Raw genomic sequence first — 144179 nt, forward strand, 5'->3', positions numbered from 1 at the left:
GTGGTGTATGTGTGTGGGTGTGTGGTGTGTAAAAGTCAGCAGTAATCTTAGAGTCTATTTCTAGCGTTTCCAATTGAAACCCAGAAAGTGTGAGCAGGCTCCCCAGGGTCACCCAGAGTTAGCCGCAGAGATGGCCCTGTGCGTGAAAGAGAAATCTGGATCATCAGGCTAAGAATGCTGGCAGCCTCTCAAAATCCAGACTATAGAATGAACTGCTTTTCACTCCTCTGTGCCCTTACCTGAGAGAAAAGCAGAGGCAGAGAAGTGCATATTGAACTCCTCTGGGGAAATGTAGGATGGACAACGTTGCTTTGGATTACCAAGTGCCAAGCCTGGGAAGAGGAGACAAAGCATTGATGGTTTCCCTCCAGTGGATCTGTTTCCTATCGATCCCTGCCCGTGAGCTCTCTAAATGTGGATTCATTTCTGTTAGAACTCAACACGGAGTATCTCTGAAGGACTCTTCTCACTCTGAGAAGAGACATTTCTTTCACTGGGGAAAGTGCTATAATGTAATATTTAAGTTTGATTTAAAAATTTAAAGAAAATTCTCAGTTCCATGTATATCTATGTTAGATATTTCACAGCCATTGAGGGGTTAGGGTGATAGTTTTTTTCTGACTTTAAATAAAGGAAAAACTACTAAGGGTGTGAGTAAAGAAAAGGGGCATGGTCATGCCTATTTAAAAAAATAACTGATTACATAATATTTAAACTTGTCAAAAGGGAGGACATTCAGGGCTATTTTCAAAGCAGTGTTGCTAATCCAATTCTACGCATTTATTCTCTTCTAAGTCACGGCGTTTCCGTGCCCTATTCACCACTAGGTGGTGGCAACATGCTGTACACAAAATCACTGTACACACTCAGCAAGGGCAGAAAGGAGCCAGAACAGGACTCCTGGAGGCAGGAACTGCTGTGGCCATGTCGTTCTCTAAACTAACCAACCCCTGAGAAGGCAAAAACAATAAAGGCTTACGTATTGCCTTTTCAATAAGATCAATAAGACACTCCAGGTAAATTGGAATGCTTAGCAATAGATGGTTTCCACTGGTGGAGTAGACACTGTACATCTTGGCCTGGCCCTTTACTAGCAATCTACCTCAGCCATTTTCAGTTTTTTCTTCATTAAAGTTGAATTATAAATCCTTATAATACCATGTCTCAGGGAAAGCAGAGTGAACAATTAATTCTACAAAAATGCCTTACACACCTCCAAAGTGCTAGAGAAATATGGGTTGCCATTGACTCTTAAGTCATTCTTCCTGGACGACAATATTTAGAAGAGTGATTCTCAATCCTGCATATACCAAGGGGTCACTTAGGGACTTTTTTTCTAGGAGACTCTCCAGATATTTGAATGGAATTCACCCTCTATGACAGCTCAATAAATATATACCGAATGAGTGAATGGATGAATGAATGAATGCACAAGTCAAGGGTGGAACTGGTGAGATGAAGGAAACTGTCTTAGAGAAAGACTCTAAGCTTTGATGAAGGGAAGACCAGAGAAGAGGCAAGCACAGGAAATTTTCAGGCAGTGCCAGGCACTGTGCTTCTAGATCAGTTGCAGTTGGGGCATTTGCAGTCACCCGGAAGGACTTAGACACTAACAGACCATGTGGAGAAGTCAGCAGTTTTTGTTTCCCCAAGAGTACCAAGTTTATTGATATCTGATGCCAGGCATTGAAGAGACCGCTCCTATTTCTAATGTATGGCTAGTTACCCTGCCTTGAGAAGCAAATGTTAGCCTCCTTATCCTAGAATTTTCTAGATATTCAGTTTCTTTATAGGCTGATATGATTGGTCCCTCTTTGACTATAGACAAGAGGAGAGTTGTAAGGCACAGCCAGGGCCACCTCTGTCCAGAATGGTACCAGTGCTTGGGCTAAAGAGCTATGTTTCCTAACTCAAGCTGAGAATCAAAGGTACCAGAGGTGCTTTAAAAAATTCTGTGGATTTTTGCATCTACAGTTTGCATCTTAAAATTCTTTCTGGTGGGTTGATGCCGATCAAAGTTGAGAAAAACCACCCACAAGCCTGATCCTTAGCAGAGACTTGTGCTGATTGCTTTTCCAGCAACCAACCTCCCTGTGCCCTCAGCAGGCTGGGTTCACATAATATCAGATTTTTCAGTTCCTCTGCCTTTCCTGAAATGTTACACTACCAAAGCAAGAACTGACAGCTCAGTTGTTCATTTGTGGTCAACTGGGTGGACATCCTTTTCATTCTCTTGGCATAATAATATTAAGTGCTAACATTATTATCTGAACAATTTCCATGTTCAAGACTGTGTTAAACAGTATACATGTATTTATTTCATTTAACTCCCACAACCATCCTAGGAGGTAGGAACTAATATTATCTATATTTATAGATAAGAAAACTGAGGCTTAAAGAAGTCATAGATGAATCATATAGCTTGGAAGTGACAGAGTCATGAGCAGAATCCAGTTCTGTTTGAAACCCAAATTTCTGTATAGCCAAACCTCCACCAGAACACATATTGCCTTTAGCTTTGATGGAAAGCCTCACGGAAGAATCAGATTGATAACAAAATATGTACTCTGCCACTGAAACAAAATTTAATGAAATTTTGAAGTGTAGTAGCAGAAAGCATAAAAATTTATTGTGTCATTCCTAGTTCAAGTAGGAAATAAATGATGTCTTTAGGCTGAGTTATTGGGAAAATTTAATAGATTATTAATAAAACTATGGACAATAGTTTTTTTTTTTTTTTTTTTTTTTTTTAAGCAACAAGAAATGATATAGTATCCTGGAGACAATAGGAGTGAAGAGGGGGACATTCATTGTGCTACATGGAGAAGTTCTCATGACAGACAGTGGCCTTTGCTAGAGTGTCTAAGCACAGAGGTTCCTGGGGAATAAACACCCAATCCTGACTCTTTACCTCATTCTTCTGCCCTCTGACCCACCGCATATTACTGACCCTCCCACAGTCAAAACCCAGCCAGAATGTAAGAGAAACCTTGACTCTTGGTTCCTTTGTCTACCCTGGGGTCAGAGAAGGGTGGAGAGCAAACAGATGAAATCCATAAGTCTTATATTAACTGAAAAGTTTATCGTAGGCATTTTGGTTGAAAAGTTAAAGGTATTACATTTCAAAATAATGATTAGCAATCATAAATGAATAAAACTATCCTAATACAAACCTATTACAACATGCATTTCAGTATAGTACATTAATTAGACCCCTTTCGTACTTGCCTTATTTGCTGAATCTCTAATATAGTACTGTTGGGCTACGAAGATGATACTCCAAAATTTGTGTTTTGACATGCTGAGCTGCAGAAATAGTCTCACAATCCAATCTTCCTTTGCTTCTTTCACAAGCATAGAAAACAAGAGTTCCTTTCTATCTACCTATCTATCTATCTTTCCATCTATGGCAAGTTCCGAAATCTGACTGACTATTTCGACCAGTGAGACCAAACTCTCAGGTCCTGCAAGGGGCAAAGGGGGATTGGAAAATGAAGACTCACTAACACAGATTTTGAAGATTAAGCTGGGATCAGGTGGAGCTCTGCTCTCTGATGTAGATGCAGATCTAAAGAGTTACACCAGCAATCTTTATTTATATATGTCTCATTATCAGGTTAAAGACTATGCAAGCATTATTCTTTGTATTCAGGAAAGTTACAGAAACTAGGACATCTATGTAGCTTTTCCACAGTTTCAATCCACAGTTGCAAAGTGCAATGTTAGGAGCTTCCAGTAGCTCTCAAGACAGTGCATTGTTTAAAGTTATTGTAAGGTGGGCAGAAACTACAGGAGCAGAGCTGGTGAAACGTTGTGGTTTTCTAGCATAAAAAGTTCCTTCCTTCCTGGGAACTGTGTGCCTGAGATCAAGGTCAGAGCTGATAGGACTCTTGCACAGAGCCTCCTCATGCAGGGCATTGCCACAGCAGCTAAGCATCCCGTGCCCTTGCACAGAAACATTCCCAGGCACCAGGCATGCCACAGCCATGAGGGCATCAGAGACCCCCAGTCTCAGTCACTGCTCTGCCATCCTCTGTCAGGACTCTTCACAACTGAGGAAATTTCTTCCAAAAGAAATGAAATTGTCTTGATCTCTCTCCTAGGAATTTCAACTAATAACCAGGAAAGATGATCACTGAAAAAGAGTAAGAAAGAGAGCCTCCATTTTTCATTTCATCCTCTGAGGGAGGCTCTGAGAGATCACCTGGGAGACTTTATCTGAATAAAAAGACACTTTTTGCTCACAGTGAAGTTCCACCCCTTATCTTCCCATAACTTATTGATACCTCCCTCCCCCATTTCCTACCTCCTTTATTTCCATGTTCCCTATGAAAAAAGTTATCTAAACATCTGTACCTCACTGGATTGTGGACTGATTCCTTTCCTGTGACCTCCCCTTTGCTTATGTACATTGATGAATCTGTACATCATCTTCTCCTGATAATCTGTTGTCAATTCACTCATAAAGGGGAAGTTTTCCCTTTGTCCCTATAGGATCATTTAATTCATAAACCAAAATCAGTTTGTCAAATGGATTGGTGAGATCTCTCCTCAAATGAAGCAAAGCAAGAGCAGAAACAAGGACACAAGTTGTAGAAGGAAATAAGAAAGATTTAGATTCCAGCACACGTCAAGGAGGGAACTCTACTTTTGGGACTTTGAGTTGTATGGAGGAATCTAGTGTGAGGTAAGCAAAGACATGAAACAGGAGACTGATGACTTAACATGCCTAATTATATCTGGGGTAAGGCTCAAGGTAAAAATCATTCTATAGGTTCACATTTCTCCAAGGACACCCCAAACTTCAGGGTCCTTTCTCTCTGAATTAATGCAACACCCCTGATTGATTAATTTAATCTTATCTGTTTATATTCTTTCTAAACTTTCCATGTAATTATCCTTGTGTTTTTTACCATATTGTAAATGCATCTTTTGTTTTGCATATAGTATAAAGTTGAGTCAGTATTGGGAGAAGGACCATCTAATGAATGGAAGGAATGAAGGAATGATGGGTAAGAGTCTTCTCTGGCAAAGGCAGATATGGGGAGGTGTGAGGGAGAGTCTGAGACATGTCAAATTTCACTTTGCAGCCTTCTTTCAAAATAGTAACTCACCAGACAACTCTAATTTCCTTGTTTTCTTCGTTTGATTAAATACACATGGGTCTCCTCTCAGAGCCAATTCACAGAATTGGCACCTCATCTTGCTCAGTTACGGGCCTTGACTCCACAGCTATCTTCTGCTGTACTCTTCTGCCACGCCCAGACTTTCCAGGGCTGGGTCTTAGCTCCTCTATCTAGCTGTGGGTGGTGGTGGTGGGGGTATTGTTCATGAGAAGTAATCAATAGAAGCAAATACGAACCAGGGAATACTGCCTAGGACAATTTTCAGTGTGTTTATTATTTTTCTTGAAGTCAGTTACTGGGTTGAAAAGAAGTAGTCTATACATCTTATTTCTGAGTGAAGGTTTTTGCACAAATCATAATTAGAGTTTGTGGGAGATTTGGAGTCTGTGTTTGTGTCTATTATAAAAAAGAAGATTAGATTCCTGGTTTTCAAAATTTCTTTAGTCATAAAAATCTCTCCAACTTCCTCTTCCTAAGAGAACTGAATAAAGAATACTTGAAATCTTTTTCTAGATAATTGGAAAAGATAAAACCGCAAATATAGTGTCAGTTAGTAGGATAGTTGGTAGCAAGAGAGAAATTCTGAGATATCCTATTTACAAAGGGTCAAAGGATAGAAGAGGAGAGATGGGAGAGGTTAATCAGCTAACAGGTTCAGAAAAGACTATTTTACATTCCTGAATGTACATTAAATCCTTAACTCACATCCCATCACAAACCTCTAGGTAATACCACATCCTACTTGTAATCCCAACCAATCAAGAAGCAAGTACTTCTTATAGACTGTCCTCCTATTGATCTTCTTATCTATGGCCAGTGTAAGCTCAATATAAACAGCTTATGCTTTTTAAGAAACGTATTTTAGCTATACATGACAATAGTTCTACATGACAGTAGAACGTATTTTGACATATTACACATACATGGAGTACAGCTTCCCATTCTTCTGATGTACATGATGTGGAAATACATTGGTCATGTATTCATATATGAACATAGGAAAGTAATATCTGATTCATTCTGCTATCTTTCCTATTCCCATTCCCACTTCCTTCCCTTCATTCCCCTTAGTCTAATCCAAAGTACTTCTATTCTTCCCTACCTGTCCGCCCACTCTTATTGTGAGTTAGCATCCTCATATCAGAGAGAACATTTGATCTTTTTTGGAGGGGAGATTGGCTTATTGCACTTAGCATGTTAGTCTCCAGTTCCATCCATTTACCATCAAATACCATAATTTCATTTCTCTTTATGACCAAGTAATATTCCATTGTGTATATGTACCACATTTTCTTTAACCATTCATTTGTTGAAGGGTATCTAGGTTGGTTCCATAGCTTGGCTATTGTAAATTGAGCTGCTATAAACATTGATATGACCACATCACTATAATATGCTAATTTTAAGTCCTTTGAGTATATGCTGAGGAGTGGGATAACTGGGTCAAATAGTGATTCCATGTCCAAGTGTCCACACTGCTTTCCATAATGATTGCACCAATTTTCAGTCCCACCAGCAATGTATGAGTGAACCTTTTTCCCCACATCCTCGACAATATTTATTGTTACTTGTATTCTTGATAATTGCTATTTTAACTGGAGTGAGATGAAATCTCAGTGTAGTTTTAATTTGCATTTCTCAAACTTCTAGAGATGTTGAACTCTTTTTTCATATATTTGTTGACCCATCCTGTTTCTTCTTTTGTGAAGTGCCTATTCAGTTCCTTTGCCCATTTATTGACTGGAATCTTAATTAGAATAAAATGTACTCCATGTTTATATAAGTAATTCAAATTATACTCTACAGTGATATGTAACTAAAAGGAACAAAAATGAAAAAATACATTTAAAAAAGAAACTAGAAAAAAATTAAAAGACAAACAAAAAGAAGACAAAAGGAATGAAGTGACAATGTGACAATGAATCCACAATAGTAAAGAAGCGGTAGTTACTCAATTTAAGAGTTTTAGTTATGTTTGCTGTGTAACAAACTAACCACAAACAGCAGCCTAAAACAACTATAATTTATCATCACCGGCAATTTATGACAGTCAGGAATCCAGGAAAGGCTTAGCTGGATAGTCCTCGCTAAAGTATCTCTTGAAATTTCATGAAAAAATTAATCTATCAACTGGTGCTTCAGTCCTTAAAGACCTAACTGGAGCCAAAAATCAGCTTCCAACCTCACTCATGGGACTGTTCACAGGATGCATCAATTCCTTTTCACAGGGCCACTCCCAACATGGCTTCTCCCAGAATGAGGGATTCAAAAGAGAAAGAGCATGGGAGGAACCAGTTACAATGAGTTCTTTCATGTAGTCTCAGAACTACACACTGCCACCTGCACCTTTTTCTGTTTATTAAAATTAAGTCACTAAGTCCAGCTCACTCAACAGTAGTGGAAGCTCCACTTTCTGAAGGGAGGCATATCTAAACACTTGTGGATATACCACCACATGAGGAAAATAGAACAGTTGTCTATTTTTGTGATTCGAGGGGTGTGTGTGTGTGTGTGTGTGTGTGTGTGTGTGTGTGTGCGTGCACGTGCATGATCAGACACAATTGCAAAATGGCCATGTTCTGCCTTATTAAATAGCAGTTTTGGGTAATGTTGGTATTCTGTGAAGTTATTTATGTTTTACAAAAGAACACCCCAAATCTGTGGGAGTGTCAGATAAACTCCTAGGTACTAGGGACTGATTTATTCCTTCCAACATTAAAGAATGTGGTCCTGGACACAGTGATATTACCCACCAACATGTCATTTCCCACCTACTCCTCTCCTGCCTAACTCGTATAACCTGGGCTTTGGGTACTGAGCAGTGGCATACATCCTCAGGTGAGCTTCCCACCTGCCCATGGTCTGGGGCTACATTAAGTGGGATCTGGTAAAGATTTGTAAAGAAACATCACTAGGATGCTTCTTGAGCAAGACTATTTTCCATGAAAAGAAAGAGGCAGATGGACAGAAATGCCCTACTCTGTGTTTTTCTGGGTTCACATGTTGGTGTGAGGGTGCAATGTCTGCAGCCCCAGCAGCCTTCTTGCTAATATGATAGGGAGGGTGAAGGTCAACCCAATTCTCCATCCTCATCCAGGCTCTAGGCCAAGGTGAGCAATCACCAACCTCTAAACTTCCTCTACATGAGGTTAAAAACAAACAACAAAAAAACACTTTTTATTTTAGGGTAGTCTGTTCCTTGAATGAAAACAATTTTGTCATACAGGATTTACTGAGGGTAAATTTGAGTTGCTTATCTTAGGAATTCTATAAAACAATAAAATAGAATAAAAACTGTTTCTATCATGCTGTCACTCTGTGACAGGCCCCTATGTACTTTACATAGTCTCATCTCATTCTTACTACATCTCTGTATGGTGGTCAAACATTCCATTTTTACAGAAGTATAAACTGAAATCTAGGAAGATTAATAAAATGCTATGGTCAGCTGCTAAGTCTCAGATCTGGAATTCCAACTTATATCTGTTAGACTTCTGACCCCAAACTTACTTGCTAGCACTAGTGTGATTTGAAGCATCACATGATTCAAATAATAATCTTCAGTACTCCACCCTTGCCCTTGGTTTTCCTTTCTGTAATTTCAGTTACGCATGAACAGCTGTGGTCTGAAAATATTAATGGACAATTCCAGACATAAACAATAATAGGTTTTAAATTGCCATCCTGAGTATTATGATAAAATCTCATTCTATCTCACTCAGTTCCACCCCTCACAGTGTGAATCAGCCATCTAACCACAGGATACCCTACCCACCCGAAGGCAGTTGAGAAAAAGAGCAGGGGAGGGAGAGAAACCAGACAGGCATCATGTTATGATCGTCCTATTTTATTAGCAGTTGTAAGCATTAATCTCTTACTGTACCTGATTTATAAATTTTAACATAGGTACACATATATGGGGAAAAACAGTTTATATAGGGTTTGGTATGACCTGTGGTTTCAGACATCCACTGGGACTCTTGGAACATCTCAACCATGGATTAGACAGGGCTACTGTAGCTGTCTTTCTGATAAATGACATTGCCTAGCATTCCTTCATTACTTCTTTCATCTCCAGGGTAAAAATTGATGATGAAATATGAGAAAATCAAAACTACAGGCACAGTTGAACTTACAGAAATGCCGAGGGAATTTAAAGGGATTTGGAAGCAGATGTGCTTTAAAATATGAAAGAGGCCACATTTTAAACAAAACTGGCATTACAATTTTAGAAACTCAAACATGAGTTTCAAGAAAATGACTTTGATGGAAAAATGTAGCTAGGAGATGCACAATTCTTCAAAGAATATGTTTTTGTTGAATACAAGTTAGTTCATATTTTATCTTCACACTTGTTTTATACAAGGAGCATTTTGGGGGACAGTTATATTCTAAGCCACTTGTAATTGAAATGACTTCACAATCTTTGTAGTCCCTGACTCTACCACCAATATCCCATTACCTTTGACCATAATAGAAAACTAATAAAACCTTGTTGAATGAATGAAAGATTCATTGGCTGATTGAATGAATGGTCACTTACACTTGTGACATTTGTGACTTTTAGGAGATCTGGTTAAACTGAGATTCCCAGTCTCTGATTTGATTCAGTTCTTTCCCCCTTTTTTCTTTTGTTTTGAAACTGGGGATTGAACTCAGAGGTGCTCAACTAAGCTACATCCCCAGCCCTATTTTGTATTTTATTTAGAGACAGGGTCTCACTGTGTTTCTTAGCACCTCGATTTTGCTGAGGCTGGCTTTGATCCTCCTGCCTCAGCCTTCTGAGCTGTTGGGATGATAGGCATGTGCCAACCCACCGAGTACAGTTCTTTCCTTTCTGTTTTCCCAGTTCAGACTTCTTGACACTACGGTGACCATCCACCCTGGAGGACTAGTCAAGCATATGGTCACATTCTTTCCAGCTGTTGCAGGGAATTTTCACTCTTACTGGGACTTAGGGACTTAGCTCTTCTCCACTGTTTGGTTGATTTGCCATTTGTTGAATATATCTGTTTGAGTTTGGCAGGAAAGCTTTCCCAAGAAAAAGTGCTAAAATGAGGTCTTTTAAAGCATCTGCTGGACATTTAAAGCAAAAACCCACCTCACAATTTTGGGGTGGGGTAACATGCTATCCTTTGATTAAAATTGTGGGCATTGGATTCAAAACTAACTGATACAACTTTCATTTAACTCAGGAATTTAAATTCAGGTATTGGTGTTGTCTTTGGAATAGAAGAAGATAGTCAGGTTTTGACTACATGCTTTAAAGGACTTTTGTGTTGATGTTGCCTGCAGTACCCAGGTCATGAATCTCTCTGGTGGGTCATTGATAAAACAGAACACACACCTGCCCCTGCAATGCCTCCTGGGACCCCATTTCTGAGGTTTGGTAAATGGGTACATTCAGGACTCACATGTGCACATCCTTCTTCCCCCATCCTTGCTGACCCTGCCTGGAGAAGAGATGCTGTCACACTTCATTTTAACTGGAGATCTCTCGTATATTACTTTTGAAGCTTCCATAATAAAGTATGCAAACTTGGTAGCTTAAAATGACAGAAATCTATTATAGTTTCTGGAGACTAAAAGCCCAATCTCAAAATGTCAGTAGTGTTGGCTCCTTTTGGCATCTCTGAGGCAGAATTGGTTTCATTTCCTCTCTCCTAGCTTTGAGTGGGTATTGACAATCCTTGGCATTCCTTGGTTTAGATACATATCACTCTAATCTCTGCCTCTGTAGCCACAGGTCACATGCTGCTCTCCTCTGTGTATCTCTGTATCTTTATATGACCTTCTTATAAGAACTCTAAATATTGAATTTAGTACCCACCATAAGCTGGTATGACCGCATGTTAACTTCCTACATCGTATCTTTGGAGAAACTGTTTTCAAGCAAAGTTCTGGTGGACATGAATTTTTGAGGGACACTGTTCAACCCAGTACACCTCCTTTCTTCCCAGCTTTAGGTCTTACAAGAGCATTAGTCACCACTCAGGTTTCTTTGAGATTTTATTCATACCCTAAGGCTCTGTTTCTGTATGTAAGCTCATCTAGACAGAAAAGAATTAGAAAGCTAGGCTTTCATAATTTGGACACATATTTCAGATTGACAGCTCAGAGAAAATACTGTACATATAAATTACTCAAAACTCAACAGATGGTATCTTAAAAAGTGTAGTTACTGTGCACTGGGAAAGCTAAGTTGTACCAGCCCCTTATCACTGATCTTCAGTAATAAAAAGCAAAGCTAACACTTGTTTATCATTTATAGTCTGTCAGGGAGTATTTCAAATAGTTCAACAATGGTATTTCATCCTCATAATGATTCTGTGAAATGAATGTAATTATAGTATTATCCTCATTTTAAGATGAAAAATTTAAGATTTGCAGAAAATAGATAATTTATCAAAGGTAACAGTATTTTAAAATAGATGCCAAAATCTAGAGAATGAACTTTTCTGCCCCAGTGCTGGTGATTGAACTCAGGGGTTCACACACACTGGGCAAGTGCTCTATTACTGAGCCACATCGGTGGAGAATGAACTTGTAAACACTGTTCCACATACACTCCCTAAAAGAAAAACATTATCTTTTCCATTTGAAATTAAGTCATTTGCCAGACTTTCATAGCCAATAAATCTGAAATACAAATCCTAGTCTATTCTTCTTTAAGTCTAAATTCTTTTTATACCACCTAGCAGTTTGGTTCTACCAGGGCCCTGGTGATGATGGAAATGTAGAAAAGAGGTGGTTGGCTTTTTGAGGATTCAGCAAATCATAAAACAGGAGCTTGAAAAGCTGGAAACAGAGATAAAGACATGGATGGTTTTTCCAAGAGTTTATTAAACCCATTCTAGACTAACTGTGCCTGCATTTATTCAGGACTTCTTTTCACTTTTAATGTAAGATTCTGTGCAGGGGTGAGCAAGATGATAAGTGCTTCCCTCTACTCTCTGCTCCCTGGATGTGGGATCACAAGAACACTGATATAGGGGGCTTCATGCAGTGGATGATGGCTCAACTTTGACATTTATGTTAGTGTTCAAACCACTTGTCTGTATTCAGCTCATTTTCTTTCCTTTTTCTCCCTTTCTTTTTTAAATTTTTTCCCTTATTCTTTCTCCTTTTTGTTCAACTATTTCACAAACACTTGGTCAACCCACTTATAGGCTTCATGTCACTCATGTAGCATATACATGACCCTTTTGAGATCACCTCTGGTGTGTACTTTAAAATTCATCCTAGTCCTTCATATCTAAGATGGGCAATAATATTACCTGATTTGTAGGAGTTTTATGATCAAATGAGATAATGATTTAATGAGCTGATTAACATTACCTATTAGTTGAAGGAATATTGAGTAAAAAATAGAAAGATACAGAGCACAATTTGATCAAGTTAATGAATAGTAAAGCACAGATCATTATTTCAGATGGAAGCAAGTCAGCTATTCTTCCTACATATTGGCAGAAATTGGGTCATATTGAAATTGGGTCAAGCATTTTCTGATATAAAATATCCATTCCACTTTTTCCATAAAATATTAAAACATTTCAGAAATTCCTACATTTTGAATGTGCAAATTACATTTTCAAACATGGAAGTGACACCAAAAATATCAAAATCAAAACCCTTGATCAGATTATGTATTGATTTTGTAATTAAGAAAACAGATTCATCATGTTTTAGACAGAAACTTTTTATTTTTAAATTTGAAGTTTGGGGTTTCAAAATAGTCCAGAGCAAATCACAGAATTTTTTTTAGCTTAGACCTCTCCTGTAGGATTAGAGCTCAGGCCTCAATTTAGCTACCAGGTTTCTCATGGTCATGTGATAACTGGTCTTTTTCTTAGTGATAACTGCCTATAAAATTCAATCTTGTCATATAACTTCATTCCTAGGACCAGAAAAGAAAAATTGAGGCCACAATTCTGCCTGACTACAGGTTTTCAACAACACTTGCGGCTGTCTCCTCCAGAGGTGTGTTTGGCTCATGGGCCTCATGTTTACCATCACACAGGGCCCTTCTCCTTCATCTCCAGTGCAACTGGGCTCATTTTGCTCTTATTGCTTAGAGGCAATGTGCATTTTACACTCATACATTTGCATTTTTTTAGACACATTACACAAGCGAGAGAGGACACCTACATCTTTTCTAAGAGAAAACTGGCAAGAATAAGCAACCCTTTGAAGATGGTATGCTTGACCTTCATGAAAGAAAGAAATGATAAAGGATCTAGGGCTAGCCTCAGAAGGACAGAAGGTCTAGAAGCATATCACTCAAAGTGTGGTCTTTGGAATGAACTAGGGAAATGATACAGTTGTGCTTCTTAAATCTCAAGGAAGACCCTTTCCTCCTCTCCCCCAACCCACATGTATTGATCCTTTTGTAAAAAATAATAAAACTTAATTACAAAAAATAGAACAAGGATATGCAAAACACAAGTGCATATTTTATCACTGGATTTGAATAATTATGAACTCAATTGGTTCAATTGCTCTAGAAGTTTCTAAACACTCTCAGTAATGATATAAATCTCATGGACCATTACACAGAAGGTGGAAAGCATGCTTGACTATGCTTCATTTGATGGCATTGCTAGACTGGTTCCCAAACCAGCTTCACATCAGAATCAATTGGGAAGACGTCCCAAACATTGTGTTTAAGTGAAGGGAGAAAGCATGTGGAATCATTCTAGTGCTTTTTAACAGTTTCCCAGGTCTTTCTATTGTGCAGCCAAAGTTAAGAAACATTGTTTTAGAATAAAATGCCTTACTCTTATTAAACATCAGTCTTGCCCAGTACTAATTAATAAACAACCAGATCTACTCTAAGAATAATAATCCCAAAGGTACAGAGAGCTTAGGCATTCTAGTCCGATCTAGCCAAAATAAAAGTTTAACTCTTTTTAAAAGATCATCTTGATAGTCACAAGGAAAACTCTTAGATAATTCCTTTAAAAAACAATTCTATTCTTTGCTCTTATATCAACATGAGCTAACCATCTGATCTAAATTTGTTTCCTATGTGAATTTTCCAGGAAGGAGTATATTTTACAGTATGATACACATGAAGCAATGTATAAAACCAGACTCAAGACTCTAGATATTACTACTTGTGTGACCAAGAGAAAGTGATTGTCTCAAAAAATTATTTTAAGATTTCAAGGAAATAACCAACAAAAATCAATTATATATTAGTGTCTGGTGGGCAGTAGTATTATTCAAAAAATAACTCTCAGTAATGATATAACTCTCACCTCTGTTTCCAAGGACATCTCAATATGTTCTTCAGTGGCAAAACAACTGTCATCTATTATAATAGGCTATGAATCCATTCAGATTTTTTTTTTCCATTCAGATTGATTGGTACCCATGTCTTCAAGTCAATAAATATTTTAAATATTATGGCTATCCATCATGTTACATAGAATCTGTTCAAAATTATAGTGCCAGGTTTTATGAACTAATAATTTTTAAATTATTAATGAGTTTATCAATGATTTTTAAATTATTGATCTAGTTTATCAATTTTTCATGAACATGATTGATGCAAATTACCCTTCAGAATCTAACCAAACTCACACTGATACAATCAGTTCTTGAACTTGCAAAGCAAGAAGTTTCTGAGCCCAAGATAACCTCAGTGAGGTTATAACAGGGAGAGATGAGATTCAACATGTCTGGATCTACTCTCTAACAATTTTGGAGATAATATAAACCACAAGAAATGCCCGGGTGGAGTAGCAAAAGCAGAAATAGCTGATTCACTATGATGGCAGTGTTTCCATTGTGCTTGGAAGGCCCAAACAACATTGAAGCTCTCATCAGCTCCATCAGCCAGAAGTAAACAGTTAGAGGTTGATGGGAGTTGTGTTTTTATCCCACTTATAAAATTATATCAAATTGTCGTTTGTGTCTGGTCTTCCTTCTTCCCTGCCCATACTTGCAAACACTCCTGAATTTCAAGGTTCATCTGATAGGATTATTTTTGAAGACTTGGACCCTCACCCCCTAAGGACTTTCCAGTTTAGCTGCTGGGAAATGTTGATGCAAGTGTGGCTTTTCTGGCAGCTCTAAGCAGCCAGAAATGGCAGTGCATGGAGGTGAATGAAGGAAGTCACAACGTGTGTAGGCTTGAGCCTAGATGTGAACATTTGACGCCTCCTGCATTTCCAAATATCAGTTCTTATGTTTCATGTCTAGATAATACTGACATTTGTCTAACCTCTCCAGTGGTGTAGGAATTTAGTTTGTATTGCAAGAGCCAACTTGCAGATGGTTCTGTCCTTTTAATGACAAGTACCTCAAAACTATTGTCAACCAGTATAAGTCAGCCAATTGAAGGTTGGAAATTACTTTTTCACACTTAAACCAAATTAGTTTTAATGGCTTCATGCATGTTTCTGTATCCATGCTTCAAGAAATATAGGTAATAATTTCCCTCTCGTATGGACTCACAGAAGAACCTCTTCTTAAAGAAAGACTTGTCAATATAAACCAGGTTAAAGCAAAACTGCTAGTGTCCTGGTGGTATAGGTTTGGGAGAGCTTATTCCTGCACCTGCCCCTGACCTATCACACTGCTACAGTCCAAGGTCCTTGGGAGAGTTTCCTCTGAATGTGGTGTGAACCTCCATGATAGAGAGGTGGTCTACAGCTACCTCTGGTAGCTAATATTCTGGAATTCTATTTCATGTTTTACTGAGATGAACCCAGAGTGGAACTCTGCAAATAGATGCAAAGGGAAAACATGTCATGAACTCAATGACATGAATGCCTCTCTGAGTCATGTCTGCCTTCTTCCAAGACCCTGCCTCATGTCTTCTAGTTCTAAGGGATGCTCTCTCCTATCTGTTGTGGTATTTTGATATCTGTCCTTCTCAGACTCTGTAAAGAACTAGGCCTTGTTGGTGCCCAGTCGTTTTCAACATGTCCTTAATCAGAAATATGGGGAAATTTTTTTCTGTGATTTTTCTTTTAAAAAAAAGAAGAAAGACACAGAGCAGGGCAGGGAATGAGAGTGGCATGGGGATGGAGATTTTTCCCCCACCCCTCACAATTCTTGACGCCTTGAATTGAAATTCTCATCAGTCAGCCAGCACACTCAGTTGCTAAGCTGATTGAAATGGAAAGTTTATTTGGAGCAGATGTAAAGTCCTCACCCTGTTATGAAAGATCTGCTTTGGATTCTTTTATTGAGCAGGGTGTGCGTGCAAACAAAAATTTTCTGAAACTGCCAAGCGCAAACAATCCCACATGGCAGACCTGCGAGCTGGCACAGAGAAGCTAGAAGAGGATTAGCACCAGCTTCACCTATCGGGGACGTGCTGCAGATGCCCCTTTCTGCCCTGCCCTAGGCATGCCCCATCTCTGCCTGGCTTGGCATAGCTGCAGGTATGAAAGGATGAGTTTCAGCTTGCACCTGGCTGCATGTGAGAGAGAAAATTTTAGGAACAAAGGCCAGAATAAAACCCACCCTCAAGGTTTGCTGTTTGCTAAAGCAAGAGAAAAAAACAGCTGTGTTTACTATGATCTGGGTGACTAACAGTTGTATACCATTCAGTAATTAGTATTACATAACTACATCTGCTGTGAAGAATCATTCAGCAATACATTGAGTTCTGTTTCCATGTGCATACAGGACCCTCTGGGGTATGATTTGTGAATTCAGAGGACTTAGTGTCTTTCCACAAGCACTTATGGCCACTACTGAACTGATAACGCGAGCCTCGCTCTCATAACTCCAAAGATGCTTCTCTCTTTCCCATTTTATGAATATGGGAGCTGAAGTCATATATATTCAAGCAAGAATCCAGGCTATGAACCAAATGTATTGATTTTAAATCTGAATTCTTAAAGTTCTTCCAAGTTTCCCCTTAAATCTGACCCCTGCAAATTGGGGTTGCATGGGTACTTTGAGATAAACCCTTTTCATTAGAGGCTCTTGTAAACTTTGGGAGTATAACCAGGCTCACGGTAATTAGGAGCTTGAGTAGCCTGTGAGTTTTGGCTCCAGGATTTCACAGAAATACTGAAATAGGGTTTACAAGGAAGATTCTCTGGTAAGTTCTCCAAACTTAAAATTAGGATGTACATGCTATGTTCTCAACATGGCCTCGACTTTTTTAGTCCAATTTTTTAAATTGGTTATCTTCCAAGTTTCATGTTTTGAAGTTTTATCATCCAACTAGTTTTCATTGAGATGGGTGAGAACGTATGAACTTGTTCAGAGATTATGCTTCACTTGATACGTTAATTTTGGAAAACTTTAATTTTTAGATTAACGTGCTATATAAAGTTTAGTCAAGCCTGGAAGAGGAATTTATTAATTGAGTAATTCTGTGTTTGTGCTGGCACCACTCATACTGGCTGGCACTCCTTTGCCTTTGTTCACAAGTAAACAGACTTTGTTGCTGAGATCAGGATTAGTTTGAAGGATGAGACTCACAATGCCCACCCTAGTCCATACCGGCTTCATTTTTCTGGCAATACCTATAAGACATGCTTGGTTTCTTCAGCATTTATGGTGAAAACAATGGTATTTACACAAAAGCCTGATCACCTTGTAGTGCTTCTACCTGCTGGACTGAAGTTAGCTAATGAGTTAGAATTACTAACTACGTATATTTTAAATCAGACCTATTACTTCCTACAATGCATTGAGAGATTTGTGGCAAAGTTTATACCCATTTTTCAAAAGGAAAGTTTTGTTCATTCATGCTATCAGAAAAAAAATCAACTCTTGCAAATTTCTTCTTCTGGGCTGGTCAGAGTCAGTGTTCTGAATAGGTCATAATCTGAATAGCTTTTTCTGAAGATTTAGAAAACCTGCTTTATTGACTCATTCTACAAGACTAAAATCTCCTTTGTGTAGAATGTTTGGTACTGGTGTGCCAATGTGACCAACAAACACTGAAAAATCACTAAGATCTATCTTAGGTACTCTCCTATGAAAACTGCTAGTAGATTCAGAAGATTCTGGTGTCATTGCATCTTATATTAGGAAATAGTAACCTGTCATAGTGAAACAACTACTTCAGGAGAGCTAAGCACTTACCCAAGTAAAAGAAAGCCCTTTGAAATCAAGGGCTTCATTTCTTTTCAACCCTTACACTGGTTAGCCGTATGCATGCACACACTACACAACCACTTGAGACAACCCTGTGAGTCATGTGATTTGGAGTCTGATGATAGTTTTTCTATTTGCAGGGACAACGAGTTTTCCTTAACTTTCTATTTCCAAGTTATCTAGAAATCCAGACCATTCATATCTGTATTCTATATACTCCTAACTCTCTTTCTCAACCTTGACCTTCTAGTCCAATCATTTTTTTATATTTCATTGTCCTATTTGTATTTCTACTCAATTTTACATTTACCATAAACAACATCAAGTCTTTGTAAAAATGAAGTAGAGTATAAATACAAATGTACACATGCCCCTAAATCAGCTGTGCCCCACAGAGCAGCTTACACTTAAAGGCACACATTTTTAAAATAAATTAGGTTGAATTGAACTAACCTGACTTGTTTCTTTTTTCTTTCCACATTTTTATTGGTGCATTTTAGTTGTACATAATGATGGGATTTGTTGTTACATATTTGTACATGCACATAATGTAACAATACAATTTGGTCCATATCATTCCCCAGCACTTCCCCCCCGCCCCCTCCTCTCACTACCTCTGTTTTGTTTTTATATCTTCCAAAATAAGAAGGATAAGATGCTTTCAGCCCTTTTCAGTCGGTTTGATGATCTTTCTTTGTTAGATTCCTGATTTGGGTTTGACCATAATAGTTAACTGTATTTCTTTTTACAACTCAATCTGCAAAAAGGGTGGGGCTCCTGGGACATTGGGATGTTTTGAAGACTGTGAATCATATTGCTGAAGGCAAAACTTTTGGGGCAGTCAATTTATTTACAGGCAGAAGACGCTGTTATTTACAGCAGAGTGAAGTGAGCATCAGTCAGAAAAAGTCCCTGTTTACAGAAACGGAGCCAAGAGAAAGACAGGATGGGCACTGCTGGAAAAGTAAGCAGAATGTTTCTGTACCTCATTATGGTGGTCTAATAATGTGGGGTTGGCTTTTAGAACTTTCAAATCCAGTAAAATAATTAAACATTTGGGGATATTTCTTGAGGAATGAAGTGCTTGTTGAATAGGCATGTACTAGGCGAAATTCTGAGTAAACTGTTACAGTATCAATAAAAGTAGGGTTAAATTAAAAACCACACATGGAAGGCTTTCCAGTAAAACACTGGAAGAAAATAGAGTGGTGGTTTATACTAACATTAATCATACTTTAATTCAGCATAACTGGACATGGTCTCTGTAAAGTGAAATGTTTCCGTGAGGAGATTTCAATAGACTCAGTAACACATACTGCATTCACCTCAGTAGTTCAGCAGTAGATGTGTATCTCTTTGTTGGGAACTGTTTGAAAAGTGTCCTACTGTTGACAATGATAAATGCCAAACCAATGGAATGCCAGGTGGACAAGAAAAGTATCATGCTTTTAAGGTTTCTTAAGAATGTATTTTCTATCAAAACATAAGTATAAAAATTCTTTGTTAATAAGACTACATTGTAGATTAAGTACTCTTATTCCTTTTTTAAAAATTAGAGTTGGTAGTAACTTTAGAAATAACTTTAGCATTTTTTTTTTCATTTGCAACTATATCAGTATAAGTTCCTTGCTTTAAATGGGTATTCGCTGCACAAAGTGTTAGGCACCCTTTGGATTGTGTAGAGGGAAATAGGGAGGGAGGGGGTGGGGGAAGGAAGGATAGTGAACTGAGACATCATTACCCTATGAACATGTATGATTACACGAATGGTATGAATCTACATTGTGTACAACCATAGAAACGAAAAGTTGTACTCCATTTGTGTACAATGAATCAAAATGCAGTCTGTAAAAATTTTTAAAAAGTGTTTGATGTCTTTAGATATTTTATTCTTATTTAAATAACTTTTCATTTAGCCAAACTTATGGTTTTGGAAAAATAAAGATGGCATTTGAAGTCTGGATAATGTGATAAGATAGGAGGCCCTATGATATTAGAATTTGAAATAATTTTTCCCAGAATTGAATAGAACTGGAATAAAAAACATTCTAGTTTGGGTCAGAAATCCAGCAAAACTAGTAACTTGAAGAATTAATTTTTCATTACAGAAGCTATTCACTTTACCCATAGAAATCAATGAATCTTAGGGTTGGAAGGAATCTTAAAAAAATTTGCAACTTCGTTCAACCAATAGCTCAAGAGCATCTCTATAAGGTGGGCATCTAGCCACTGTTAGAACATTTCCAATAAGAGAGAACTCAATGTCCTCCAAGTAGCACTTTCCAATTTTAGTTAATGATACAGTGTATACAGTGTATAATACATATGGCATAATAGCTATATAATTTTGATATGGAGATATTCATGCATGTTTCGTTTGCAGAGGGTTACATATTTTCCAAGTTGCTTTAGGGTTTCAGTGCTGATCATGAAAGAAGTTTCCTTCTACATCGAGGATTGCTTTCTTTCATCTTACATTAAATTATTTTTCTTTCTTAAAAAGTGATAGATAATTGTCTGAGTTTACTAAGACTGGTAAAACCAAGTACCACAGACTGGATGGCTTAAACAGCAGAAATTTGTTTTTTCATACATCTAGAAACTAACATTCTGAGCACTAGTGTCAATGGGCTTGGTTTCTTCTGAGGCCTTTCTCGGCTTGTAGATGGCTCTCTTCTTACTATCTTCACATGATTTTCCTTTCGTGTCATCTCTTCTTATAAAGTCACCATTCTATTGTATTGGGGCTAACATTAATGACCTCATTTTAACTTAATTACATCTTGAAAGACCCTATCTCCAAGTAGGGTAACCACCCAGTCTGTGGTACTTTATCATATTCCCAGGTACTAAGGATTAGGGGTTTGACATATGAATTATGAGGAAACACAATATAGCCTATACCAAGATCATTCTAGAACATTTGAATAAGGGTAAAAAATAAAGCATAATTTACATCCACAGACTACCATTTATTTTGCTTTTACTTTGATTCCCTTTATACATTTTTCTATCCATATTTTATGTGGCTGTACTCACACAGTATATAAATATTTTTATCCTATTTTCCAACTTAACATTAGTATTTGCTCAATTTATTAAAAGTAACATAAACATTTTGGAAACATGTAAGACTGATTTTCAGATTTAGCACAACTAATTTCATCATTCTATTTTTGTTTATAGACTTCTCTTTATAAATAGTGCTATGATGACCTCCAATATGTATTAAGATTTTGGGCCATTTAGCACATCCTTAAGGTAGATTTTTCTCTCTCTTTTTTTTTTTTTTTTTTTTTGCAGTGCTGGGAATCGAACCCAGGGCCTTGTGCTTGCAAGGCGGGCACTCTACCAATTGAGCTATCTCCCCAGCCCCTTAAGGTAGATTTTGAAAATGGAAATTATGTGGAAAAAGTGTCAAAACATTCTTCAGTATCTTGACACACACTGTAAATTACCTTCCAGAGGGGTTGGCATGAATGAGGTCCTCTTTGACCACCCTTGTGGCAAAGTTGTGTATTCTCATTAAGTAAAATGTTATTGATTTGGTGTGCAGAGAAATGTATCTCATTATTTTTATTTTTTAAAATACTTTTATAACTGAGGAAAACAAACATTTCACCATACATTAACTTCTCATATTTTCCTTTTAAAGTCCTTTACCTGCATTTCCTGGAGTGTGTGTATATCAGCAAGGGGAAGGAATGGGAAAACTGGCGGTCTTAATGCTTTCCTTAAAAATTTGATTAAGTATTGTAGACGTCAAGCAAGGTCACTTTTGTCATTTTGCTTTAAGTATTTTTCTGGGCTTACTTTCTTTCAATTTGGAAAGTTTACTTACTGTTTTTCAGCACACAAAATTTTCATTCTGAAGAGTTGCTGTTTCCTTTATGATTTTTCCCCATCATTCTTTTTTTTTTTCTTAACAAAGCTTTTTATTTTAAAATTTTTATTTGTTCTTTTTAGTTATACTTGCCAGTAGAATCTATTTTGATATATTTATATAGTCTTAGAATATATCTTATTCTAATTATGATCCCAGTCTTGTGAATATACATGATGTTGAGATTCACTGTGGTGTGTTCATACATGTGCAAAAGAAATTATGTTAGATTCATTCCACTCTCTTTCCAATTCCTATCCCCTCTCCTTTCTCTTCATTCCCCTTTGTCCACTGAACTCCATCCTGTCCTCCCTGTGTGTGGGTTAGCATCTACATATCAGAGAGAACATTTGACTTATGAGTTTTGGGGATTGGCTTATTTCACTTAGCATGACAGTCTCCAGTTCCATCCGTTTACCAGTGAATGGCATAAAGTCATTCTTTTTTATGGATGAATAATAATTGTGTATTTATACCACAATTTCTTTATCCATTCATCTGTTGATGGCCATCGAGTTTGGTTCCATAACTTAGCAATGATGAATTGTGCTACTATAAACATTGATGTGGCTGTGTCACTGTAGTAGGCTAATTTTAATTCCTCTGGATATGTTCTGAGGAGTGGGATAACTAGTTCAAATGGTGATTCTATTCCTGGTTTTTTGAGAAGTCTCCATACTCCTTTGCAGAGTGGTTTGCACTAATTTGTAGTTTCACAAACAATGTATGAGTGTATCCTTTTCCCCACATTCTTGCCAACATTTGTTACTTGTATTCTTGATAATTGCCATTCTGACTAGAGTGAGATGAAATCTCAGAGTAGTTTTAATGTGCATTTCTGCAATTGCTAGAGATGTTGAAGGTTTTTTTCATATATTTTGACCATTTATATTTCTTCTATGAAGTACCTGTTCAGTTCCTTTGCCCATTTATTGATTGGGTTATTATTATTATTATTATATTATTATTATTATTTTTGGTGTTAAGATTTAGGTCTTAAATATCCTGGAGTTTGCTGCTCTGAGGTACAGGTGGTAAAGATTTTCTCCCATTCTGTAGGCTCTTTATTCATGCTCTTGATTGTTTCCTTTGCCGCGAAGAAGCTTTTTAGTTTAATACCATCACATTTATTGATTCTTGATTTTATTTCTTGTGCTTTACGAGTCTTGATGAGGAACTCTGTTCCTAAGTTGACATGATGAAGAGTTGGGTGAACATTTTCTTCTAGTAGGCTCAGGGTCTCTGGTCTAATGCCTATGTTCTTGATCCACTTTGAGTTGATTTTTGTTCAGGTTGAGAGATAGGGGTTCCATTTCATTCTGGTACATATGGATTTCCAGTTTTCCCAGTACCATTTGTTGAAGAGGTTATCTTTTCTCCAATGTATGTTTATGGTGCCTTTGTCTAGTATGAGATAAATGTATTTGTGTGGATTTGTCTCTGTACCTTCTACTCTATTCCATCGGTCTTCATGCCTATTTTGGTACCAGTACCATGCTTTTTTTGTTGCTATAGCTCTGTAGTACAATTTGAGGTCTGGTATCGTAAGGTTTCCTGCTTCAGTTTTCTCACTAAAGATCCATTTGGCTATTCTGGGTCTCTTCTTTTTCCAAATAAATTTTATGTCTACTTTTTGTATTTCTATGTAGAATGTCACTGGAATTTTGATGGGAATTGAACTGAATCTGTATAGTACTTTTGGTAGCATATTTGACAATATTAATTCTGCCTATCCAAGGACATTAATATTGTTTCATTTTCTAAGGTCTTTCTTAGTATTCTACAGTTTTCATTGTAGAGGTCTTTCTTTCACCTCTTTTGTTAGATTGATTCCTAAGGGTTTTTTGTCATCGTTGTTGTTGTTTGTTTTGTTTTGTTTTGCTTTGTTTTTTGATGAGGCTATTTTGAATGGAATGGATTTCCTAATTTCTCTTTCAACTGATTCGTCATTGGTGTATAGGAATGCAATAGATTTATAGGTGTTAGTTTTGTGTCCTTCTACTGTCCTAAATTCATTTATGAGTTCTAGGAGTTTTGGGGGTAGATTTTTGGGGTCTTCTAAATGTAGGATCATTCCCCATCATTTTTAAACATAAAAATTCTCCATGCTCCTTATTATTAATATTTACTTCTTTACTGATTGATAAAATAGTTTGAGTTTTAAAATAAATCTTAACTAAGAATTCACCTGGAATCTGTTTGGGAATGTTGTGTGAGGCTTCTAAATTCAATGTTGGGCCAAACTATACTGTGACACGCTTAGCAAGGCAGAGGGTGAATATTAAATTGAACCATTGATGGCTTTACGTCACCCATTTGTTCTCAGCTCATAGTTTCTTACAATTACTCTCTTTTCAAAAGCACTTAACTACCTAAGGAACACTCTAGTAGGGGTGTATTATTTGACAAATAAAATGAGTGATAACTTATTTTGCACCAGAACATTAATTAAAATATTTTGTAGGAGTCCTAGACAGATTTGCAAGTGAGAAGATGGAGGTCTCTCTCTCTCTTTCACCCCCCTCATAAAAATCTGATAATCTTTGCAAAACCTTTAATTGGAAACTCTAGCAAAACTAGTTAAATAAGTGAAGGCCAGTCACTGAATGTTTCCCACTTCTCAAGATGAGAAGCTTTAACTTACTCAATGATCAAGACCTTCTAGTGAAAACTCAGCCTGGTGCAAAAAGGGTTACAGAGATGCAAAGACAGATTACATCACCCAGGAATGCAGTCACAGTGGATGTACTAGTGTTCACAGTTCCCTTTATCCCTTCCATGTTAGTTCTCTAACTTTTTCACCATTGCTACATGATTATATGCAGCAGTTAAACTCTGGCTTAAAAAATCATGGATAAATTTGCAGCATTTTGTTTTACTGATTTATTCCTTGTGAATCAGGACTACATTTACAACAGTTTTACTAATTTATTGCATCTAAAATTGTAATAAAAGAAATTAGTTTTTTGGAATATTATGTTAAAAAACAAAACAAAATACAACAGTGAGTGGGTTGGAAAAAGAGCTAGTCCAGCCCTGTACCTCTTGTGCTATGTAACAATGGATAAATAATCATTTTATCTTTATGGACTGCATTTCCCATCCCATAAATAAAGATATCCACAATAATCTATGAGGCTTAAAATTCTAGTGTTTGATGAAAAACATCTGAGAAAATTGGAATATTACATTCGATCTTCTGTTCACATATTTAGTATTCAGGGAGTCTGTGCTTATAACAACATAATTTGGAAACATTATGACATTTTCCAACTTTTTAGGTTATTAAGTGCAAAGCTGCTGTGCTATGGGAACTGAATCAACCTTTCTCCATTGAGGAAATAGAAGTTGCCCCACCAAAGACTAAAGAAGTTCGCATTAAGGTAAAAAGGGCCTCAGACTATATAAACCTGTAAAGTTATCACACATTGAGAAAATTATCATTAGGAGGTTATAGTATTAATAGGGAGTTGTTTGCCAAATTTGGGGTCTTAATTCTCCCACTGGTTCTTGTATGTTGTTAGAGAAATGGTTGCCCTACTGTGAAATTAAAAGTTTATTACCAATTAAAAAACAACTGTGCTAATCTGCTCTATTCAAGTTTTCATTTGTGTTGATATAACATTGATAAAAAATGATCAGTAGTCATGACTAATGATTTTTTAAAAAATCTTCAGGGAGTCAGATTGTATGGAGGTAAGATCTCAGATGAAATAAGGAACTCATTTGTGCCTGGGACATGACAGCTTCCAGGGGTGTTCCCCCATCCTTTTGGACAGAGCCTAACCTGTGGTTTGGACACTTATGCCTGAGAAGGCATTGTTGCCAATCTTTCTGAAGCGCTCCCATTATCTGAACACTGCAGTAACAGTAAGATTTTGTTCCTAGTTTGTCTGTTTATATACCATTCCCTGTACCCTTTATAAGAGTCCTAGAAGGACCTGCCAGTTACGTGGCAATAGCTACATTCTGATTCCCTCACAAGAGCACCAGTTTACTACAGAAAACTCACCAAGATTCAATGTAGGGCCAGAGTCAGTAATCTAAGTTTCTTAAAAGAGGAATTTGTCTGATGGTTGATTTTTGGCTTAGAATCTTCTAAGAGTCAACACTATTAAATTAGACAATGACCTGTAATAAACAATTACAATTTCTTCAAGAGCAAGTTTAATACTTTCCAACTGTAAAATGACCAGTTTCCAGTTTTCTAGTTGGTAATTTTTTTTTTTTTTTTAACACAGATTTTGGCCACAGGAATCTGTCGCACAGATGACCATGTGATAAAAGGAGCAATGGTGTCTAAATTTCCAGTAATTGTGGGACATGAAGCAACTGGGGTTGTGGAAAGCATTGGAGAAGGAGTCACTACAGTGAAACCAGGTATGCAGATGTCAATCCCAAGTTGCATTAAGTAGGCTTCTATTATCCTATCAAAGAAATAGCACACACTAGGAATTAGAGTCTTAAACCACTTTAGGGAGACAAAAGAACACAGGAGAATGGATAGGCTAAATATAATGCTCAAGTTGGCAAAATCTGAGCTTTTAACATGCAAATTTCATGGTGCTCATAATACTTTTAAGAAACTGTCATATGTAGTGTGGACTCAATTCACATTTTTTGTTTCACATTTTCATATTAGTGAACAACACCTTATGTTTTTCCTCTAGGTGACAAAGTCATCCCTCTCTTTCTGCCACAGTGTAGAGAATGCAATGCTTGTCGTAACCCAGAGGGCAATCTTTGCATCAGGAGCGAGTAGGTTTCAGTCATTCTTACTCTAATGTCCTTTAAGTTGTTCCTATGCTAATTTTTTAATTGATGAACTAATATATGTGTTTGATGTATCAAATAGTGTTACTGGTCGTGGAGTACTGGCCGATGGCACTACCAGATTTATGTGCAAGGGTAAACCAGTCTATCACTTCATGAACACCAGTACATTTACTGAGTACACAGTGGTGGATGAATCTTCCATTGCTAAGATTGATGCTGCAGCTCCTCCTGAGAAAGTCTGTCTAATTGGCTGTGGATTTTCCACTGGCTATGGGGCTGCTGTTAAAACTGGCAAGGTAAGAAACAGGGTAGACCGATTTCTTCTACATTTCTTTACTTACTTACCTCCTTTTTTCTGCCCTTGGGATCCTGAAGATATTTGAAAATACACAGACAAGCAAAATATTCTGAAAACATGTTACATCTTTTCAAGGGTATTTCTATACAATGCCCTGTCAGTTGGAAAAAACAGAAAGATTCAGACTGAAAATTTGATTTCCAAATAAATGGAATCAAAATTTCTAGATTTACTTTTTGTTTCCTTGATATCTTCTTTTGGTTCAATTTCTAAAATTTCGATTTGTATCTAAAATTAATATGTATTAGTTTGCTAGAGCTGCTATAACAAAGCACTACAGACTGGGTAGCTTGAACAACACAAATTTATTGTCTCATAGTTCTGGAACCAGGAGTCCTTAATCAGAATGTTGGTGGGGCGGGATCCTGCTGAAGGCTGCAAGGGAGGAATATAATACAGGACTTGCTTTTTGCCTTATGGACGTCTCCCTATGTCTGTTCACATCATCTTCCCTATATGTGTATCTTCATATCCAATTTTCCCTGTTTTATAAGGGTATCAGATATATTGGATTAGGGCTATATAAATCACTTTTATGTTGTTATTACAAAATATTCATAAAGAGTAAAATCCTGCTAACAAACCAAGAAATCCCCACACTGTGGTGGTCTCATTCAACTCCAAAGCCTTAAAATTTTATCAGTACATTAGTTAATTCCAAATTTATATTTCAAACCATTTCAGAGCCCCAGAATTTTTTTATCCAATTCCCTATTTGTTGTCTCCATGTAGAAATCTCATAGATATCTCAAATTAAGTATGTACAAAACTAAATCCTTTTTTTAATTTATTTTTATTATACACAAATGGGATACATACTATTTCTGTGTACATGAAGTAAAGGCATATCTTTGTGTAATCATACTTTTACATAGGATAATAGTGTTTGATTCATTCTGTTATTTTTTCCTCCCCCCACCCCTCCCACCCCTCTTTTCCCTCTACACAGTTCCTCTTTCCTCCGTTCTTACCCCCTTCTCACTCCCCACTGGGTGTCATCATCCACTGATCAGGGAGATCATTCGTCCTTTGAATTTTTGAGATTGGCTTATCTCACTTAGCATGATATCTCCAATTTCATCCATTTGTCTGCAAATGCCATAATTGTATTATTCTTTATGACTGAGTAACATTCCATTATATGTATACCACAGTTTCTTTGTCCATTCATCAATTGAAGGGCATCTAGGTTGGTTCTATAATCTGGCTATTGTGAATTGAGCAACTATGAACATTGATGTGGCTGTATCTCTGTAGTATGCTGATTTTAAGTCCTTTGGGTATAGGCCAAGGAGTGGGATAGCTGGTTCAAATGGTGGTTCCATTTCAAGTTTTCTAAGGAATCTCCACACTGCTTTCCAGAGTGGCTGCACTAATTTGCAGCCCCACCAGCAATGTATGAGTGTACCTTTTCCCCCACATCCTTACCAACACCTGTTGTTGCTTGTATTCTTGATAATTGCCATTCTAATTTGGGTGAGATGGAATCTTAGGGTGGTTTTGATTTGCATTTCTCTTATTACTAGAGATGTTGAACATTTTTTCATATATCTGTTGATTTTTTGTAGATCTTCTGTGAAGTGTCTGTTCATTTCCTTAGCCGATTTGTCGATTGGGTTATTTATATTCTTGGTGTAGAGTTTTTTCAGTTCTTTATAGATTCTGGAGATTAGTGCTCTATCTGAAGTATGAGAGGCAAAGATTTTTTCCCACTCTGTAGGCTCTCTCTTCACATTGCTGATAGTTTCCTTTGCTGAGAGAAAGCTTTTTAGTTTAAATCTATCCCAGTTATTGATTCTTGCTTTTATTTCTTGTGCTATGGGAGTCCTGTTGAGGAAGTCTGATCCTAAGCCAACATTTTAAAGATCTGGACCTACTTTTTCTTCTATAAACTGCAGGGTCTCTGGTCTGATTTCAAGGTCCTTAATCCATTTTGAGTTGAGTTTTGTGCACAGAGAGATATGGGTTTATTTTCATTCTGTTGCATATGGATTTCCAGTTTTCCCAGCACCATTTGTTGAAGAGGCTATCTTTTCTCCATTGCATATTTTTGGCTCCTTTGTCTAGTATGAGAAAATTGTATTTATTTGGGTTTGTGTCCATGTCCTCTATTCTGTTCCATTGATCTACCTGTCTATTTTGGTACCAATACCATGCCGTTTTTGTTACTATTGCTTTGTAGTATTGTTGAAGTTCTGGTATTGCGATACCCCCAGCTTCATTTTTCCTGCGAAGGATTGCTTTAGTTATTCTGGGTTTCTTATTCTTCCAGATGAATTTCATGATTCCTTGGTTTATTTCTGTAAGGTACGACATTGGGATTTTAATTGGAATTGCATTGAATCTGTATAGCACTTTTGGTAGTATGGCCATTTTGACAATATTAATTCTGCCTATCCAAGAACATGGGAGATCTTTCCATCTTCTAAGGTTTTCTTTAATTTCTCTCTTTAGTGTTCTGTAGTTCTCATTGTAGAGGTCTTTCACCTCTTTTGTGAGATTGATTCCCAAGTATTTTATTTTTTGTGAAGCTATTGTGAATGGGGTAGTTTTCCTAATTATTCTTTCCAAAGATTCATCACTTATGTATAAAAATGCATTAGATTTATCAGCATTGATCTTATATCCTGCTACTTTACTGAATTCACTTATGAGTTCTGAAAGTTTTCTGGTGGAATTTCCTGGTTCCTCTAAGTATATAATCATGTCATCAGCAAATAGGGATAGTTTGAGTTCTTTTTCTCCAATTCGTATCCCTTTAATTTCTTTGGTCTGTCTAATTGCTCTGGCTAGAGTTTCAAGGACAATGTTGAATAGAAGTGGTAAAAGGGGGCATCCCTGGCTTGTTCCAGTTTTTAGGGGGAATGCTTTCAGTTTTTCACCATTTAGAATGATATTAGCCATGGGCTTAGCGTAGACAGCCTTTACAATGTCAAGGAATGTTCCCACTATCCCTATTTTTTCTAGTGTTTTGAGCATGAAGGGGTGCTGTATTTTATCAAATGCTTTTTCTGCATCTATTGAAATAATCATGTGATTCTTGACTTTAAGTCTGTTGATATGGTGAATTACATTTATTGATTTCCTGATGTTGAACCAACCTTGCATCCCTGGGATGAAACCCACTTGATCATGGTGCACTATCTTTTTAATATGTTTTTGTATGCGATTTGCTAAGATTTTGTTGAGAATTTTTGCGTCGATGTTCATTAAGGATGTTGATCTGAAATTTTCTTTCCTTGATGTGTCTCTGTCCAGTTTAGGTATCAGGGTAATATTGGCTTCATAGAATGAGTTTGGGAGGGTTCCCTCCTCTTCTATTTCATGGAATACTTCGAGGAGTATTGGAATGAGCTCTTCTTTAAAGGTTTTGTAGAACTCGACTGAGAACCCATCTGGTCCTGGACTTTTCTTTGTTAGTAGGCTTTTGACGACTTCTTCTATTTCATTACTTGAAATTGGTCTATTTAAATTGTGTATGTCCTCCTGGTTCAGTTTAGGTAATTCATATGTCTCTAGAAACCTGTTGATGTCTTCGAAATTTTCTATTTTGTTGGAGTATAGATTTTCAAAATAGCTTCTAATTATGTTTTGTATTTCAATCATGTCTGTTGTGATATTTCCTTGTTCATTCTAAATTTTAGTAATTTGAGTTTTCTCTCTTCTCTTTGTCAGTGTGGCTAAGGGTTTACCGATTTTATTTATTTTTTCAAAGAACCAACTATTTATTTTGTCAATTTTTTCTAATGTTTCTTTTGTTTCAATTTCGTTGATTTCAGCTCTGATTTTAACTGTTTCCTGTCTTCTACTACTTTTGGTGTTGGTCTGTTCTTTTTCTAGGGCTTTGAGCGGCAGTGTTAGGTCATTTATTGATTGTTGATTTTTTCTTCTTTCATTGAATGCGCTCCATGAAATAAATTTTCCTCTAAGTACTGCTTTCATAGTGTCCCAGAGATTTTGATGTGATGTATCTTTGTTCTCATCTATCTCTAAGAATTTTTTAATTTCCTTCCCAAAACTAAATTCTTAATTTTGCTATCCTCTCCCCTCAAATATATTTACTTCCCCTCTAATTTCCTTCATTCTTGACTTTCCCTCTTCATTACCTGGCATCTAGTTCTACTACATGTCCTGTTGACTGTACTATGAGATATATTTTAAATCTGACCATTTTCTTCAGCTCAGTACCACCATTGCAACTTAACTGGATAGATATAACAGGTTCTATACTATTTTCTTCCTTGTTCTTTCTAACCTTCTCTGATAATCTCTCATTTATAAGCCAGAGTAATTGTTATTCAAGATTATTCTGACTGTCTGGAATACTTGATCACTCAGTCCTATGGTCGGCTCCTTAACATCACTCTCAGTTTGAAGATCACCTGCTTACTCAAAGAAATTATTTTGTTTTTCCTCAGTCTACTTCATCTAAGTAGCAACCCCTTCAAATTGTTCAAGAAAGAGTTATTCTTTCATTAATATTGTGTGTCCTGAATCTTAAGCTGTCATTGTATCTTCAATCTTCTCCAATAAACTCTAAGCCCTGGAAGGCATCCACCAAATCTCCTTTTTTTACTGGAAGGTTTAGCCAGGAACCTGGCCAAACTTAATAGCTTAATAAGTATTAGTTGAAGAAAAAGATGTTCAAATGAACAAAAGAAGGGGATATCCAAATTTGTGGAAGAACAGAAAGATGAGGGAGGGGGCTTGTGGCAAATAATATATATGGATGTAGAGGTAGAAAAATTTATTCCAGACATGGGTTCAAGACAGGTCTGAAGTCCAGAATGCATAGCTTTAGCATGAATATACATACCAGTAGCATATGCTTGTTATCATCTGCTTCTAGATTTCCTAGGCAAAATCTTGGAGATGGAACTTTCCTTTCTAAGATCCCCTTCAGATTTCCCACTAAGAATTTTCTGCCAATACAGAGGTAAAGGAAGGGACATTCAATATAGTTTTACATCATTCTTTCTAATTTTTCTTGTTGTACTTGATATATTGATACCATACTAACACTTGGGTGTTATGCTATTTACCAAGAAATCAGCTATTTTTAGATATTTTTTTCTGGTAATTGTATTTTAAGAAAAAACATACACAAACACACATTTTTTTGTTTGTCTATATGAAAATAGCCCAAACTCAATATAAGGGCATAATGGTGGACCCTTAAATCTCCCTTAGTTTCAATGATTCACTAGAAGGTTTCAGTAACTCAGAAAAGTTGTTATACTCTTAGCCATAGTTTACTACAATTAAAGAGTATAGATTAAAATCAGCAAAGGAAAAAGGGTGTGTTTCCAGTGAGACCACGCTTGAAAGTTGCACAGACAGTGCTTAATTCTCCCAGCCGTGGTGTGAAACAACTCTTGTGTTGTCAACAAGGGAAGCTCACCTGTGTGTGGGTCTTTACTGGGAGCCAGTCATATAGATATGTAGCACCCACATGACCAATCTCAACACTCAGATCCCAGCCCACCCCCAAAAGGTCAGTCTAATAGCCCAATGCTCCAGGTACACAAAAATAGGAATTGACTAAAAATCACACTGTTAGCATTAACTATCAGTCTTGGTCCAAGGTTTCAGTTATACACTCTTGTCAGGCAGGATATTTCCAAGACTCAAAATTTCTCTCCCAAAAGCTGGTCAAGGGCCAGTCCTAAAGATGTTTGACTTCAAAGTTTTTAGTTGGGGAACACTAAGAAATCCGACCCATGAAATAAAATGATAGTGAAAAATAGAGCCTATGTTTTAAAGTAATAAAATCATTTAAAATGACCTATAATTACTTCAGACTAAGGCCTTCTTTCACAGTATTGATAATGTAGTTAATTCATTATACATGTTACTATCTAGTTTCCTTTCCTTAGAAAAGAAAGGTTGGGAAAGGAGGAAGATCTGTTTGAGGGGTTATGTCAAGTTAGCAGAAATTGGGGCCATGATTCATTTTAAGACTCAGAGTCAGAGTGAAAAGTGGATCAAAAAACTAGCACTTTAAAAATAGGCAACTAAACACAGGGAGAAGTCTTCAGTAGTTCCATTCTTTAGTTGTTAGGAAGATCACCTGCCAGGCTTCCCATAGTCTAGGGCCTACTAGGGATTCAACATGGCAGGTGGAGAAGGTCCTAGTAAAAGAGCTAGAACATAAGATTCATACCTAATTCTAAAATCTGAAATTTGACCACCAACAAAAATTCCCTCTTAAAGCTAAATAATAGAATTAACTGATAAATTGGGAGAAAAAGCAAGGAGTGTCCAGGTGACTTTCTGGCATAAGATGCAGACCACTAGGAATTCCGCCATGACGCAAGCAGATGAATCAATGCCTGAATGATACTTGAGAGAATGACTATCTAGATTCCATATCTCCAACTCAAGAGCTTAGCCGAGGCATTAGGATGCCATTGCCAAAATTAAAACTCATGGAGAGTGAGCGCACAGACCTGTGCAGTTTTTGATGACTCTCTGATTATGGGTACAGACATTTCAAAGCACATTCTTAAATATACACACACAGACTGCATCTTTAGGTACTTCCTACAAGAGAGGACAGAGCCAGAAAACCTGGAGGTTTGAAAACAGATACAGCTCTCCCATACACTTTTGCATTTAAATAAGGAAAAAAACTATCCCAATAAAGGTCACACATACCCCTTCCTCATGCTCACCTTTTTTTTTTTGGGGGGGGGTAAGTATTAGGGATTTAACCTAGAGGTGCTCTAACTCTAAGCTAGATTGCTAGTCCCAGCCCTGTTTTCCTGTTTTATTTTGAGACAACTTTGATTCTCTGTCCCCAGTTTCCTAAATTGCTGCAATAACAGGATTACCGGTATGTCATACTGCACCAGGCTTTTATGTGCCGGGGTGGGTACTGGAGATTTTACCCAGGGGTGCTCTACTACGAGCTACACCCAGAGCCCTTTTTATTTATTTATTTTTTATTTTGAGGTAGGGTCTCACTAAGTTGCCCAGGCTGGCCTCCAAATGGAGATCTTTCTGCCTCAGCCTCCCAAGTCCCTGGGATTATAGGTAATATGCCACTGTACCCATCTTGAAACCTTCTTTAGTATAGTATAGAACTAGGTTAAAAATATCAAAGTTGATTTAATTACATTTCCTTCTTGGAGCTACATGTGGATCAGACCTAACTGCAACATGGAGGTCGAACTTTATTGAAAAAACAATTTATTCACAAATGGCTCAGAATCACGGTTATTCAGAAAATGTTAATCAGAATGAACTTAAAACAGATTTAGCGTGATTTGAGAAGAGATAATAGAGGGCTTGGTGTTTTTCAATCCTGCTGTGAGAGTGAGGAGGTGGAGGAGGCCGAGAGTGAGCCCAAGTAAGCCTGCCAAAGTTTCCACAGGGAAGGCTGCCTGAGGAAACCACTTAAGAAGGGTTTCCATTTATCTAAGAAGCACTGTTTTTGTTTTGGCAAATAATCCTTTCCTCAGACCTTCTACTGTTTCTAATCCTCTTTGTGGCTTTATCATCGTGATGATTCATCTAGTCCTAGAGAACATCATTACAATCCTCCGAATTTAATACTGGGGATACTTTGCGGCTCTCACATTAACATTTACAGGAGCTTTTCTCTCCACAGGTCACCCCTGGTTCCACTTGTGCTGTGTTTGGTCTGGGAGGAGTTGGTCTGTCGGTCATCATGGGCTGCAGGTCAGCTGGTGCTTCCAGGATCATTGGGATTGACCTTAACAAAGACAAATTTGAGAAGGCCTTGGCTGTAGGAGCCACTGAATGTATCAGCCCCCAGGACTTTACCAAGCCCATCAGTGAGGTGCTGTCAGAAATGACAGGCAACACTGTGGAGTACACTTTTGAAGTTATTGGGCGTCTTGAAACCATGGTAAGAGCCAAGATTTGGGAAGCTACAAAATACCAAGCCATTAGATTTGCACAAGTTAAAACCCATTTTCCATAGCTTTATTAACAACCAAATATAGAAATGTATGTTACTCAGGCAAAGATTGGTAACAACATAGCAGGTTTACCTAAAAAGTCAAAATCTCAAGAGCAGTTCTACCTGACCAGAGTTCAGTATCACAACATGCCAATCCATCCAAATACATTTTTCAAGTGTTATCTTCCTCATGTGTGTGGAGTTCTTGGCAAAGGTGATTCCATCTCTTGCATTTTATTTAGCAATCCAAATATCACAAGGTGACTTCCTGATGAGAGATACCAGAAGCTGCAGGGAAAACGGACTGTTCCAAATACTGCCATCTCTTCCCCCAAATCCCTGATCTGTCAACTTCTCATTCTTTTCACCTGAGCTTTGTTTCCTTTGTCTGAATTCCTTGAGAATACGAGCCTTCAGTATTCTAAAACACGCCTCCTCTGTGGCAGCCAGCAGGGCCAGACCTCATTTAGACCCGTGAAATCCAGAGCTTCTGAAATGAGAAAGCCCTGACCTGGGGTAGGGTAGGGAGACTTGGGAAATGAACAAAGCCACTTTTGACTGTACAGTATGTTTCCTTTAAGGTTTTTGGTGATTTAGGGATAAGTAGCCTTTAACTTATCATTATTGCCATTATCCCTTTCTTAATATCACTTAGGATATATTCCATAGCAACAAATAGTACTCTTGGTGTGGTGTGTTTACCAAGCAATATGCAATACTGGATATATTATTAGGGTCTACTGATTTTCAGATGGTGCTTCGAGAAACATTTGTCTCTGAAATATACCAATATCTGTTGTTACACTCAGCAGGAACTAAAAAATGGTATTAACAAATAATAGAATGGGTAAATGACCAGAAAATGTGGGACTAGACTCAGAGATATTGCCAGAGAGAGACACAGAGAGACAGAGTAAGATACTACTTTGTTCACATTTTAATATTCCCAGACTAAACATAAAAAAACTATACTAATTGACCAATTCAATTTCATTTAGTGCGAATGACTTCTTAAGTCTTATCTGAAGTGGTGATATTAGTATGAAAACATCACAAGGATTTCCCATGTTTTCAATTTATGGTACACTGAAAATGCCTTGTACATGACCACATTAATTACTGCCTTACACTTCAGAATGCAAACATGGGTAGGAGTTTAATTAAGGACTAAAGTTATATTGAGAATTTTAAAAGCATGTAGAAAATGAAAGGCCTGTGGGCCTAATTTAATTTCATGACTTGGAAACTGAGTTAATTACCAGAAATATGATAGTTCATAGGTCATTTCTGAGCCCATGAAATATTATAAGAGATCTAAGAAGCAGACTGTCTCCTTCATTCTCAATGCAGGTCGATGCCCTGGCATCCTGTCATGTGAACTATGGGACCAGTGTGGTGGTAGGTGCTCCTCCATCAGCCAAGATGCTCAGCTTTGATCCGATGCTGCTCTTCACTGGGCGCACGTGGAAGGGGTGTGTCTTTGGAGGTGAGGACAGTAGAGTCTCTGGACAGGGCATGGTGGCTTTCCCTCTGTTGGTTGTCAAGTGAGAGAAGCCTGCTGTGTCATCACATCTCCCTTACAAATCCTCCTTCCAAGGATGAGATAAAGTGATCTAAAATAAAACTGTGACCACAACACACTAAAGATAATCATCCAGTCTTCACCTTGACTTAGCGCTAATAATGGTGGGCACATTTTTAATATTAGCATGCCCAATTCAAGTTCCCCAAAGGCCTGAATAAAAGGCACCAGTAAAGGCTCTCTTGGAATGACTTATGCGATAGGTAGTTCTGTGGTAACTCATTATTCTCCAAAGACACAAAAATGTGCATGAAAACAGAATTTATTAAATTCACAATAATATCGGCAAAAATTCTGAACCCCAAACCAAATTAAACATACAAAAAGGAATTGTCAAATTACAGAGGAACAGTTCAGATTCATACCAGAATGAGAAAGCCGTGAAGAAAGGACCAGAGCTGCTCTCCCTCAGGGGGTAACACAGGGAATCCTGTTATTCCTCTCTTCTCTGGGATTTCATTTTCCAGTATCTTCATTTAGAATTTTATTAGGTGCTTTGGATGCACTTCCAATATTAGAGTCTGCCTTATATAACCTAAGAGAATAATAACTCTTCAAGTACTTGTTGAGAACATAAAAAGGTGGGGGCTGGGGAGATAGCTCAGTCGGTAGAGTGCTTGCCATGTAAGCACAAGGCCCTGGGTTCGATCCCCAGGACCCCCCCCCCAAAAAAAAAAAAAAAAAGTAAAAAGGAGAAAAACAATTATTCTTCAATTAGAAGTACTCAATTTGTTGGAAAATGCAAACAGAAATATTAAGGGAACAATATAGAAGTAAATGTATTGGAAGCCATGAGGCTGAAGTAGTTAGCAAGGAGAAAAGGTCTGAGAACCAAGCCCTGGGGCCCGTGAGAGCCAGAGGTCTATGATGTGGGGGATTCAGAAGAGGTCTCCTTGTTTCCTAGTGAAGTGGGTGAACTATGATGGCACAATGTGGCAACTAGAAACCAAGCAAACAGAGTTTGGAGTTGGAGCCTCCAACTCCACCAAATCCACCTCACAGTCCAACTAAGTCCAGGACTCACAGTTGACCACTGTGTCACAATGGAGGTCAAGTGTGACCTTGACAGAGCTGTTTCATCTGTGCTGGGGGGCAAGAGCCTGATCAAAGTGGGCTCGCAGGGAATGAAAGAACTGGAACCCGAAACAGTTATTACCCATAAACAACAGTGGTTTATAATGGGAGCAAGACAGGAGGCAGCTGGAATAGGCAGGGATTACAAAAGGTTTTGTAACCTTTGATTCTTAAGATGGGAGAAAAACAGCTTATTTGTATGTTGTTGGGAATGTTCCAATGTAGGGGGAAGGGAATGATGCAGGAGAGAGTAGGCATAAATATAAAATAATAAAAGATCATTTATTCAAATTTAAAGAGAAGATTATGTGCTTAATTACAGGTTGGAAAAGCAGAGACGATGTACCCAAACTAGTGAATGATTTCCTGGAGAAGAAATTTGACCTGGACCAGCTGATAAGCCATGTTTTGCCATTTAAAAAAATCAATGAAGGATTTGAACTGCTCTATTCAGGGCAAAGGTATCTATTTTTTATGGTAATCTAGGTTCCTCCCCACAGGCTACATTTAAAATTTAGTATTTATAAATATGTTGTTTCCTCACATTTTATTTTTTATAATTTGAACTAGTTAAATTCATATAGCTCCTTCTTTTTTTATCGTCTTAGTATGTCATTCCTATATTAATTTTTAAAAATTCTCTGGACGTTGTTTTTTTCTAACACCAGATTAATTTCACCATGATTATTAGATTTTATCATAAAGCTTTAGCTTGTTCAAATAATACTACACTATTCCCTTCCTTTTCAGTTTTCAAAGTGATTTTTCAAATGTGCTTTCTTCGGATCCTTGTAGATCAAGTATTATTCTTCCAGTTTTTAGCTGACAGAACTCAAGTCCTGAGAGGCAAACAAATAACTTATCCAGCCTAGGAGCAGTACCAGAATCAAACTCATTGCAAAGCCTGTGTTCTGTTCACCATGTGCCAAACTTCTCTAACAGGGCTTGGCAAGCTCCAGGTACACGTGGGTGTTCTCAAAGTCACTGCTCTTGAAGCTTCTGAGGGTTGGGAAAGAGTAAAGGTGGAATACAAAGAACCCACACAGATTTCAAGTGCGTCTGCCTTATGATTATTTGGATCAGTAACTAAAGAGCTTCTCTGTGAGATTTCATTCATTGTGTCCATAAATATTTATTGAGCATCTGTGATGTGCCATGGACTTGGATTTCATTAGAAAAAACAAATGTACATTAACCTGAGATCCAAATTTCCAACAATTTTTCCCATGTGCTTTTTCAGTGCTGTGTCTTGTGATATTATGAGCACACATTTAAATTATTTTTAAACAAGTAAACCATGGGCCTCTGTCAGAAAAACTGTCAGTACTACCCAATACAACTTATTCAGATAAGCTTAGAGTTTAATGTGGTAATTTTGAGAAATAATTACTAGGTGTTTTCCAAAGAAAGAAATTCTGATTTCAGAAATTTTGCTTCTAATGTCACCCTAATGCAGTGACTCCTAGAATAAGATATATTCTATACTTATATAATTAGATCAAAATGAATTCTGCTGTAATATATAACTAAAAAGAATGAATAAAAAGAACCAGTTACATTTGTAAACCTACACCCTTTTATTTCCATCTATGTCCTGCATACCTCCACTTGAATGTCCCACTTACCTCAACTTCACCCAAAGTAAGTCTTTCACAGCATATCTTATCTCAGCAAACATTATTTGCTTATTTGGCTTTCAGAGACTAAAAGCTATAGCATCATGTCTGATTTCCCTTTTACTTTTCCTACCATGAACAAACCAATGTTAAGTCCTGAGGATGCGGCCCCCTCATTTCTTCTCCAGCATCGCTCCCTCTTTATTGCCGGTGATCATAGCCTTAGCTCAATCTGATCATGGCTCATCTGAACATGTTAACACAGTGGTTTGATAACAGGTCAGTTCTTTTCTGTGTTTTCCTATATTCGTCAGTCCTTCACTGAAGGGCTAAGCTCAGGTTGCCCCCAAATGTCAATGTCTTATCACAGTTTTGAAAGCCTTCATTACTGAGTCCAAGCCTATTTTCATTTATTAATTCATCTAATCTTTTAATAACTAAGAATTTGGCACCCGCTGTATTGTAGTGTTTGCACTAAGTCCTAGAGATAAAGTAGGAAAGTAAGTTTTGCCTTCTTTTACAATCTCTCGAACATCAAGCAGTCTAAGCACCTGGGATTATCCTTCCTATTCTCCCTGCCTCAGCCCTATTTGTGCTCTCTCTTCAGCCTGAAAGGCCAATCTCTTGTCAACTTATTGCAGTGACACTGATACTTCCAGAATAAGCTCAGATACCTTTATCAGAGGTGCACAGAAAGAAAAATAATTGGTGAGGACCTCAGGCCCAATTGGTTTTCCAATAACAGGACTTACTTGAACTTCCTAAAACAGAAAGAATGATTGTGTAATATATTCTTGTTTAAAAAAAAAAAAAAAACACAGGTACAGTTCACTAAAAATTCTCATTCTACATTTCAGCATTCGGACTGTCCTGACATTTTGAGATCCTAAGTGAAAGTTGGTGTTGTAGGATGGTGACCTGGGACTCTTTTATTCCTACAGTTCTCTCCTCTGAGATCATGGATATGTCTCAAAAATACAAGCAGAAGATCTCATATAGAATTTTTATAAAGGTTAACAATCTTCATAAAAATTTAATTTATGAGCATGTGGGAATTAGCAGGGGATTTTCTAAAGCTGTAATTTTATATTTTAAAAAACACATTTGCTAAAATTAAGCTTATTTAAAGTTGTGTTCAAAGGATAGATTTTCGTTGTAAACATTACTGTGATCTTAAGTAAACAGGAGATATATTAGAAAACTTAAGTAAAGGTTTGGGTAAATTGGAAAAGGTATTTAAGTTTATAAAAGAGTTTTAAAAGAAAGTGAAACTTGTATTATTGACTTGCTATATATATGGTTTTTGTAGAGGTTAATTAGACATTAAAGATACATTACTGTTTGTTTTGTATTTTCCTTGTAAAACCTTATAACTATTGCCTGTTAGTGTTTTGCAGAAATACTACTTCTAAAGAACAACCTGAATTAATTTAAGACAGTAAGTCATCACCTACAGGACAGACAGGATATAATGCTGGCCTCCAGTACTAATTGACTCCAATTAAATGAAAATGATAACTGTAAAATTATAGATAGTGAAGTTATAATCTGTTACTTGCACTAGTGAAACTGGTCCAGTGGGTGTTTCATCCCAAAAACCTGGAGTCCAAAATCAAGGACACAAAAGGACCAAGGAAAAAGCAGTCAACAGTTTGGCTCTTGCCCTCTAAGATCAGCCAGGGTCCAGAGAACAATGGGACCTCTCTGAGTTCCCTGCAACTCCAGCGAGTCACCCCATCTGCCAATCAGGGAGATTGACAGGCCCCTAGAGATCAGGAAGCCAACCAGTGCATTCTGCAAAGAAAATGATCATTGGAGAGAGAAATGTCTCCAATACTTCTAGGATAAGCCACATATGGCCAGCAAGACCCTGACCCATCCTGGCAGATGGCACCACTGGTAGAGGAAAACTAAAGGAGTCAAGACACTTCACACACATCCCAAGCATGATCTCTGAGAAATCTCAGCTGACTCTTAAGAGTAAATAGGAACAAGGTCAGTTTTGACCAGCTTGGTCTTAAACACCTCGCAGGAGAGTATAGCCAAAACACAATCCTAGGAAAAATAAGGCTTTTTGTTTTTTTTTAAATATAACTTAAGATATACACTGTGTGACCATATCAAAAGTAGGTAAAGCTGGAGTCTGTAAAGGGAGCATTATTGTGTAGCAGTGCCTAATAATAATGATCACAAATGATTCTAGAGGCACAGGTTTGTCCTGAATCAATTTGAGCCTGATCTTAGACCTTCAAAATATTTCTAACCTCCTAACTAAATTAACTTGATCTGTTTTTCACTGATATGATTATGAGTTACTGTCTTCATAGTTTTCAGAGACTAACCAAAATAATAATTGTGTTAATTGTTTTTTTTTTTTTTTAAATTAATGCTTTTCTGTGTTGTTTATTGTTGTCTCAGCTTGATCCCTTGTCCTGTTACTCATCAACTGCCACTAGGAACCTCTGAACTGCCCTGATGCAGAATACCATTAACTGTCCATGCCCCACCTGACAGAGAGCAAGGACTTTGGGTCACTTCCCACAATATTGCCCTCTCTCAGCAGGAAGCAGCTTGGAGATGTAGTCACCCATTTTCCATAGAAATGGAATGTAGAAATTGACATTGGGGAAATCTAATAGTGGTCCTCTTTATGCTTTGAATATAGCCCTTGCTGCTCTGCCACAGTGTCTTATTTTTCAAAGGACTTGTTTCTTTCTCTTCCTCTATCCCTCCTCCTCCAATAAAACTTCTTTTTCCTTTTTCTCACTCTCGCACAAAAACATACATTCGAATTTGTATGATGAAATAAAGATGTTTTTCAAAGAGTTTTAATCAACTGCTATGACTTAAAGCAGATACAGCATACAATGATATGGTAAGTGTATTTCCTATAGTAATATTCATTGAATGCATTGTAATTGTTCTTCTTGGGATTTGAATATAAAATTTTTAAAAACACTTGTTATAAATTAACATGAATTGTGTTGTAAAATCAGTTCATTATATTGTACGCATTATTTTATTAGATTAAGAAATTGTGAAAATTTAGGGGAAGGTACATTTATTAATGCTTAACTTTTAGAATTATCAGTTTATAACTTGGTGAAACTGGAAAAGTACAACCTAAGGGTATATGAGGCTATCTGCCACATGTATTAATTTCTTATAAAGTATACCTTTTTGGAGTATCACTTAAACATAAAAGCACAGGCTGGAGTAACATTGCAATATTTATCATAGTATTCAATTTAATAAAGTGGAATTACAAGTCTTTAAGTCTCTATTTACTTAGTAATGACTTCATTTAACAAAAAGTGTTTTCTGTTTATTACAACTGCACTGACATCTATATCTTTACTGTGAATGAACAAGAATCTTACTTAAAATTTAAGTGAACATTTTAATTAAAAATATTTTAATTGAATTGTCAACTGCACATTTAAAAAATAGATATGGCATATTAACTTTACTAGTATTTTATGTTTCAATGCAAGTTTTGGCAAAGAACCATATAATCCCATAACCTCCTGGCATGGATCAAGTTCAGTACTATTCATCCAACAAGGCTGTTTATAAAATAAACTTTTCCATTAAAAAAAAAGTGCAAATACTGTAGGCAGTGGATTACAACTTCAGGTGAGAACATGAGGTGGTGGCTTGATTTAGGAAGCCTGGATCTGATCCCAGTTCCACCCCTATCTGAAATTCTTAGCACCTGTTTCCTGAGGTTCTTTATACCTCCAGTTCTCAAAAGCTCTAACTAGAAAGAGGGCTCTTGAAATAATCATAAACTTGGTTTCTTTTCATGTCAAAGACTGAGGAGTGTTGCCTTAGGAACAAAAGGTTTTAAAACACTTTCAATTCAGTGCTTCAAAATAAGGGATTTATTTAGTGCATTAGTCTGGCAAATGGGAATCAAAGAAATAACTTTCCCCAGGAAGCCACCAAAGGTTCTAGAAAGCACTTGGCTAAAATCAAAAGAAATGTTCAAGTGAGTCAGCCTGGTCAAGGACTAAATCCCTCCAAAAAATAAGAGTGGCCTTGTACCCAGGACCTCAGACTTAGTACTAAGCCTTACCTGCTTATAGGATGTGTGGTATGGCAGAATTCTAATCCTGATTTGACATCTTCTTCAGGTGGTTGAATCATAGGGACTATTTCATCTGACTCATTTGCTCTAATTTTAGTAAGTGTAAAATGAAGACACTGGGTTACTTCCTAAAGTAAGTCACTACATTGAAGCTCAATGAGACATGGTTGCTAGACCAAGGACTTTATTTAATAAAGGAGCACAGAAGGGTTCCTTTGGTGTCAGTATATTTCCTATGGTGTTTTGGGAATAGTTAGACACCCTAAAAATGAAAATACTTAATCATTTTCTGGAGTCTCCTCAACCCACTTAGGAGATCTCTAAAACAAGGTCTCTTCACCATTTTACCAAGATTATTTTTCTCCTTTTCAAAATTTGCAAAATGGAAATGTCACCAAATGGTCATCTCTGGCACTTTGCTCTAAGAATAGCTTGCCAGGTTGACCTCAACTATATGGGTAAACTCCCCAGTTACTGGGAACAGGTATGTAGATGCTCGTGGATAACTCAAATTGACATGACCAAAACTAAGCTCATCTTTCCCTCCAAGGTTGATCTGCTTCCTGGGTTCTCTAATTGTGGTCCCACCAAACACCTACTTACTAAACCTGAAAACTTCACCAGCATTCTGCAGGAGTTTCCACATTTAATGAATCATCAAGGCCTCTTGGTATTACTTCCTAATTAGAAAATATGAGGTTCTCTCTTCTTTTTCTTATAAGTATGACCTGGTTCATTCCTTCATCTTTTGTCCAAATTTCTGCAACAAATATCGAATACATTCTCCTGCCCATTGTGGAATGACTTTGAATTAGCTCATCAAAATTCTCTCTTTGTATTTAAAAATACAAAAAGCCATTCTGAGAGCAAAGGAGGAAGAAGCACCAACTTCTTTCCACCACATTCTCTCACCTCAAACCTTAGAATAGGTTCTGGCATGGATAGGATGTGTAGGGTGGAGGGTATCTGTCCATTGTGGATCAGCTCTGTGTGTGGCCTGATTGATTCTTGCTCATGTGAAAGAGAAACAGGCCACCAATTGAAAAGGGTAGCAGCAATTCCAAGCACAAGCATGCTCAATGGCCAGGCCATAGATACTATCTTGAGCTCTCCTCCTTTCTATTATAGCAGAAACCCTCTTTTTTTCCTCCCTTAGGAAGGAGACTTATTTTTCATTCATTTATTTTCCTCTTAAAATCAGGGCATAGAATTCAGGGTCTAATATCTTGGAATTAACTTCTTTAACCTTCATTAAAGACAAGTTTGGTACTTGGGAATCATGACATTCTTTGATTCACTGAGTTGTTAAAAATAAGTTTACTCAGTACTTAGCAAAAAAAACAGTCTATGCGACTTAATTTTCACTATTCTTAAAAAAATTGCCAATACTTAAACGTAAATTGTAACTATCCTCTTGTCCTCTTCCAAGGTAATTTCTAAGAGAACTTTAGGAAATTCCCTGTACATTGCTTCTTACTCCCTCAGGTAGAACTTCCTGACAGTCCCCATAGAGAAGCGTCCGAAGGGCAAATCTCACCATGCCTCTTCTTCACTTACCGATCACTCACTTTGCCCCCAGGATTATTAACAGCCATCAAAGTCCCCTGTGTTGAGCCGATGATCTCCTTTTGGTCCCTGCACTACATAGTCATCACACTTAGGCAACTCTTGCATTTACTGCACCAACCATGCTGGGATTTCTTTTTCTTTCTAGCATTCTCTTTCTATTCCTCTTCCTAGAATATAATCCCATCCTTCCCTTTATATCAGCAAATTTGCACTCATCTTTTAGGACACAGTTTAGTTCACTCTTCCATTTCCTCTGATCTCAATGACTCCCTGTCCTCTCTAACCTGGGTATACAATTCTGTCATGCTGTGTTCCCTGTCATGTTTTAATTTCCTATCTATGTGTTTGTTCCTTCATGGGTCTATTCATCTACCTCCAGATGCTGGCATAGAGACTAACAAGAATAGAAATCCATTAGTGTTTCTGAAATAAATGTATAAATGAAAGACTCTTGAGTTCATCAGGATTGGTTTCCTCAGCAGAACTTCTATAAGGCCTAAAGGTGGCAGTATCTAGCCAGGATAAAAAAAAAAAAAAAAAAAACAACAACAACAACAAAAAAAAAAACGAATGAGCAAGTTCAAAAGAATTAACTGCTCCTTTTTACATGTGCCTTTCACAGTTTTCTAGAATTCTGTTTCTCTTTTTCAGTAGATTTCAGGAAAATGAAGGCACAGTAGAAAATTCTGTGCTTGATGGAGACACCAAACAAACCCTGAAATGCTGGACCAGCTGAACATCTTGTATAACACCCATCGTTCATGAATTCTGTCATGTAGGACCTAGGAGCTACTTCAGAAAATGGGAAAATGTAAAGAAAGTGGTCTAATCATTACATGAACCATTTTACAGCTTTCAAATAACCTCAGAGTATGAGATAGTTATTGAGGAAATTGCTTAAACTTTCCCCACCCCATGAATCCAAGTCTTTCTTTGTATATATTAGTTAAATTTATTTATATTTAATCCTATGGGATGATTCCATTCCTTCTATTTAAGTGTTCTATGTCCTTCACACAATTCCTCAACTATAGGTTCTAAATAAATCTAGATTGAAAGAATGGTTTAGTTCAGTGTTCCCTAAGCATATCCTTTGGTGGTTGTGGTAGTCTTCATTTTATATTCTCTCTGGTCCTGTGTCAGTGAACTTGTAACTGGGTAGTCGAGACATTTGAATTTTTATCACAGCGGGTATCATGCTGAATAATCATTGTTCATTGAATTGTCTGGCAAAAAACTTGAGGGTGGGACCAGTCTTAGCTGGGGACAATCAGTATAATCAATTCAGACTTTAAGTGAAGATAGTTTAATAGATGTTCCCCACCCAGAAATATAAACAAGATCAATCACTCCGACAAGGGATGATGAAGTTTCCAGGGTCTTGCCCCTAGGTCTGAAGGTCAGGTCAGGAAAGAGAGTTACCAGAATCTGGCCAGCACTGTAGCCATTGAAGAGGGGTTGCCTGTCAGGAGTAGTGGCGAACAAGATAGAGAATTGCTGGTGATATGATTAACCAATCCAAAACAGAGGCAAATCCATGAAACCTTACTTTGGTGTCCTTTTGAGTACTAACAATTCATCACCAATTCCTTTATCATTATGATAGTTCCCTTGCAAAATTCAGGTTTTGATTTCATTTGTCTACCAAACAAAATTATAAAGCAATGGCTATTTTTCTCATTGTTATTAATGAAAAATAGCTTCTGATCAGCACAAAATAGCTAAGGTTACCAGCCAAAAGACAGGTAGCTGGACCTTTTTATTACCCTCTGCAGTCTTATCAAGAAAAAGGGAAAAAGGGAAAAAATTGCTTTCTTAATATCTAAGTTAGCTCCTTGCCCCAGATTCTCTCTCTCAGTCACAGGATCCTCTAAGATCATGAACCATTTCTAATATGTGTTAAGATTTGATAAACTGGTGTTCTGAAGGGAAATTAAAGTCAATTTAAAATTTGCAATTGACTTTTGTGTCCACCACCATCTCCTTTTACAACATAAATGCATTATATATGTAAATATGAAAGAGATTGGTTATTGTGAAGAGGAAAATTACTGGGACAAAAAAAAATTCATTTTTTCTACCATAGTAACCAATTACTTGAAAAAGGGAAAGAATGGCTTAGCTCAGTGTTTCCTACACATTTGCTTTGGTGGTTGTAGTAATCTTCATTTTCTATTCTCTCTGATCCTTAATGCTTGGAACCCTAAGTAGGATATTCAGCACTGTACTTCAAATCATATTCACTCTGCAGTGCAGCTGAATTCTGTCTTTTCATTTAACACATTTTCTTTCCCTGAAAAATGGAAGAGGATAATCTAGCTCTTTGAGAAGAAAGACTGCAAATTTGCATCTTTTTTATTGCACTCTTTTGAGCATTGGTTTTGAGATAACTATTTTGTAAACACTTCTCATATTCTGAGAACATACAAGGCTGCATTCAGGTGTAAGAGGTTCATAGATATTAGACGCCCAGTATTGGTAATAAATGTGCAGTTTGTTTCCCATCTAGTAGTAGCTGGTTTATCTCTGGAACTTTGTGTCCACAATCTGGTTTCAGGAAGAATCAAGAACATAAGTACTGTTTTGTCATCAACCATTAACTTTTTTAAACTGTAGTTAATCCTGTGTACGATTAACTCAGTTTTTAAGGACCCAACATTTGAAAATACGGTAGAAAAAACCAGGATAAACTTTGTTCTGTTTTAACAAGTATTCCCAAAGTGAGAGTCAAGTCTGTGGTCAGACATCCTTTGAAAGAAGGACAGAACATTCCCTGAGGGAGTGGGTGGATGTTGGATTTAGGAAACACTTGGTTTCCTTACAACTTTCATGGGGAAAAAAGCCATATTAAAATTGAAAAGTAGTGAAAAGAGTGTTTAAAGTGGCTACAATGTTCTCAATTCACTTGGCACTGGTCTCAACAGGGGCAAAGGGGCCCATCTGCCTTGGTCACAGTTGAAGAGAGAAATTATGCTGATTAGATATGGCAGTGGGTGCCTCAGTTCTCAGCTGCTTGGCTACAGAGTAGCTGTGGTGGACATCCAATCTGGACTTTATTTATTTATTTTGGTATGACCTTGTGTACAGCAAAAGAACTTACTTTCTTCTCCTAGCTGGGAACATGGATTTGGCTAAGAAAAGAGGAGTTTCTTGAGACTGTGGATGTTGGGAGCAGGGGAGGCAATGCTTTCTGAGAGGGGCAGGACATAGCCCACAACTCTACTGGGGTGAAGGACCTTTTTATTGACCTTTGAGATTTTGGATCACGATGACTTTGGTGCTGCTCTATAAATGAGGAGATAAAAGGAGATTACCTACTACATTCTCACTATTACTTCTGCATTCCATGAAGAGGGGTAAGGGCTTGTCAGTACAGTCTTTGGGGCAGTTCTATGAGAAAGTGGGAGAACATAGTCTCCAGTGAAGAAAAATGAGAGAGAGTTATTCAGTACCCAGGGCCTTGTGCTCCAACTTATTTCCCCAACCTCCATTCACTTGATGTTCGGTTGCTACACAGATAAGAATGGTGAGTCAAGTTCTAAGTGTCAGATGACTGTCTTGTTAATACATGTGTTTGAGTATAGTTCAAATATAGTATGGTTAATATGAATTGTCAACTTGTTGAATTAAGTGACTTTTGTGTGTGTTCATGAGGGTGTTTTCAGAGATTATTGACATGTGGAATAGCAAATTGAGGGCACAGTCCCACCCTGAATGTGGGGAGTACAGCCTAATAGGATGGGGCCTGAACAGAAGGACAGCAAAGGAAGAAAGAAGCCAAATGTGAATGTAGGAACCATTTTTTCTTTCTCTCTAATATGGGTGTTTGGACTGTTGTTGAAATCACCTGAGGACATCACACTCTAGCTCTTTCACTCTTCCAAAGGGGGCTCTGACCAGTGACTCTCCAGGGAGTTCCCAGGCCCCCTCCATCCCTGACTGGAATTACATCATCGGTGTCTCTTCCTCTGAGGCTCCAGCTTCCTGGACTGAGCAGCTCTGGGTGACTCCAGTTCTCCACTCTGATGACTGTCACTGTGGGACTATCCAGTGTCTGATTCTGTAAAACAATCTAACAAATCCTCTTTAATAAATAAAAGGGTTGCTGGTTCTGTTCCTCTAGAGAACCCTGATTAATACAGTAGCCTTGAAGGACTCAGGTCCTAATGTGAAACTTCAGGAATATGTTTCATCAAGTCTGTACTTTTGTTCAACCTGTGGAGTGTTTGCTGTGATACGAATGTTTGTGTACCCCCTAAATTTCATGTCTTGAAATCCTAACTGCCAAGGTGATGATGTTAGGAGATGAGGTCTTTAAGAGGTGACTAGGTCATAGGAGCAGACACCTCATGAATGAGATTGGCATCCTTATAAAAGAGGTCTGAAAAAAAAATCCCTTGCTCCTCCCACCATGTGAGGACCAAGCAAAAAAGTGATATCTGCAAACCAGGAAGAGGGCTTCCACCAGACACCCAATCTGTGGTGCTTGACTGTGAACTTCCCAATCTCTCAAGCTGTAAAAAATAAGTTTCTGTTGTTTATAAGCCATTTATTTATGGCATTTTGTTATAGCAGCTCATAAATCTTATATAATATTGCTAGTATCATCCCACACATCTTAGGCAAAGTGATCCTGAGAATATGTACTGAGAAGGAAACGCTTTCAGGTATTCCAGGACATCTCCCTTCACCCCCACACCTCTTCTCCCTGGGATCATGAAGGAGAGGGATTGAGAACCTCCTGAACCACAGAAATCTAGTAGGAGACCTCATATTATTCTTCCCTTGTATGACAGGCTGTAGAATAACTCAGTATCCCCTCACTTGAGATCATGAAGTTTCCTTGGCATTAGTCTAGGAAAGCTAGAGTTGGAGTCCGCCACTATAACTCAGTACAGTTCTCATTTCACCTACCAGAAAGCTCTTCAGGCCCTCCCTGTGGCCTCCTAGGGCCCTTTCATAGGTGATGATCCAGAGTGTAGTTACTCTGCCTGAAATCCCAACAACTCAGAGTTGAGTATTTTGATGCTTCTGCACACAAAATAAGAAGGAAAGGTAGAACAGGACAGTAGACATGCTTGGAAGGCCCAAGAACAAAAGAGGCAAGGCCAGTCATCATCTTCAGGACAATACTCAGTTTTCTGTCTGTAAAATGGGCACAACCCCATGCCCCATTTTCTTGTTGGAGTAATGGTGAGAAGCAGTAGTTAAGGATACCCAGACTCTCAGTGGTGTCTGTGGACTCTGACACTCTCCTATGTGCAGAGTCTGACAACAGTTCCCCTGAGAGGATACAGGAGAATTGCACAGAAGGCTGTGAGAGAGAGGAGCTCTAAGACCACGGGTGCTTCCTTCTTTAGCTTCAGAGTCTTCAGAGTCCTGCAGACTCCATAATCTGTCAAATAAAATGACCTTGGTTGTATCACAGTCTCAACTTCAGGTTGAGCCACCAAAGAGTGAAGTGATTTTTATACATATTCTGTGAGCACGATTAAAGCTTTCACAGGTACTATCATGAGGTGGGAACAAAAGGAAATCCATGATGGTGATGTGATGTGAAATCCATGATGGTTATTCATTATTATTTGTTATTTTAACTGTACATATTTATGTTATAGAAGGATACATGTACACATTGTGTAATGGTCAAGTCAGGGTGGGGCCATGTCCATCTATGAATGTCTGTTTTCATTGAGTCCATCCTCATATTTAGTTTAAACAAGACAACTCTGTGAACTCTATTTATGTTAAATCAGAGTCTCTCATCATTCTTATCCTCTTTTCTCTACATCACTAACACTGCAATTCATATCTCATATCCCTGAGCCTCCTTTGTGGCATCATTCATGTGCAGAATGATGAGATGCCCATCTTTTGCATGACAAGGCTAAAATATTGTTCAAAGTCCTCAATCTGAAAATAAACCAAATGGAGCAAGACTAAAATGCACAGATTTTTCTGTGAAGAAAAACTGAACTGATAATATACAGTGAGCAGAAGGCAAACAAGTGCTAAAAACAAAACAACAACAACAAAAAAAAACTGGAATTAAAAACTGTGAGAGCTGAACATGACCTAAAATTCAAACCTTTCTTTTATAGGGGAGGAGGGTGGGAGAATGAAGTCAAAAGTCTTGTTGGATCAAAGCAGAGATAGGAACCAATGATTTCTTCTTAGCATAGTTTCTTTAATTCCTTTGAGTGGGACGTACCTTCCAGCCTCAGGTGTGTCTTTTCATTTTTAAGCCTCAGAACAGATGGAACTGATTACTGTGAAAAGGTCAGGGAACTATGAGTATTCCCCCAACAATCCAGAAGATTCTAACCCCTGACTAGGAAGAGCTTTAGAATTCATCCTTTGGGGCTAGCCCTCCCATCTGGTGGTGGACTTCTTCCCACCGTGATCTGCCAAGGGATTGTGTAAGCTTTGCTAGAATGTCTCCAAGTCTGTAAACAATTAGCTCTGTCTACTGCTGGACAACTAGTGTGGGGAACTTGTTTATCACATCAGACTCAAGTGCCTCTTTCTATCTTCTAGTTTTGTCCTGGTCCTGCCTTGCAGACCCTTGGAAACAGGTCTGATCTTTTTTCCATGTCAGCCTTTTCTTAGATGGCTGAAGATGATGGTCAACTTTCTTTCTCCACACTTCATCCCCAGTTTCTTCAACAACTTCTGTCAACTATTATGTCTTCACATATGTTTTACACCCCTTCTTTTTTTTCTAGGACTATGGTTAAACATATTAGTTCTCTTTATGCTGTCCATCCTCTCAATAGTGCTCTCTTCCTTTTTTCCTATATTTAATTTTGGGAAGTTTCTATTTTTTCTTACAAACTCATTAATCTTTTCTTCTGTAGCATCTAACCTACTGTTATTTCTATCCCAACCCATCCAGTATATTGTTCATCCACATGTCTAAAAATCCAACTTGGATTTATTTTTTTCTTATTGTGGTAAGAAACACACATCATAACATGTGCCATCTTAACCATCTTTAAGAGTACTGTTCAGTAGTGGTATCTATACTGAAATTATTTAAACAGAGCTCCAGAAAATTTTCATATTGCAAAACCAAACTCCATACCCATTAAATAATAATTCCTTATTTTCCCTTCCTCTAATCCCCTGATAACCACCATTCTAATTTTCTGTTTGTATAAATTTGGCTATTTTAGATATCCCATATAAGTGAAATCATATAGTAGTTGTCTTTTTGGACTGGCTTATTTCACTTAGCATAGTGCCTTCAAGTTCATCCAGGTTGTATCATATGAAAAAATTTCTTTTTTATTTTAAGACTGCATATTATTCCATTCCTTCATATTTCTTTAACCATTTACCTGTCAATGAGCATTTGGGTTGCTTCCACCTTTTTGCTATTGTGAATTGTGTGACTATGAACATGAATATGCAAATTTCTCTTTGAGGCCTTGCTTTCAGATCTTTTGGATATACATTCAGCAATGGTATTGCTGGATTGTATGGCAATTCTATTTTTAAATCTTGGAGAAAAGGCCATGAAGTTTCCTAAAATGGTTATGCCATTTCATAATTCCATTAACAATACAAAGGAGTCCCAGTTTCTCCATATCCCCTCCAACACTTGTTAGTTTCTGTTGTGTTTTTTTCAGTTTTCTTCCTACTGGGTGTGAGATATCTCACTGTGGTTTTGCTTAGCAGTTCACTGATGATTAATGATTCTGAGCATCTTTTCACATACTTGTTGCCCATTTTGATATTTCCTTGGAATTAATATTCATTTGTATTCTTAGTTCACTTATTTGATTTTTTTGATGTTAATTATGGAAATGGCTTAATATTCTGGGTACTTAATTCTTTATCAGAATATGATTTGCAAATATTTTCTCCTATTTCATAGGTTACCTTTTTACTCTGTTGATTGTATACTTTCTTTTTTTTTTTTTATTTTATTGTAAACAAATGGGATACATGTTGCCTCTCTGTTTGTACATGGCGCAAAGGCATACCATTTGTGTAATCATAAATCCACATACAATAATGTTGTTTGATTCATTCTGTTATTTTTTCCCCTTCCCCCCACCCCTCCCACCCCTCTTTACCCTCTATACAGTGCTTTCTTCCTCCATACTTGCCCCCCTCCCTAACCCTAACTCTAACCCTAACACTAACCCTTCCCTCCCCCCCATTATGTGTCATCCTCCACTTATTAGCGATATCATTCGTCCCTTGTCTTTTTGAGATTGGCTTATATCTCACTTAGCATGATATTCTCCAATTTCATCCATTTGCCTGCAAATGCCATAATTTTGTCATTCTTTATGGCTGAGTAATATTCCATTGTGTATATATACCACAGTTTCTTTATCCACTCGTCAATTGAAGGGCATCTAGGTTGGTTCCATAGTCTGGCTATTGTGAATTGAGCAGCTATGAACATTGATGTGGCTGTATCTCTGTAGTATGCTGATTTTAGATCCTTTGGGTATAGGCCAAGGAGTGGGATAGCTGGGTCAAATGGAGGGTCCATTCCAAGTTTTCTAAGGAATCTCCACACTGCTTTCCAGAGTGGTTGCACTAATTTGCAGCCCCACCAGCAATGTATGAGTGTACCTTTCTCCCCACATCCTCGCCAACACCTGTTACTTGTATTTTTGATAATCGCCATTCTAATTGGGGTGAGATGGAATCTTAGGGTGGTTTTGATTTGCATTTCTCTTATTACTAGAGATGTTGAACATTTTTTCATATGTTTATTGATTGCTTGTACATCTTCTTCTGTGAAGTGTCTGTTCATTTCCTTAGCCCATTTGTCGATTGGATTATTTGTATTCTTGGTGTAGTTTTTTGAGTTCTTTATAGATTCTGGAGATTAGTGCTCTATCTGAAGTATGATTGGCAAAGATATTCTCCCACTCTGCAGGCTCTTTCTTCACATTACTGATAGTTTCCTTTGCTGAGAGAAAGCTTTTTAGTTTGAATCTATCCCAGTTATTGATTCTTGCTTTTATTTCTTGTGCTATGGGAGTCCTATTGAGGAAGTCTGGTCCTAGGCCGACATGTTGAAGATCGGGACCTACTTTTTCTTCTATAATCTGCAGAGTCTCTGGTCTGATTCCAAGGTCCTTAATCCATTTTGAGTTGAGTTTTGTGCAGGGTGAGAGATATGGGTTTAGTTTCATTCTGTTGCATATGGATTTCCAATTCTCCCAGCACCATTTGTTGAAGAGGCTATCTTTTCTCCATTGCATATTTTTGGCGCCTTTGTCTAGTATTAGAAAGTTGTATTTATTTGGGTTTGTGTCCGTGTCCTCTATTCTGTACCATTGATCTACCTGTCTATTTTGGTACCAGTACCATGCCGTCTTTGTTACTATTGCTTTGTAATAAAGTTGAAGTTCGGGTATTGCGATACCCCCTGCTTCATTTTTCCTGCGAAGGATTGCTTTAGCTATTCTGGGTTTCTTATTCTTCCAGATGAATTTCATGATTGCTTGCTCTATTTCTGTAAGGTACGTCATTGGGATTTTAATTGGGATTGCATTGAATCTGTATAGCACTTTTGGTAGTATGGCCATTTTGACAATATTAATTCTGCCTATCCAAGAACATGGGAGATCTTTCCATCTTCTAAGGTTTTCTTCGATTTCTTTCTTTAGTGTTCTGTAGTTCTCATTGTAGAGGTCTTTTACCTCTTTTGTGAGATTGATTCCCAAGTATTTTATTTTTTTCGATGCTATGGTGAATGGGGTCGTTTTCATAATTTCTCTTTCTGAATATTCATCACTTATGTATAAAAATGCATTGGATTTATGAGCATTGATCTTGTAACCTGCCACTTTACTGAATTCACTTATGAGTTCTAACAGTTTTCTGGTGGAATTTCCTGGTTCCTCTAAGTATATAATCATATCATCCGCAAATAGGGATAGTTTGAGTTCTTCTTTTCCTATTCGTATTCCTTTAATTTCCTTGGTCTGTCTAATTGCTCTGGCTAGAGTCTCAAGAACGATATTGAATAGGAGTGGTGAAAGAGGGCATCCCTGTCTTGTTCCAGTTTTTAGGGGGAATGCTTTCAGTTTTTTCACCGTTTAGAATGATATTAGCCATGGGCTTAGCATAGATGGCCTTTACAATGTTAAGGAATGTTCCCACTATCCCTATTTTTTCTAGTGTTTTGAGCATGAAGGGGTGTTGTATTTTATCAAATGCTTTTTCTGCATCTATTGAAATAATCATGTGGTTCTTGACTTTAAGTCTATTGATATGGTGAATGACATTTATTGATTTCCGGATGTTGAACCAACCTTGCATCCCTGGGATGAAACCCACTTGATCGTGGTGCACTATCTTTTTAATATATTTTTGTATGCGATTTGCTAAAATTTTATTGAGAATTTTTGCGTCAATGTTCATTAATGATATCGGTCTGAAATTTTCTTTCCTCAATTTATCTCTGTCTGGCTTGGGTATCAGGGTAATATTGGTTTCATAGAATGAGTTTGGGAGGGTACCCTCCTCTTCTATTTCATGGAATACTTTGAGAAGTATTGGAATGAGCTCTTCTTTAAAGATTTTGTAGAACTCAGCTGAGAACCCATCTGGTCCTGGACTTCTCTTTGTTGGTAGGCTTTTGATGACCTCTTCTACTTCATTACTTGAAATTGATCTATTTAAATTTTGTATGTCCTCCTCGTTCAATTTAGGCAATTCATATGTCTCTAGAAACCTGTTGATGTCTTCGAAATTTTCTATTTGGTTAGAATATAGATTTTCAAAATAGCTTCTAATTATGTTTTGTATTTCAATCGTGTCTGTTGTGATATTTCCTTGTTCATTCCGAATTTTGGTGATTTGGGTTTTCTCTCGTCTTCTCTTTGTTAGAGTGGCTAAGGGTTTATCAATTTTGTTTATTTTTTCAAAGAACCAACTATTTATTTTGTCAATTTTTTGTATAGTTTCTTTTGTTTCAATTTCGTTGATTTCAGCTCTGAGATTAACTATTTCCTGTCTTCTACTACTTTTGGTGTTGGTCTGTTCTTCTTTTTCTAGGGCTTTGAGCTGAAGTGTTAGGTTATTTATTTGTTGATTTTTACTTCTTTTATTGAATGCGCTCCATGAAATAAATTTTCCTCTAAGTACTGCCTTCATAGTATCCCAAAGATTTTGATATGATGTTTCTTTGTTCTCATTTACCTCTAGGAATTTTTTAATTTCCTTCCTAATATCTTCTGTTATCCATTCATCATGTAATAGCATATTGTTTAATCTCCAGGTGTTGGAGTAGCTTCTGTTTTTTACTCTTTCATTTATTTCTAACTTCAAACCATTATGATCTGATAGAATACAAGGTAGTGTCTCTATCTTCTTGTATTTGCTAACATTAGCTTTGTGGCATAATATATGGTCTATTTTAGAGAAGGATCCATGTGCTGCTGAGAAGAAAGTGTATTCGCTCTTGGTTGGATGGTATATTCTATAAATGTCCGTTAAGTCTAAATTATTGATTGTGTTATTGAGATCTATGGTTTCTTTGTTCAATTTTTGTTTGGAAGATCTGTCCAGTGGTGAGAGAGGCGTGTTAAAATCACCTAGTATTATTGTGTTATGGTCTATTTGGTTTCTGAAATTGAGAAGGATTTGTTTGACATACATGGATGAGCCACTGTTTGGGGCATAGATGTTTATGATTGTTATGTCTTGCTGATTTATGGTTCCCTTAAGCAGTATGTAATGTCCTTCTTTATCCCTTTTGACTAGTTTTGACTTGAAGTCCACCTTATCTGAAATGAGGATGGATACCCCAGCTTTTTTGCTGAGTCCATGTGCATGATATGTTTTCCCCCATCCTTTCACCTTTAGTCTATGTGTATCTCTTTCTACGAGGTGAGTCTCTTGCAGGCAACATATTGTTGGATCTTTCTTTTTGATCCAATCTGCCAGTCTATGTCTTTTGATTGATGAGTTCAGGCCATTAATATTCAGGGTTATTATTGAGATATGATTAGTATTCCTGGTCATTTGGTTCATTTTATTTATTTATTTATTTATTTATTTATTTATTTATTTATTTTGAGACGACTTGGTTCTTCCTTTATTTGACAATTCCTTTAGGATGGTTCCTCCCATTGCTGATTTGTTTCTTTGTTTTTCATCTCTTCCTCATGGAATATTTTGCTGAGAATGTTCTGTAATGCTGGCTTTCTTTTTGTAAATTCTTTTAGCTTTTGTTTATCATGGAAGGATTTTATTTCATCATCAAATTTGAAGGTAAGTTTTGCTGGGTATAAGATTCTTGGTTGGCATCCATTTTCTTTCAGGGCTTGAAAAATGTTGTTCCAGGCCCTTCTAGCTTTTAGGGTCTGGATTGAAAAATCTGCTGATATCCGTATTGGTTTCCCCCTGAATGTAATTTGATTCCTCTCTCTTGCGGCCTTTAAAATTCTGTCTTTATTTTGTATGTTGGGCATTTTCATTATAATGTGCCTTGGTGTGGGTCTGTTGTAATTTTGTATATTTGGAGTCCTATAAGCCTCTTGTACTTGATCTTCCATTTCATTCTTCAGATTTGGGATATTTTCTGATAGTATTTCATTGAATAGATTGTTCATTCCTTTGGTCTGTTTCTCTAAGCCTTCCTCAATTCCAATAATTCTCAAATTTGGCCTCTTCATGATATCCCATAGTTCTTGGAGATTCTGTTCATGATTTCTTACCATCTTCTCTGTTTGTTCAACTTTGTTTTCAAGGTTAAATATTTTATCTTCAATGTCTGATGTTCTGTCTTCCAGGTGTTCTATTCTATTGGTTATGCTTTCTATGGAGTTCTTAATTTGGTTTATAGTTTCCTTCATTTCAAGGATTTCTGTTTGGTTTTTTTTCAATATCTCTAACTCTTTATTGAAGTGATCTTTTGCTTCCTGTATTTGCTCTTTTAACTGTCGATTGGTGCGATCATTCAGTGCCTGCATTTGCTCTTGCATCTCGTCATTTGCTTCCCTGATCATTTTAATTATGTACATTCTGAACTCCCTTTCTGTCATTTCTTCTGCCATGCTGTCGTTGGGTTTCATTGATGTAACATCTAGATTTGTTTGCAGCATTTTCTTTCCTTGTTTTCTCATATTGTTCAGGTATCAGTGGACCGCTGTGATAGTGCAGATTTCCTCTATTGTCTTATCATATCCCTGAAGATTTCTATTATATCCCCTCTTAGTCTTCAGTAGCCTGAAATCTTGGAGGAAGTTGATAATGCAGTGCTCCACAAGGGAGCTGACTCCCTAGGGGTGATGGCCTTCTGGTGGGGTATATTCCCTGCTAGTGGGCAGAGGTACCTTCACTTGCTGATGAATGGTCATCCAGAAGGGAAGTAGGTTGTGGGCTGATGCAAGACCAGTTTGGGCCTGTGTCTCTGATTTTACGGTCCTTTTGGGAGAACCTCACCCAACAGGGAGGAGTCACCCGGTGGGGAGGTCTCGCTGGTCGGTTTTCCTCCCAGAGGTTCCGTTCAATTCACAACTACCGCCTGGGCTGGGCAGCCTTCTTCTGCAATGTTCCCAGGGACCCGGACCTACCTCCTGGGCCTGGAAGCCTCACCCTTCGCAAACGAATCTCCTTAGGCTGCCTCTCCTCAGAGAAGCTGCCTGCAGTCCTGGAGCCTTCGCTCCGCCCCTCAGTTTGTCTGTGGGGCCCTTCCACCAAGAAGCCGTCCAGGACCCTGCTCTGCAGTTTTCGCCTGGCTATGCGGCCCCTCCTCTGAGCAGCCACCTGGAGCCCCGAGTCCCAGTGACCCGCCACACGCCTTTTCCTCCGGCAGCCACCTGTTGTTCCGTGCGATCGCTCTAAGACCAAGTGACCCACCACGCACCACTTTCTCCACCAGGCAGTCACCCAGAGATCTGGTGCGTCACGAGTCCCAAGAACTCACTGTGCACCTTCTTGTCCCGACTGCCTCCCGTAGCCCTGGTGCAGTCACTTCGAGCCCAAGCACCCCGCCGCGCTCCTCCTCCTTCTCCAGACAACCCCCTATGTTCAGGAGCGGATGCTCTGGGACCAAACCACTCACCACGCTGTTCCACCAGATAGCCGCCCAGAGCCCTGGAGCAGCTGCTCCAATTCCAAGCGACGTGCCGAGCCCGTATTTCTCCTTCTCCTCTGGGCAGCCCCCTGTGTTCAGGGTGGTCACGTTCAGTCCAAACAGCTCACCAAGCACCTTCTCCTTTGGGCAGCCTCCCAGAGCGCGGGTGGGTTGTGCCGAGTCCAAGCGCTGTGGTGAACAGCCCCCTCTTCAATGCTCCCAGCTGTCTGCGATCACTGCTCCAGCGGGGGGAGGGGCGCCTCGCCAGCAGTTCTACTTTGCAAAGATCCCTGCTTTCGGGGCTACCGCCCCGTCCAGGACTCCTGCCCGGTCCGGGACGCCTGCCCAGTGGGAGACTCTCGCCCGGCTGCTTTGAGTTGGTCCCAAGGCTCTCTATATCTCCTCTTCTTGAGTCCTGAGTCCTGGAGCAACACGAAACGCAGCCACCCTCTAGTCCGCCATCTTGAATCAGCTCTGATTGTATACTTTGATGAGCAAAAGTTTTTTTGTTTTATATAGTCCTATTTGTCTATTGCTGCTTTTGTTTCCTGTGCTTTTGATGTCATACCCAAGAAGTAATCATCAAATCCAATTTTATGAAGATTTTCAAATATTTTCTTCTCAGAGTTTTATGGTTTCAAGTTTTACATTTAGGAAATTAGTCTATTTTGACTTCTCTTTTTTATATGCTACAGGGTAAGGTCCAACTTCACTCTTTTGCATGTAGCCATTCAGTATTCCCAACAGCATTTGCAGAGACTTTACCCATTGAATGGTCTTGCCAAATCTGATCCTAACCTTCCCCCCAGCTTGGAACCTCCTACAGAATGGCCATTCTCAAGAGACCTCATGGCCAAATCAGAAAGCAATTATAACAATAAATAACACACCCCCTCATGCTATAGATATTTAAAAAGTAAGATGAGAATATAACCAATAATACAATATCAAAAATACAATAAATTGGATGAAATGGACACTTTTTTCAAAACAGGCAGAAAGAAAAAAAAAAAAAAAAACTGAATGCGCTATATGTTCTGGAACAATCCAGTTCTATCATGTGAGGACTGGCCCCAAGATGCCATGACACCAAAGAAAGAGAGGTGAACAGGCAAATCCAGAATTTTTTTTTTACTTTTTTTTTTTATTGTAAACAAATGGGATACATGTTGTTTGTCTGTTTGTACATGGGTTAAAGGCATACCATTTGTATAGTCATAAATTTATATATGGTAATGTTGTTTGATTCATTCTCTTATTTTTCCCTTCCCCCCACCCCTCCCACCCTTCTTTTCCCTCTAAACAGTCCTTTCTTCCTCTATTCTTGCCCCCCTCCCTAACCCTAACCCAAACCCTAACACTAACTCCTCCCACCCTCCCCCTTATGTGTCATCATCCACTTATCAGCGACATCATTCATCCTTTAGTTTTTTGAGATTGGCTTATCTCACTTAGCATGATGGTTTCCAATTTCATCCATTTGCCTGCAAATGCCATAATTTTATCATTCTTCATGGCTGAGTAATATTCCATTGTATATATATACCACAGTTTCTTTATCCACTTATCAATTGAAGGGCATCTAGGTTGGTTCCACAATTTGGCTATTGTGACTTGAGCACCTATGAACATTGATGTGGCTGTATCTCTGTAGTATGCTGATTTTAAGTCCTTTGGGTATAGGCCAAGGAGTGGGATAGCTGGGTCAAATGGTGGTTCCATTCCAAGTTTTCTAAGGAATCTCCACACTGCTTTCCAGAGTGGCTGCACTAATTTGCAACCCCACCAGCAATGTATGAGTGTACCTTTCTCCCCACATCCTCACCAACACCTGTTGTTGCTTGTATTCTTGATAAACACCATTCTAATTGGGGTGAGATGGAATCTTAGGGTGGTTTTGATTTGCATTTCTCTTATTACTAGAGATGTTGAACATTTTTTCATATGTTTGTTGATTGCTTGTACATCTTCTTCTGTGAAGTGTCTGTTCATTTCCTTAGCCCATTTGTTGATTTTGGGTGGCTGTAATGTGTATCAAAGGAGATATATATATATATATATATATATATATATATATGTACACATATATATAGATTCCTAGCTGAAATGTACCTGTTTATCTTTAAGCTAATATCAAAGAGTCAAGCACATTCCGGGCACCAGGGTCTAGTTGTAAAGTTTCACACACCACTGTAATGGTTTTGTTTATTTATAGAACTCTGGGTTACTCTGGGGTAATCATGGCAGTTATCACCCAAGATGGCTACAGCCATGTCAAACTGAATTATATGTATATATACTATATATAAGATAATAGCTTTAAAAAATGAATAAAAGCAGCCTCATTGCATGACCAGTAGATTCTTCCAAACATTTGAGAATGAAATAATACCAACTTTATACAAATTCTTTCAGAGTAGAAAAAGAGGAAATATTTCCTGACTCAGGTTTTGGATCCAGCAGAACTATAAAAATACCCAAAACCTGATAAGAACATTACACACACACACATACACACACACACACACACACACACACACACACAGTACTACTATGCTCATAAAAAATATGTAAATATTCTAAATAAAATTAATTCAGATAACTATAAAGAAGACAAAGTCTCATGACCAGTAGATTTATTTTCTGGAATTCAAAATTGGTTTAATGCTTGAAAAATTTAAAAAAGGAGTTGAGCATGGTGGCTCATGCCTACAATCCCAGCAACTTGGAAGGCTAAGACAATAGCATCACAAGTTCAAGGCCAGCCTCAGCAATTTAGCAAGGTCCTAAGCAATTTAGAGAGACCCTATATTGAAATTAACTTTTAGAAAAGGGCTGTGAATGTGGCTTAGTGGTTAAGCACTCCTGGATAAAATTTGTGGTACCAAAAAAAAAAAAGTGAATCTTGAAAGATTATGGTTATAGAAACAATATAAAATACTACTTTTATATACCAGTGACATACAAATAGAAAATAATTTTTTTAAAAAAACTACCTTTTATGTAATAGAGACCACCCAGTAGAACTAATTTAGAAAGTTCATAAATAGAATGAAATGTATAAAAGAATTTAATATATGATGAAGTTGATAGTTGATATTTTAATCAATGCAAAGAGACAGATAATTCAATAGTATTTACTGGATTACTTGATCATTACCTCATGCCATATATCTACATAAAAACCAGAGAGATTTAGAAATGAACACATACATTTATATACACATGCACACACATACCATAAGCAGTAGAAAACATGTGATAAAGATGAACAAAAGACCTATAAAAATCACAGCTACCAATGAAAACTTGGAAAAATATTGAAGATTAAATATAAATGGTTAACATATTTCTACAATGACTTCTGCCATATCAAAAGAAAAAGATGAAATTCTCAAAGAAAAATTGGCAATGAATTAACAATCCATGGAATAAAAGCAAATGATCAAATAAGTACTTAAGAAATTAAACCTCTATAATTGAGGAAATTAAAACCAAGTCAATCAAATTCAAAAATTAAAATTTTCTTAATATTGACCTGTATATGAAAAATGGAGATTTTTATATAATGCTCAAAAGTTATGGTATATTCACATTGTAAAATCATCTTCAGCAATTTAAAACATCATAAACATTTGCTGACATGGAATTACTTTGACTACTATTGCACACAAATTTTAAAGTGCAGAACAGTACGAACCCTATAAAATTATTTGTGCAAAAAATTCTGACAGGAAATATAGGAACATAAATATGTACTGTTTCCTAAAAGTTAATGACATGATAGCAAAGAAAAATTTGAAATATAATCATAGTTTCCCATTGAGATAAAGCTTATACAAAGGAAGTATCTGCTTCAAATATTCCCTTATCAGTATTAACTCACTAATATTAACAGAGAACATTACCTATCACTGGCACAAATTTTATTGCAAATTGTGTGTAGTGTGTCCATTTTCGTAGGATGTTTGACATTTCTGGAATTTCTTGTGAGAAGGCAATTTCTTATAAATAATACTTTTGTTTTCCTTATGTATTATTTTCTCTTAAATAAGATGTTTTATTTCTTTGCTGAATAACAAACTTGAGAGTAGGTACTCAGCAAATACTATCTCATTGGATACTCATTATGTCACTTCCTATTTTGTTTTGTTTCTTTACCTTCTGCATTTTAGTTTTATTTTGGTGCATTATAGTTGTACATAATGTTCAAAATTATCCATTTTGCATTTTGATTTAGGCAGTTGTAGACTGAAAGATGCTCCCCGTCTCCAACTCCCACCATTCATTTGTTGAATCCATAGCCACCCAAGTGACTGTATTTGGAGTAAAAAAATAATTAAGGTTAGAAGGGTAGAGCCCGATTAAATAAGATCAGTGTTATAAGAGGACACACTTGGAAACGGGTTTGCCACTTCCACTGTATGTGCTTGATCTTGGACTTCCAGCTTTCAGACTCTGCCAAATAAAGGTATATTGTTCAAGTCACCCATTTGCGTAGCCTGAGCTAAGATAGGAAGTAAAATATTTGCATAGATAACCACTTGTTGGTTCAACAGCTAGTTGGTATTAGCCTTTTCATGAGAAATGGTGTGTTTCTATAGTTTGTTTAATGAATATTGTTGATGGTGAGAAATGAACACTGTGGCTGATTATTAAAGATAAATATTAACATTGCCTAGAAACCAACACAGGAAATTGTTCTAAACCTGTATTTAATTACTTCCTTCTGACCATCTCCTAGACCTGTTTCTCAAAAATACACTAGTTCATTTTTAAAACTCCCTATGCTAGTCAGCTTTCTAATTACTGTGACAAAATACCTGAGATAATAAATTTACAAGGGGGAAGATTTATTTGGGCTCACCCTTTTGGAGGTTTCTGCCCATGGCCATTTGAGCCTATGCCTTTTTGAACTGTGACTTTTTGACTCTTCATCATGGCAAGAATGGGTGGCTAAAGAAACCCGTTCACTTTCTGGTGCCCAGGAAAGAAAAAGAGAGGAAGGGGATAGGATCCCAGTATTCTCTTCGGGGGCACATCCCCAATGACCTAACTTCCTTCCTCTAGACCCTACCTCCTAAAGGTTCTATTATGTCCCAGTAGCACCACAGGCTGGCAACCAAGTCTTTAACATGATCCTTTGGGGGAGACTTCAGATCCAAACTCTAGCACCCTATTTTGGAAAGAACTTCAAGGTGGAATTCAAACGTGGTGACAGCATATTCCACCTTTATGTACATCTTTAAAGCACCAGTTCAAATTATGGAAGGGAGTGCAAGGCACAATGGCACATGCCTGTAATCCCAGTGGCTCTGGAGGTTGAGGCAGGAGGCTTGTGAGTTCAAAGCCAGCCTCAGCAACTGGGGAGTCACTAAGCAATTCAGTGAGACCTGTTTCTAAATAAAATACAAAATTGAGCTGGGAATGTGGCTCAGTGGTCGAGTGCCCTTGAGTTCAATCCCTGGTACCCACCCCCATTATACATATACCCATATAGAGAAGTGCAAGGTAGACCAGTAGAGTAGAAGGTGAGTCGGGGGAAGGGTGGGGGAGCACCAGGGATTGAAACAGAGTAAATTAAATTTCTTGCTTGTATGATTATGTCATAATGAACCTAACTATTATGTACAACTATAATGCATCAGTAAAAAACAAAAGACAGAAGGTAAAGAAACAAAACAAAATATGAAGTGATGTGGTGAGCATCCAGTGAGATGGTATTTGTTGAGTGTCTGCTGCCATGATCTGTACAAGGTAGAGCCTCAGGTTAGTTTCCTTTCCTGGCTCTGATTTCTTCTACATAAGCAGAAACAGAAGTACTGCTGCCTACACCTCAGTAATAGGATGCAGTGGTTCTAATCACAGTTTGAGCTCCTTCCATTTCATTTCTTTCCAATTTCCATTTCCTTTCATTTTTATTCTAAGTTCTAAATCTTCATGTCCTCCTCTCTATAGGAGTATTTCTATTAGACCACTGGGAGTAGTCCTATCTCCCCTACCATACAGACCTCACAATCTTTTTGCACAAGCCTAGAAAAATTTTATAAAACATGACATTGTTCCTTTCACTTTAATATGAACATTTTTGATGTCTTATTTCTTTTGTTAAAAGAAACACAAACTCCTTGTTTTTTATTTTTTTTATTTTTGGGTTGGTGAGAATACTTGAGATTTACTGTTAGCAAATTTCATCTATACATTAGAGTATTGTTAACTATGGTCACTACACTGTGCATTATGTCTCCAGAACTTCTTCATCTGGTAGGACTTAAATTTTATACCCTTGAACCAACATCTCCCCATCCTACCACCCCTCCCCTGCCTAGCAATCACAATCCTACTGAATGCTTCTGTGAGCTATACTTTTTAAAATTTCCATGTGATAGGTAGTATTTCTTGTATTGTGCCTGGTTTACTTCTCTTAGTGTAATGTCCTCTAGGTTTATCCATATTGTCATAAACGGTAACCATTTGCTTCTTTTTAAGGCTCAATAACATTCCACTGTGTGTATGTTGTGTGTGTGTGTGTGTGAGACAGAGACAGAGAGAGAAAGAGAGAGAGAGAGAGAGAGAGAGAGAGAGAGAGAGAGAGAGAGAGAGAGAGAGACTTATATCAATGTTCTTTACTCATTGGACCAGTGACAGACACTGGATACTTAGTTCCCTATCTTGGTTATTGAGAATAATGCTGAAATGAACATGGAAGTGGAGATATTGTTCCAACATACTGATTTAGTTTGCTTTGGATAAACCAGAAGTGGAATTGTTGGATCATATGGTAGTTTTTAAATTTTTTGCAGAAGCTTCCTTTCCTGTAATGGTTATACTGATTTACATTCCCACTTACTGTGTGCAAGCGTCCCCTTTTCTCTTCCTCTCCACATCCCCTGCCAACACTTAGTATCTTTTTTTTTTTTTTTTTTTTAGCTACACTAATTGGTGTGACATGGTAATCTCATTGTGCTTTTGATTTGTAATTCCCTGGTTGTTAGTGATGTTGAGCATTTTCTCATATATTTCTTGACCATTTGTATATCTTCTCTGGAAAATGTTTAGTCAGGTCCTTTGCCCACTTTACAAATCCTATTTGCTTTTTGCTTATGAGTTATTTGACTTCCTTATATATTTTGGATAATAATCATTTCATAGATGTATAGGTTATAAATATTTTCTCCCATCACATAAGTCATCTCCTCTGTCTGTTGATTGTTTCCTTTGCTGGGCATGAGCTTTTTAGTTTGACATAATCTCATTTGTCTATTTCTGCTTTTATTGTATATAATTTGGGGGACGTATATAAAAAACATTGCCAAGACCAGTGCTATGGAACTTTTCCTCTTCTTTTAAAAGATTTTTAGCTTAGGTCTTATATTTAAATGCTTAATCAATTTTGGGTTGATCTTTGTACATGGTGAATGAAGGGTTAATCTCATTCTTCTGTATGTCTAGTTTTATAAAGGGACAATGCTTTCCCTGTTGCACATTCTTGGCACTCATGTTCAAGATCAGTTGATCATAAATGTTTGGATTGATTTCTGGGTTCCCTATCCTGTTCCATTTGTTTGTATATCTTTTTTTCAGGCTAGTACCGTAGAGTTTTAATTAATATTGATTTATAATATTATGTTTTGCAATCAAGAAGTATGATGCCGCCACATTTTTTTTTTTCTCTAGATTACTTTGGCTATTTAGGGTCTTTTGTGCTTCCACAGGAATTCTAGAATTGTTTTTTTCTATTTTTTGCAGAAAATTCCCTTGGAAAATTTTAGGAGACTGAAAGAAAACATTTTGTATCTATATATTTTTGAAAATCCATCCATGAGAAAAGAGCCAAGAGTCCGTTTCCAATGTTGGAATATTCTCATGGGGGTGCCACAAGTCAAAATCTGCCCACTTCGTTTCTTGTTCTTTCACAGATTCTGTGGTGCCACCATTGTCTTGTTCAGGTTCAGGACATTCATTCAGTGGTATTACAACATCCTCATAAGGTGCTTGTCTTCTCCCCAAGCATTAGCAGTCAAATCCAAGATCCTTCCATCTCTCTGAACCTCTGCCATTTTCCTGCAGCTTTGATCTTGTCAGATCTGTAGGCTTAGATATGCTTTTGGAGTCTCTGTCCTATAAGAGTTCTCCTCTTTCCTAATCCACTCTTTGTCCTTTCTGTCCTGTCCCCTGGAATCCTCTTCACATTTTACTGATCCTCCCAGGTTCACAGAGACAGCATCTTTGTGTGAAGTTTTTTCAGATCACTCCGAACCTGTTTTTGAATGCTTGCTTATGGTTCCAACTGGATCCATTAAAGAAGTTAGCTCAGCTGTGTGGCTGTGTGGTCTTCACTTGTTATGTATAAATTTCAAACCAATGATTCAAAATCTTTCCACAATTTGACCTCAATCCTCTTTCACCTGTTCCTCCTCCAAACACCTCCAACCCTGTCACACTGTCTAGCCTCTGCACTTAAAAGTCACCTCCTCCTCACCCACCACCACCATCACTAAAGCTTACACTTTCCTCCAAATACAAGGCAGGCATCAACTCTTCAGGGTCAAAATTCCAGTTCCAGGGTCAAAAGCCAGGGTGTTTTTCCTTTAGGCACTGCAGAAGTGAAAGGCATCGAACGACCTCATGGCATCAAATAGGTCCCTGGTCATGGCCATGTCCCAAGCACTTGCCGAACAATATGATCAGTCCCAGTTTTCCAAACAAACTTTTCTTATACATGTGTCTGGAGACTTTTTTCCTGTATTTCTGGTTAATACACAGTCAGTTTAAGATCTTAGATCTGAGATTGCCTGCTTCAGGAGGTCTCTTCCAAGCCTCAGGGGGAGCATGGTGCCAGCTTTCTTGGAAATTTTGATATGATTTCACTAAATCTATAGGCTGCTTTGGGTGGTATGGATACTTTAACATTATTAATTCTTCCAATCCACGAATGTAGAATGACTTCCCATTTATTTACGTCTTTTTCAGTTTCTTCCATCTATGTTTTATAATTTTCAGCATATAGTTCTTTCACTTCCTTGGTTAAATTTAATTCCTAAGTATTTTAGTTTTTTGAAGTTACTATCAACGGCATTGCTTTCTTTTTTTTTTATAGGACATTAACATAATTCCAAACCTTGAGACTACCCAAAAAATTTTAAATTAATGAAAGAAAGAAAAAATGATATGTTTAGAGAAATATTATAAGATTCTTTAGTTATTTTAAAGCTAACTATCTGCTTTTCTTTCTTTTGAAACAATTGTATATTGATCCTCTTTCTTTTTTAATTTATTTTTATTGTAAACAAATGGGATACATCTTGTTTCTCTGTACATGAAGTAGAGGCATACCATTTGTGTAATCATACATTTACATAGGGTAATGCTGTTTGATTCATTTTGTTATTTTTTCCTTCCCTCCCAGCCTCCCACCTCTCTTTTCCCTCTATACAGTCCCTCCTTCCTCCATTCTTGCCCCCATCCACCCCCATTATATGTCATCATCCACTTATCAGCGAAATCATTTGTCCTTTGGTTTTTTGAGATTGGCTTATCTCACTTAGCATGATATCTCCAATTTCATCCATTTGCCTGCAAATGCCATAATTTTATTATTCTTTATGGCTGAGTAATAGTCCATGGTATATATATACCACATTTTCTTTATCCATTCATCAATTGAAGGACATCTAGGTTGGTTCCACAATCTGGCTATTGTGAATTGAGTGGCTATGAACATTGATGTGGCTGTATCTCTGTAGTATGCTGATTTTAAGTCCTTTGGATATAGGCCAAGGAGTGGGATAGTTGGGTCAAATGGTGGGTCCATTCCAAGTTTTCTAAGGAATCTCCATACTGCTTTCCAGAGTGGCTGCACTAATTTGCAACCCCGCCAGGAATATATGAGTGTACCTTTTTCCCCACATCCTTGCCAACACCTGTTGTTTCTTGTATTCTTGATAATTGCCATTCTAATTGGGGTGAGATGGAATCTTAGGGTAGTTTTGATTTGCATTTCTCTTATTACTAGAGATGTTGAACATTTTTCATATATCTGTTGATTGCTTGTACATCTTCTTCTGTGAAGTGTCTGTTCATTTCCTTAGCCCATTTGTTGATTGGGTTATTTGTATTCTTTGTGTAGAGTTTTTTGAGTTCTTTATAGATTCTGGAGATTAGTGCTCTATCTGAAGTGTGAGTGGCAAAGATTTTCTCCCACTCTGTAGGCTTTCTCTTCACATTGCTGATAGTTTCCTTTGCTGAGAGAAAGCTTTTTAGTTTGAATCTATCCCAGTTATTGTATCTTGCTTTTATTTCTTGTGCTATGGGAGTCCTGTTGAGGAAGTCTGATCCTAAGCCGACATGTTGAAGATTTGGACCTATATTTTCTACTAAAAGATGAAAGGTCTCTGGTCTGATTCCAAAGTCCTTGATCCATTTTGAGTTGAGTTTTGTGCATGCTGAGAGATAGGGGTTTAGTTTCATTCTGCTGCCTATGGATTTCCAGTTTTCCCAGCACCATTTGTTGAAGAGGCTATCTTTTCTCCATTGCATATTTTTGGCACCTTTGTCTAGTATGAGAAAACTGTATTTATTAGGGTTTGTGTCCGTGTCCTCTATTCTGTACCATTGATCTACCTATCTATTTTGGTACCAGTACCATGCTGTTTTTGTTACTATTGCTTTATAGTATAGTTGAAGTTCTGGTATTGCGATACCCCTGCTTCACTCTTCCTGCTAAGGATTGCTTTAGCTATTCTGGGTTTCTTATTCTTCCAGGTGAATTTCATGATTGCTTGGTTTATTTCTGTAAGGTACGTCATTGGGATTTTAATTGGAATTGCATTGAATCTGTATAGCACTTTTGGTAGTATGGCCATTTTGACAATATTAATTCTGCCTATCCAAGAACATGGGAGATCTTTCCATCTTCTAAGGTTTTCTTTAATTTCTTTCTTTAGTGCTCTGTAGTTCTCATTGTAGAGGTCTTTCACCTCTTTTGTGAGATTAATTCCCAAGTATTTTATTTTTTTCAAGGTTATTGTAAATGGGGTAATTTTCCTAACTTCTCTTTCTGAGGATTCATCACTTATGTACAAAAATGCATTAGATTTATCAGCATTGATCTTATATCCTGCTATTTTACTGAATTCACTTATGAGTTCTAAAATTTTTCTGGTGGAATTTCCTGGTTCCTCTAAATATATAATCATGTCATCCGCAAATAGGGATAGTTTCAGTTCTTCTTTTCCTATTATTATCACTTTAATTTGTTTGGTCTGCCTAATTGCTCTGGCTAGAATTTCAAGGACAATGTTGAGTAGAAGAGGGAAGGAGGGAATCTCTGCCTTGTTCCAGTCTTTAGGGGGAATGCTTTCAGTTTTTCACCATTTAGAATGATATTGGCCATGAGCTTAGCATAGATAGCCTTTACAATGTTAAGGAATGTTCCCACTATTCCTATTTTCTCTAGTGTTTTGAGCATGAAGGAGTGCTGTATTTTATCAAATGCTTTTTCTGCATCTATTGAAATAATCATGTGATTCTTGACTTTAAGTCTGTTGATATGGTGAATTACATTTATCAATTTCCAAATGTTGAACCAACCTTGCATCCCTAGGATAAAACCCACTTGATCATGGTGCACTATCTTTTAATATATTTTTGTATGCGATTTGCTAAAATTTTGTTGAGAATTTTTGGGTCAATATTCATTAAGAATATTGGTCTGAAATTTTCTTTCCTCACTATGTCTCTGTCTGGTTTAAGAATCAGGGTGATATTGGCTTCATAGAATGAGCTTGGGAGGGTTCCCTCCTCTTCTATTTTATGGAATACTTTGAGAAGTATTGGAATGAGCTCTTCTTTAAAGGTTCTGTAGAACTTGGCTGAGAACCCATTTGGTCCCGGACTTTTCTTTGTTGGTAGGCTTTTGATGACTTCTTCTATTTCATTACTTGAAATTGATTTATTTAAGTTGTGTATGTCCTCCTGGTTCAGTTTAGGTAATTCATATGTCTCTAGAAACCTGTTCATGTTTTCGAGATTTTCTAATTTTTTGGAGTATAGTTTTTCAAAATAGCTTTTAATTATGTTTTGTATTTCACTCGTGTCTGTTGTGATATTTCCTTATTCATTCTGAATTTTAGTAATTTGAGTTTTCTCTCTTCTTCTCTTTGTTAGTGTGGCTAAGGGTTTATCAATTTTGTTTATTTTTTCAAAGAACAAACTATTTATTTTGTCAATTTTTTCTATTGCTTTTTTTTGTTTCAAGTTCATTGATTTCAGCTCTGATTTTAACTATTTCCTGTCTTCTACTACTTTTGGTGTTGGTCTGTTCTTCTTTTTCTAGGGCTTTGAGCTGTAGTGTTAGGTCATTTGTTGATTTTTTTTCTTCTTTTATTGAATGTGCTTTGTGAAATGAATTTTCCTCTAAATACTGCTTTCATAGTGTCCCAGAGATTTTGATATGATGTATATTTGTTCTTGTTTACCTCTACAATTTTTTAATTTCCCTCCTGATGTCTTCTGTTATTCATTCATCATATAATAATGTATTATTTAATCTCCAGGTGTTGAAGTAGTTTCTGTTTTTTACTCTGTCATTTATTTCTAATTTCAATCCATTATGATCTGATAGAATACAAGGTAGTATCTCTATCTTCTTGTATTTGCTAACAGTAGCTTTGTGGCATAATATATGGTCTATTTTAGGGGAGGATCCATGTGCTGCTGAGAAGAAAGTATATTCGCTCTTTGTTGGATGGTATATTCTATATGTCTGAAGGTAAGTTTTGCTGGATATAAGATTCTTGTTTGGCATCCGTTCTCTTTCAGAGCTTGAAAAATGTTGTCCCAGGCCCTTCTAGCTTTTAGGGTCTGGGTTGAAAAATGTGCTGATATCCGTACTTGTTTCTCCTGAATGTAATTTGATTTTTTTCTCTTGCAGCCTTTAAAATTCTGTCTTTATTTTGTATATTAGGTATTTTCATTATAATGTGCCTTGGTGTGGGTCTATTGTAATTTTGTATATTTGCTTCCTATAAGCCTCTTTTATTTGATTTTCCATTTCATTCTTCAGATTTGGGAAATTTTCTGATATTATTTCATTGAATAGATTGTTCATTCCTTTGGTTTGTGTCTCTAAGCTGTCCTCGATTCCAATAATTCTTAAATTTGGTCTTTTCATGATATCCCATAATTCTTGTAGATTCTGTTCATGATTTCTTACCGTCTTCTTGTTTGGTCCATTTTGTTTTCAAGATTAAACATTTTGTCTTCAATGTCTGAGGTTCTGTCTTCCAGGTGTTCTATCCTATTGGTTATGCTTTCTACAGAGTTTTTAATTTGGTTTATTGTTTCCTTCATTTCAAGGATTTCTTTTTTTTTTTTTCAGTAACTCTAACTCTTTATTGAAATGATCTTTGCTTCCCACATTTGCTCTTTTAACTGTTGAGTTGTGCGATCATTCAAAGCCTGCATTTGTTCTTTCATCTCATCATTTGCTTCTCTGATCATTTTAATTATGTACATTCTGAACTCTTTTTCTGACATCTCTTCTGCCATGGTGTCATTGGATTTTATTGATGTAGCATCTAGGTTTGTTTGGGAAATTTTCTTCCCTTGTTTTCTCATATTGCTCAAGTATCTACCCCTCTAGTAGTGAAACTCTGAGATATTGTAGATTTCCTGTATTGACTAATAGTGTCCCTATAGATTTCCAATAACTCACCTATTAGCCTTCAGTAGCCTGAAGTCTTGGAGGAACTTGATAATGCAGTGCTCTACAAGGAAGCCGCCCCTCTAGGGGTGGTGGCCTTCAGGTGGGGTATCTTCCCTGTCAGTGGGCAGAGACACCTCCACTTGTTCCCCAATGATCTGCCAAAGGGGGTCTAGACTGTCGACTGGGGCACGTCTAGTCTGGACCTGTGTCTCTGGTTCTACTGCCCAGGTGGGAAAACCTTGCCCAGCAGGGAAGACTCACCCAGTGGAGATGTTTCACTGGGCAGCTCTCCTCCAAGAAGTTCCCTTTGGTCCAGAACTACCTCCTGGACTGGACAGCCTTCCTCTGCAACGTTCCCACAGGTCTGGTCCTACCACCTGGGCTGGGGAGCCTGGCCCTGGGAGGGACTTGCTTGCTGAGCGGCCCTCCTCTGCTATGTTCCCTGGGGACTGGAGCTACTGCCTGGGCCTCGGACCCTTACTCTACATTGAAGCCTCTTACTGTATGGCTGTCCTCTGCAGTGCTCCTGGTTGACCAGGTTAAAGGCTCCAGCGGGGGAGTCTTACAGGGCCACTCTACTCCACGAAGTTCCCTGGGTTTCAGGAGCTCGCCCAGTGGGAGAGACTCACCCGGTGGCTCTGAGTTGGTCCCAAGTCTCCCAATACCTCCTCTTCTTGAATCCTGAGTACTGTCAAAGGTCCTCCAGTCTCCTTAGGTTTCTCAGGAAGGGATCCGCCCTTCCAATGATTGCCACACCCTGAGGAATAAACCAAAATGCCTGCACCAGCCTATAAAGAAGCTGGGGAGCCCCAGAGAGGGTGCACTGAGTCAGCACAGAGGCAAGTGCAGTGTCCTTCAGCATTAGGGGGGCAGGCAGGCAGGCTCAGTGATGACATCCAATCTCAGTGTGGGAGTTAGGTGGGCTGGTTCGCCTGCCAGCTAGCTCCGCAATAGCAACCAACCTCGGCGTCGGGATTGCTTTCTTGATTTCTTTTTTCTTGATTTCTTGAGTTCATTCTTAGTGTATAGAAGCAGAACTGATTTTTATCTGTTGATTTCGTACCCTGAAACTTTACCAATTTGCTCATTAGTTTTTTGGTGGCATCTTTATGTTTATCTCTACATGTAGAATTATGTCATCTTAAAACAAGCACAATTTTACTTCTAACTTGAATGCCCTTCTGTTTCTTTTACTAACCAAATTGTTCTTTCTAGGACTTTCAGTTTTATGTTCAATAGAGGTAACAATTGTGAAATACAATCACTTAAATTGGTATGTAATTGGATCCTATATGTTTTTGAAAATTACTTCCCTTGACTACTTCTTTCCACACACTCTGTGTCCAGCCAAAATATTCCTTATACATTGTCGCTTTTGGAAAAGTCTTCTTCCATTCAAAATTAATTTCCTCTTATGTGTTGTTCACTTGTCAAAATATATAAAGTCTAGTTTAAATGTTATCTTCTCCATAAATATTTTTCAGTCGTATTGGTTTACTTATCTAATTTCTTTTTTTAAGTTTCTAATTAAGGATTTATTTAATTTTTTCATATGTAATCTGAAGTTTACATTTTTTGTACCTAACTTGGAGAAGAAAAATATTAATTAAACGTCACTGTAGACTTACATTAATTGCCCAATGAAAGTAATAAAAACAATATAATACTCCCCTCTTCCCATGTTGTTGGGAAGATTGTCAGTTTGTCCCAGTGGGGTTCAGTTGTGAGCAGTAAGTGAAATCTTTCTCTGACCCCCTAATAAGAAAGTGAGTAGTTCCAGCTCTGAGTCTAAGTTTTTCAGACAATTGAAAGTCCCATTTTTAGAGAAAAGGCTGGACACGGTACTACCCAAGTAGTACTTCTTTTCCATGCCAGTATAAAGCACAATGTTAACACTATAGTTGGTTGAAGAATATGATTTATGAGCTATAAAAATAAAAACTTGATTGAATCTGTTTGGCCACCAGGCACTTGGATCTTGGTCTGTGTTTTTTGGTTTTTTCTTTTCTTTTTTTACAAAGCTGTTATAATTTTTCCTATTTCCTTAACTTAAATACCTAGATTGTAATTTTTGTCATTGAATAAGTACAGATAAGAACATCTTATGAACTTTGCTATGCAGTTTTCTAAAAGGACTGCAATTTTAAATTTCTTCTTTGAGACAATAATTAGCTAAGGGTTTTGTTTATTAGTTGATGGTTTATGGTTTGAGTCTGTATAATTAAATTTCAATCTAGTTATCAAACTGGCTTGGAAGCTAATAGGAATGTTGACTATAGCCTAATTATGCATTTCGTAAATCTTCCATAAATGTTCAAAAAAGAAGATGGTCTCTGTAGATAGAGTATAAAGCACATATAAGTTTGTTTTTCTTAATTTTATTATTTAAAATTTCTACATATCAAGTATATATCTGATTATAAAAGAAGTCCAGGACACTCAAGTCATGATCAGGTACTCTTCTTGATCTTTTGCCTCTTTCCAGTTCCAAGTAGACTTTAATCCCATGAAATCAGGATTATATGTTCTTTGTTTTCCTGATGAGGACAGGGATTTTGAAACACAGTTGAAATGTAATGTCATTCCTCCTGGAATGTGGCCACATGAATGATGGATGATAAATATTTTTTCTTTTTATTATTTTCTGGCAGCAAATAAGCTGAACATGAAGAGAAAGCCACACAGATGGTTTTATGTCTCAGTGTGTGTGTGTGTGTGTGTGTGTGTGTGTGTGTGTTTAATGTGACATCTCTTTTTCTTCTTGTAGTACTGGGGATTAAACTCTGGGCTTCATGCACACTAGGCAAGTAGTCTACCACTGAGCTACTTCCCCAGTCCTGGCTATGTGTTCTTAGTAGTGTATATGCACATCCAGGAGAGCTCGTTTCCTAGAGATCAGGAACTTTTCATTTATTTTCCATGTGGTAACCCTGTGTTATGTGAGCGGTGCAGATTATTCAGTCAGCATTGATAAAGTTCAGATTTCACAATGACAAAGATGGGTAACCAAAAGAAAGAGTGGATGTTTCCATTCGACATCCCTTGCAGCTCTGGCAAAACAAAACAAAACAAAACAAAAACTTTAAAAGATATTAGAATTTCTCATCCATTTTCAAAGGCCATCAGGATTAAAATTCTTTACTTCTTTATAACACTGTCTCCTTCTACAACTTTCTTCTCAGTTGACCTGAAACATCCATATGACTGGTGACCAGAGAAATGTGAATTGAGATTGTTACTTCATTCCCTGGATTTGAAGTAAGACAATAAACTTAAAGGCCGAATTTTTAGAAGAGAGAATTTTCTAAATTCCTTCTTCTGTATTACATTCTCTTTCCAAGCCCTGGTTGTCATGGGCTTGATTAATTATTCCAGCCTTATAAAGTGATTAGAAAGAGACGATTCCACTGGTAGTAGGGCTTGTAGGACAGAAATAGGACAGGGAGAAGGAGAAGTAAAAAACAGACTTAAATGTCTTGAATTCTCCTAACTTCAGTCAATATTGGGCATTAGGAAAGAGCAGATATGTTGCAGAAAAGGGGAGTTGTTAGGTCTTGTTTGGATCTTGGCAAAGAACCCAAACAGAGGCCTCAGCGCCCAAACCGAGATAGAACTCCATCAGAGTTTAATTTGGCAACAAAGAGCATGATCAAGCAGAGGTAACCTTGAAGTTTTGCTTTTCATTGCAAGGTATGTGCAGAAACTAAGTATTCCTTTATCTCCTAATAGCAGGTTAGAGCCAGGGAGGAGGAAGGAAATGACTGAGAAATCAGGTGACTTGAGAGCCATAGGGCCTGGATAAAGGAAGTGTAACAGGATCTCCAAACTTGGCTTGGGATGAAACACCAAAGTAAGAGGCCACATGGAGGTCACAGGATTTGTTATTCTAGCAAGAGCTAAGGTGACCCAAGTGATCAGGAGAACAACACTGGGTTCTACCTACCAAGTTAAACCAAACCACGTGTTGCCCCAGGTGAGGTCTTCTGCAACAAGTGCAGTGGACTCACATCACCCAGGCAGATAGGATCATCACCACAAGCTTGACTGGAGGAAAGGAGAGCATTACTAAGGAACCCAGCATCCCCAGGTCAGATGGCCATGAAGGTCTTCCCCTGAGTTCTCGAGGAGTGAATCAGAGAGAACCTAGGAAACTACACATTTCTTTTTACCAAAAGATAAAGATCACAAACTAAAATGTTTACTTAAATGATTGTGCTAACTAGCCATCTGTTTTTTTAATTTTTAAATTTTGGGGGATTGAACCCAGCCCCTTTTGTTTTTTTTGAGTCAGGGTCTCACTAAGTTGCTAAGGGCCTGGCGAAGTTGCTGAGGCTGGTTTTGAACTTGTGAACCTTCTGCCTCAGCCTCCCAAGCCACTGGGATTACAGGCATGTGCCACCACATCCAGCTTCCTGACCTTTTTTAGACATAATTTTTAGAATGTATTTGACTGCATATGTGATGGGCTGACAGATCTTACTCCATGAGAATGTCATAGGCCTGACTATAAGGGAAATAACTAAACAGACTCCATTTTGCTCTGAGACTCCATGTTATGTAGGAAATAAGCTTCTCCCATGGGAACACCCCGCCTCTGTGCCCACCATCAGTTACTGCTGTGACATGTTTAATAATATACAATGGCAACTCCTATGTAGTAAAGAATTGCTCTCTTTTGATTCCTATTGCTCCTAAACAATGTACCATGTGAACAGTGAATGTGTGGATGTTAGTAACCATTCTTTAGTTTGTACCTAGGTAAGGGTCATTTTGACCCACTTGCCCCTCTGTCGATGATTTCATGATGTTAATGTGTAATTTTGAATCATAGCAACAGACACTTATAATTGATGTGATTTTTGGTATAAGAACCCCTACCACCCTATGTTCAGGGCTGTTCTCCCAATGGCCTTTTTTTGGGGCATTGTGTGAGACAGTCAGCTGGCCGGCTTAATAAAGACTCTCAAATTTGGTCTTCTCAGTGGTGATCGGTCTGTTCTTAAGTTGCGCCCCATAACACATATCTAAGATGTTACGTGCATATGTTGTATACAAAAATTTCAACTATTATAAAGAATGAACAAATTAAAGAATAAATGAAGCAAATAGGATAGAGGAGAAAAAAGCAAACAAGTCTTAAAATGCTTATCTCCATCAACAATAGAGCTCTCCAGCAAGGGAAATATTAAAATCTAAGCAACTGCTTTAGCACGAAGATTCTGGTTCTTTTTAAATGCTAGTCACAGTTAAGGGTGGGCCTGAAAAAAACTATGAAACAGATATAATTTGTTTTCAATTCTCCCATGACTCTTAGCATTCTACTAAGCTACCCAATTTACTCTACTTTTTAAAACTATAACAAATATTGTGCTCTTGGGGAAGACAGATATTAATTATAAATCTCAGAATATATTTATTGATGCTAAATGATGAAAGACTTTACTGTCAATAAATGTACAGCTACTTCAAGTACAACCAAATTGAGTTTCCATAGCAACTGCTTTGGATTATGGAAAAGATAAAAATGTCCTACCATATACAGAGCATGACTGTGAGCAGATCAACCTCTTTGAATTTTTCATTCCTTTACAAAATAATGAGGAACTTATTGCTCTACTTACCCTGTCCAGTTTAATGAACATTCAAGGAGACTACTTTGTTAAAAGTTCTTTTTGACCTTTTAAAAGTGTAGTTATAGTCATTAAGTCAAAGGCCCACAGAGAGATGTACAGAGGCAGGCCTTCAGAATTCCCTTGGTAGCATCGTGGGCACTGCTCCATGATTCTTTAATAACATGGATTCTGTGAGAAAGAAAAGAGGGTTCTCAATGCCCATGTAAAAGTACTATGATCATAGAATGCTTAGATGGTTCCCTCCTAATCCTCTCCTCAAATGAAAGCAGCTGGGAAGCACAGGCCAGACAGGCAGAGCTGGCAGATCCTGGCATCGTCTCTCCAGGAAGTGGGAAGGTACATTTACCATGGTGCAGAAGAAGGCGGGTTGAAATGAGAACCTTCATGGTGTAATGTGATGGTCTACAAGGTCAGAGTTCCCTACTGCTTCCCAGCAATGCAAACTTTGACTTCTAGTTTAAGAACTTCTATTTTTGTTTGTTTTCCTCAAATTTTCACCCTGTGAATTTTCATTTCCTTCCATGTTAGTAGGGGCACTGTTTTTTTTGCTGTCACCTGAGAAATTATAAATGGTATTTATATGATGATTGATAAGCTTATGGCTACATAAAACCTGTGCTACAGCTTAAACAATTATAATTGGGTATTAATACTTCTTAGCTAGAATTTTGACAATGATTATTGGCACAGAGGTAATTATAAATAACTCACCTTTCACTTTCAAAAGCATTCCACCAGATGACTAATTGTATGACCACCCTACTTATACCTACGTGTAAATCAGAACTGGGGAAAATGGATATGCTTTTTAAAACCCACATTCAACCAGCTGCCAATGTCTTCCTCGATATAAATAAAAGTTCAAAGTTTAAAGGGAACTCCATTTTGTTTAATAGCTCTGAGTGGTGATATTATAACAATTAAGGATTAATAAGAATAGCACTAAACTCATTACTTTACAGCTCATACAAGTTAGTCTAGGATTAGAAAGAGCAAAGGTGAATATAATTTAAAAGATTTAGAATCATAAGAAAATTATTCTCAGCATCTGAATCAGAGTGAATCAAAATGTATATTGAATAACTGCATATTAATTCAAATACTTAATTTTGTTTAAAAATGATTATTGCAAAACCTCATTTAAATGTTCACAGAAAGATTTGAAAGTGGTAATTGTACTGAAATACTTTAAGATTTATACATATAAAGTTGCAATAATTTGTAGGTTGGCTATTGCAGAAGAATAAATGAAATTGTTAGTATAAGAATGAGTGAAAAGTGTAATAGCAACTCTATATGGCTTTAATCAAATCTTTGAAGTGATTAATGGTCATGGATATGGGCTTCTTCTTGTCGTTTTGTTCTGTTTAGTTTGGACTGAGGTATCCAGAAGATCTTTTGCATGCTATTTACTGATAAACATTGCCAGAACTTGTTTGTGGGCCTATAGCACATGCTAAATGGAAATATTAAAATCCTGATTGCCACAACTTTGCAAAAGATCGTCCAAACAAGCAACAATCAAAGTATTTACCATGGCAACAAATTAAGACATTTTCTTTCAATGAAAGTGAATCAGGAAAAAAAGAAAAAAAGCCAGGTCATTCTTATGTAAGTAAGCATTATGTGTCTGACTACCTGGAAATCCAGGAACCGCAGTAACCTTGGCAGTATCAGTTGCATTAAGTAAGATCACAGTGGTCTCAAAATAATACTGTTCATTTAGTGTCAAAAATAAATATCATGCTGAGATACCTTATCTGCATTTTGAGCTGCAGGGAGAAGAAGTAGGAGATACTAAAAAAACAACTTCAGGAATTATTATTTTCCTTGGGTAAACTCAGGCTTCAGGAAAATAAAAGCTAAAAGAAAAACTAGAGTGGAATATATGACTTTGTCTCTAAAAGAGAATCAACCCGAAAGCATGTCTCCCCAAATGTTCAAATAAATATAAGCAGCAAAAAGCAATTGGAAGAGGCATGGACTGACACCACACCATCCTCTTGAATGTCTTTTGGCGATTTCAGGGAATAGAACACTGAATAATAGATGATTTCCAAGTGTGGTGGAGGTGGAGTTCTGGAACCTTCTGAGCTCTCTGTACTATCATATAGTTTTCATTTATTTTTATTTTAACACTATTGGTGTCAACTTTATATAAAAGAGTACATCCATTTAAATGAAAAACTTACTGATGTCTTGGCCAATATAACTCTAAACTCCACAGTCAAGAAACAGAACATTCTTATCAACCCCCAAAGTTCCCTTGTGCCCCTTTGCAGTCAATTTACATTCATAACCCCACCTGGGTGACCATAGACCTGTTTTTTCTTAGTAAGGATTGCTTCACCTATTCTATAATTTTATACATGGTAGTTCCTCCTTACCCAAGGTTTTGCTGTCCATGACTTCAGTTACCCATGGTCACTTGGGGCCCAAAAGTATTAAATGAAAGCTTGTAGAAATGCTTCATAATTTTAAACTATAAAGTTTAAAATATAGTTTCAGTGCACCACCCTGAGAAGTGCGTTAAAATCTCACACTGTACCACCCCATCCAACCCAGTATGTGAATTTTCCTTTTATCAGCACATCCGTGCTGCATATGCTTCCCACCCATGGTCACTTGGTGGCTGTCTCAGTTATCAGATTGACTTTCATCATGGTGCTTGTATGCAAGTAACTCTTACTAAATAAAGTTCCCAAAGCACAAGAGTGGAGATGCTGGGCTCCAGAGCTTAGCTATTGTGAATTGAGCTGCTATAAACACTGATGTGGCCGCATCACTGTAGTGTGCTGATTTTAAATCCTTTGGATATATACTGAGAGTGGGATAACTGAGTATTATGGTGGTTACATTTCTAGTTTTTTGAGGAATCTCTATATGGCTTTCCAGAGTGGTTGCACCAATTCGCAGCCCCACTAGCAATGTGTAAGTGTACCCTTTTCCTCACATCCTTGCTAGCATTTATTTTTACTTGTATACTTGATCTTTGCTTCTGACTGGAGATGAAATCTCAATGTAGTTTTAATCTGTATTTCTCTGATTTCTAGAGATGTTGAACATTTTTTTTTCATATATTTGTTAACCAATCGTATTTCTTCTTCTGTTAAGAATCTGCTCAGGTCCTTTATCCATTTATTGATTGGTTTACTTGGGTTTGTTTTGTTGGTGTTGTTTTGGTGTTTTTTGAGTTCTTTTTCAAAACATTTTTTAGTTGTAGATGAACACAATAACTTTCCATTTTATTTATTTGCTTTTATGTGGTGCTGAGTATTGAACCCAGTGCCTTACACATGCTAGGCAAGTGTTCTACCACTGAGCTACAACCCAGCCCCTTCGGTTTTTTATATATCCTGGAAATTGATGCCCTATCTGGGGCATCAATTCTGTAGCCTCTCTCTTCATATTCTTGATTGTTTTCTTTACTGTGAAGAAGCTTTTTAGTTTGATGCCATCCCATTTATTGGTTATTGACTTTGCTTCTTGTACTTTATAAGTCTTGTTGAGGAAGTCAGGTCCTAAGCTGATACATTGGAATGTTGGCTTTACAGTTTCTTTCAGTGTGTGTAGCATTTCTGATCTAATATCTAGGTATTAATCTACTTTGAGCTGAGTTTTGTGCAGGGTGAGAGGTAGGGGTTAAATTTCATTCTACTGCAAATTAATTTTCAGTTTTCCCAGCACCATTTGTTGAAGAGCCTACATTATATTGGATTATTATAAAAGTTTTCTTGCATCTATTAAGATGGTATATTTTTTCTTCACTCTGTTATAGGTCACATTTACTCTGTATTGAATCACATTGATAACTTGAATGTTAAACCAATGTTAAACTCCTGGAATAAACTCACTGGATCATGGTGTTTTGAGAAAAGTCTATTCATGTTCTTCGCCCATTGGGGTGGGGGGAGTGCAGTTATTTGTTTTCTTGTCACTGAATTGAGTTTCTCATTTATTTTGAATATTAACCATATCTAAGATGAATGGTTTACAAATATTTTCTCCCAGTTTTTAGATTCTTTCTTCATTCTTTTTATTTGTTTCTAGTGCTAAGCAGAAACTTTTTAGTTTGATATAATCCCCTTTGTCTATTTTAGCCTTTATTGCCTATATTTTTAAGGTCATTTACAAAAAAATTGATATCCAGACCAATGTTATAGAGTTTTCCTGTGTTTTCTTCTAGTAGTTTAATAGTTTCCAGTCTTCTATTTAAGTCTTAGATCACTTTTAATTAATTTTGTGTATGATGTGAGATAAGTGTTCAAATCATTCTTCCTCATAAGGGTAGCCAATTCTTCCAAAATCATTGAAGAAACTGACTTCCCCTTGTATCAAAAACAGTTGACCATAACTGTGTGGAATAATTCTGGGCTTCTATTCTTTTCCATTGTTCCATGTTTCTTTTCCTTCTTTTTTTTAATGCCAGTGCCATACTGTTTTAGTCACTGTACAATATTGTCAGTTTTGTTCTATTCCCTCAAGTTTGCTTTGGCTATTCAAGTCTTTTGGCATTCTGTAAGAAATTTAAGATAATTTTTTCTATTTCTCTGAAACAATGCCAGTGGCATTTTGATAGTGAATGCATTGCATCTGTAAATACTTCTTAATGTATGGACATTTTCACAAAAATAATTTTTCCAGTCCATGAACATGGTATATCTTTACATCTTTTTTTTTTTTTTCAGCTTCTTTCTTCAGTGTTTTATAGGTTTCAATATTGGACCCCTGATTAAACTTATTACTGTTTTTGTTTTGTTTGTTTGTTTTGTTTTTTGTTTTTGTTTTTGTAGCTATTATAAATGAAATTTAATCCCCTGGACTTCTCTTCCTCATAGTTTGCTCTTTGTATCAAGAGACATTACTGACTTTTTTTTATGTTCTCATTTTTTTTTTAATTACAGCTTTATTATTACACAAAAGTTGGGTTCATCCTGAAAAATTCATACAGGCATGGAATTTGATTCAATATTGATATTTGTATACTGATTTTGTAGTTTTCTTTTTTTCTTTTTTAGTGTCCTTGTCTAGCTGTTATCTATTATCAGGAAATTCTGGGCTCCTAAGATTAATTTGAAAGTATTACCTTCTCTTTAACTTTTTTTTTGGGGGGGGGGGGGTGAGGGGATATCAGGGATTGAACTCAGAGCACTCAACCATTGAGCCATATCCCCAGCCCTATTTTGTATTTTATTTAGAAATAGGGTCTCACTGAGTTGCTTTTTCTGAAGCTGGCTTTGATCTTGCAATTCTCCTGTCTCAGCCTCTGGGATTACAGGTATGCACCATCACACCTGGCTTCTCTTTAACTTTTGAAAGCATTTGAAGAGGATCATTATTAATTCTCAAATATTTGATTAATTCATCAGTGAATCCATCAGTTTCTGGGGTTTGTTTTGTTGGGAAACTTTCCGTTACTGATCAGTTTTCTTATGTTTTTTGTCTGTTCACATTTTCTATTTCTTCATGATTGAACTTTGGGTTGTTGTAGGTGTGTTAGGAATAAATAGGAATTTATTGATTTCTTTGAATTATTCAATTCATTAACATAATTTTTCAGAGTAGTCTTCATATTTCTGTGGCATCACTTGTAATGTCTCCACCTTTTGAATTTAATCTTTTTTAGTATAGCTAAATGTTTGTCAATTTTGTTCTTCTTATTAAAAAAAAACTCTTAGTTTTGTTAATTTTCTTCTGTTGTTTTTCTAGTGTGTGTCTCACTTATTTCTGCTCTGATTTTTATAATTTCCTTCCATTTATTTACTTTGGGCTTAGTTTGTCTTATTTTTCTAATTACATGGAATGGTGCTTTTGCTGTATTCCATAAGTTTAAGTATGTTGTGTTTTCATTTGTATCAAGATATTTTTTAATTTCTGTATTAATTTCCTCATTGATGCATTGATTGTTCAGGCGCATGTTGTTTAATTTGCATGTGTTTTGAACTTTCCAAAGTTTCTCCTGAAATCATTTTCTAATTTTATATCAGTGTTTTCAGAAGGATACTTATTTTAATCCTAAGTTTAAGGCTTGTTCTGTGGTCTAACATATGATCTATCTGGAGAATGTTCCATGTGTACATGAGAATATGTGTATTCTGTAGCTGTATATGTATGGTAGGTACATTTTCTCTAAAATATATTTTAAATTCAATGTTTCCTTCTTGTTTTTCTGTATGGATGATCTGTCCATTACTGAAAATTAAGAGTTGAGGCTCCCTACAATTATTGTATTGCAATCTATCTTTCCTTTCAGATCTATTAATATTTGTTTTACATGTTTAGGTGCTCTGAATTTAGGCCATATATATTTATAATTGTCATAACCTCTTGCTGAATCAGTCAGTATCATTACATAATGATCTTTGTCTCTTTTTACAGTTTTCTTTTAGTTAAAATCTATTTTACCTGATGTAAACATAGCTACTCCTGCTCTCTTGTGGTTTCCATTTTTATGGAATATCTTTTTACATATCTTTTCTTTCAGTCTATGTGTGTTCTTATAGGTATAGTGAATATCTTGTAGGCAACATATGGTGGTGTTTTGGGTTTCTTTTTTTCTGTTTATCAACTTTACATCTAATGATGGGAGAACTGAATTCATTTATATTCAAGGTAATTATTGAAAGATAATAAGTTATTACTGCCATTTTATTAGTTGTCTTCCAGTTGCTATTGTTGTTGGGTTTGTTTTGTTTTGTATATTATTTCTTCTGTTGCTGACTTCTTTGTAGTTAAGTGATTTTTATCCTGTTGTGTGTGTGTGTGTGTGTGTGTGAGTGTGTATAATCATATATATTGATTTGGAGGTAAACTTTATAAGACCTTTAATAAAAAGATTACTCCTACTTTTTTATTGATTCTTTTTAGTTATACATGACAGTAGAATTCATTTGCTATAATTATGCAAGCATGGAATATATTTATGCTATTTACAACCCCATTCTTGTGGATGTACGTGATGGTATGGTGTATTCCTATATATACATTGGAAAATTATTTTGAATTAATTCCACAGTCTTTCCTTTTCCTATCCCTCTTCCTTCCCTTCATTCCCCTTTGTCTAGTCTACTGAACTTCTATTATTCCCTTTTTCCCCCTTATTGTGGGGTTAGCTTCCACACACCAGCAAAAACGTTTCACCATTCTCACTTTATGTAAACTTTTTTAGAAAATAGAAAATGAGGAAAGCTACTCAACTCATTTATGTCTGTAGTAACTTTTTTATTATTTGTCCTATTTAGTTATACATGACAGCAGGATGAATTTTGATTCATTGTACAAAAATTGAGTACAAGTTTTCATTTCTCAGGTGTACATGATGTAGAGTCACACCATTCATGTAATCATACATGTACATAGAATAATGATGTCTGTCTAAAAAAATTCCTGTGGTAATTTTTGTAGTGCAGATTGCTGTAAATAAATTCAGATTTTTTATTTCTTTAAAATTATTTTTGCCTTAATTTTTTAAAGCTATTTTCATTGAATGAAGAATTATGGGGTGATACATTTCTTTTCAGTATTTGTCTTCTGGTTTGTATATTTTCTAATGGGTTTTCTGCTATAAATTTTACCTTCATGTCTGTACAATGTTTTAATTTTCTCTGCCTTCCTTTAGTGTTTTCTCTTCTTTAATATTTAGTCAGTCTGACTAAGGTGTGATTGGTTGGTGTGTGTGTGTGTGCATGTGCACATGTGCAGGGTGAGTTTTCAGAATTCTTGTATCTGAGGTTTGCTTCCCTTAATTAGCTTTGGAAAATTCTTAGATATCAATTCTCAGATATTCCTCACTCCCTGTCTCACTTCTGGGACTCCTACCATTCCTGTTATTATGTTAGACCATTCGATGTCTCATAGCTCATGATGCTGTGTGATATACTTCTTTTTTTTAAACTCATTTTTATTGTAAACAAATGGGATACATCTTGTTTCTCTGTTTGTACATGAAGTAGAGGCATACCATTTGTGTAATCATACATTTACATAGGGTAATAGTTTTTGATTCATTCTGTTATTTTTTTCTCCCCCCCACCTACCCACCCCTCTTATCCCTCTATACAGTCCCTCCTTCCTCCATTCTTGACCCCCTTCCACCTCCCCATTATGTGTCATCATCTGCTTATCAGCGAGATCATTCATCCTTTGGTTTTTTGAGATTGGTTTATCTCACTTAGCATGATATTCTCCAATTTCATCCATTTGCCTGCAAATGCCATAATTTTATCATTCTTTATGGCTGAGTAATATTCCATTGTATATATATACCACAGTTTCTTTATCCATTCATCAATCTAAGGGAATCTAGGTTGGTTCCACAATCTGCTATTATGAATTGAGCAGCTATGAACATTGTGGTGGCTGTATCTTTGTAGTATGCTGATCTTAAGTCCTTTGGGTATAGGCTAAGGAGTGGGATAGCTGGGTCAAATGTTGGTTCCAATCCAAGTTTTCTAAGGAATCTCCATACTGCTTTCCAGAGTGACTGCACTAATTTGCAGCCCCACCAGCAATGTATGAGTGTACCTTTTTCCCCACATCCTCACCAACCCCTGTTGTTGTTGTATTCTTGATAATCGCCATTCTAATTGGGGTGAGATGGAATCTTAGGGTGGTTTTGATTTGCATTTCTCTTACTACTAGAGATGATGAACATTTTTTCATATGTCTGTTGATTTTTTGTATATCTTCTTCTGTGAAGTGTCTGTTCATTTCCTTAGCCCATTTGTTGATTGGGTTATTTGTGTTCTTGGTGTAGAGTTTTATACTTCTATTCATCTTTTTCCCTTTCAGTTTGTATAAAATCAACTGATCAGTTGAAGTTGATTATCCTCAACTGTGTCCAGTGTGTTTATAAAGCTATCAAAGGAATTCCTCATCTGTAATATCATGGCTTTTAATTTATTTTCTAGCATTTCTATTTGACTCTTCTTATGGTCTCCATCACTCTGCTGCAATTACATTTGTTCCTAGGAATCTTCCACCTTTTAGACTAGAAACATGTTAACATGTTAGTTACATTCAAGTTCTTGTCTGATATTTATAACATCTGGGGCACATCTAAGCCCATTTGCTGATGGACTTATCTCTTCATAAGTGTATTTTTTCCTCACTTTGTCTCATAATTTTTGTCGAATGCAAAATATCTTGAATAGTAGAATAATGGAGATGGAGATATTCATTGTTTATGCTGAGAAATGGATGTTTCTTCTCTCAGACCATTAACATTAGAAGTTGCATCAAATTTACCAGTGCTTGAGCTGGATTTGAGTTTGAATTTCACTCTGATTACCTTCTGCATTAGTCAGGGTTCTCCAGAAAAATAGAGCTAGCTAGCTCTTTAACTACCTAGATAACTAGATAGATAAACAAATAGGAGACAGATGATTATTAGATAGTAAACAATTAATTACCCTAGCCCAAGTCCTTTTGCCTTTTCACATTTTTATAATGTAACACTGTTTAATTCAGTATGTAAGTATTCAGTTCTGTCTTTGAGTCTTCGTCTCCTTTTGTAGGTTTCGGTGCCACAAAACTTTCCTTAAATACATGCATATGCTTTTCTCCTACTGGTTTGTTTACGTTAGCTTAATTCTCAGCACAGCCCCCCCCCCCCAAAAAAAAAAAAACCATAAAATTTCATCCTATTAGGGATAAACAGAACATCCTATAAACTTCTAAAAGACAATTAAAAGAAGGAAGAGGAGGAGGAAATGTGGAGGGGAAGAAGGAAATTGGAGTGATGTGGCCACAAACTAAGGAATACAGCCAGAATGGCTGGAAAAGGTAATTTGGAAAGGATTCTTTATGGCGCCTCTGGAGGAAGCATTGATCTGCTGATCCTTGTTTTCATCCTAGCAATGTTGACTTCAGACTTCAGGCCTCCAGAATAGCAAGAATCACTCCTGTGTTTTTAAGCGATTTGTAGTACTTCGTTGGATGCACATGGGAAGCCAGCACAGTGGGTGTGGCGGGATGCAGACCACATCTGGTTTTACAGGAAACAGTCAAGGTTCCAGAAAAGGTTTTTCTAAAGACAAATTGGCAGGATACTCGATATCTGCAAATCCTGGGAGGAAACTTGACAACTGGTGATGGTTTGGGAATTGTATTAGTCTATACATACTTTTTAAACTGGGCCAAAGTTTAAGTCAATATTTAATTCTACAGAAAAACAAATTTATTCAGGTAAAGAGAAAAAATTCATGGCAAATGACATGACTAAATCTGAATGAGCATTTTCATGGTCATAATAATGTAAAATTTTCTAATATGTTATTAGGAATGGAAGAGAATTAGGGTCTTTTTGTAATAGTGACTGCCACAAATCCTTGTTCTCCAAAACGAGAAGCCATAGGAATGCCAAAAGAAACACAAAACGTGCATGCCATTTAGAGATGTGGAGGTAAACATCTAAATAGTAAGTTTCAAAAGTTGAATAAATATTGAAAAAATGAGAAACAAATATTGCTTTTTTCATAAGAAGCTTGGTAGAAAAAGATTTTGCATGTGATTATGCATGTATGATTTTGATGAAAGTGAAAACTGGAGAAGTTAAAAACTAGAAAATGAGAAACACAATAAAAGAGTTGGGTACTAGGATTTACAAAATACAATAGAAATGAAAAATTTAAGACAAATTTCATAGCATTGTACAAGTAGGTATATATGACTGGAATTACATTTTGTGACTGTATCACATATGGGTTTAAAACACTTTGGAAGTGCTCTATAAAGATTTTATAGGAAGGCAAAGGGAGGGTATGTAAAACATTACAGAGTTGGGATCTATCAAATCTATAATGAAGATAGAGCAACTGAGCCCTGCTAGTCTTCTCTGTTGGTTTCCCTGTCATTGACTCTTCCGGATTTCATTTCTTCTCAAGTCCCATTAACTTACTTGCTCCAGTGCTATTTCACCGAACTATAGCCATTAAAAATGCGTCAACTCAATTTCTGTGAACACGTATGTCTACGAGGGCCTGCTTCTGAGACCACTGCTGGTGCCAAGAACAACATCAGTGTGCCTAGTAAGGAAAGAAGAAACTGCTGTTTTAAACCAAAGGGCTTTAATACAGAAAACTGATTGTAGACACATTCGAAGGCTAAAAGACTACAAAGGGCATACAGGTGAATCAGAACATTAAAACATTAAGTGAGGAGAAAACAAGATAGCAGGGAGATCACCAGAATTAAGACATCACAGGAAGGACCCTAGGGGGTTGGGGCATAGGTCTTTGATGAAAGGTTATAGCCTGCGGTTACCCAAAAAGTAAATATTAAATCTTGTATTTACTACCAAGAGAGCATGACCCAGCTGCTGCCAATCCATCTGAGCGGGTGGAGCAAGGCTGGTGCTGCAACCAACTGTGTGACATGGCGTAACACTAATGGGAACTTTGAACAAGAGGTCCCTCTCTCCTCCTCCTCCTCCTCCTCCTCCTCCTCCTGCCTTTATATCTCTCTAGTATCTCTCATTGGCAAAACTCTTATGGAAGCCAGATGTCAAAGGAGTCTGGGAAACTGAATCTGTAGAGTCACAGCCCCAGCAGCATAAAGCAGACTATGAACAGGTAAACTGGCAGGAATGACAAGTAGAGCTGGGTAGCACGTCTCTGCACTTGTTTTAAGGCCCATTCACACTTATCCCTGCTTCCTTCCAGTTGTCCCCCACAAAGCATCTCCACTTTAGAAATCTGACTGCCTCCACCTGGCCCTGCAGCACTGGGGGCCCCATTTCTACAGGTTGTCCCTTCTCCAGCACCAACGGAAGCTCCATTCTGACTACAGCTTTCCCAACAGCCACAGTTGCACAGGTCACTCACCGCTGCGAAGGAAGCTCCACAGCCATCCTGTCTTCCCTCCAGCGGTCCCTGTTTTCTTCCTTCCTTCCCTTCACTCCAGGAACGATCCGCTCTCCATCCCCTCCTCTCTGGTCACCCAGCCTTCCGGCTGCAGGCCCACCATCCCTCAGGGGTCATAAAGAATCTCTGGGAACCAAGTTTGGTGCTTTCCTTCAGAGTCTTTCCTCTTGGCTTCCTGCTCCGAGTTCTCTTGATGACTGTTATTTAATCTTCCATGTGATTTTGGATTGCTGTTTTTCATCTCTTCGCTTCTTATTGCCAGTTTTCTTAAACACTGCTCTTCTCTATAGATTTTCTCTCCAATTGAGAATTAAGAATTACCTTTTTTAGAAGTCTCAATCCAGTATTAAGTTATTTTCACATTAACTATAACACTCCCAGGTTTCTCTATAGCCAAGTGAATGTTCCACTTAGAATATCTCAAACTTACCTAAAGTATGACATGTTCAAATCAACCTCTGTTCTTAGCCAATAAAACCACTCATTTTTCTTCCATTCATTCAGACTGGAACATTGGAAGTTGATTTGGACTTATCACAAGTTTTTTAAAATTTTTCTTAATTTTCTTACTTTTTTCTTTCTTCATCCTCTCTTCCTGTTTCCTCTAAGCCCTGGGACGAGGGCAGTAAACACTTGAGACTTAAGAGGTTGGAACTGGGCTTTTCTGATCCTGGGTTCTAGTCTTGATTTGGCTACTAACTGACTGGGGGACCTTGGTTAGTTCATCTACACAATGGAATAATAATAGTAGCAAACTTAAAGGGCCTATTTGAGTAAATGCAAAGCACTTAGGAGCCTGGCACATACTAAGTGCCACCTAACTGTTAGTTGTTATTATTATTATTATTATTATTCCTTAGGAACTTCAACTCGGGCAGGGACTAGAAAACCTCAGGCAATTTACTTAATCTCTCTTATTCTCAGTTTCTTCATGAAGTGGGATTTCTAATAATAATTTTCTAATAAGAATTATTTGTATTTAACTAATTGTATATAAGTTTGTACATAAGTAAAACTCTTAATAAAGCAATCATCCAATAAATTTTGGCTATTAGTGATATATGTGATGGCCAATGACATTAATACTCTGTCATGAAAAAAATCATGGGTTTTTCATCCTTAAGTAACTATTTCCAGTTTAGAGATTATACCTTTCCCTGGTATGCATTTTCCATTTTTGATGATTTTATAATGTTTGAATTATGAAATTCATGCCACTTATCATTATTTTACTCCTGTAATGTTACTGTTTCTGCTTGATCTTAAAAATTATCATGTGCATAGACTTCTTCATGCTGATCTACAGCATGTCATCAAAACATTCACCAAATATTTAGATTATTTTCATTTGACACTTAAAAGAAACTCCCAAGAATATCTGTTCAGTTTTGCTTTTTGACTTCACTGACATTATTTCTAAGACCTTTCATGGTGATTGTCTGTAAACAAGCATTTCCAACATTTTGACCATTCTCTTCATATGGAATTGAGGGTCCAGTATGGCAATGTATTTTTTAAATTTCAGGAAAGGAGGTAAGTATATTTTGGTTTCAGTGTCAAAGCAAAATATTAAGTAAATTCTTGATTTATGGTGTGAAATTTGGGTAGATTAAACACATTGGTGGGCCTGCAACCAGAACCCTGGTTTTGCTCCTCACCCTGCCTTAACCCACAATATTTGAAAGCCCTTAGACTCTTTATGCACTCACAAGAACAATTATACTTTTTTCTATCCAAATATCTTTTAAGTGAATATTAGCCCTATTGCTTTGCCAAGTCCTTTATCTAATAAAAGAGGAATTCGGATAGAATGATTCCTGAATTTCTTGCCAGTTACATTGTTTTCTCTTAGGTCTCACAAAATGTGGGGACTGCCTCTGTGGATAGACAGCTGAATGTCATCACCTCTGGTCAGTCCCACTGCCTTCTTGCAGAAGAGTGAGAAGAAGAAGGGCTCCTGGATCAGACAGATGTGACTTAGGATTCTGCTGCAGCTACTTACCAGCTTCATGACACCCCTGAAGATGGTGTGGCTTCCTCTACCCGCATAACCTCAATCCTCTGGTTTTACCTGACCAAACATCAGATGGTGAGAAATAAAAAGTCTGGTGGTTCATTTTCAAATATAGTATTTAGCCTTAAAGTATAAAATGACTTGGGATGAAACAAAAATAACTGGAGGGGAAAGCAGGATGGAAAGTTACAAACAGTTAACACTGAGTGTAAAGATTTACAGCCAGTTGACAGACGGGAGGTGAGAAGGAAGGGGCTTTACCTGACCAACAGTGATAAACTGTGTATGGCCAAAAGGCGCTCATCCAAAGGGACTTGCCTGCCACAAGAGGACAAAGGAAGGTGGGGACAACGAAAGGCATATTTCTTTAAATAACCCCACAGGAAACACTAAAACCTAAGACACATTCCAGAGATTGTGCGCTCCACATTACTCAGCCAAAGAGGAACTGGGGAGGGATCTTGTGCTCTAGGGGATGAAACACCGATTGTACCCAACCAAGCTGGAGGTGCCTGACCACCAGGCACCTGATTTTGCCAGACTGTCATTAAGTAAAGCCTCGCTTTTTGCTGTTATCATAGATATTTCTAACAGATAGTTGCTTTGCATGAATTTTTTCATTTATTTACCACAGTTCTTAGCAGTGGTACTGTTATTCATCCTCATTGTACAGACAAGAAAACCAAGGCAAAGAGCAATAACAGATTAAGTCCAAGCTCACAGAGCTAGAAAAGAACAAACCAAAGGCCATGATCACTGACCTGGACTGCCCATTGGCATGGGCAGAGGTCATCTCTGACTCAACACTTTCACCCCTAGAACCAGCTTAGTGCCTGACACAGGGAGGTTGTCAGTCCATGCTGACAGATATTGTGTATGACAGATATTGTGAATGCCAGGGATAGTAAGCAGATTTGCTGTGGTTGACTGTGTCTGCTTCTCTTCTATGAAGAGAAAGAACACCCTGCATCAAATGTGATCCTCTGGCTCTTGGCTCTGCCTGTCCTGCTTCATTTGCTCTGCTGCCTTCTCCTCCTTCCTGACTGCAGCCGGTAGATTCAAAGCTGGAGCTTGGTGCAGAAAAGGGAAAACAGAACTCTGACCTGAGCGAACTGAGAGAGGGGAAACATGGAATGAGGGGAGGGAGCACATAAGGAAATATTTAATCTAATGGAATGGAAGCAAAATGTTACATACAATTGGCACATTATGAAATCAAGGTTTTGTACTACAGATCAGTGCCCTTTTCTTTCTGGCTTAACTTGGTCTGAGAATAAGCTGGGAGGTGTGGCTTAAAACTCCAGATTGCCTGCGGAATCAACTGGCACTCAAGCAAACAAAATAAAATACCCTTGCAACACACTGGCTATTTGTGGAGCAGGGAAGAAGTCTGCAGGGATTCGTCAGTCTCCAGGTCTGCAGAGAAGACAGAAGCATCATGAGCACAGCAGGGAAAGTAAGCAAAAAAGATTTACTGTTGGAAATATACTCTCATTTGCATAATATGTAAATGGATACAGTTTTTGATGAATAATCTAACCTTGATCAAATAGAAAGAATATGTATTGAAATGCAATATGCAATGTATTTATGATATATTCTGAACTACAATGAAAACAAATTATTCCTAAATATCTTCAACAAGAATGTGTAGAATATGGGTCTATTAAAATCTTAATTTCTGGGCTGGGGATATAGGTCAGTTGGTAGAGTGCTTGCCTTGCAAGCACAAGGCCCTGGGTTCAGTCCCCAGCACACACACACACACACACACACACACACACACACACACACACACAATCTTAATTTCCTACTTAAATAAATTTGCAATAAAGTGATAGTTAATTCCTAGCCACTTGTGACTAATTGTCAAATCTACCTAAAGTTGTAAATGACTGTCATCAAAAGTTATCTTTATATTAAGAAATCATAATTTAAATGTTATTCTTTACAACCATATTATTCTTATAAACACAGGAAAGTCAAGTTTGACGAAAGTTTTGTGAAAAGAATTTGATTCAGAAACCTTGTCAGGCTGAAAGACAGTAAAAGCAGCACAGATCAACCATGTGCCTGCCACATCAGGGACACCCACCGCTCAGGACCCACCTACAACTAGTGTCCTATTTTCAAGTACTCTCATATTTGTTTTGCCATTGTCCATGGGGAAAAGAAAATTAAAGGAGGAGAAGAGACCAATTGGGGAAAAAGAGGCATCACATGCAGGAAAAGAAATGTGAAATTATTATAAAGTCAGATCCTTTGGACTTTAGCAGAAATTGAACAAGGGAGCAATAAGTTTTAAGTGGACATACACTGACTGAAGTACAATAATGATAACAGAACTCCATGCACAAGTCAACAAGCCACCAGCAAACAACAATTTCAGGATATTAGGAAGTCTGTAAGGATGGCCTTCATGTCAGTGTCTTTCAGTTAATTATGATTCTCTCTTCTTATGTTAATGCTTCACACATTTTTAAAAGGTGTTTTTATTCTGTTTGCAAACCATTTGTTCATTTCTATAGAGCACTTATTAGGTAGTAGGTGAAGGGTGGGGTGTTTTACAAAAGCGAGATGACCTAATCCCTGATTTCAAGAGTCTCATCTTCCTGTTTGATTTTCCAGGTAATAAAATGCAAAGCAGCTGTGCTGTGGGAGCTAAAGAAACCCTTTTCCATTGAAGAGGTGGAAGTTGCACCCCCTAAGGCCCATGAAGTTCGTATTAAGGTGAAATTTTTTTCACTTATATTTAATTTTAGGTTTAAAAAAATTCAGAGACTATTCAAAATAGAAACAAACAAAAATCCATTAACAGGCACTTTTTAAATAGTTATCCATAGAATGTATTACATTCATTGCTAAGGCAAGCTATGAATGTAAATTGTTAAATTTTTAAAAAGTAACCAAAGAGTATGCATAGTATAATCCCAGTAAAACAAAAAAGAATTTATGTGTTCTTACAGAAGAAAAGTTATATACTAAGGTATCAAATTCAATTAACAGATATTTTCTTGGTGTTAATCTGCAATTTTTTACTTCCATATAAAGCATTCATTCTCATATGTCATATACAACAAATATTTCAGGATCAATTGTTGTAAATTATTTAATTCTGGAGAGGAAGGTAGAGAAGGGTTTTGAACAATCTTGAGAACAAATTCGATCTTTTGCATGTGGAGAGTAGGGACTCTTAGAAGACTTGAAAATTCTCAGAAGCATGATTACAGAAATGTGAATGTTATGTCCTTCTCAGACCTAATCATTTTACCTTTCATTTATAGATGGTGGCCACAGGAATCTGCCGCTCAGATGATCACGTGGTTACTGGAAACTTGGTCTGGCCTCTTCCTGTGATTTTAGGCCACGAGGCAGCTGGCATTGTAGAGAGCATTGGAGAAGGGGTGACTACAGTAAAGCCAGGTACAGAATTCACATCCAGGGGCTGGGCGTTAGTTCCAGATCCCAAGATCATCCAGCCCAGATGAGGAAAAAAAAGCGATAAGTGCTATAAACCTGGCACAAGCTCATGGACGAGGTGGGAGTAGAGGGGTTTCCTCCTTCCCTTCACATTCAGATGATTTTGTATTTTCTCCTTCAACAACTATTTACTGAGCACCTACTAAGTGCCAGCATCCAGGTTAGAGCCTGGAGTATATGAACCTCAAAAGAGACACAGTGCTGCCAGAGTGGAGGCATAATTGAATACCTTCCATTTTAGTGTTGCTGAGCACTGTCTCTGTCAGGACCCAAACAGAACCACAGATGGGGCGAAGGAAAAAAAACCTCAGTCTAGATCCCGAGACTCTCGAGCAGGGTATGGAGACTGTTCTGTGCTGAGGCTAGTACTGAGTCAACGTGGTCTTTCTGGGGTGGGAAGTGGAGTCTGTTCACCACTGTAGTCTTCCAGTGACTTACTTCCCAAACCAAGAACAATAAGACAAACTAGATGGAAGGAAAGGAAAGAAATGGCAGAAGGCAGCCAGTCGTAAGCAATACCACTTTTATTATCTTTAGTCAAGGTAACGGTGACTGGTTACAAACTGCTCATTATTTTATTTTTTAATATTTCTTTTATCTTAATTTTACTTTATGTTGACATGTTTTGGGAGGTAAAGGATTAAAAAAAAAAAAACAAAATTTTCATGCCATCATCTCCACATAAAGTTTATCTATAAAATGTGATGGGCCCATTTTTCTTGGTCTGGTTGGATAGTAACAGCCATAATTTTTTTTAAAAAAATTATATTTAATTCTAAAAAGATCACTTTAGCCAGTAGATTAAGCCCTTTCTTTTAAATATTTAATTAAACTGAATAGCAAATAATAAATAAATAGTTTAGAAACTATAAAGTGGTTAGGAAATTAAGCACCAAAAATGAAAATAAATTAATAATGAAAGGACACTCGTACTTTTAACCTCTGCTTTCTTGATAGCAAGAAAAATAATTAATAAATTATCAGCTAAAAACATTTGATAGTTCTTGTTCTCAATGAAAGAATATTGAGAGTTGAGATTTTCACAGGAATTTCTTGAGCTCTTTGTCCCATTTTTTCTAGTCTTTCTCAAAAAGGAATGAAGATTTTTTAAAAAGCATTCCCTTCATAATAAAGATAAGCATCATCACTTTGAAAAGTCAAAAACTGGTTGTTGAAATTATCATTTTTATCATAACTCATGTCAAGTTTTGTTTTATTTTTATTCTAAAAATGTTTTATTTTATTTTATTCATTTTAGTTTTATTGTAACTATTGAACAAAATATAAGATCTCCCCAGCGTCTGGTAGAACTATAACAACTTGCTTGCAACTAAAATTTATATCTAGCCAGGTTACGGTTAGACACACCTGTAATCCCAGCAGCTCAGGAGGCTGAGGCAGGAGGATCCTGAATTCAAAGCCAGCCTCAGCAAAAGCAAGGTGCTAAGCAACTCAGTGAGACCTGTCTCTAAATAAAATACAAAATTGGACTGGTGATGTGGCTCAGTGGTCAAGTGCTTCTGAATTTAATCCCCGGTAAACCCCCCCCCCCCCAAATTTATATCTGTACTTACAGCAGTAATATTTCAGGTTTAATTACTTAAGGATTAAATAAGATGATGTGTGAAGTCCCCAGGAAAAATCAGGGTGTGCCATAAACATTAACTATCAATACAGCGTAAATAATTTTTTAAAACCACGTCATTTTCTACATTCACACTTCTTCTTTGGGAATCTTCATGAAGGCACATATTAAACCCAAATGACCAATGACATGGTTGATTGAACCCTATTTCTTGCCTTTTCCAAAGATACACATCTCTACATGTAAGGATAAGTTCTTGCTTTATTAATTCCTGGATAGAAATTTAAGAGAAATTTGTTTTGTTCCCTTCCAGGTGATAAAGTCATCCCGCTCTTTAATCCCCAATGTGGAAAATGCAAAGTTTGTAAACACCCTGAAGGCAACATCTGTGTGAAAAGCAGGTAGGTTTCTTATACTCTCCTTGCACAGTTCACAAATTTGCACATCTGTTTGCTCCTGTTTCATGTCCCTTGTGTGTCTGTGTGTTCCATTGATCAGTATAAAAAATCCCCGGGGGACCTTGGAGGATGGCACCAGCAGGTTCACCTGCAGGGGGAAGCCAATCAACCACTTCATTCACACCAGCACCTTCTCCCAGTACACAGTGGTGGATGAGATGTCCGTGGTCAAAATTGATGCAGCTTCCCCACTGGAGAAAGTCTGCCTCATCGGCTGTGGATTTACAACTGGTTATGGCTCTGCAGTCAAAATTGCCAAGGTAGTATGGACAGTGGCCAATGAAACCAGTTAACATTAAGATCGTAAGGAACCAAAAGGGTAGCAATTTCTCACAAGTATCAGAGATTTTCATGTATTTGTAGTGTTGATTTTTTCATGTATTTATTTATTAAAATTTTTTTGTTCTGATTAGTTTACATGTGACAGTAGAATGTACTTTGACACATCATTCACAAACGGAATCTAACTTCTCATTGTATATGTTGTAGAATCACATCAGTCATGTAATTATATCCGTACATAGGGTAATAATGTCCAATTCACTCTACTACCCTTCCTGCCCCAGTACCTTCTCCCCTCCCTTCACTCCCCTCTGTCTAGTCCAAAGTACTTCTATTTTTCCCTAGCACTAGTCTTATAGTCAATTAGCATCCACATTAGGAAAAAACATTTGGCCTTTGTTTTGGGGGGATTGGCTTATTTTGCTTAGCATGATATTCTCCAGTTCCATCCATTTGCCTGCAAATGCCATGATTTCATTCTTTTTTAAGGCTGAGTAATATTCCATTGTGTATATATACAACAGTTTCTTTATCCATTCATCTGTTGAAGGGTACCTAGGTTGGTTCTGTAGTTTGGCTATTGTGAATTGAGCTGCTATAAACATTGACGTGGCTGTGTTACTGTAGTATGTTGATTTTAAGTCCTTTGAGTATATACCAAAGAGTAGAATAACTGGGTCAAATGGTGGTTCCATTCCAAGTTTTCTAGGGAATCTCCATACTGCTTTCCATAGTGGTAACACCAATTTGCAGTCCCACCAGTCATGTATGAGTGTACCTTTTCCTTCACATCCTCACCAACACTAATTGTTGCTTGTATTCTTGATAAATTGGAGTGAGATTAAATCTTAATTTTGATTTGCATATCTCTAATTGCTAGAGATGTTGAACCTTTTTTCAAATATTTGTTGATAGATTGTATTTCTTCTTCTGTGAAGTGCCTGTTCAGTTCCTTAGCTCATTTATTGGTTGGGTTATTTCTTTTTTTGGTGCTTTTAGAGTTCTTTATTTATGTGGGTTTGTCTCTGTGTCTTCTATTCTGCCTCATTGGTCTATGTGTCTTTTTTGGTGTCAATACCATGCTGCTTTTGTTATTATGACTCTGTAGTATAGTTTAAGGTCTGGTATTATGATGACTCCTGCTTCACTTTTCTTACTAAGGCTTGCTTTAGCTATTCTGAGTCTCTTATTTTTCCCAGTGAATTTCATGATTATTTTTTCTATTTCTATGAAGAATGTCATTGGGATTTTAATAGAAATTTCATTAAACCTGTATTATTCTGGGTTTCTTATTCTTCCAGATGAATTTCATGATTGCTTGCTCTATTTCTGTGAGGTACGTCATTGGGATTTTAATTGAAATTGCATTGAATCTGTATAGCACTTTTAGTAGTATGGCCATTTTGACAATATTAATTCTGTGTATCCAAGAACATCGGAGATCTTTCCATCTTCTAAGGTCATCTTCAATTTCTTTCTTTCTGTAGTTCTCATTGTAGAGGTCTTTCATCTCTTTTATTAGATTCATTCTGAAGTTTTTTGTTTGTTTCTTTGTTTGTTTGTTTTTGTTTTGAGGCTACTGTGAATAGGATAGTTTCTCTAATTTCTCTTTCAGTGGATTCACCACTGATGTATAGGAATAAGTTTCATTTATGGATTTTTGTAGTATTTGTTATTAATAGAAAAATAGCCCCAGAGAGAATTTGAGACCACATCTTAGAAAATGTACTTATTTATCACAGATGAAAATGCTGTTGATATTTAGTTAAGAAAAAGCAAATATTTTATTTCCAATAATTATTATCTTATATTTGTTCTTTGCGCATCTACTAAATTTTAGGCCTGGGATCTCATTTAGTCATTCATTTTACAGTTAGAGAGTAACTACACACATCAGGCACAATAGGTTCCGCTGGGTTCTAAGGAAGTCAAAGTGAATGAAAAAAGAGTTTGTTTTTGAGGAGCAAAAAACTATGGATACCCTACTCCCAGGATTAGGACCAATAATATATTCCAAAGCCTTATCCAATACACCTTCAAACTGAGGATCACCCACTCTGCAGATCCAAGGAGAAAAATAATGAAGCTTTAGCAATGTGTTTATCCCACTCACTGTGGGATTACACTGCTGCACTTCTCCCCTGCCATGAACATATGCCCACACGGATACTCAAAACAATAATGGATTTCGCTCATTATTAAAATACCACCCAACTTCATGGTGCATTATTGTTCTGTGTGATTTTTCTAAATTCAAGAATAAAGATAAACAAATATCACATTAGCCCCAGCCTACCTTATCTTAAAGTTGTCAGTTGAATTTCCCCTGTTGTTTATGCTTTGCTTTAAGCCCAGGATAACCCTTAAAGGCTTCTCATCTAATTCTGCTCTCATTACACTGGTTGTGATTACTGAAAGTTAATGGGCCAGGGAAGAAGCCGCTTATTGATAGCTTGATTGGATTACTTTTTGATCTCCTGGAGTGACCTTGTCTACTTTTTTCATTCCCCACCACCCTCACCAAATTGCTTTTGTGTGTGTATAACATACTGAAGCTAGTTACCAATGATTAGAACCATTGAGAGTTTCTTCAAGATTAGAGTCATTGCAGGCTGTGGTTGTAGCTCAGTGGTAGAGTGCTTATCTAGCATGGGTAAGGCACAGGGTTTCAGTCTCAGCACCACGTAAAAATAAATAAATAAAGATACTGTGTCCATCTACAACTCAAAAAAATGTATTAGGGTCATTGATATTTGGAGCTTAAAGTTCATCCAGTTCACTGGCTCTCAGCTTGGCTTCCCATTGTTGTGACCTGGGGATGGCATTCCACCCACAGAAATTCTGATTGAATTTGTATGGACTGTGACATTGTAATTTTTTAAGCTCTCCAGAGGAGCCCACTATGTAGCAAAACTGAAAAGTCACTGACTTAATTCAACCCCCTCTGTTTAAACATGAAGCAAGAGTAGCCAAAACAGATTTTGACCAAAAGTTGGACATAGCTCCTGAGAGCGTGCGAGGCATGCACTTTATATAGCTTGAACACTTCAAACATTGTGTGATCTATTTTTGCTTTTTCAAAAACAGGTCACCCAAGGTTCCACCTGCGCTGTGTTTGGCCTGGGAGGAGTTGGCCTGTCTGTTATCATGGGCTGCAAAGCAGCCGGAGCAGCCAGGATCATTGGAGTGGATATCAACAAAGACAAATTTGCAAAAGCCAAAGAGGTGGGTGCCACTGAGTGCATCAACCCTCAAGACTACAACCAACCCATCCAGGAGGTGCTGAAGGAAATGAGTGGTGGAGGGGTGGACTTTTCATTTGAAGTCATTGGTCGACTTGACACTATGGTATGTACCTTAGCATGCCTTGAGTTTTCTACTTCTGCAATATAGAGTATGCAGCATAATTTAACTATTATGCAGCAATATATTTTTGGAATAGCAATTTCCATCTCCTTTTTGTTACTTGGATCATTTAATTTATTGCTATGAGAAATCCTTCATTTTATCAGCTAACCAAAACTCAAATAATATTTCTCCTTTAATGAGGAAAAGAGTTTTTTTAATTGAGCCATTACAGATTAACTTTATTGATTTTCTTTTCCTTTTTTCTCTTACAGAACAATTTTTGGTATTTAGCAGGAAAAGTACATGAGTCCTGAACTGATTCAGTGTTCCTAATATCTAATAGTAGTATTTTCACATCAATTCTGGTTCAAGTAGCAGCTTTGAGAGGAATATTTTTAAAATAGGTAGTGTCATCCCTGCCCATAAGAAATTTAATCTTACTATTCTTTGATTCACGCTCATATTTCCAGCTTGTTCACAAATCAATACCTTATTATAATGATCGTCTCTCTAAGGTTCAAACACAGAAGGCTTTTCAGAGAAATAACAATAGATCTGCTGTGATGCTCACTGTCGATGGAAGATTCTGTTACATCGCCCCAGAAAAAGAGATAAGACCCCATTTCTCAAAGTAGCAGAAGCAAGGCATTCATTGACAGTGTTCATGCTGAGATTATAGAGCATCATTCAATCCAGAAGGCCATTCAAGGGTCCTGCCAGCTAAGTGGCCTTGAGGAAGTGGCTCAAGCTCTGTGTCTCAGCATCCTCACCTGTACAATGTGTCAGTTTTCATGTATTAGTATGAGTCAATACATTTCAAGGACTTAGAAGAGTGTCACACCCTGGCAAGAGCCTCTGTCACATTGCTATCACTATTGTAGTACTGATAGCAGACTGTTATTATCTTTCTGAACATCCCACTCCAAAAGGCACTCGTTAGGTTGATCCTGGGTCCACAGCCTGTAGTAAAAGGAAGAAAGCAATGCAGGAATCCTTATTTATGGATTGAGGATACAGTCCAGTCAAGCTGGAAGCTCTGAGTCTATGGATGTAGTACAGGACATACGACAGGCCCTCTTTCCCCTGCCACAGCCTCTGGCCTCCTCTAAGGGTCTCTGCCTTAATCAACACAGGATCAAAATTAACTCTACCTTGATTTGATATATGTTTTCCTCCTCTGTACTTTTCTTTCCCTAGAGATTAGAGCCATCAGGAAAAACCAATAACATACTTATTCACTGCAACAAACAGTATATTCCTAGCAGGTCAGTTCTCTGGTTACTGTCACTTGAATTATATCTCAAAAATAAACAAGTTGTTGATAATGTTGATTTTCAGTTAAAAACAAATTCAAAAAGTAAATATATACATAATGCAAATTCTGTTTTTAAACTGGCAAATTTGATTTTCCTCCACATTCTTAACAAATATGGTTTAATAATTTTTTTTATATTTCAATGAATTCTGGATTTTTTCAAATATCATCATCCAGCTAAAAGGAATAAGGAGCAATTTGGGGCCAACTATAATTTTACCAACAGAAAATATATCCTAAGGAAACTGACTGCCTTCACACACCACTTTATTTTACCACGAGACAGCACACTGCCTGGCACATCACAAGCACCCAGTATCTATGTATTGAAGTGAATACTTTTTTAAAAATCAGCAGATTTTCTTCCACTCCTCAAATTTAAGAGATATATATCTCATAGCTTTGTTTATGAATTACATGAAATAATGCAAGTAAAATACTTATCACAGTGCCACTTGTCATATGGTAAACTCTCAATACATGTTAGCTGGTGTTACTGATAGGAAATACTATTTTCAAGCTTGTAGTTCTTACATCATCTTTGGAATATGTATATTATTACTTTCAAAAAATTACAAATATCAATTACCATGGGTAATATGTTTCTAGTTATATTTTACCTAGCCAGAGCTCTCCTAAAGTCTGCTGAAAAAGTCCCCAGAGACAAATAAGACCCGATTGTTGAGGTTCACCAGGAAAACCTAGCAGTGTTAGTAATCGGGATCTATGCCCTGAAAGTAAAGTTTTTTACAGATGTGACCTGGGACAATATGTCATAGATGATGGAGGTCCAAAGAGAACCCAAATTTTTCCAAGGTTGTAGCTTTTCTCATTGTGCTGTTTTTCTATTTTCCCTGTTTTCCCATATGGAACTGGGTTGTTACTTTATTTGAAAATGTCAAATGCTCTAGAGCTACATGTTCTGAGGATATCTAGTCTTCCAAGTGTCACTCTTCAAAATCAAAAGACTAATCATTAATTAGTACAAAAATTAATTAGTGTCTTTGGAGATTCTAAAACACTCTTTTACTACAGACTATGTTAAAAATTGACAGGAGGGGAATAGATTCCTGGAGTGTCTTTTGAAGATCCAGAATAATAGGGATTGTTTAAAGTAAAACTAGTATGCATTTTGGAGAGATACGAACATCATTTTAGAAATGGACAACAGAATTGGAATCTGTTAAAAGAGAGATGACCAAGTGGACCAGAGACAAATTTCGATGATGTAATCATATCTTATTCACCAGTCAAAATATTTGTTCAAACTACAAGTTTCAAAATACATTCTTAATAATCAATTAATTAATCAATTCATAGATTGCCCGAGAATCATGTGATGATGAAACAGTATCCTTCTGTTGAAACCCAGACTTTACATATGTTTGTAATGATATTTGCTTCTTCATTAGTTTATAAGGAAGGATGAAGTACACATAAATTGATTCATCCATGTTTTCACTGAAAAATATACTTTCTGAGTATTTCTCCAAGCAGCAACACTATCCTAGGTACAATGGGGACTGAAACAGAAGACAATTTCCTCCTTTCAATATCACATGATCCTGTATTTCATGAGTAGGTGCTGTCAGAGAATCTACTTTAAGGAGGCAAAATATTGATTTTTATTCCAGCTTTCTGCCCTGTTATGCTGTCAAGATGCATATGGTATAAGTGTCATCGTAGGGGTACCTCCCGATGCCCAAAGCATCTCTGTGAATCCTATGCTGCTGCTGTGTGGACGCACCTGGAAAGGAGGAGTTTTTGGTGGTATGTAGTTAGGCCTAAGAACCAAATTTTTTTAACCTCAGAATTTCCTCCCTTCTATAAGTGACAAGGGTCAGATTTTGAAAAACAATGTAGTTACTACATTGAACATTAATTTTTAAAAAATGAATTAAAATTCCTGTTGTATCTATAGGTTCCAAATCAATTAGATGTGGAACTAATGCAAAGAGAAAGTCCCAAGACAGACTACTCTGGAATCCCCATAAATTAACTAGGAACTTTCAGCATCAGCTCTTTTCATACTTGTTACATAGGGCACCAAAATTCTTTGTAGGACACAGGAAATCTGTATCAATAATTTATGCCTATACTGATTGCAAATTTAGATGATTGCTGAATTTGCTTTTTGTCTTTGGTCATAATTATCTGTACTGTAATTCCTCTACGAAAAGCTAATAAGCACCCTAAAGCTAGCTACTTTATCTGTGAGGATTAAAAAAAATCAAAGCACTGCAAAAGGGCAGTGAAGGGCTCTTTGTTAACCTCATCAATAGCAGTCTACAGAATGTAGCACTTTTTACAGACTTTTATTTTAATTTTGTTGGGAAGTCTCCTCTCCAGTTCTACTTATTCCTGACTAAATCTAACAATGCTATTGTCTTCTTTTCAGGTTTTAAGAGTAAAGATTCTGTCCCCAAACTGGTGGCTGATTTTATGGCTAAGAAGTATTCATTGGATCCATTAATAACTAATGTTTTACCTTTTGAAAAAATAAATGAAGGGTTTGAACTGCTTCGCTCTGGAAAGAGGTAGATTTGAAGTTTCCTTTTATGGTAGGGTACTTTCTAACAGAGAATGAAAAAGTGGAAGGATGAGGAGAAAGCTGGAATCTGTTGGTTTTCCATCACCAGTTCAGTCTTTCCATGTAGAACATCTCAGATCATACTGGGAAAATCTGAGAACAGTTGCTTTGTGTTTCCTATCCAGTTGAAACTACATTATACTGATGACAACCCATCTGAGTGATCAGAGTCACTCAGCCTTTTTCAGAAAAGATCACTCACCTTGGCCAGAGAAATCATCAGAGTCACACAATCATAATTACAATATGGAGTCACTGAAGCCTCAGCCTGGCCATCATTAATGGCCATATATAATGTTCAGGACATCCCCCAAACTTTCATTATGGGAGTAAGGGGGATGACACTGAGATGATTTTATATACAGATACTAGTAATTTTTCAAGAAAAATACTACTATTGTTATTTCTTTTTGCAGTTTACAAATACTTTTTTACAAATAAAAATTATAATAAGGGAGAAGTGTACAAAATCCTATGTTAAATGTTTAAATCTTATAAGTTCTCCAAAGCTTAGGGGAAAGAAGTCAATCCATTTTCTACCTCTAACATTTAACATGACCACCTAATTGGATGTGTTTGGTCACCTGCATTTATGTGACACACAGGTAGGAAGAATTACCTTCACCTCCCACTTTCTTGCTCCATGGTTCATGTATTTTCTGCTACCCCCACTTCTTCTCATGAGATTTCAACTTTAAATAGTGGATCTCAATATAGTTTTAATTTGCATTTCTCTAATTGCTATAGATGTTGGACTTTTTTCATATATTTTTTGGCCATTCATATTTCTAAGAAGGTGGTTTTTAGCAATGGCATTAGTACCTATATAAATGTTACATTTCCAATATTCCTAGTATTCCCAAGAATGAAGTTCTCTTAGAATTAATCCATATCAACTTCATCATCTACTTCTAAGAATCCTTAACCATTTCTGTATCAAAACTTTATTAAACCTTTCACATGATCTTAACTTTACTAAACTCTGTTCCTTTAAGCAAGTTATCTATCTAGTAATTTGTATTTGAGTTTGTATCCCCACCCTACGCTAGATGTGTGACTTAGAGCAAGTTTGTAAATCCAAGTCTCAGTTTTTACCATCTCTAAAATGGAAATAACAGGAGAAACTAACAGCATTTTTTTGTTTAGGTTGGGGTTTAAATGAGGTAATGTTTGAAGAGCATCTACAAAGAGCATTACAAATAACAGGAATATATTACAAGTTATTTCCTATTTTTTATATTTTATTCCAGGCATGTAGACTTTCAGAAAAATACATTGTTTTGTTTTAAGGATTCTAGTGCAGAATTAAAGTCTAAAGGGGCAGCCATATTCAGGGTGTTGTGGTGAGTTTAAGATTGGAGAAAACCTAAGAGAGAACCAGAAAGGACAAATGGCCCTTACACTGCCTTGGAGCTTAATGTCCAAGGATGGCCAAGGAATGTCTGGGAACACAGATTTTCACTGAGACACGTCAAATGTTTAATTTACTCGCATGGAAGAGTGTAAATTGCCTATGTGATAAAAGTTTCTTTCCCTTCCTGTTTCAGTATCCGTACCATCCTGACATTTTGAGACCATCCAGATGCCTTTGGAGCAGTCTTCTGACTCTTCCCATCATCTGGAGTACCAGCCAGAAAAACATCAATTTTGTTCATTAGAGATGTAAACAATAATATTACACATGCAAGCTTTTCCTGAAAGATCAGAAATTCTTAAGAAATCATTTTTTCAAGCAAATATTTAAAATCCACATGAGAGTTATTGAACATAAGCAGGTGATTAACGCTAGTAAGCTTTTCTTCTTAAGCATTTGACTTATGCCATCTTTTCTGTTGAGGAAGGATACTTCTTGTGAGTTCTTGTATTTTTTTTTTTCTGTCTTTTTAACCACCAGTCATTTACACTAAGTGGAGGGAATCTTCCACTGTCCCCAACATAAACACAGCAGGATATTGTGCTTGAAGTCACCTGTATCTACCTTATTTCCACTGTCTGTGTTTTCCTTTCTATGAAATGTAATCCAAATCATAGCATGGGGGCTGGGGTTGTGGCTCAGTGGTAGAGTGCTCCTATACCATGTGTGAGGCCCTGGGTTCGATCCTCAATACCACATTAAAAATAAAAGTATTGTGTTCATATATATATATATATATATATATATATATATATACTTTTTTTTTTAAATCATAGCATGGTAAAGGATAGATTCAGGTTTAAAAATGAATATTCAGCACTTCTCAATCCAGGGACTTTCTTAGTTATTCAAAGGCAATATCACACATTTTCATACAGTGGTGGGAAATGTTTTTTTTTTTAATTGCTGTTCTAATATTTTCTTTGCAGTGAATATGTAATTGCTCTCAAATAAAATCAGGAATCTTGTTTTATGTGATAAATGTGAGGTTTGGATAGTAAATGTGGGAAATAAACTATTTCTGTACCATATTTTAAAAACTCTGTAATTTATACTTATGAAGGCATTTTATGGGCTAAACAGTTAATGATTACAACTGACTAAGGTGTCATTCCTTTTTGTTAGAAATAATGGAATGACTTTTAAAGTGCAGGGGCAATGGGAATGGAAGTAACTTTGAACACAGCATTTAAGATTGTAACTTAACAATGACACAAATACCCAAGAAATATATTTTCTAAGTAGATATAGTCATCTCTACATACGTTTTTGCAAAAAATTTTTCTCTATCTAGAACTTTTCTATAAATTACTATAACTTAAACAAAGTCTCTAATCCTGGGATTAATTTAATATTTTGAATAAGTTCAGATCCCTTTGTTAATTATTTCCCACTAGCAGAAGATCTGCATTATGAGTTTTATATCCACTTGTGTATTCTATTCTTATTTTTATTTAAAGGATTGATCACTATCTTCAAAAGTGTTATTGCAGTGTCTACGATCTCTTCGATATTGTAAAAAGGACCCTAGACTTAGAGTAAAACAATTTGCCACCTACTCTGTGACTTTCAGAAAGTCACTCAAACTCTCAGAAACTGTTGATCCTATGATTTAATAAAATTACTCTACCAACTCATTACAGCTTTACAGAGGAAGAGAGGCAGGAGGGAAAAGGAGGCACAGGGGACTGAAATGGAGCAAGCCAAATTTTATGCATATATGGTTATGTCAAAATGACTCCAACCTTATGCGTAACTATAATGCAGTAATAAAAACATTAAAAAGTTTTTTTAAAAGATTAAAGGGTATGATGCCAGTGAAAAAACTTTGTGAAATGTTGAAGTGCCATGGAAATGAACAGATTGTTCATTTGCTTTGTCAGAGATCCCAAAGGATGTATTCAAGGTCAAGGCAGCTTTCATAATGTCCCTAAAGTAGCATATCCTTAAGAAGACTACCTTTTGCTGATGCTGTGTGACTTTTACATTTGGTGCTGATGATGTGCAATCCTGAGAAAAAAGAGTTGGTTCTAACTTCCACCTCACACTGTGGGCACGAGATTCTGCTGGTGGCACAGAGGCCTCATCTGGCTTCTACCCTGTGCCCTCTCAGGTCCAGGGAGTGGGTGGGCCAGGTCACGGTGGACACTGTCATTGTACTCACACAGTAGCACTGTCTTGCATGTGGTGGGGGCAGGGTAGGTCACCTGCACAGAGTCTACGTTACATGGACATTGGTGGGAAAGAAAGGGAATGAAACAAAGCATGGAATGGAATCACAGAGTGGCTGGCATCCCTACAGGCCTGAATAGTGCACAGAGTCAGGGTGTGGGGTGGTTTCCAGCAAAGCTTCACTCTTGAATCAAGAACCTCCATATTTGCTCGAGTCAAAAAAAAAAAAAAAAAGTAACTCTGAATGTACATAGTTTGCACTCACTTTTAGGTAACCGTGAAAAGCTTAGTTAGAATGAAGAAAATTTTCAAAGTTCAAAGAGAAAGACATTTAGGAAGATGGTTCACCTACTAACTCTGAAACACCAACTTAGCTTCTTAATACACTGACAAAGAGGACCAACATAGATGAACTCTGCCTTGACCCTTGATAACTCTACAAGTCACTCAACCTGCTGTGGGGACTGAGAGTCATCTGGAAATCAAAGTCAACTGGGAACAGATTCGTACTTGCTAATTACAGAGTTCCGTGCCTGATTATTTAATTCTATTAACAAATGCTCTATGCACCTCTAACAACCTATTATAACCTCTGCTAGGTGTTCCCTAAAAAAATGTCAAAGGATCAATTTTATCAAAGTACACTAAATTCTGTTTACTATAAAATATCTAACAATACTCAGGAAATAGGCCATTGCAAACAAAGAGAAAAAAAAAATTGGTGGGGCAAAAATAAAACAGAGGAGGAGCAGCACAGTGGGGCCAAACCATGTTCCAAGAGGAGAAATGGACGTGGGTGTGGGTGTGGCTTGCTCACTTGATTCCCTGGGACTCAGCACTCAGAAGACACCTACACAGCTGCACAATCCTCTGGGAATCCAGAGGTTGCTCAATACCCCACAGAGCTAACTCAGAACAAAGTTAATTAGAGTCAGGGAAAAAAAATGGTTTGTGTGTTTCAGCTTGTTCCTTGAAGTATTTGACATGTCAGCAAATTACAAAGAAATTTTATTATCCACTAAAGCAGGTCAGAGAGCTCACCAGATAACTCTTTCTAAATATATTATTTAGAGACTACTACTCTCACAGAAACCAGTAATTAACAGATATCTAACTGCCATAAGGAGATACAACCACTGTTTTGTAACAGTCTCAGTTCACCGTGACTGTGAAAATGGGATTGGAGTTGGGAAGTGACTTCAAGACTCAGATGTCTTCTGAATCTGAATTCAATCCTCAGGAAATGAGAACGAACAAAAAGCTGGAGGGAAGTAAATCCTTTCATAACTACAGGGAACTTCTAAGATCTTTGGTTTGGCTTTTGTCTTTCCAAAAATCTTCAAACAACAATGACTAGCAAAGAGTTTGGAGGAGTCCATGAGCAATTTGTTGTACATTTACTACCTTCTGCCTTGAGGACTCTCAAAGGCAGACGCTCAAGAATACACTAGTTGACTTGAGAGCCCAAGAGCACAGGAGAGATTGGAAGCTTCCTGAAAGCTCTGTTTTCCATCTCCACAGGAGTTCTGAGGAAAAGGGAAAGAGTGAAGAGGGAAAAAGAATAACAATCATCACTGCCCTAGGCTAGTAGCTAATGGAGAAAGTGGCAATGTTCTATCCTGTGATTATGGTTCACTTAAAAGTTTTGTTTTGTGATTACATTGATTATTACATAATGCAAATATTTACTCCTCAACTTAAAGGATGAAAAGGAATTTGACAGAAGGAAAATTGAGGAAGTTGCCCAGACAGAGGGTTCAGTGTGGAAGATTAGAGCATTTGGGGGCAATTAAGTAGTTAGCTTTATTAACCTGTAAAATTCACGATGGGAAATGTCCAGTGCCAGGGAGTAGGGAGGGACTCCTGGATTCCTTCAAGAGGTTTAGATCTTATCCCTTGAGAATTGGGAACCCTATTAAAATGTTTCTGAGCAGATTGGTGATACAAGCAGAATGGCACATTAGAAACTCAGCTTTAGGAGCCTGTGGAGGGGGCGTTAGAGGTGAGGAGAGAATCAGGAAGGTGAGGAGTTGCAGCAAGTACAGTCCAGAGAAAAGGGAGCTGGCTGTACAGCAGCAGCAGCAGCAGCAGGGGAAGAGGACAGAACCAGTTAAAGGGACATTCTTAGGAAGTGTATGCGATTCTCCATCAAGAAACAGGGAGTACCGGGGCAAAGTTTATTCCCAAGTGTTGAGAACCATGTCTAAATTATGGGTCTGTTTGAGACGACAAGGCAGGGAAGCTACTTTTCTGGGAACTCCTGGGTGAAATTCCCTGGTTCAAGAAAGCCCAGATCATGCTTAGCTCACAGCCGCCCAGACATGGTGGAGCCTGCCAAGCACCAAGCAACCTGTTTACTGAAAGACACCCACCACATTGAAAGCTATGATGTACTTCCCCCTAAATAAAGAATTGGGGCCTCTTTTACTTCTTCAGTTCCAGTTCTTATTAGGGCTGGAAGACCCATCAGGCACCCCTCCCCCCCTTTTAAAATCTAATTTTTGGTTTTGTCTTCATTTCTTACTGATTACTTCAGACTTTCATTTTCCCAGATACCTTGTACTCCAAGCAGGAATCTGCTCTACCAGGGTGCTGGTTACCCCAGTATCCAAGAGTCAGGCCTGAAAAACTGGATGTAGATGGTAGACCCTGTCTGCAATTTAAGATGTAAAAACAACATCAATTGAAAGCAAATGAAAGAGAATACAAAAAGAAAAAGAAATGGAGACAGGCCTCAATGGATCAGTGATTCTTCATTAAGCTGTGGAGGGGCAAAATAGCTACAACAAGGGTCTGAGTTTTATAGAGTTTAGCAGGGCTACATCATAGGAGGAGCTTGTCAGATACTTTTGGCAGGCTTACTTCAGCAGGCAGGGGAACTTTGGCACATAAGGGAAATTGCAAAAGGTCAGTCCTCAGTTTCCTTTTTCCCCTGACAGGTTATAAGCTTCCACCTCCTTCATTCCAGACTCTGAAAGATTACCTTCTTGCTGTGTCACCCCATTTGTGGAAGGAAAGAAGGCAAGAGAGAACAAGAGGGAGTTGAACTCACCTTGTTACAGCTTCATTAATGTCCCCATAAGGTCATAGCCCTAGTGTTCTGATCACTTCTTAAAAGGTCCTACCTCTTAATACTGTTAAAATGGCAACTAATTGTAAACATGAGATTTGGAGGAGCAAATATTCAAATCATAGCAATAATTTAGTTTAACAATAGACATGACAAGTTTGAAATGTTTCTTGGATTTTCAAATGGAGTTATCTACACGAAGTCCAGAACTAAGAATGGAAAAGACTTATAGATTTGACTGAGACACACCTACCCTTAGTCATCTTTGCCTGGAAGGGTTCTCTGGTCCTAATTGATAATGGAATCCTTACAGTTTCTTCCTTACATCTTTATAACAAAAATTGTTAATTAAATCCTCTACTTAAAATTCCTTTGTATGCATATCAGAAATAGAAATGAACAAATTATGCATTTAGTCAATATTTAGGACTTTCTAAATTGTTAGGCCTTACTTCTATTCTTACAATCTTTTCTGTTTTAAAATGGAATTTCCATTAAAAAAAATGTTTTATCAAAAAACATTGTATTCATCAGTCTCTTCCATCCTTTCTGCAAGTCAAAAATCTTTTCCCAAGTGACATTTCCATCTGTACCCACCAATCTCCTTCACATTATTGAAAAAGTTCTAGAACTTCCCTCTCTTCCCTGAAGATTTTCCTTATTAACTGAAAGTGATCTCTTTCTAAACATCTTTGATTTCACATAAAAGTTAAATTTGTAAAAATATACTTGAAAAAATAAACACAGTTATCGGTGGTTGATTATATGAAATATTTCTTCACATACATATTATTTTTCTGTTTCAAAATTTAAAAATTACCATACAGTTAGGGGCTGGAAAGATCTCCCATTTATTAGCTCATGGTTTCGTTAGGTCAGAACTCTGGGCATGGCTAAACTGGTTTCTCCAATTGGGACCTCTAGGTGTTGGCTGGCTTACATTCCCTTCTGGAGTGTGAGGCCCTCTTTCAAGCTCACATTGTTGGCAGAATTCAGTTCCCTGTAGTTGTTGGACTGACTTCCACTGTCATGCTGGCTATTGACTAGTACTGGTTTCCACTGTCCTTCCAGTCTCTTATAACAGAGTCTTAAATAATTAACGTGACAATGAGCATGACATTCCCTTTTCCAATTGCAATGAAACACAACTTAATCAAGGCAGTGACTATTCCACCATTCAAAGGTTCCACCCCCTTTTAAGCGTAAGAGATTACACATGTTGTGTACACCAGAGAGCTGGACCCTTTCAAGTCATCCTAGAATTCTGTCTACCACAGTGTCTTAGTCAGTTTGGGCTACTCTAAAAATAAATGCCACATCTGAGTAGCTTAAATAGAAAACATTTATATCTCATATTCTGGAGGCTGGAAGGCCCCAGACCAAAGTACTTGCAGAGCCAGGGGGTGGGGAAAACCAGTTCCCTGGCCTGTGGATAGATGCCAGCTCAATGTACCTTCATGCAGCCTAGGGACCAGTCATCCTGACTCTTTTATAAGGACACTAACCTCATTCATGAGGGTGAAATCATTTCCCAAACTCCCTAACTCCAAACACCGTCACATTGGGAATTAGGTTCCAACAGATGAATGAGCAAGATACAAACACTGAATTCTAAGCATACACATTCCAGCTGAGTTCATAAAGAAAACTTTGATGTCAAGTTCTTATAAATAAAAAATGTGATTAACAGCAATTTGATTGTCCTGCATCCCCTAAGACGTTCAAGACAACATTATGTAAGCAATTTTTACTATGGAGCAAATTGTTTAAATAGTTTTAGTGATTATTTTTTATACAAGTATATATTCCAGCATGAAAAGTACTGGCTAGGACTCTATTAATCAAATATTTCTACAAAAAAAGGAGCAGAAGTGGACTCTGATGTTAAGGCAGATATGTGCTTTATAGATGTCGAAAACAAGATTACAGGAGTAAGTGACACAGGACTGAAGAGAACAGGAAGAAAATGTACACAGTATATAAGAATAAATGACTTTGATTCTCATGATATACATTAACTCAAAGTCAGAAGTTGTTTTCAAGAATTTCATGAACACCATTAATCAAATTCTGAACATGGAGAAAATTTTTAAATTTTGAAAAAAAGAAAGAAAATCAACAAGAAAATAATGTACAAGGCAAAAATACACACAACACATATGATTAGCAAAGAATTAATATTTATAATATCTAGGTGTTTTTTTATTTTGAAAAAAGAACTAAATAAATTTGAACAATAATAGAAATTTCTGGGAGGGAAAGTTCAAATTGCAAAAAACATATGAAATGGTGCTGGGCTTTAGTAGTGGTCAGAACACTATAAAATAAAACAAAGTGAGGGGACTTTAGAACATCAGCCATGGCCCCCTTCTCCCTCCCAGGAGAAGTCTGTATTATTACTACTTTTAAATAAAACCTGCTTAATATGCTTGCCTTGGCGTGCTTCTCTAGTGTTCAAACTTCAACATTAGGGGGAGCAGAACTGGTCATCGGTCAACAGTGGTATCAGATTTGGAGGTCCCACCAAGACTTACGCTGAGGTATACAAATTTTAAAGCAGGAAATTTATCAAGCTGCTATTCTCCAAACTAAACTTGTCTGTAATGGTAATTCTAAACTTATAAAGAGTAAATGTTATTGGGAATTTATTTCTATCATTTAATGTTCTATTATAGGACCTGTTATCAATAGAGTACATGTAAAATTTGTTATTTTTTACACTGAGATAAAATATTTTAAATTAAAGGTATTTCTAAAAGTTAATGAGGTCAGGCGCCTATCATCTGCCATTTGCCTGCCTCTGCCCGGTCCTTCACCTGCCTTACACCTATCCATCACCCAACGCATGAGGTTCACCTACCAATCGTCCAACAACGGTCAGCAAACTGATCGCCAACCGCCAGTGGAGCACCAACTGCCTGCTGTTGCCTGGAAGTTCGCTGTTACAGTGCCTGCAGGCTTGACTGCACGTGGCTGCCGCCATTTTGAGACAACAGCCGGGCCTGATAGGACCCATGGCTGGACTGACTGAGCACCATCTCCAGGATCCCTCAGCCCAAGAGATCACTCCCTGCCTCTGGGGCCTTCACATCGACTGACTGCTCCTGCCACCAGGACCCCTAGCCCAACTGACTGTGCCCTATCACTGGGACCCCAGACCGACTGATTGCACCCAGCATCCAGGATCCCACAACCACACAAACACACGGGACCTCCGGGACCCCTGCCTGACCAACTGCATCCCGCCTCCAGGACCTCCAGCTGACCATGTCCATCCCTGAGCTGAGGCTTCCCATTTGCCAACACATTTGGAAGCCAGAGCAGACATCTTGGATAATCCTGGAAGCCGTAGCTCTGATGTTTGGGTGGGGCAAATCCCATCCTGAGACACCTGCTGGAGGCTTGAAGCTCACTGTCAGGTACCTCTCATACATCAGGCTACTGAACACTGGGAAGTTTCATTAGTATATGAATGTTATACTGTAGATTTTCTTTTTTCTCCTTTTTAAAAAATTTGTTTTTATTTCTTTACTTTTCTTGCTCTCTTTTTCTTTTGTTTACCTGTTCCCTCAGAGTCTCTTTCTCCCTTTTTTGCATGCTAATATCCAATTTCTTTTGATTACACTCTCACACTTTCTATTTTCTAGAACTTCTGTATATTCTTTTCTTATCCCATTAACAGGCACATTCTACATCCCTTTGCATCCTCTTTTCCTCCATTAGAAACTTCAGACCTTATTGCAAACCTGTTTTGTTTTACCGAAGATAATATTTGAACTCATTCTGTTTACTATGACAATATTGTTATTGTCCTCATAGGGGCTATTTGGTCTAGGATTGCATAGTGTCTGATTTGGGCACTGTTAATATTGATCTCCCCTTAAAGAAAGGGTTTTGGAAACCTACAGGGCCACTATAAGCCTATAGGGGGAAATCTGCAATACCCCAAATCTGCACAGCTAGAAGGAAAGATACATGAACAACATAAAAAAACAAGGGAAGAAAATGATCCAAACAAATCTAGATTCTATATTAACAGAATCCAATGACAGTATGTTAGAAGAAATGTCAGAAAAGGACTTCAGATGATACATGATTAAGATGATTCGCGAACCAAAGGATGAGATAAGAGAGCAAATGCAGGCAATGAATGATAATACCAATAAGCTGAAAGAGCAAGTGCAGGAAGCAAAAGATCATTTCAACAGAGATAGAGATTCTCAAAAAAAAAAAAAAAAATCCTTGAAATGAAGGAAACAATAAACCAAATAAAAAACTCAATGGAAAGCATCACCAAAAGACTAGAACACATGGAAGACAGAACCGCAGACAATGAAGACAAAATATTTAATCTTGAAAATAAAGTCACCCAAACAGAGAAGATGGTAAGAAATCATGAACAGAATCTATAAGAACTATGGGACATCATGAAAAGACCAAATTTAAGAATTATTGGGATTGAGGAAGGCACAGAGATACAAACCAAAGGAATGAACAACCTATTCAAGGAAATAATATCAGAAAATTTCCCAAACATGAAGAATGAAATGGAAAATCAAATACAAGAGGCGTACAGAACACCAAATGTACAACATCACAACAGATCCACACCAAAGCACATTATAATGAAAATGCCTAACATTCAAAATAAAGATAGGATTTTGAAGGCTGTGAGAGAAAAGCATCAGATTACATATGGGGGAGACCAATATGCATAGCAGCCGACTTCTCAACCCGGATTCTAAAAGCTAGAAGGGCCTGGACCAACATATTTCAAGCTCTGAAAGAACATGGTTGCCAACCAAGAATCCTATACCCAGCAAAACTAACCTTCACATTTGAAGATGAAATAAAATCCTTCCATGATAAACAAAAGTTAAAAGAATTTACAAATAGGAAGCCTGCACTACAGAATGCTCTCAACAAAATATGCCATGAGGAGGAAATGAAAAACAACAATGGAGGTCAGCAAAGGGAGGAACTACCTTAGAGAAAAACCACTCAAAGGAGAAACCAAGCCGACTTAAAAACCAAAAATAAGCCAAATGACTGGGAATACAAATTATTTCTCAATAATAACCCTGAATGTTAATGGCCTAAACTCCTCAATCAAAAGACATAGACTGGCAGAATGGATTAAAAAGAAAGACCCAACAATATGCTGTCTGCAAGAGACTCATCTCATAGAAAAAGACATCCACAGACTGAAGGTGAAAGGATGGGAAAAAACCTACCACACACATGGACTCGGTAAAAAAGCGGGGGTTTCCATCCTTATATCAGATAAAGTGGATATCAAGCCAAAGTTAGTCAGAAGGGATAAAGAAGGGCATTTCATACTGCTTAAGGGAACCATAAATCAGGAAGACATAATGATAGTAAATATTTATGCCCCAAACAATGGTGCATCCCTGTACATCAAACAAATCCTTCTCAATTTTAAGAATCACACAGACCACAACACAATAATTCTGGGTGACTTTAACGCACTGCTGTCATCACTAGATAGATCTTCCAAACAAAATCCAACCAATGAAACCATAGAACTCAATAACACAATCAATAACCCAGACTTAATAGACATATATAGAATATTCCATCCATCAATGAGCGTATTCACTTTCTTCTCAGCAGCACAGGGAACCTTCTCGAAAATAGACCATATGTTATGCTACAAAGCAGCCCTTAGGAAATGCAAAAAAATAGAGATACTGCCTTGTGTTCTATCAGATCATAATGGACTGAGAGTAGAAATCAATGACAAAATAAAAAACATAAATTATTCCAACACCTGGAGACTAAATAATATGCTATTGAATGAAACATGGATAACAAAAAACATCAGGGAGGAGATAAAAAATTCTTAGAGGTCAATAAGAACAACAATACAACATATCAAAATCTCTGGGACACTATGAAAGCGGTACTAAGAGGAAAATTCATTGCATGGAGCACATACCAGAAAAGAATGAAAAGTCAATAAGTAAATGACCTAACATTACAGCCCAAAGCCCTAGAAAAAGAAGAACAGAATAACAGCAAAAGTAGTAGAAGACAGGAAATAATTAAAACCAGAGCTGAAATCAATGAAATTGAAACAAAAGAAACAAGTCAAAAAATTGACAAAACAAAAAGTTGGTTCTTTGAGAAAGTAAACAAAATAGATAAACCCTTAGCTACACTAACAAAGAGAAGGAGAGAGAAGATTCAAATTACTAAAATACATGATGCAAAAGGAAATATCACAATAGACACGACTGAGATACAGAACATAATGAGAAACTACTTTGAAAATCTGTATTCCAACAAAATAGAAAGTACCGAAGACATTGACAAATTTCTAGAGACATATGCTCCTCCCAAACTGAACCAGGAGGACATACACAATTTAAACAGATCAATACCAAGCAATGAAATAGAAGAAGCCATTAAAAATCTACCATCCAAGAAAAGTCCAGGACCAGATGGATTCTCAGCCAAGTTCTACAAGACCTTCAAAGAAGAACTCATTCCAATACTTCTCAAAGTATTCTAGGAAATAGAAAAGGAGGGTACCCTACCGAACTCATTCTATGAAGCTAATATCACCCTCATACCCAAACCAGGAACAGACACATCAAGGAAAGAAAATTTTAGACCAGTATCCTTGATGAATATAGATGCAAAGATCCTTAACAAAATACTGGCAAATAGTATCCAAAAACATATTAAGAAAATTGTGCACCACGATCAAGTGGGGTTCATCCCTGGAATGCAAGGATGGTTCAACATCCATAAATCAATAAATGTACTCCATCATGTCAATAGACTTAAGGATAAGAATCATATGGTTATTTCAATAGATGCAGAAAAAGCATTCAACAAAATACAACACCCCTTCATGCTCAAAACACTAGAAAAAATAGGGATAGTAGGAACATGCCTCAATATTGTAAAGGCTATTTATGCTAAGCCCATGGCCAACATATTTCTTAATGGAGAAAAACTGAAACCATTCCCTATAAAAACAGGAACAAGACAGGGATGTCATCTTTCACCACTTCTATTCAACACTGTCCTCAAAACTCTACCCAGAGCAATTAGACAGACCAAAGAAATTAAAGGGATATGAATAGGAAAAGAGCAACTTAAGCTGTCACTATTTGTGGATGACATGATTCTATATTTAGAGGATCCAAAAGCCTCCTCCAGAAAACTTCTAGACCCCATCAATGAATTCAGCAAAATAGCGGGATATAAAATCAACATGCATAAATCTAAAGCATTTTTATACACAAGCAACGAAACAGCTGAAAGGGAAATGAGGAAAACAACCCCATTTGCAATAGCCTCAAAAAAAATAAAATACTTGGGCATCAATCTAACCAAAGAGGTAAAAGATCTCTACAATGAAAACTACAAAACATTGAAGAAAGAAATTGAGGAAGACCTTAGAAGATGGAGAGATCTCCCATGTTCTTGGATAAGGCAGAATTAATATTGTCAAAATGGCCATACTACCAAAAGTGCTATACAGATTCAATGCAATTCCAAATAAATCCCAATGATGTACCTTACAGAAATAGAGCAAGCAATTATGAAATTCATCTGGAAGAATAAGAAACCCAGAATAGCTAAAGCAATCCTTAGCAGGAAGAGTGAAACAGAGGGTATTGCAATACCAGATCTTCAACTCTACTACAAAGCAATAGTAACAAAAACAGCATGGTATTGGCACCAAAATAGACAGGTAGATCAGTGGTACAGGATACAGGACATGGACACAAACCCAAATAAATACAATTTTCTCATACTAGACAAAGGTGTCAAAAATATGCAATGGAGAAAAGATAGCCTGTTCAACAAATGGTGCTGGGAAAACTGGAAATCCATATGCAACAGAATGAAACTAAACCCATATCTCTCACCCTGCACAAAACTCAACTCACAATGGATCAAGACCTTGAAATCAGACCAGAGACCCTGCAGATTATAGAAGAAAAAGTAGGTCCAAATCTTCAACTTGTTGGCTTAGGACCAGACTTCCTCAACAGGACTCCCATAGCACAAGAAATAAAAGCAAGAATCAATAACTGGGATAGATTCAAACTAAAAAGCTTTCTCTCAGCAAAAGAAACTATCAGCAATGCAAAGAGTGAGCCTACAGAGTGGGAGAAAAATCTTTGCCACTCATACTTCAGATAGAGCACTAATTTCCAGAATATTCAAAGAGCTCAAAAAACTCTACACAAAGAATACAAATAACCCAATAAACAAATGGGCTAAGGAAATGAACAGACAGTTCACAGAAGAAGATCTACAAGCAATTAACAAACATATGAAAAAATGTTCACCATCTTTAGTAATAAGAGAAATGCAAATCAAAACTACCCTAAGATTCCATCTCACCCCATTTAGAATGGTGATTATCAAGAATATAAGCAACAATAGGTGTTGGAGAGTATGTGGGGAAAAAGGTATACTCATACATTGCTGGTGGGACTGCAAATTAGTGCAGCCAGTCTGAAAAGCAGTGTGGAGATTCCTCAGAAAACTTGGAATGGACCTACCATTTGACCCAGCTATCCCACTCCTCAGCCTGTACCCAAAGGACTTAAAATCAGCATACTACAGAGATACAGCCACATCAATGTTCATAGCTGCTCAATTCACAATATCCAGACTGTGGATCCAACCTAGATTTCCTTCAATTGATGAATGGATAAAGAAACTGTGGTGTATATATATACAATGGAATATTACTCAGCTATAAAGAATAATAAAATTATGGCATTTGCAGGCAAGTGGATGATATTGGAGAATATCATGTTAAGTGAGATAAGCCAATCTCAAAAATCCAAATGACGAATGATCTCACTGATTAGCAGATGATGACACATAATGGGGGTTGGGAGGGGGGCAAGAATGGAGGAAGGAGGGACTGTGTAGAGGGAAAAGAGAGGTGGTAGAGGTGGGGGGAAGGAAAAAATAACGGAATGAGTCAAACATCATTACCCTATGTAAATGTATGATTATTTAAATGGTATGCTGTTACTCCATGTACAGAGATAACATGTATCCCATTTGTTTACAATAAAATATATTAAAAAAATAAAATAAAAATGAAAAAAAAGTTAATGAGAGCCTGATTTGTTTAACAACAAAAGGATAATATCATGAAACATAAAAGCATTTTGCCACTTTGCCACACAAAAGGAAAGTTAAAAGCACTCTCAGCCTTTCTTTAATTCATTTTTTAGATATAATGTTAAATTGTGTTAACTAGCGTTCATACAGACTCAGGAATCAATATAAGTAAACTTCTTAAAGTGACATTTAAAAAAGAAGCAGGAGGCCGCTCAGCACAGCGCTGGGACTCGGAGCAACCACTGGGGCTCCGGTGGCTGCCCAGGGGAGGAGCAGCGAGGAGAGCTGTGTGGACTCAGAACACCGGGGCCTGCCCTGAGGAGGAGGAGGAGGAGCGTGGCCACTTGGATTTGGAGTGACTACACCAGAGGTACAGGCAGTTGCCAGAGGAGGGGCTGCGTGGTGAGCTGTTTAGACTCAGACCACTTCTGAACACCGGGGCCTGCCATGCAGAGTAGGAGGGGGAGGAGGAGGAGGAGCGCGGCCGGTCGTTTGGACTCGCAGTGACTGCATTAGAGCTCCAGGCGCTGCTCAGAGGAGAAGGCGAATGGTGAGTTGTTTGGACTTAAAGCGACCGCTCCTGAACACAGGGGGGCTGCCTGGAGGAGGAGCGCAGTGGGTCGCTTGGGCTTGAGTGGCCGCACCAGAGCTCCGGGCGGTTGCCCAGAGGACGTGGGCAGCGGGTCACGTGGATTCAGAGCCACTCAGAGCGACCGCTCCTGAACACCCGGGGGGTTACCTGGAGGAGGAGGAGGAACGGGGAGGGTCATTTTGACTCGGAGTGATTGATTGCCCCGGGCTATGGGTGGCTGGTGGGAGGAGGAGGCACGCAGTGAGTTTCTTGGACTCCTAGTGACCGCACCAGAATACTGGGCGGCTGTCTGGAGGAAGAGGAGTGTGGCGGGTCTCTGGGACTCAGAGCGATTGTACGGGGACCCAGGTGGCTACTCAGAGGAGGGTTCGCATAGCCAGGCGATTAGGTGCAGAGCAGGGTCCCAGGATCTAGGAGGCTTCTTGGTGGAAGAGCCACACAGAGACACGCTTAGGGGTGCAGCGAAGGTTCCAGGACTGCGGGCAGATTCTCTGAGGAGGGGCAGCCTAAAGAGATTCATCTGCGAAGGGTGAGGCTTCCATGCCCAGGAGGTAGGGCCGGGCCCCTGGGAACTTTGGAGAGGAAGGCAGCCCAGCCCAGGCGGTAGCTGTAAATTGAGGGGAACCTCTAGGAGGGAACTGACCAGCGAGACCTCCCCACCGGGTGAGTCTTCCCTGCTGGGTGAGGTTTCCCCACAAGGATGGTAAAACCAGAGACACAGGCCCAAACAGGCCTGGCCTCAGCCTGCAGTCTAGTTCCCCTTTGGATGACCATTGGTCAACAAGTGGAGGCACCTCTGCCCACTAGCAGGGAATATACCCCACCTGAAGGCCACCCCTAGAGATGCAGCATCCTTGTGGAGCACCGCATTATCAACTTCCTCCAAGACTTCAGCCTACTGAAGGCTAAGAGGGGATATATAAAGAAATCTTCAGGGACATTGTAAGTCAATAGAGGAAATCTACAATATCTCAGCGGTCCACTGATACCTGAACAATATGAGAAAACAAGGAAAGAAAATGCTGCAAACAAATCTAGATGTTACATCAATAAAACACAATGACACCATGGCAGAAGAAATGACAGAAAAGGAGTTCAGAATGTACATAATTAAAATGATCAGGGAAGCAAACGATGAGATGAAAGAGCAAATGCAGGCATTGAATGATCACACCAATCGACAGTTAAAAGAGCAAATACAGGAAACAAAAGATCATTTCAATAAAGAGTTAGAGATAATGAAAAAAAACCAAACAGAAATCCTTGACATGAAGGAAACAATAAACCAAATTAAGAACTCCATAGAAAGCATATCCAGTACGATAGAACACCTGGAAGACAGAACCTCAGACATTGAAGACAAAATATTTAACCTTGAAAACAAAGTTGAACAAACAGAGAAGATGGTAAGAAATCATGAACAGAATCTCAAAGAACTATGGGATATCATGAAAAGGCCAAATTTAAAAATTATTGGGATTGAGGAAGACTTAGAGAAACAAACCAAAGGAATGAACAATCTATTCAATGAAATAATATCAGAAAATTTCCCAAATCTGAAGAATGAAATGGAAAATCAAGTTCAAGAGGCTTATAGGACTCCAAATACACAAAACTACAACAGACCCACTCCAAGGCACATTATAATGAAAATACCTAACATACAAAATAAAGACAGAATTTTAAAGGCCGCAAGAGAGAGGAATCAAATTACATTCAGGGGGAAACCAATACGGATATCAGCAGATTTTTCAATCCAGACCCTAAAAGCTAGAAGGGCCTGGAACAACATTTTTCAAGCCCTGAAAGAAAATGGATGCCAACCAAGAATCTGATACCCAGCAAAACTTACCTTCAAATTTGACGATGAAATAAAATCCTTCCATGATAAACAAAAGCTAAAAGAATTTACAAAAAGAAAGCCAGCATTACAGAACATTCTCAGCAAAATATTCCATGAGGAAGAGATGAAAAACAAAGAAGCAAATCAGCAAAGGGAGGAATTGTCCTAAAGGAATTGTCAAATAAAGGAGGAACCAAGTTGTGTCAAACAAATAAATAAATAAAATTTAAAAAATGAACCAAATGACCGGGAAACCAAATCATATCTCAATAATAACGCTGAATGTTAATGGCCTGAATTCATCAATCAAAAGACATAGACTGGCAGACTGGATTAAAAAGAAAGATCCAACAATATGTTGCCTACAAGAGACTCACCTCATAGAAAAAGATACCCATAGACTAAAGGTGAAAGCATGGGGAAAAACATACCATGCACATGGACTCAGCAAAAAAGCTGGAGTATCCATCCTCATTTCAGATAATGTAGACTTCAAGCCAAAGTTAGTCAGAAGGGATAAAGAAGGACATTTCATATTGCTTAAGGGAAGCATAAATCAGCAAGATATAACAATCATAAACATCTATGACCCAAACAGTGGCTCATCCATGTATGTCAAACAAATCCTTCTCAATTTCAGAAACCAAATAGACCACAACACAATAATACTAGGTGATTTTAACACGCCTCTCTCACCACTGGACAGATCTTCCAGACAAAAATTGAACAAAGAAACCATAGATCTTAATAAGACAATCAATAATTTAGAATTAACAGACATTTATAGAATATACCATCCAACCAAGAGCAAATACACTTTCTTCTCAGCAGCACATGGATCCTTCTCTAAAATAGACCATATATTATGCCATAAAGCTAATGTTAGCAAATACAAGAAGATAGAGACACTACCTTGTATTCTATCAGATCATAATGGATTGAAGTTAGAAATAAATGAAAGAGTAAAGCACAGAAACTATTCCAACATCTGGAGATTAAACAATATGCTATTATATGATGAATGGATAACAGAAGATATTAGGAAGGAAATTAAAAAATTCTTAGAGGTAAATGAGAACAAAGAAACATCATATCAAAATCTCTGGGACACTATGAAAGCAGTACTTAGAGGGAAATTTATTTCATGGAGCACATTCAATAAAAGAAGTAAACTCAACAAATAAACGACCTAACACTACAGCTCAAAGCCCTAGAAAAAGAAGAACAGACCAACACCAAAAGAAGTAGAAGACAGGAAATAGTTAAACTCAGAGCTGAAGTCAACGAAATTGAAACAAAAGAAACAATACAAAAAATTGACAAAATAAATAGTTGTTTCTTCGAAAAAGTAAACAAAATTGATAAACCTTTAGCCACACTAACAAAGAGAAGATGAGAGAAAACCCAAATCACTAAAATTCGGAATGAACAAGGAAATATCACAACAGATAGGATTGAAATGCAAAACATAATTAGAAACTATTTTGAACATCTATACTCCAACAAAATAGAAAATTTTGAAGACATCAACAGGTTTCTAGAGACATATGAATTGCCTAAACTGAACGAGGAGGACATGCACAATTTAAATAGACCAATTTCAAGTACTGAAATAGAAGAAGTCATCAAAAGCCTACCAACAAAGAAAAGTCCGGGACCAGATGGATTCTCAGCCGAGTTCTACAAAACCTTTAAAGAAGAGATCATTCCAATACTTCTCAAAGTTTTCCATAAAATAGAAGAGGAGGGAACCCTCCCAAATTCATTCTATGAAGCCAATATCACACTGATACCTAAACCAGACAGAGACACATCAAGGAAAGAAAATTTCAGACCAATATCCTTAATGAACATCGACGCAAAAATTCTCAACAAAATTTTAGCAAATCCTATACAAAAACATATTAAAAAGATAGTGCACCATGATCAAGTGGGTTTCATCCCAGGGATGCAAGGTTGGTTCAACATCAGGAAATCAATAAATGTAATTCACCATATCAATAGACTTAAAGTCAAGAATCACATGATTATTTCAATCGATGCACAAAAAGCATTTGATAAAATACAGCACCCCTTCATGCTCAAAACACTAGAAAAAATAGGGATAGTGGGAACATTCCTTAACATTGTAAAGACCATTTATGCTAAGCCCATGGCCAATATCATTCTAAATGGTGAAAAACTGAAAGCATTCCCCCTAAAAACTGGAACAAGGCAGGGATGCCCTCTTTCACCACTTCTATTAACATCGTTCTTGAGACTCTAGCCAGAGCAATTAGACAAACCAAAGAAATTAAAGGGATACAAATTGGAAAAGAAGAACTCAAACTATCCCTGTTCGCTGATGACATGATTATATATTTAGAGGAACCTGGAAATTCTACCAGAAAACTCTTAGAACTCATAAGTGAATTTAGTAAAGTAGCAGATTACAGATCAATGCTCATAAATCAAATGCATTTTTATACATAAGTGATGAATATTCAGAAAGAGAAATTAGGAAAACTATCCCATTCACAATAGCCTTGAAAAAAATAAAATACTTGGGAATCAATCTCACAAAAGAGGTGAAAGACCTCTACAATGAGAACTATACAACACTAAAGAAAGAAATTAAAGAACACCTTAGAAGATGGAAAGATCTTCCATGTTCTTGGATAGGAAGAATTAATATTGTCAAAATGGTCATACTACCTAAAGTGCTATACAAATTCAATGCAATTCCAATTAAAATCCCAATGATGTACCTTACAGAAATAGAGCAAGCAATTATGAAATTCATCTGGAAGAATAAGAAACCCAGAATAGCTAAAGCAATCCTTAGCAGGAAGAGTGAAACAGAGGGTATTGCAATGCCAGATCTTCAACTCTACTACAAAGCAATAGTAACAAAAACAGCATGGTATTGGTACCAAAATAGAAAGGTAGATCAATGGTACAGAATAGAGGACATGGACACAAACCCAAATAAATACAATTTTCTCATTCTAGACAAAGGTGCCAAATATATGCAATGGAGAAAAGATAGCCTCTTCAACAAATGGTGCTGGGAGAATTGGAAATCCATATGCAACAGAATGAAACTAAACCCATATCTCTCACCATGCATGAAACTAAACTCAAAATGGATTAAGGACCTTGGAATCAGACCAGAGACCCTGCAGATTATAGAAGAAAAAGTAGGTCCAGATCTTCAACATGTTGGCTTAGGACCAGACTTCCTTAACAGGACTCCCATAGCACAAGAAATAAAAGCTAGAATCAATAACTGGGATAGATTCAAACCAAAAAACTTTCTCTCATTAAAGGAAACTATCAGCAATTGGAAGAAAGAGCCTACAGAGTGGGAGAATATCTTTGCCAATCATACTTCAGATAGAGCACTAATCTCCAGAATCTATAAAGAACTCAAAAAACTCTACTCCAAGAATTCAAATAATCCAGATGACAAATGGGCTAAGGAAATGAATAGACACTTCACAGAAGAAGATCTACAAGCAATCAACAAACATATGGAAAAATGTTCAACATCTCTAGTAATAAGAGAAATGCAAATCAAAACCACCCTAAGATTCCACCTCACCCCAATTAGAATGGCGATTATCAAGAACACAAGCAACAACAGGTGTTGGCGAGGATGTGGGGAGAAAAGTACACTCATACATTGCTGGTGGGACTGCAAATTAGTGCAGCCACTCTGGAAAGCAGTGTGGAGATTCCTTAGAAAACTTGGAATGGACCCTCCATTTGACCGAGCTATCCCACTCCTTGGCCTATACCCAAAGGACTTAAAATCAGCATACTACAGATACAGCAACATAAATGTTCATAGCGGCTCAATTCACAATAGCCAGACTGTGGAACCAGCCTAGATGCCCTTCAATTGATGAGTGGATAAAGAAACTGTGGTATATATATACAATGGAATATTACTCAGCCATAAAGAATGATAAAATTATGGCATTTGCAGGCAAATGGATGAAATTGGAGAATATCATGTTAAGTGAGATAAGCCAATCTCAAAAAGCCAAAGGAAGAATGATATCGCTAATAAGTGGATGATGACACATAATGGGGGGAGGGAAGGGTTAGTGTTAGGGTTAGAGTTAGGGTTAGGGAGGGGGGCAAGTATGGAGGAAGGAAGCACTGTATAGAGGGAAAAGAGGGGTGGGAGGGGTGGGGGGAAGGGAAAAAATAACAGAATGAATCAAACAACATTACTCTATGAAAATTTATGATTAAACAAATGGTATGCCTTTACGCCATGTACAAACAGAGAAACAACATGTATCCCATTTGTTTACAATAAAATTTAAAAAAAGTAAAAAATAAAATAAAATAAAAAAGAAGCAAAGATGAACATCAGAATTAGAACACTTCACTTAAGATTTGTAAAGAGCCCCGCCTTACCTGAGATAAGGCTGTGCCTCCCACCTTACTGCATGTTAGAGTGGCTCCAAAATAAGTCAGACTTCAGCTTATTTAAAGTTATAGTCAAAAGATTGGCTCTTGTTGTAAAAGTACTGTGATCTCAAACAGGGGCTATAATGTGGCACTCAGCCAAAAATCAAGATAGCTATAGTAGTACAAGCTGAATATATTTTTACTCTTGCTAATTTCATTTTGTAAAACTGTTACCTGTTACTGTTTTGCAGAAGTAGCTGCTTCAAGAACATACAACCTAGGTAACTTGAGATAATAAGCCATCACTGATAGAACAGATAGTGGTAATTTCCAGTACTAATACAGACTCCAGTTAAATAAAAGGTAAATAACTGGTAAAGTTATAGACATTAAACTTAAAGCCCAGTAATCTTACTTTATTACTGGTGAAACTGGCTTGCTGGATGGTTAAGATCAAACTTAGAAATTAAGATTAAATACAGAGACCAAAATAAACCAGTATTTGGATCTTGACCTCAGTCAGCCTGAATCCAGGGAATAAGAGGACTTTTCTAAGGAGCTTTGCAACTCTGGGTCACATGACTTCCCGATAAGGGAGATTAATGAGGTCACTAGAGGATGAAAAGTCAGTCAGTGCACCTGCTGCAAAGAGGAGGGTCATAGAAAAAGGGAGCCATCCCTGATGCTTCCAAGGGAAGCCACCTCATCGAAGAGATCCTACCTAACTGGTGGCCGTAACGGAGCTAAGAAGCTGCTCTTAAGTTCTCTACAAGTGACCCCTGTGGAAACTCAGCTGACTTTTTAACAGACAGGAACAGGTCAATTTGACCAGCTTAATCTTAGACACCTAGCAAAACAGTCAAAACCAAAATATAGCCATTCTTGGGCATTTAAAAGAAATAATAGTTAAATGTAACTTAACATGTACTCTTGTGATAGCCCACTAGAATAAAGACTGGAAGCTACAAATGAAAGATTCTTAGGCAAATGTGCCTGATAACTATCAAGAGAAACTGCCAGAGTCAGAAGTTTTTAGTCAGTTTAAGGCCTACAGACACAGGTAGGCTTAATCTATGTTTGCTAGTAACAGAAATGTAGAGATCTCTACTAAACACAGATTATATCAAAAAAAGGATATTTTACAAAAATCAGATAACATTAAGTAGCTTAACTATATTTCCTGCGAACATCAATGACATTAAGAGCTAAATGTTGTATATACATTCCTGATAACCTGGACAATGTTGAAGTTCCCAAGTAAAGACCTTGTCCTCTCCAGTCTTTGTTAGGCCTTGCTATGCAAAAAATTTCTCAGTTCTTCCACCTCCTGGTGAGAGATTGACTTCTGTCATCTTCATGATATTCATTGGCATGTTCCAGATGCTGCAACATTTACTTTACACTAATCTCATTTCAGTACTCATGTCTTTTTGTTCTTCTCTCATAGAAGCACCCACCCCCAGATGACTTTACAACCTGCTCTTCCTCAACCAGACTTCTACCTTGGACCCCTCGATTGACCTTATTTTTTAAAAGGGAACTCCAAACTGCTAGCCCCATGCTGCCCCATTCCAGCTTGAAGCAGCCAGAGCAGTCGCCACACCCTTTCCTTATAGCAGTAAGGAGTTCCTAAAGCAAAAGGGGGGAATGAAGCCAGAATTGGGGCAAGCAGTTAGTGTAGAAATGGGGGATCAGGTCAAATCAAGGAAATGGAGGCCATGAAAGCCATCTGCCTCTGGAAGTTGGAGACCCCCCCCTGGGAGAATTGAATGTCAAGGACCTGCAGAACCCATTAATAACCAAATTTACCTTCCCTTGTCAGGGACTACAGACAAGGAGTTGCTAATTAATGCTCCCTGGGCCCTTACCTGCCTGAGTCACCTTGGCCCTCTCCCTGCCCATGTGTCTCACTTTATACAAAACCGGTCCTAATCACATAGGCAGGAAGGAGAGATAAGCAGGGAGAGAACTGGAGAACAAAAGAGACCTTAACCTATAAAAGCTGTAGGGTGAGCTCACTTGTTGGGACTTTAGAACATCAGCCATGGCTCCCTTCTCCCTCCCGGGAGAAGTCTGTATTATTACTACTTTTAAATAAAACCTGCTTAATATGAAAAAAAAATTAGATCGCACCACTCACCTGCTAGTTTACACTGCTGGTGGAATTATGAATTGTTATAGGTTTCTAGAGAGCAATTAGCAATATTTATTAAAATATAAAAACACACATGTCCTTTTCTCCAGCACTATCTATCACACTTGGGAATCAACTCCATAGAAATAAAAGTATCAGTGTGTAAGAATATAAAAGACAAGGCTAATCACTGCTGTCATGTTTGTAGAAGAAAAATTACCCTTAAACAGACTGATCTTTGAAACAGTTTCACTGACAGAATAAGGAATGATAGCTTCCTATTTTTAAAGTTAAGTGAATATTTTAAAAGTATAAATCATATTTCAAATCCAAAGGGGTGAATATGATGCAGTGCTATTTGTAAAATTCAAGGTACAAAATAATGTGTATTGTATGACCCAATTTTTGCAAAACACAAAACAAAGCAGATAAAAGTTCCTCTTTCGTAGCGTATAGGTTTGTAGGAGCATAGAGAAAGATGTGGAAATGTGCAGAATAGACTTATTACCATAGACATCTAGTTGTGAAAAAAGTTGAAGCACTAAAGTTAACTTTTTAATTGTAACTATTTGCTTTTACTTGTTATGATGAGATTTATGATTATATTACCTTATTACCTTATAAGACAACCAATGAAGTAGAGATTTCAGATGCCTACATTTGAATGTAATCGTGAAATAACTTAGAAGTACTGTAATTGCTGTTGTCATTATTAAAAAAAAAAAAAAAAAAAAAAAAAAAAAAAAAAACTTCTGCCCAACAGTTGTCAAAATACTATAAACTATTCTCAACTATCTCTAAAATCTTGGGAAGAGTTTCAAAAAATGTTTGAGCATGTTTCATATTACTCAGAATCAGTAATGTTTTTCTTACAGAATCATTTAAGATTATAAAATTATATAAAGCAGTTATATAAAGCTATATGTCAAAAAAATTTCACAGGCCTTAAATGAAAACATGAAGAGCTATAAAACATGAACTTTATAAGGTCTCATGGATTTCTGGTTTATAGTCTTAGAAGATTAATGTGAAACAACTTTCTGGAGTTCCTGGAATCTACCTTTTTTCTCCAAAGTATCTTATATCTGGATTTTCAGCTGCCCTCTTAGGCTTCAGAATACTGGCAGCTCAATATTTAACTTCTTCACAGGAACTTTGAAAATCTTCCTATGGAATATCTGGCCAGCCCATGACATTGAAGATTTCTCAGTAATAAAGTCCACCAGATAATTCCATAGTGGACCTCAAAATATATATCATCTTGTCAAGATATTTCTTCTGTATTCATGAAAATAATTTTATTGAGGGTTTATCCCCAAAAAAGATGACCGAGTGGGTAAATCTATGAAATAGAAATGTAGAAATGTCATAATAAATAAAAATTTTAAAAAGAAAATATCATAAATAAGCTAGCCAAATAACATGGAAATTCTTTTTTTTTTTTATTGTAAACAAATGGGATACATGTTGTTTCTCTGTTTGTACATGGCGTAAAGGCATACCATTTGTGTAATCATAAATTTACATAGAGTAATGTTGTTTGATTCATTCGGTTATTTTTTCCCTTCCCCCCACTCCTCCCACCCCTCTTTACCCTCTATACAGACCTTCCTTCCTCCATACAAATTATTTCAACATTCAGAAAATTTGTACAGAGCTTCTATAAATAGAAATATTGTCATACTAAAAAAGCCATATAATTCTTATAACAAATGCAAACTGATACAATCTTGAAAATAAATTATTATTAAAAATATATATTATGCTTCAATTTTATATGAATACTACCTTTTGAGTAAAAAACATATACATATAGTCAATGCATTAAATATATTTTTCTTCATTTCAAAACCCCTGTAGCTGTTTCAGGTACATTTGTTGGGCTAGAAGTTGATCACATAGCAGTAACAATTCAAGTCAGAGTTTCTATGGTTTCTAAGGTGATACAAAGGAACAGGAGGGTAATTAAGACCAGATAACAAGTGACTATCAGTTGGAGTTTGTTCATTCAGAACAGTTCAGTGGACTCCCAGGGTGAATCTTATGAAGAGCTACAATATGGAAAGAAAGCTTTTTGAAGAGGTGGTGATTAGTGTTATAGATGTCAAAGTAGACACCAGACACTTATCTTAAAACGTGTACGGCTGTTGCTGACACTAGTGTCACTCCTCACTCCCTCTCCCTCTAAGAGGGGTCAGAAGAGATTGGGACACTTCAAGATCAGAGTAGAGATCCTGCATCTGAGAAATACATCTCAACCAAGCAACAGTGAATCTCACCCAACACACAATCTAGCTCCACCTGAGCCCTGACATTACTCCAACTCAAAGAATTAAAAAGACAAAAGCCCCAAATCAACAAAAAGGACCCAAGGAGAAACAATCCGAAAGGAACCTCAGGTTCCACTCCTTGGCATCTACTCATATCAAAAACTGAGAGAAGACCCAGAACAAGATAATTACACACAAAAGGACACACATACAAAGATAGAAGAATACATCTCAATTGATATTCAAATTCAAGACCTCTGAAAACATGAGGAAACAGGCAAACAAATCTCCCCCCAAAATCCACAATACCTCAACAAAGGATCCCACTAAGAGTGATGTAGGTAAAATTCCAGAAAAGATTATTTTTAAAAATTTATTATTAAAATGTTCGATGAGCTAAAAAAATCTAAGGAAGGAATTAAGAGAGCAAATGCAGGACATGAAAAGTCATTTTAATAAAGACATAGAAATAATGAAAATAAACGAAGCAAAACCCCAAAAGTGAAGGACAAAAACAAACTCACTAGAAGGCATCAATAATGGATTAGATGTTGTAGGAAATAGAATTTCAGCCCTTGAAGACAGAACTTCAGGCATTGAAGACAGGCTATGTGATCTTTTTAAAAAAGTTATTAATTTTTTTATTTGTCCCTTTTAGAAATACATGACAATAGAGTGTATGTTAACATACTCTACCTACATGAAGTATAGCTTATTCTAATTAGGATCCCATTATTGTGGTTGTACATGCTGTGGAGTTACACTAGTCATATGAACATAGGTTATATCCAATTCATTCTATTATCTTTCCTATTCTCCTCCCCACTCCCTTCCCTTCATTCCCTCTAATCAATTGGAACTCTGTTCTTCCCCTCCATATTATTCCTTGTTGTGGGTTAACATCCACAAATCAGAGAGAACATTCAACCATAGTTTTGAGGGGACTGGCTTATTTCATTTAGCATGATATTCTCCAGTTTCATCCATTTATGGGCAAATGCCATAATTTCATTCTTCTTTATGGCTGAGTAATATTCCATTCTATATGTATACCACATTTTTTATCCATTCATCTGTTGAAGGGCACATAGATTGGTTCTATAGCTTGGCTATTGTGAATTGATCTGTGACTGCATCACTGTAGTATGTTGATTTAAATTCCTTTGGGTATATACTGAGGAGTGGGATAACTGGGTCAAATAATGGTTCCATTCCAAGTTTTCTAAGGAATCTCCATACTGCTTTCCATAGTGTTGCAACAATTTGCAGTCCCACCAGCAATGTATGAGTGTACCTTTTCCCCGACATCCTTGCTAACATTTATTGTTTCTTGTATTCTTGATCCATTCTGACTGGAGCGAGATAGACTCTCATTGTAGTTTTAATTTGCATTTCTCTAATTGCTAGAGATGTTGAACATTCTTTTTCATTTATTTATTGACCATTCATGTTTCTTCTTCTGTGAAGTGCTTGTTCTGTTCCTTTTTTTTTTTTTTTTTTTTTAATCCTGGAAATTAATGCTTTATTTGAGGGGGTCTGTGTTAAATATTTTCTCCCATTCTGTAGGCTCTCTTCATGTAATTGTTTCCTTTCCTGTGAAAAAGCATTTCAGTTTAATGCCATTGATTCTTGATTTTACTTCTTGTGCTTTAGGAGTCTTATTGAGGAAGTTGGCTTCTAAGCCAACATGATGGAGATTTGGGCTTATTTTTTTTCTTCTATTAGGCAGGGGGTCTCTGATCTAATGCCTAGGTCTTTGATCCACTTTGAGTTGAGTTTTGTGTAGGGTGAAAAATAGGATTTTAATTTCATTCTATTGAATTTCCAGTTTTTCTCAGCACCATTTGTTGAAGAGACTATTTTTTCTCCAATGCATGTTTATGGCAACTTTGTCTAGTATGATGTAACTGTATTTATGTGGGTGTATCTCTGTGTCTTCTATTTTGTTCCACTGGTCTTCATGTCTTTTCTTGTACCAAAACCATGCCATTTTTGTTGCTATAGCTCTGTAGTATAATTTAAAATCTGGTATCATGATGCCTCCTGAATCTCTTTTCTAAGAACTTTTTTGGCTACTCTGGGCCTCTTATTTTTACAAATGAATTTCATGACTGCTTTTTTATTTCTATGAAGAATATCATTGGAATTTTAATAGTTATTCCATTAAATCTGTATAGCACTTTTGGTACTATGGTCATTTTGACAATATTAATTCTTTCTATCCAAGAACATGGGAGAGATTTCCATTTTCTGAGACCTTCTTCAATTTCTTTCTTAGTGTTCATAGTTTTCATTTTAGAGGTCTTTCAGCTCTTTTGTTAAATTGATCCCTCCCCCTCCCCCTTTTTTTTTTGAGACTATTGCAAGTGGGATAGTTTTTCTGGTTTTTCTTTCAGCTGATTTGTCATTGGTGTCTAGGAATGCAACTGATTTATGGGTGTTAATTTTATATCCTGCTACTTTGCTGAATTCATTTGTGAGTTCCAGAAGTTTTCTGGTAGAGTTTTTTGGCTCTTCTAAATATAGAATCATGTCATTGGCAAATAAGGATAATTTTGAGCTCTTCATTTTCTAGTCATATCCCTTTAATCTCTTTCTTCTCCCTCATTGCTCTGGCTAAGGTTTCCAGGATATTTTGAATATGAGTGATGAAAGAGGGCATCCCTGTCTTGTTCCAGTTTTTAGAGGGAAGTCTTTCAGTTTTTCTCCATTTAGAATGATATTGGCCTTGGATTTAGCATGTATAGTTTTTACAAGGTTGAGGTATGTTTCTACGATCCAGAATTTTTCTAGTGTTTCAAGCATGAATGTCAAATGCTTTATCTCTTTCTATTGAGATAATCATGTCGTTCTTGTCTTTAAGTCTATTGATGTGATTAATTACCTTTATTGATTTCCATATGTCGAATCAGTCTTGCATCTCTGGGATGAACCCTACTTGATCATGGTGCACTATCCTCTTAATATATTTTTGTATGCAGTTTGCCAAAATTTTACTGAGAATTTTTGTGTCAATGTTCATCAGGGATATTTTTCTGAAGTTTTCTTTCTTTGATGTGTGTTTGTCTGGTTTTGGTATCAGGATGATACTAGTTTCATAGAATGAAGGGTTTGGAAGGGTGCCCTCCTTTTCTATTTCATGGACTAATTTGAAGAGATTGGTGTAAGTGTTTCTTTGAAGATCTGGTAGAACTCAGCTGAAAATCCGTCTGGTCCTGTGCTTTTCTTTCTTGGTAGATTTTTGATGGTGTCTTCAATTTCATTGCTTGAGATCAATCTGTTTAAATTTTCAATGTCCTCTTGATTCAATATGGGTAGGTCATATGTCTCTAGAAATGTCATGTCTTTCTAATTTTCTATTTTATTGGAGTATAGATTTTCAAAGTGGTTTCTGATTATCATCTGTACTTTAGTGGTGTTAATGCTGATATTTCCTTTTCATCATGAATTTTAGTAATTTGATTTTTCTATTTTGCTTCATTAGCTTGCCTAGGGGTTTATCAATTTTATTTATTTTTTCAAAGAATCAACTTTTTCTTTTGTCAATTTTTTGTATTGTTTCCTGTTCCAATTTCATTGATTTTAAGCTCTGATTTTAATTATTTCCTGTCATCTGCTTTTGGTTTTGATTTGTTCTTCTTTTTCTAGGGCTTTGAGATATAATGTTAGGTCATTTATTCATTGACTTTCTATTCTTTTAATGAATGAGCTCAATACAATTAACTTTCCTCTTAGAACTTTCATAGTGTCCCAGAGATTTTGATATGTTGTGTCACTGTTCTCATTTACCTCTCAGCAATTTTTGTTTTCTTCATCCCTGATTTCTTTAGCTATCCATTGATCATCCAAAGTGTATTATTTTTTTAACTCTTGAACATACCTATATAAGAAGGCTGAAGAAATAATTCAATAGTCATTTGACTTAATTTTCATCCCCATTTATCAATAAAAACAAATGTGCTAAGTAAGCAGCCTAAACATACTTGTGATAAATGACCTCTTTGGCCTTAGTCCCTCAGCTCCATGGTAAACTACCCCTTGTTCTAGCGTTCCCCTCTCTCCCTTTGTCCCTTTCTTCCTCTTTAAGTGCTTTAAAGGTAGGTGTTTCCCACATTTCTATCCTTGGGTCTTTTGATATTTCTCCTTCCCATGCTCCTTGGTGGTTTTTCAAAGTGAGATTAAACAATCCACAGTTACTTTTCCAGATCTTTCTATTTCATTCAGAGTGTGAGATTCCTCAGGGTTCCCCACAAGTTCATTACATTCATATTGGGGACATATTGGGGTAAGCACCATTCAATAGGAAATATCACTGAGATAAAATGGATGTTTCTATATAATTCCCAGACCACTAGTCTACAGTGTCAAGAGAGCTTGTTTTCTAAAGTATAGGAATATAAGACAGGAGTTGTCAGACAAATTCAGCCCTAGGGTATTTATTTTTCGCCTGTTGAGACTTGAAAGTACTTGCTAAAATCTAGAACTGAAAGAGTTAATGTCCAACTTCTAAATTCTCTTTAAAAAAAAAAAAAAAAAGATTTGATAATGTTAGCTTCCAAATTCCCATACAGCAAACTACTGGCCCCTTCGCACCCTCCAGTTTGCTGCAGTCCTCACTAGTCCCCATTGCCATGACCTTCATACCTCTTTACCTCTTTCTTTGATACCCTTCCCTCTCTCTTCCCCTTCCTTCCTATGCATATTTGTTCCCTGGCTGAGATTCTCTCCCTTCATGCTTCCTTCAGTTCACCTCTGTGGGCAGCAAATCCTCCTCAATTCACTTGGTGTCAGCTCTTCTCTATATAGCCTCTCCCAACCAGTCACTGTCAACACTTCCAAGTTAGTTACCAACCTCTCTGCACTTCCTCTTTGTGACATATATACTTGCATGTATTTATCAATAAACATTGACACACAATGAATATTGAGAGACTAGCATGCAGCAGACACTCTTTAAGGGGCTTCACATAGAAAATCAAACAAAACATGGTTCAGGCAGCAAGGAGTAGATAATTTGTGGAAAATTCTAGGGTAACAGGTTGAGTAAGGTACTATGGAAGCACAGAAGAAAGGTCACTTCATTGCAACCAGGCTTCCTGTTGTGTGATTTGAAGGACAAGGAGGAATTAGCTTAAGTAATAAGTTGATGAAAAGTGAACTTCAGGGAAGGAGGCAGTATCTGAGAAGGAAACATAAACGCACAGTGTGTACAGGAAATTGCAATCAGCTCCATATTGCTACAGAAAAGGGTACATTCCCTGAAGCGTAAAAAATGAGCCAGGAATCATTTTAACTTACTCCCTTTCTTCAAAACCTTTGGTTCCTTGGATCCCAAATGGAATTGTACAGTTCATTAAATATCACTAAAATAAATAAAAGGAAATCTATCTTAGAAGATTTAACTTTTACCATGAGACTACATTTTTAACTTCAGTTATATGATACTATGCACATATTTAGCTCACCACTAAACTTCCTGTAGAAGCCAGAGTTTGAACTGAGTGTGGAAGCAAGAATATAATACAGGCCATCTTTTACATCAATTCTATCTTCTGCCTTTGTTTCCATGACCAGGAATGTAAAAACTAAAGGAAAAGCTTTTACAAACATAGGCAATGGGAATCAAAGTCTTGCTCATGTGTCTCAGGAAAACAAGAACCAATTTTATCCAAAATTTGCCAAAGATATTCTGGCAGTTGTGTGTTAATCAAATCTGATTCCCCACATCTCTTCTTGGGGATTGTTTGGCAAATATAAAGTGTAACTGAGTTAAAATTTCCTCCCCATCTTCCCAGTGGAATTTTCTGCTTCAATGTCAGAAAAATATTGCCTGAATTTATCTGGCAAGAAGACTAGACAATATTTTACATTTTCCCCCTGAAAACATATCAAGATTTAAATCATGAAGAGCAGAGACCACTTTTAGCAGCAATTTGCTAAAAAACAACACACAAAAAAAAAAAACAAAACAAAACAAAGTGTATTATTTAGTTTCCAGGTGTTAGAGTGACTTTTAATTTTTATCTTTGATTTCTAATTTCATTCCATTATGATCTGATAGAATACAAGGTATTATATCTATTTTTTTGTATTTGCTAAGAGTTGCTTTGTAGTCTAAGATATGGTCTATTTTAGAAAATTATCCATGTGCTGCTGAGAAAATGTATTTAGTCATTGGTGGATGACATATTCTATATATGTCTGTTAAGTCTAAATTATTAATTGTATTTTTTAGTTCTATATCTTCTTTAGTTAGTTTTTGTTTTGAAAATCTATTGATTGGTAAGAAAAGCATGTTAAAGTCACCCAATATTATTATGTTGTGATCTATTTGATTCTTGAGATTGTAAATTTTTTTTAATGTATGTAGATGCTCCATTGTTTGGGGTATAAATATTTGAGATTGTCATTTCTTGTTGATGTGTAGTTCCCTTAAGTAGTATGCAATGGACTTCTATGTCCCTTCTGATTAATTTTGACTAGAAGTTCCCTTCATAAGACATTAAAATAGAAACCCATGCTTGTTTAAAAGATCCCTGTGAATAAAAAGTTTTTTCCCATCATTTTACCTTCCATCTATGAATGTCTTTGCTTATGAGGTAAGTCTCTTGGAGACAGCATAATGTTGGGTCTTTTTTAAAAAATACAATCTGCTAACCTTTTGATTGATGAGTTTAGGCCATTTACATTCAATGTTCTTATTGAGAAATTGGAATTATTCAGATTTTTAATTTGAATTAATTTCTCCTTTAATTAACAATTCTAGTGTACTTTCTCTCTTTGCTGACTTTCAGTTTTATTTTTCATGTCTTTATGAAATATTTTGCTGCATATGCTTTGTAGTGAAGGATTTCTAGTTGCAACGTTTTTTGCAATCATTTCATCAGTTCTGAAGCTTAATTTGCAGTATAGTATTCTTGGTTGGTTGGCATCCATTTTCTTTCAGAGTGGTCTATATTATTCTAAGACCTCCTAGCTTTAAAGGTCTGGGTTGCAAAATTAGCTGGGATCCAAATTGGTTTCCTTCTAAATGCAACCTGTCAATTTTCCTTAGCAGCCTTAATAGTCTATCCTTATTCTGCATGTTAGGCACCTTCATAATAATGTGCCTTGGTGTTGGTCTCATGTAATTTTGTATATTTGTATTTTCCATTTCATTATTAAGCTTTGAGAAATTTTCAGATAATATTTCATTGAAAAAAATTATGCATTCCTTTGGTTTGTATCCCCAAGTCTTCAACTATCCAACAAATCTTAAGTTTGGTCTTTCCATGTTATCCCATGTTTTTTGGAAGTTCTTTTTGTGGTGTCTTAACATCTTTTCTCGATGGTCAACTTATTTTCAAGATTATAAATTTTGACTTCATTGTCTGAATCTCTTCTTCCAAGTGGTCTATTCTGCTGGTGATATTTTCCAGTGAATTTTTTAATTTGGTTTATTGATTTCTTCATTTTGAAAATTTTTGGTTTTTTTTTTTTTTAGAGTCTCTATCTCATTGTTGAAGTGATCTTTTGCTTTCTGCATTATTTTTTAATTTGTTCTTTTTTAGATATACATGATAGTAGAGTGTATTTTGGCATATTATACATACACAGAATATAACCTATTCTAATTAGGTTCAAATTCTTGTGGTTGTACATGATGTGGCATTTCACTGATCAGGCATTCATTTATGAACACAGTAAAGTTATGCTCAATTCATTCTACTGTCTTTCCTGTTTTCATCTCCCCTCCCTTCCCTTCATTCTCTTTTGTCTAATCCAATGAACTTCTATTCCTCCTTCTTCCACTATTATTGTGTTTTAGCAACCACATATCAAAGAGAATATTTGACTTTTGATTTTTGGGGTCTAGCTCTTTTATCTTAGCATGAAAGTCTCTAGTTCCATCCATTTACCAGGAAATAACATAATTTAATTCTTATTTATGGTTGAGTAATAGTCCATTCTGTATGTATATCACATTTTTTTTTTAACCATTTGTCTGTTGAAGGGCACCTAGTTTGGTTCCATAGCTTGGCTACTGTGAATTGAGCTGCTATAAACATTGATGTAACTGTGTCACTGTAGCATGTTGTTTTTAAATCCTTTGGCTATATACCAAGGAGTGGGATAACTTGGTCAAATGGTGGTTCCATTCCAAGTTTTCTGTCATGAAGACAAAACACATGTTGAAACCCTGTGATGTTAACCTCACTACAGGATAATGTTTTTATTATGTTAAAAATCAAACACTGCATTTACTGGCACAGCCAGAACCTGTTGGGGCACAGAAACTTATAGATAACAATGTTTCCCCAAGTTCTAAGCACAAAGCACCTCCCACAGTAGCTACTAGATATGGACCAGCTTATTTTATCAATGGCAAGCCCTGGTACCCCCCTAAAGGCAAGCTCTTAGAGAAGGTAGCTATAGATCTCCCCCTGTCTCCTACAGGGTGGTTTAATCCAGATGATGGTTTTGTTTATGTGTGGTGGAAAGGTAAAAAATAAGGTTTCATAACATTCCTTCCTTCCTACAAAAAATATGTCACCCCTATAATAAACGTTGGTACACAATAACCATTGGGACCGCTGCCCTCCTGTAACCCTTAACTCAGCAATTTAGATATTAACCAGAAGGACCTAGTAGAGATGGTCACATGACATTATTTGTCTATCGCTTTACCGCAAAAGTAATAAAAATAGTCTTAGGTCATATAGAGTTTAGATATTAAGGAAATAAACATTGTATTAGCTCATTGACATAGTTAGATATTCTTAAAATAATTGTGATTTAGTAAGGATAATCTGTAAGGTTACTGTTTTCTCATAATCTTTCGGTAAAAACAATTTCTACCTATGCTTTGGAAAGTTCTTTGATTTTATTAATCACAAGCCTGTTATCAAAGCCTAAAGAAAAATGTATATAAACCCAGCCTTCCCCAGAATAAAGTGGGATTGATTGCACCAGAACTAGAGTCTGTGTCTTTCATTCTCCATCCATTGCCGACGCTGTCTCCCCGCACCCCGTTTACCAGTGTGGAACTCATGGACTCCTGCTAGGGCTGGACCCTGGCAAAGATTAGAGTTGAAATCAGCAAAACTGAAAATAATACACAGGATCAATGTACCAAAGAGTTGGTTCTTTGAAAAGATAAATAAAATTGACAATCCCTTAACCAAACTAAGATAAATATTGAGAAGAAGCAAATGAACAGAAACAGCATGATAAAAGAGATACCACCACAGATTCCTCTGAAATCCAGAAGATTATCAGATATTATTTTTAAAATTTATATTCCAATAAAATGGAAAATCTAGATGACATGGACAAATTCCTAGACACATATGACCTGCCCAAATTGAACCAGGAAGATATAGAAATCCTAAACAGACAAATATCAACTAATGAAACTAAAAATTAAAGGTCTTTCAAAAAAGAAAATCCCTGGGCCCAATGGATTCTCAACTGAGTTCTACCAGACCTTTACAGAAGAATTAACGTCAGTCTTTCTCAAACTATTTCATGAAATTGAAAGAGAGGAAATACTCCCAAATATCTTATGAAGCTAGTATAACCCTGATATTAAAACCAGACAAAGACACAAATATAAGGAAAGAAAACTACAGACCAATATCTCTGACAAACATGGATGCAAAAATCCTAATAAAATATTAGCAAACCACATCAAGAAGATAACACACCATGATCAAGTGGGTTTCATTCCAGGGATGCAAGGTGAGTTCAACATATACAAATAAATAAATGTAATTCATCACTTAAACAGAATTAAGAACAGAAATCACATGATCACCTCAATATATGCAGAAAAAGGCTTTTGATAAAATTCAACATCTATTCATGTTAAAAACACTGGAGAAGCTAGGGATCAAACAAACTTACCTCAATATCATAAAGGTCATTTATGACCAACCCAAAACCAATATCATACTAAATGGAGAAAAAAGTATTTCCATTAAATTCAAGAACATAAAAAGCCTGTCCACTCTTACCACTCTCATTCAATATAGTTCTCAAATAATTAGCCACAGCAATCAAGCAACAAAAGGAAATCAAAGGGATTCAAATAGGAAGAGAAGAAGTCAAACTATCTCTGCCAATGGTATGATCCTACATCTAGAAAATAAAAATAAACTCCACCAGAAGACGTCTAGAGTTTATAAACAAATTTAGCAAAGTAGCAGGGCATAAGATTGACACCCATAAATCAATAGCTTTTCTATATTTCAATAGTGATTCAATCAAGGAAGAAATTAGGAAAATCATCCCATTCACAATAACCTCAAAAAATTGTAAATACTTGGGAATTAATCTAACCAAGGAGGTAAAAGAACTCTACAATGAAAATTATAGAAACTGAAGGAAGAAATTGAAGAAGACCTTTGAAGATGGAAAGACAATCCATGTTCTTGAATAGGCACAATCAATATTGTCATAATGGCCACATTACTGAAAGCAATATACACATTCAATGCAATCCCCATCAAAATACTAATGACATTCTTCACAGAATTAGAAAAAAAAATTCTTAAATTCATTTGGAATAATAAGAGACCTAGAATAGCTAAAGTAGTACTAAGCAAAAAAAGTGAAGCAGGAGACATCATAACATCCGATCTGAAATTTTATTACAGGGCTGTAATAACAAAAACAGCATAGTATTGGCAACAAAATAGTCAAGAAGACCAAGAGAATAGAGTAGAAGACACAGAGACAAACTCACTGATATTTGATGAGGGTGCCAAAAATATATCTTAGAGAAAAGATAACCTTTTTAACAAGTGGTGCTTGGAATACTGGAAATCTCTATGTAGAAAAACGAAATTAGACCCCTTTCACGCACAAAAAAAAAAAAAAATGGTTCGAAGACTTAGGAATTAGTCCAGAAAACCTTACAAACTTTTAGAAGAAAACATAGGGTCAACACTTTCCACATAGATGCTGGCACAGACTGGCTTAACAAACTCCCAAAGCACAAGAAATAAAACCAATGATCATTAAGTGGGAAGCCATTAAACTAAAAACTTCTGTGCAGCTAAGGAAATGCTTAAGGGAATGAAATACAGACTACAGAATAGAAGAAAATCTTGGCCAGCTACTTCTCCAATAGGGGATTAATATACAAAGAAATCATAAAACTTAACACCAAAAAAATAAATAAATAACCCAATCAATAAATGAGCAAAAACACTAAATGGAAACTTCTCAATAGAAGAAACGCAAAAGACCAATAAAAATGGACAAGAAAAAATGTTCAACATCTCTAGCAATCAGAGAAAGGTAAATCAGAACTACACTAAGATTTCATCTCACTCCAGTCAGAATAGCAATGGTCAATATAAACAATAATAAATGCTGAAGAGTTTGTGGGGAGAAAGGAACACTGGTACATTGTTGGTGGGACTGCAGACTAGTACAACCACTCTGGAAAGCAGTGTGGAGTTGTCTCAAAAATCTAGCTGATCCAGCTATCTCACTCCTGGTTATTTTCTCAAAACATCTAAAATTGGCATACTACAGTGACACAGCCATATCAATGTTTATAGCAGCACAATTCACAAGAGCTAAACTATGGAATCAACCCCAATGCCCCTCAATAGATGAAGGGATTAACAAGTTGTGGCGCATATATATATATATATATATATATATATATATATGTCTGTACATTATATATATATATTATATATATATACACACACACACACACACACAATGGAGTTCTACTCAACCATTAAAAAGAATGAAA

At 37.1% G+C, this 144179-nt stretch overlaps 2 protein-coding genes across 3 annotated transcripts; both read left to right on the forward strand.

Moving 5' to 3' along the window:
• Positions 1–19000: 19000 nt before the first annotated feature.
• ADH7 (alcohol dehydrogenase 7 (class IV), mu or sigma polypeptide) lies at positions 19001–41784 on the forward strand. The gene is made up of 9 exons (XM_079153839.1): positions 19001–19161; positions 25362–25463; positions 26322–26460; positions 26751–26838; positions 26936–27152; positions 34827–35087; positions 36492–36627; positions 38120–38258; positions 40271–41784. Exons 1-9 carry the CDS (start codon positions 19144–19146, stop codon positions 40293–40295), a joined length of 1125 nt encoding a protein of 374 aa, XP_079009965.1. The 5' UTR covers positions 19001–19143; the 3' UTR covers positions 40296–41784.
• Positions 41785–48579: 6795 nt separating this feature from the next.
• LOC306669705 (alcohol dehydrogenase E chain) lies at positions 48580–107847 on the forward strand. 2 transcript variants are annotated; one of them, XM_079153838.1, is made up of 9 exons: positions 48580–48598; positions 94973–95074; positions 95629–95767; positions 97723–97810; positions 97908–98127; positions 101237–101497; positions 104447–104582; positions 105211–105349; positions 106950–107847. In XM_079153838.1, the coding sequence occupies exons 1-9, from the start codon at positions 48596–48598 to the stop codon at positions 106972–106974; spliced, it is 1113 nt and encodes a 370-aa protein (XP_079009964.1). In that variant the 5' UTR covers positions 48580–48595; the 3' UTR covers positions 106975–107847. The 2 variants fall into 2 exon arrangements, with proteins under 2 accessions (XP_079009964.1, XP_079009963.1); XM_079153837.1 differs by lacking the exon at positions 48580–48598 and adding an exon at positions 93647–93800.
• The last annotated feature ends 36332 nt before the right edge of the window (positions 107848–144179 follow it).

This window comes from Sciurus vulgaris (genome assembly GCF_902686455.1).
Source record: "Sciurus vulgaris genome assembly, chromosome: 9".
In the NCBI taxonomy this organism is placed as follows: Eukaryota; Metazoa; Chordata; class Mammalia; order Rodentia; family Sciuridae; genus Sciurus; species Sciurus vulgaris.

Bases quoted from the DNA above. Each gene is read 5' to 3' on its own strand.
- LOC306669705 (XM_079153837.1), top strand. The intron at 104,583-105,210 runs GTATGTAGTTAG...TCTTCTTTTCAG, and splicing joins GAAAGGAGGAGTTTTTGGTG to GTTTTAAGAGTAAAGATTCT. The intron at 105,350-106,949 runs GTAGATTTGAAG...TTCCTGTTTCAG, and splicing joins CTGCTTCGCTCTGGAAAGAG to TATCCGTACCATCCTGACAT.
- ADH7 (XM_079153839.1), top strand. The intron at 26,839-26,935 runs GTAGGTTTCAGT...TGTATCAAATAG, and splicing joins AATCTTTGCATCAGGAGCGA to TGTTACTGGTCGTGGAGTAC. The intron at 27,153-34,826 runs GTAAGAAACAGG...TTCTCTCCACAG, and splicing joins CTGCTGTTAAAACTGGCAAG to GTCACCCCTGGTTCCACTTG.